The sequence below is a fragment of the Engystomops pustulosus genome, chromosome 3, assembly GCF_040894005.1.
Source record: "Engystomops pustulosus chromosome 3, aEngPut4.maternal, whole genome shotgun sequence".
NCBI classification, from domain to species: Eukaryota; Metazoa; Chordata; class Amphibia; order Anura; family Leptodactylidae; genus Engystomops; species Engystomops pustulosus.
Genome location: NC_092413.1, coordinates 11,858,778 through 12,002,956, shown reverse-complemented (window position 1 = coordinate 12,002,956; position 144,179 = coordinate 11,858,778). Strand labels below are relative to the sequence as shown.

Sequence of the window (144,179 nt, the reverse complement as noted above, 5' to 3'; positions counted from 1 at the left end):
ACTTTTACAGTAAATAACAGTGTAAAAGCCATTATAATACATCAGAGGCTCCTAGAAGGCTGAGATCGTTCTAGAACTTCCAGCCGGTTGGGGCTTCCTCTCTAAACACGGATGGAAGGGACTGCAAGGTTCAGCATTGAAGGGGACCACAAATGACTTTTTTATAATCCAGGATTGTCTCCTCACACTGCTGTGTTCTGTGCTCTCTGCAGGCAGTGTTATGTACTGTCCCTGGAGAGATGTGTAATCAGACCTCACACTGCTGTGCTCTGTGCTCTCTGCAGGCAGTGTTATGTACTGTCCCTGGAGAGATGTGTAATCAGACCTCACACTGCTGTGCTCTGTGCTCTCTGCAGCCAGTGGTATGTATTGTCTCTGGAGAGATGTGTAATCAGACCTCACACTGCTGTGCTCTGTGCTCTCTGCAGCCAGTGTTATGTACTGTCCCTGGGGAAATGTGTAATCAGACCTCACACTGCTGTGCTCTGTGCTCTCTGCAGCCAGTGTTATGTATTGTCCCTGGAGAGATGTGTAATCAGACCTCACACTGCTGTGCTCTGTGCTCTCTGCAGTCAGTGTCTGGTATTGTCCTTGGAGAGATGTGTAATCAGACCTCACACTGCTGTGCTCTGTGCTCTCTGCAGCCAGTGTTATATATTGTCCCTGGAGAGATGTGTAATCAGACCTCACACTGCTGTGCTCTGTGCTCTCTGCAGCCAGTGTTATGTATTGTTCCTGGAGAGATGTGTAATCAGACCTCACACTGCTGTGCTCTGTGCTCTCTGCAGCCAGTGTTATGTATTGTCCCTGGAGAGATGTGTAATCAGACCTCACACTGCTGTGCTCTGTGCTCTCTGCAGCCAGTGTTATATATTGTCCCTGGAGAGATGTGTAATCAGACCTCACACTGCTGTGCTCTGTACTCTCTGCCATCAGTGTTATGTATTGTCTCTGGAGAGATGTGTAATCAGACCTCACACTGCTGTGCTCTGTGCTCTCTGCAGCCAGTGTTATGTATTGTCCCTGGAGAGATGTGTAATCAGACCTCACACTGCTGTGCTCTGTGCTCTCTGCAGCCAGTGTTATGTATTGTCCCTGGAGAGATGTGTAATGAGACCTTTGTGTATGTTGTTCGTAGCAGAAAGAATGTGAAATATGGATTTATATTCCAGGATTGTGCTGGGGGCGTGTCCTCACACTGCTGTGCTCTGGGCTCTCTGCAGCCAGTGTTGTGTATTGTCTCTGATGACATGTGTAATCAGACTTTTGTGTGTGTTGTTAGTAGCAGCAGGACTGTGATATATGGATTTATATTCCAAAATTATGGCTACTCCACGTGTACTGAGGCATGTCCTCACACTGCTGTGCTCTTTGTATTGAAAAGGGATCACTAAGAGCAGAGGGGGTGGTTTGTAGAATAGTTCAGTGTAGAGAGCACAGGATATAGCAGTGTGAGGACAAGACCATGGAGAAACTACAATCCATAAATCACAGTCCTGCTGCTATTGACAACATACATGAAGGTCTGATAACACATCTCTCCAGGGACAATACCTAACACTGTCTGCAAAGAGAATAGAGCACAGCAGTGTGAGGAAAGTTCACTTGAACAAGCTACAAGCCTGGAACATAAATCCATATTTCACTGTCCTGCTGCTATTAAAAACCAAGGTCTGATTACACATCTCTCCAGGGACAATACCTAACACTGTCTGAAAAGAGCACAGCACAGAGCAGTTGAGCCCCCCCCCCCCCCAGTGCACTTGGACAAGCTACAATCCTGGAATATAAATCCATATATCACAGTTCTGCTGCTACTACCAACATACAGAAAGGTCTGATTATATATGTCTGCAGTGACAATACCTGCAGAGAGCACAGAGCACTGCAGTGTGAGGACATGCAACCAGTGCACTTGGATAAGCTACAATCCTCAACTATAAATCCATATTTCACAGTCCTGCTGCTACTAGCAAAGGTCTGATTACACATCTCTCCAGGGACAATACATAACACTGTAGACCATATAGGCTGCAGTCAAACTACCGAACCATAAACAATGAGGAAAGATCGAGGGTATTTTCAGGTTTTAAAATCTGATGGTCTTCAAGGTGTGACTGCTGAGGTCCAACCCTAGGGGGCGCCACTGACAACACATGAACGACCAATCATTTCTTGTAAAATTGGCAAAGTGGGTAAAGTGCTGTTGGGATGTCTTCTGGTCTCTACCTCCCTAATAGGACATGACCCCCTCGACCAATCACTGCCTAAGGTGGGCTATCGCTCATTTCCTGGGTGAAAGGAGAGACCACCCAAGGACCTAGAGGACCTAACATCAGCAGCAGGGGTTCATGAAATGAACAATGCTGAAAGTTCTGAACCCGTTCTGCCCCATTACAAATTTTTTTTTACCCTGCCGGACCTGGTGGGCTTGGACCACTACAAATCCCAAACTGAAGCTACCACAAAGTCTTGACTGTTCCTACAACTCCTCATGGTCCCGATTCCGTCCCTGAGTTGTCCACTAACCTCATCCCTAAGTTATGATCATAATTACCCAACTGCTCTTCATTGCATCGGATGGTGCAGCACTTGGAGGGTCTACTTCAAGGGATGGTCTTCATGAAGCTTGCGCTTAGTTGTGCCTCGAGGGCCATCTGGTCGAATGTCCTGCTCTTGGTCTGCTCTCTGATCCTATCCCGAATGTGGAAGGAAGCTCTGGCGATCTTCTTCCCCTCTTCTATGGTGGCTTCCTTCTCCTTGAGGACCTTGTCACTTTTCCGATCTTTCATCCTGATGAGGTGTGCAATGTGTTTCCGGTAGCCTTCTTCTTCTTCCTCCAGTTTTTGCTTTAAGAGTTGGTGGGCTTTCTCCTTGACGATGTTCAGTTCTCGCATCCGCTCGGCTTTGCTCTGCAGACTTTTTCCCAGAGAGTCACTGGCCTGGAGAAGTTTTTGGTTGGTGACTTGGACCAGCATTTTCTTGTGTCTTATTTGCTCTTTCTCCTGCTGCTCGGCTCGGATTTTGGCCATGACGATCATCTCTTCTTCCCTAGATGCTTTCTCTTGTGTTTCCTTAAGACGTTCCTCTTGGATCTGCTCATACGTCTGCTGGAACCTCAGCTCCTTCTGCTGCATGGTCATCCTCCTGGAGCGTTCCTCAGCTTTGACCTGGTTGTCCACCTCTTCCTTGAGTCTGGAATGTCTTAGCTTCTCATATTCATTCTTGATTTGGATGTTCTTCTTGTTCTGCAGGTCTTTGATCATCTTGGCTTTGATGGCCTGCAGCATCCGCTCCTCCAGAAGACGACCACCCATTTCTCTGGTGTCTTTCTCTTTGGACATCATCTCTTGGAATTGCTGCTTTGATTGTAGATCCTTTTGGACTTTCTCCATGCCTTCTTGAAGAAGAATTCTTTGGTCAGGAGTCAACGTCTTCCACTCCTTGTTATTCTGAGCAGTCAGGTATCGGACAGCATCAAGTTGCCACTCAAGTTTAGAGCTTCTTGGACTTTGTCTTCGGTTCTTCTGCCGGTCAGTCCAGTTGTGCTTGCTCAGTGCTTCTCGGATAACCTTCTCCTTACTGCGGAGGTCCTCCCAAGCTTGTTGGGCTTGTAGTTTCTTCTGCTTGGACATCTCCTCTTCTTGGTGTTTGAGTAACATCAGGGCCGCAATCTTCTTATCTCTTTCGGGTACGGACACCTTGATTTCTTTTTCCACTCTACGGGTAAGATGGTAGATCTGAGCTTCTGGGTGAGGCAAGTTTCCATAGCTTTGGCTTCTTTGCATCTGTCCTTCAGCTCTGTGGCCCTTGGTTGAGGGGCCCCAGCGATTTGGAGAGGTAGCGCGGTCTGGGGATATTGAGATGTCCAAATAGTCCCAGCGATTCGGGGAAGTTGTGGGATCTTGGTGGTTCCGGGGCTTCTGAGAGGCAAAGGAGAAGGTAACGTGGTTCTTGTGGACACCAGGGCTCGGACCACCAGGGCTCGGACCACCAGGGCTAGGACCACCAGGATCACCACCACCATCCAGGAGTTTCTTCCTCAGCTCCCTGCACAGCCTCACCCTCCTCAGCCTCTCCACCTCATGGGCCTCATACATTTCACTGACCTCCTGGCTGGAGGCTTCAGGATTCTCCTCTCTGATCTCTCCATAGGACTTATATAACAAATCCACAGGCCGCACCCCAAGCCGTGCACAGGCTTCCAGAGAGCGGGGGCTGGTGAGTACATACCGGCTGTCACCACCGTCCTCGAAATTGCTCAGGTCAAGATGCAAGGAGGGAGACCGCCTGCCGTCCTCCATTACTGCTCGGCCCGTTGTTACAATGACGCTTCTCTGGGTTGCCCAGGGTGATTAGCTGACATGAGGAAGCGTTACAGGCGGCCGGAGACAAAATTAATAATTACAGCGCGCCCTCTAGTGACATCGTTTTAACGAGCGTCACTGTGGGCCGACTATTAAACTGCGCATGCGGGGTGCCTAGGTTTCAAACACTAGAGGGAATAATTGGATTGCAACGTATGCATCGGATGTAATCAGCGTTTTTTATACTTTTCCAAAAGTAGCCAAATAGTGTATTAGATCATGAAAATGTTCTTTTCACGTTTTTTCCCAGGGGCAATTTACAATTAATCAATGCAACTATTGATGCAATTAATACAAGTAATCAACTTAATGAGGACCTGGCAGCCCCCAAAAGACCCTCATCCACCCTCATCATTCCTTTAAAATATACCTGTTTTGTGGAGTAATGGAAGTGACAAAAATTACAACTTTCAAGAATTGATTTCAGGGATATTTTAGTTGTGCAAACTAAGCTTATTTTGCTATAAGACACACAACTCATGGCGGTAACGGAAGAAGCCGCCATTATGAAATATTTTTACATCAGAATCTCTGTGCCTTTTATGTGCTTCCTTGTTTTCAATGGACGCAGAAATTTCCTACATGTATTTAGAAATACCGAAAAGTTTCTGCTGATTCCAACCCGAAAAATTGTGTGACTGCAGCGGCCGGTCATAGATACAGCTTTTGGTCATGGATACAGCAGCCACATGTGGATTGGCCCTACTCAAATGTGTGGATCTGAGGAGGTTTACACAGGAAATTTTGTTTTTTTACTCATAAAAATCTTTTTGAACGTACCCAGGGCCTTGAACAGTAGCGGCCAAACACTAACGCAGTCACAGTAACCCCATAAATAGCACAAGCCAAAAAGTGTCTTCATAAATAGTGTCAGAAACCACAAACCACACCATAGAACGGAGCAGATTTATCAAGCTGTCCAAGTGTAAGAATGCTCTTAGTTGCCCATGGAAACCAATTACAGCTCCCCTTTAAAATATTCATCAGCACTGGTAAAATGAAAGCTGAGTTTTAATTGGTTGTCATGGGCAACTAAGAACATTCTTACTCTTAGACAGCTTAAAGGAAACCTACCATTTAGAATGGCAGGGGTAAGCTGTAAGTACCGGCACCAGCTCAGGGTGAGCTGGTGCCGGTGCTTACTTTCGTTAGTGTTATAAACCGCGGTATCGTGGTTTTAACACTTTTTAAACTCTAGACCAGAACAGGCTTTGGCGCTGCGTGCGCACGCCTACATAGGAAATAGCGGAGATGTTGCGCGCGCACAGTCGCGCGCAGCGCCGAAGCCTGTTCTGGTCTAGAGTTTAAAAAGTGTTAAAACCGCGATACCGCGGTTTATAACACTAACAAAAGTAAGTACCGGCACCAGCTCACCCTGCGCTGGTGCTCGGTACTTACAGCTTACCCCTGCCATTCCAAATGGTAGGTTTCCTTTAATAAATGTGCCCCATTATGTCCATACTTTTGTCATCCAGTAGTTCATACCTGCGGTATGGCCATTTACATTCCGATAGTGCTCCCTACAAGAAAATGACCCTTAAAAATTACCATTTACAAAAACACTAAAGCCAGGACCCTTGAAGAGGGTACATTTTTTATTAACATTGGCAGGGGGTCCCTATAATCCCAGAACCCAGATTTAATCCAGTCAGAAAGTTTAACCATTCAGAGAGATATTTGCAATAACATTAACATAGTCCATAGGAGCGGCTGAAGCATAGCCCCTAATAATGATCCCCAAAATATCCCATAAACATTGTGCATTTTACGCTATCCCTCTCGCATTTAGTATTCATGGCCGGACTTGTGACTATATTCATGTCACCATATAGTATTACATGTATATAACACTGCTTGTTTCTACCGATTTACAACCATGTAAGTGCATTATAAAAGGGACGTCTACTGTGGGGACGGTAAAAGGAGCAGTAAAAGTACAAACCGCCTCAGGCTGAGGGAAATTCAGATCCATCGGCCACAATAACGCACTGTAATCCTGAATTTCCGGAGTGTAAAACATTCCTTATGTGGTATTTACTCAGAGATATTGATGGGATACGCTTTTGGTGGGATAACAAACTGGATGTAAGAAGTAGGTTCGAGAATCACAGACAAGTATACGGCGAACTTTAGGGCATCAGGGTTTTGGGTATCAGTCACCCCATAACTGTAGGACAATTATCCTGCAGCATCGTTAAAGAACATTAAGGCGATATAGAATAAAAACCGCCATATAGAATAAAATTAAAATGTAGATATTTGACTCAAAGTGTGAAATGACCCCCATAGGGTTAACATTATGATAGAAAATTATATATTCACTATTGCAGACCATGGCCATAATTGATCTATATATTCCATATTTATATATGTATATCCAGACTTAGCCATAGAAATGATAAAAAATGGGGGGCAAAGAAGACACGAAAGAAACAAGACATAAAGGTCGCGCCTGAGGCCAGTGATTGGCGAATGGAGCAATGACTTCCCCAAATAGTAATTTAACAGGACCTTTCATCAACCCCAACTCTTTGCATCATTTAATAGACATTGGAGCTTATTTACTAAGGGTCCGCGGCCACACTGTTGTCGTTTTTTTTTCGACGTTTTCGGGTTTTGCACAGCTGTGACAGGTATTTAGCAGGGGATTGTGTCGCACTTTATTGGATTTTGGCGCACCATGCGGCACAAATCGGGGAGCGTGCCGTCGGACAATCCGACTGATGCGGACTGAGCGCGGGATTTAGCTTTCAAATTGAGTCGCACGATCAAGCACTTACATGCACCGGGAAGAAAAAGGTGAACTCCGGGGACCTGAGCGGGGAAGCGACACATGCAGGATATCGGGTGCACCATCTTAGTGAATCGTGGCGCAGTGCATTATCATCGGACAATGCACTTTCTGTGATCTCCTCCAGACGGGTAAGTAAATGTGCCCCAGAGTTACACGGATTCCAGCATACTTGGAATTTTTTCTCTAGCCCCAACCATTCTTGAGTTATTAACTCATATTATTATTTGCAGGCCTTTACTGTCAAATGGGCGGAGCCACACTGGCCTTTTCCACCCTAGGACAACCCATCTGACTTCAGTGAATCTATTTAGTATATTGGGTACAGAAACTACCTTGAAACTACACTAATTAGACTCTCTACTGTCAGATGGGTGGTCCTGGGCCGGAGTAGACATTCTGGCTCCACCTATCTGACAGTAAAGACCTGAAAATAATGAGGTTGATAACTCGGCAATGGTGGAAGCTAGAGAGAAAATCCCAACAAAACGAGAATCAACGGAGCTTGACCTATTGAAGGATGTTACAAGTTGAAAGGTCAAAGGTCCCCTTTAAGGAGGGGCTACGGGAGTCTGCGCACAGGGAATGTAGATTTATTTTTTGGATTTTAAAGGGATTTTCTATTAAAACAATACAGTGTTCTTCTTGGAAGGCCAGTCACTGGTGGGAGTGGTTATCTGCCTCAGTCAGTGATTGGCTGAGCTGGCCCAGGAAGTACAGTGCAGCGGGAACCAGGATCGGCAGGGGAGTGCTACCTACCATTTATCATGTTACTAGGTTACCTGATAACTCATTATTATTCCCTATAATCGATTTTTTTCATTGAACTACCCCTTTAATGCCCACTTCATTGTATTACAGTACTATGTCACATGCTCCCGGCCTTGTTTGTTTTCATGGAATAGTTGTGATATTGATCTATCAAATTGGCGCTGTGAGATGAGCAATGCGGCGCGGTTAAATCCGCTCTATCTGATATCTCTCCCCGCAGAGTCGCTCTTCTTCATTACATACAAAGCGGACGACTTCAATCACTTCTGCTGTATCCTATCTACAGGGACGACGTCTCGCGCTCCTGGAGTCTGCGCACATTTTATCACTTTCCTAGAACTTGTCTCGGCTGACAGCGATTTAATGTGTATGGCCAGCTTAAAGGGATCCACCACTGTATGCAAATGAGCCTGAGGGGCTCCAGGCTCCATAGGTGTTAATGGAACCTAGAGCCCCTCAAGGTCTTTTGCATACAGTCCTTCATCCTGGTGGTAGATTGGGATTGTACGGGATTACAACAACTGAGCTTTTAACCTGGGCTCCATCTACGGGGTGTGATGCCATTTTTTCGGAGGAAGGAGATGTGTTTTTCTGATCATTTATCTTTACCATTAGGGCATTTAGGAAGCAAGTGCACAGCAGCGGTTATGGGGCAGTGAGTGATACCAGTCACCTCCTCCTCCCTCTTCCCTCTCACTTATTTCCCTTCAGAAAGCTTTTATTTCCTCCATTTGCAGGTTTTGAGCAGTCATTAAATTTACATGTAATGGAGCATCATGGCATAAAGATGCCTCCCACTGCACGGCCCAATTATGGTAAGAGGAGCTCATGAAGAAAGCATGCTGGGAGAAATCCTAAACGCCGAGACCATACAGGGTGCAGCCACGTGCAATGTATGAGGGGAGGTAAGTACAAGGAGAAAGCCTGAAATCCAGCACACAGTCTTGTAATCTCCATAGTCTATCGCTGTCCAAAGTACTACCCCTCTGTGACTACACCTCCCATACACAACGAGCTGCTATGTCCTGTGTGTCCTGACACCTTTCTATCATAGCCAGCAGTGGTCAGGGGTCAGCATGGGCGCTCTGACCCCTCTGTGACTACACCCCCATACACAGCGAGCTGCCATGTCCTGTGTCCTGAAACCTTTCTATCATAGCCAGCAGTGGTCAGGGGTCAGCATGAGCGCTCTGACCTCTCTGTGACTACACCCCTCATACACAGCGAGCTGCCATGTCCTGTGTGTCCTGACACCTTTCTATCATAGCCAGCAGTGGTCAGGGGTCAGCATGGGTGCTCTGACCCCTCTGTGACCACACCCCCCATACACAGCGAGCTGCCATGTCCTGTGTGTCCTGACACCTTTCTATCATAGCCAGCAGTGGTCAGGGGTCAGCATGGGCGCTCTGACCCCTCTGTGACTACACCCCCCATACACAGCGAGCTGCCAAGTCCTGTGTCCTGACACCTTTCTATCATAGCCAGCAGTGGTCAGGGGTCAGCATGGGCGCTCTGACCCCTCTGTGACTACACCCCCCATACACAGCAAGCTGCCATTTCCTGTGTCCTGACACCTTTCTATCATAGCCAGCAGTGGCCAGGGGTCAGCATGAGCGCTCTGACCCCTCTGTGACTACACCCCCCATACACAGCAAGCTGCCATTTCCTGTGTCCTGACACCTTTCTATCATAGCCAGCAGTGGTCAGGGGTCAGCATGGGCGCTCTGACCCCTCTGTGACTACACCCCCCATACACAGCAAGCTGCCATTTCCTGTGTCCTGACACCTTTCTATCATAGCCAGCAGTGGTCAGGGGTCAGCATGGGCGCTCTGACCCCTCTGTGACTACACCCCCCATACACAGCGAGCTGCCATGTCCTGTGTGTCCTGACACCTTTCTTTTATAGCCAGCAGTGGTCAGGGGTCAGCATGGGCGCTCTGACCCCTCTGTGACTACACCCCCCATACACAGCGAGCTGCCATGTCCTGTGTGTCCTGACACCTTTCTATCATAGCCAGCAGTGGTCAGGGGTCAGCATGGGCGCTCTGACCCCTCTGTGACTACACCCCCCATACACAGCGAGCTGCCATGTCCTGTGTGTCCTGACACCTTTCTATCATAGCCAGCAGTGGTCAGGTGTCAGCATGGGCGCTTTGACCCCTCTGTGACTACACCCCCCATATACAGCGAGCTGCCATGTCCTGTGTGTCCTGACACCTTTCTATCATAACCAGCAGAGGTCAGGGGTCAGCATGCGTGCTCTGGACCCTCTGTGACTACACCCCACATACACAGCGAGCTGCCATGTCCTGTGTGTCCTGACACCTTTCTATCATAACCAGCAGAGGTCAGTGGTCAGCATGTGTGCTCTGCCCCCTCTGTGACTACACCCCACATACACAGCGAGCTGCCATGTCCTGTGTGTCCTGACACCTTTCTATCATAGCCAGCAGTGGTCAGGGGTCAGCATGGGCGCTCTGACCCCTCTGTGACTACACCCCCCATACACAGCGAGCTGCCATGTCCTGTGTGTCCTGACACCTTTCTATCATAGCCAGCAGTGGTCAGGGGTCAGCATGGGTGCTCTGACCCCTCTGTGACTACACCCCCCATACACAGCGAGCTGCCATGTCCTTTGTCCTGACACCGTTCTATCATAGCCAGCAGTGGTCAGGGGTCAGCATGGGTGCTCTTACCCCTCTGTGACTACACCCCCATACACAGCGAGCTGCCATGTCCTGTGTGTCCTGACACTTTCTATCATAGCCAGCAGTGGTCAGGGGTCAGCATGGGCGCTCTGACCCCTCTGTGACTACACCCCCCATACACAGCGAGCTGCCATGTCCTGTGTGTCCTGACACCTTTCTATTATAGCCAGCAGTGGTCAGGGGTCAGCATGGGCCCTCTGACCCCTCTGTGACTACACCCCCCCATACACAGCGAGCTGCCATGTCCTGTGTGTCCTGACACCTTTCTATCATAGCCAGCAGTGGACAGGGGTCAGCATGGGCGCTCTGACCCTTCTGTGACTACACCCCCCATACACAGCGAGCTGCCATGTCCTGTGTCCTGAAACCTTTCTATCATAGCCAGCAGTGGTCAGGCGTCAGCATGGGCCCCCTGACCCCTCTGTGACTACACCCCCCATACACAGCGAGCTGCCATGTCCTGTGTGTCCTGACACTTTCTATCATAGCCAGCAGTGGTCAGGGGTCAGCATGGGCGCTCTGACCCCTCTGTGACTACACCCTTCATACACAGCGAGCTGCCATGTCCTGTGTGTCCTGACACCTTTCTATCATAGCCAGCAGTGGTCAGGGGTCAGCATGGGCCCTCTGACCCCTCTGTGACTACAGCCCCCCATACACAGCGAGCTGCCATGTCCTGTGTGTCCTGATACCTTTCTATCATAGCCAGCAGTGGTCAGGGGTCAGCATGGGCGCTCTGACCACTCTGTGACTACACCCCCATACACAGCGAGCTGCCATGTCCTATGTGTCCTGACACCTTTCTATCATAGCCAGCAGTGGTCAGGGGTCAGCATGGGCGCTCTGACCCCTCTGTGACTACACCCCCATACACAGCGAGCTGCCATGTCCTTTGTCCTGACACCTTTCTATCATAGCCAGCAGTGGTCAGGGGTCAGCATGGGCGCTCTGACCCTTCTGTGACTACACCCCCCATACACAGCGAGCTGCCATGTCCTGTGTCCTGACACCTTTCTATCATAGCCAGCAGTGGTCAGGCGTCAGCATGGGCCCCCTGACCCCTCTGTGACTACACCCCCCATACACAGCGAGCTGCCATGTCCTGTGTGTCCTGACACCTTTCTATCATAGCCAGCAGTGGTCAGGGGTCAGCATGGGCGCTCTGACCCCTCTGTGACTTCACCCCCCATACACAGCGAGCTGCCATTTCCTGTGTCCTGACACCTTTCTATCATAGCCAGCAGTGATCAGGTGTCAGCATGGGCGCTCTGACCCCTCTGTGACTTCACCCCCCATACACAGCGAGCTGCCATGTCCTGTGTGTCCTGACACCTTTCTATCATAGCCAGCAGTGGTCAGGGGTCAGCATGGGCACTCTGACCCCTCTGTGACTACACCCCCAATACACAGCGAGCTGCCATGTCCTGTGTGTCCTGACACCTTTCTATCATAGCCAGCAGTGGTCAGGGGTCAGCATGGGTGCTCGGACCCCTCTGTGTCTACACCCCCCCCATACACAGCGATCTGCCATGTCCTGTGTGTCCTGACATCTTTCTATCATAGCCAGCAGTGGTCAGGGGTCAGCATGGGTGCTCGGACCCCTCTGTGTCTACACCCCCCCCCATACACAGCGATCTGCCATGTCCTGTGTGTCCTGACATCTTTCTATCATAGCCAGCAGTGGTCAGGGGTCAGCATGGGCGCTCTGACCCCTCTGTGACTACACCCCCCATACACAGCGAGCTGCCATGTCCTGTGTCCTGACACCTTCCTATCATAGCCAGCAGTGGTCAGGGGTCAGCATGGACGCTCTGACCCCTCTGTGACTACACCCCCCATACACAGGGAGCTGCCATGTCCTGTGTCTTGACACCTTTCTATCATAGCCAGCAGTAGTCAGGGGTCAGCATGGGCGCTCTGACCTCTTTGTGACTACACCCCCCATACACAGCGAGCTGCCATGTCCTGTGCGTCCTGACACCTTTCTATCATAGCCAGCAGTGGTCAGGGGTCAGCATGGGCGCTCTGACCCCTCTGTGACTACACCCCCCATACACAGCGAGCTGCCATGTCCTGTGTCCTGACACCTTCCTATCATAGCCAGCAGTGGTCAGGGGTTAGCATGGACGCTCTGACCCCTCTGTGACTACACCCCCCATACACAGCGAGCTGCCATGTCCTGTGTGTGCTGACACCTTTCTATCATAGCCAGCAGTGGTCAGTGGTCAGCATGGGGGCTCTGACCCCTCTGTGACTACACCCCCCATACACAGCGAGCAGCCATGTCCTGTGTCCTGACACCTTTCTATCATAGCCAGCAGTGGTCAGGGGTCAGCATGGGCGCTCTGACCCCTCTGTGACTACACCCCCCATACACAGCGAGCTGCCATGTCCTGTGTGTGCTGACACCTTTCTATCATAGCCAGCAGTGGTCAGGGGTCAGCATGGGCACCCTGACCCCTCTGTGACTACACCCCACATACACAGCGAGCTGCCATGTCCTGTGTGTCCTGACACCTTTCTATCATAGCCAGCAGTGGTCAGGGGTCAGCATGGGCGCTCTGACCGCTCTGGGACTACACCCCCCATATTCAGCGAGCTGCCATGTCCTGTGTGTCCTGACACCTTTCTATCATAGCCAGCAGTGGTCAGGGGCAGCATGGGCGCTCTGACCCCCTCTGTGACTACACCCCCCATACACAGCGAGCTTCCATGTCCTGTGTCCTGACACCTTTCTATCATAGCCAGCAGTGGTCAGGGGTCAGCATTGCTCCTCTGACTATTCTGTGACTACACCCCCCATACACAGCGAGCTGCCATGTCCTGTGTGTCCTGACACCTTTCTATCATAGCCAGCAGTGCTCAGGGGTCAGCATGGGTGCTCTGACCCCTCTGTGACTACACCCCCCATACACAGCGAGCTGCCATGTCCTGTGTGTCCTGACACCTTTCTATCATAGCCAGCAGTGGTCAGGGGTCAGCATGGGCGCTCTGACCCCTCTGTGACTACACCCCCCATACACAGCGAGCTGCCATGTCCTGTGTCCTGACACCTTTCTATCATAGCCAGCAGTGGTCAGGGGTCAGCATGGGCGCTCTGACCCCTCTGTGACTACACCCCCCATACACAGCAAGCTGCCATGTCCTGTGTGTCCTGACACCTTTCTATCATAGCCAGCAGTGGTCAGGGGTCAGCATGGACGCTCTGACCCTTCTGTGACTACACCCCCCCCCCCCATACACAGCGAGCTGCCATGTCCTGTGTGTCCTGACACCTTTCTATCATAGCCAGCAGTGGTCAGGGGTCAGCATGGGCGCTCTGACCCCTCTGTGACTACACCCCCCATACACAGCAAGCTGCTATGTCCTGTGTGTGCTGAAACCTTTCTATCATAGCCAGCAGTGGTCAGGGGTCAGCATGGTGATATATATTCCACCACTGAGAGGCGCCATTGTGAACATGTAATCCATGTTATTGATGCCTGTGTGCTGTCTGATCCATGTGCCAATGTTCTGCAGAAAACAATGTTACCGGACTACGTGCAGTGATGGTAGAAATTCTGTGCAGAAATCAGTGAGATAGCAGAAGTCTTCAGTAAAGAATATTGTAGTAATGCTCTGAAGAAATGTATATGATAGCATTGTTCTGCATCAATAAAAGCTGTCGCAATACTCTGCAGGGAGGGGTTATACTTTCCAGCAATAAATAAAGGTTTAATGCTCTGGAAAAATGAAGATAATAGCAATAATCTGTATGTGTCAGTGTGATTTATTATTAGATCAGTGTATATCACTATGCATCACTAATGATCAATACTGTATATATCTGTATGTATCAGTATGTGTCAGTATATATCATATCACTGTGTATCAGTATGTGTTAGTATATTTCATTTATATCAGTGTGTATCACTATATATCCTCCTATGTATCAGGGTTCATGTACGTCACCATAGACGGCAATAGCGGCACGGCGCAGATACGCTGCCACACATTTGCTATGTATCCTCTCCTGTATACTCCTGTGTCCTGCTATGTATCCTCTCCTGTATACCCCTATGTATCCTCTCCTGTATACTCCTATGTGTCCTGCTATGTATCCTCTCCTGTATACTCCTGTGTCCTGCTATGTATCCTCTCCTGTATACCCCTATGTATCCTCTCCTGTATACTCCTATGTGTCCTGCTATGTATCCTCTCCTGTATCCTCTCCTGTATCCTCTCCTGTGTCTTGCTATGTATCCTCTCCTGTATACTCTTATGTATCCTCTCCTGTATACTCCTATGTATCCTCTCCTGTATACTCCTATGTGTCCTGCTATGTATCCTCTCCTGTATCCTCTCCTGTGTCCTGCTATGTATCCTCTCCTGTATACTCTTAGGCAGGGCCGGATTATAGGCGGGGCTCCCGGGGCTAGAGCCCCGGGGCCCCCACCATATTGCCCCCCCAGGGGGCCCCCACCAGATGCCACCCCCTGCGCCTCCCCTCCTGAGCCGACATCTCCCTGAAGCCCGGCCGCATCCCCGGCACAGGAGACTGCTAGTGCCACCTTTCCGCCCCCCGGCACAGGTCACAGCCTCCCCACCCTCCCATCTGCTTGCATATTCAAGCCTACCGCCCCACGCCAGCCCTCCGCCTATTCCCCTGCAAGGCTGAGCCACACGCCCCCCCGGAAAAGTTGACCGCCTCCACGCCCGCCCACACGCATGGCCATCCAAGCAGCCCCGCTAGGACTCGCGCCACCCCCGCCCTCCGCAACTCCCCCACGCTGGAAAAAGCACCTGGCTGAAGAACACCGCTCACCTCGCCCGGCCGAATACGCAACTCCCGCCGACCCCCGCCCGAAAAATCACCCACCCTCAGCCACTCCACCCACCCGAACACGGTCAGTGTATATGTGCATCTACTGCGTATATACTGTGTATATGTGCATCTACTGTGTATATACTGTGTATATGTGCATCTACTGTGTATATACTGTGTATATGTGCATCTACTGTGTATATACTGTGTATGGGTACATTCACATGGCGGGCATACCGCCATGTGCTGGAGAGGAGGAGGAGGTGATCCCTTCTCCCTCCATAGAAAACAGCGGCGCACGGCCGCACACTTGTAAAAAGATAGAGCATGCTCTATCTTTTTGCGGTGTACAGCACGGATCAGCACCCTACCGCTGCCGGCCCACCATTGCCCTCTATGGGGACATATATGCGGCCGCAAATTTGCGGCCGTATGTACGTCCCCCCAGACGGCCGTGTAAATGAGCCCTAAATATGTATATACTGTGTATAAATGTGTATATATGCATCTACCGTGTATATGCTGTGTATAAATGTGTATATATGCATCTGTTGTGTATATATGTATATGCTGTGTATATGTGTATATATGTGTATATATGAATCTACTGTGTATATATGTATATGCTGTGGATATATGCATAGATGCATATACTGTATTTATACGTGCATAAATTTATATCAGCATATACACCTTAAAATATATGTGTATATATATGATGTGTGTTTTTGTATATGCTGTGTATATGGTATGTATGTATATGCTCTATACAGTGAATGTGTGTGTGTGGCTGTGCGGGCTGAGGTGCATGTTACATGGGACTGCATATCTGGTAGGGGTGAAGGTAGATATAAAGATGTGTTACTGGGGGCGAGGCGGCTGTATGTAGCTGTGTTACTGGGGATGAGCCGGCTGTATGTAGCTGTGTTACTGGGGGCGAGGCGGCTGTATGTAGCTGTGTTACTGGGGGCGAGGCGGCTGTATGTAGCTGTGTTACTGGGGGCGAGGCGGCTGTATGTAGCTGTGTTACTGGGGATGAGGCGGCTGTATGTAGTTGTGTTACTCCGGGCGAGGCGGCTGTATGTAGCTGTGTTCCTGGGGATGAGGCGGCTGTATGTAGCTGTGTTCCTGGGGATGAGGCGGCTGTATGTAGCTGTGTTACTGGGGATGAGGCGGCTGTATGTAGCTGTGTTACTGGGGGCGAGGCGGCTGTATGTAGCTGTGTTACTGGGGGCGAGGCGGCTGTATGTAGCTGTGTTACTGGGGATGAGGCGGCTGTATGTAGCTGTGTTACTGGGGGCGAGGCGGCTGTATGTAGTTGTGTTACTCCGGGCGAGGCGGCTGTATGTAGCTGTGTTCCTGGGGATGAGGCGGCTGTATGTAGCTGTGTTACTGTGGATGAGGCGGCTGTATGTAGCTGTGTTACTGGGGATGAGGCGGCCGTATGTAGCTGTGTTACTGGGGGCGAGGCGGCTGTATGTAGCTGTGTTACTGGGGATGAGGCGGCTGTATGTAGTTGTGTTACTCCGGGCGAGGCGGCTGTATGTAGCTGTGTTCCTGGGGATGAGGCGGCTGTATGTAGCTGTGTTCTTGGGGATGAGGCGGCTGTATGTAGCTGTGTTACTGGGGATGAGGCGGCTGTATGTAGCTGTGTTACTGGGGGCGAGGCGGCTGTATGTAGTTGTGTTACTCCGGGCGAGGCGGCTGTATGTAGCTGTGTTCCTGGGGATGAGGCGGCTGTATGTAGCTGTGTTACTGTGGATGAGGCGGCTGTATGTAGCTGTGTTACTGGGGATGAGGCGGCTGTATGTAGCTGTGTTACTGGGGGCAAGGCGGCTGTATGTAGCTGTGTTACTGGGGATGAGGCGGCTGTATGTAGTTGTGTTACTCCGGGCGAGGCGGCTGTATGTAGCTGTGTTCCTGGGGATGAGGCGGCTGTATGTAGCTGTGTTCTTGGGGATGAGGCGGCTGTATGTAGCTGTGTTCTTGGGGATGAGGCGGCTGTATGTAGCTGTGTTACTGGGGATGAGGCGGCTGTATGTAGCTGTGTTACTGGGTGCGAGGCGGCTGTATGTAGCTGTGTTACTGGGGGCGAGGCGGCTGTATGTAGCGGTGTTCCTGGGGATGAGGCGGCTGTATGTAGCTGTGTTCCTGGGGATGAGGCGGCTGTATGTAGCTGTGTTACTGGGGATGAGGCGGCTGTATGTAGCTGTGTTACTGGGGGCGAGGCGGCTGTATGTAGCTGTGTTACTGGGGGCGAGGCGGCTGTATGTAGCTGTGTTACTGGGGGCGAGGCGGCTGTATGTAGCTGTGTTACTGGGGATGAGCCGGCTGTATGTAGCTGTGTTACTGGGGGCGAGGCGGCTGTATGTAGCTGTGTTACTGGGGGCGAGGCGGCTGTATGTAGCTGTGTTACTGGGGGCGAGGCGGCTGTATGTAGCTGTGTTACTGGGGATGAGGCGGCTGTATGTAGTTGTGTTACTCCGGGCGAGGCGGCTGTATGTAGCTGTGTTCCTGGGGATGAGGCGGCTGTATGTAGCTGTGTTCCTGGGGATGAGGCGGCTGTATGTAGCTGTGTTACTGGGGGCGAGGCGGCTGTATGTAGCTGTGTTACTGGGGGCGAGGCGGCTGTATGTAGCTGTGTTACTGGGGGCGAGGCGGCTGTATGTAGCTGTGTTACTGGGGATGAGGCGGCTGTATGTAGCTATGTTACTGGGGGCGAGGCGGCTGTATGTAGTTGTGTTACTCCGGGCGAGGCGGCTGTATGTAGCTGTGTTCCTGGGGATGAGGCAGCTGTATGTAGCTGTGTTACTGGGGGCGAGGCGGCTGTATGTAGCTGTGTTACTGGGGATGAGGCGGCTGTATGTAGTTGTGTTACTCCGGGCGAGGCGGCTGTATGTAGCTGTGTTCCTGGGGATGAGGCGGCTGTATGTAGCTGTGTTCCTGGGGATGAGGCGGCTGTATGTAGCTGTGTTACTGGGGATGAGGCGGCTGTATGTAGCTGTGTTACTGGGGGCGAGGCGGCTGTATGTAGCTGTGTTACTGGGGGCGAGGCGGCTGTATGTAGCTGTGTTACTGGGGATGAGGCGGCTGTATGTAGCTGTGTTACTGGGGGCGAGGCGGCTGTATGTAGCTGTGTTACTGGGGATGAGGCGGCCGTATGTAGCTGTGTTACTGGGGGCCAGGCGGCTGTATGTAGCTGTGTTACTGGGGGCGAGGCGGCTGTATGTAGCTGTGTTACTGGGGATGAGGCGGCTGTATGTAGCTGTGTTACTGGGGGCGAGGCGGCTGTATGTAGCTGTGTTACTGGGGATGAGGCGGCTGTATGTAGCTGTGTTACAGCTGGGATAGTGGAAAGTGAGCAGGAGGAGGTGTATGCATGCTACACTCAATGGGGGCCTCCACCAGACTTTGCGCCCAGGGGCCCCCACCAACCTTAATCCAGCCCTGCTCTTAGGGTACATTCACACAGCGGTATGCCCGCCGTGCGGGCATACCGCCGTGTGCTGGAGAGGAGGAGGAGGCAGCCCCTCCTCCCTCCATAGAGAATAGCGGCGCACGGCCGCACACACGCCAAAAGATAGAGCATGCTCTATCTTTTTGCGGTGTGCGGGCCGGATCGGTGCCACACATGTGTGGCACCGCATCTGCGACGCGCCGCTATTGCCGTCTATGGGGACGTACATGCGGCCGCAAATTTGCGGCCGCATGTACGTCCCCGCAGACGGCCATGTGAATGTGCCCTTATGTATCCTCTCCTGTATACTCCTATGTGTCCTGCTATGTATCCTCTCCTGTATACTCCTATGTGTCCTGCTATGTATCCTCTCCTGTATACTCCTGTATCCTGCTATGTATCCTCTCCTGTATACTCCTATGTATCCTCTCCTGTATCCTGCTATGTATCCTCTCCTGTATACTCCTATGTGTCCTGCTATGTATCCTCTCCTGTATACTCCTATGTGTCCTGCTATGTATCCTCTCCTGTATACTCCTATGTGTCCTGCTATGTATCCTCTCCTGTATACTCCTATGTGTCCTGCTATGTATCCTCTCCTGTATACTCTTATGTGTCCTGCTATGTATCCTCCCCTGTATACTCCGATGTATCCTCTCCTGTATACTCCTATGTATCCTCTCCTGTATACTCCTATGTGTCCTGCTATGTATCCTCTCCTGTATACTCCTGTATCCTGCTATGTATCCTCTCCTGTATACTCCTATGTATCCTCTCCTGTATCCTGCTATGTATCCTCTCCTGTATACTCCTATGTGTCCTGCTATGTATCCTCTCCTGTATACTCCTCTGTGTCCTGCTATGTATCCTCTCCTGTATACTCCTGTATCCTGCTATGTATCCTCTCCTGTATACTCCTATTTATCCTCTCCTGTGTCCTCCTATGTATCCTCTCTTGTATACTGCTATGTGTCCTGCTATGTATCCTCTCTTGTATACTGCTATGTGTCCTGCTATGTATCCTCTCTTGTATACTGCTATGTGTCCTGCTATGTATCCTCTCCTGTATACTCCTATGTGTCCTGCTATGTATCCTCTCTTGTATACTGCTATGTGTCCTGCTATGTATCCTCTCCTGTATACTCCTATGTGTCCTGCTATGTATCCTCTCTTGTATACTGCTATGTGTCCTGCTATGTATCCTCTCTTGTATACTGCTATGTGTCCTGCTATGTATCCTCTCCTGTATACTCCTATGTGTCCTGCTATGTATCCTCTCTTGTATACTGCTATGTGTCCTGCTATGTATCCTCTCTTGTATACTGCTATGTGTCCTGCTATGTATCCTCTCCTGTATACTCCTATGTGTCCTGCTATGTATCCTCTCTTGTATACTGCTATGTGTCCTGCTATGTATCCTCTCTTGTATACTGCTATGTGTCCTGCTATGTATCCTCTCTTGTATACTGCTATGTGTCCTGCTATGTATCCTCTCTTGTATACTGCTATGTGTCCTGCTATGTATCCTCTCCTGTATACTCCTATGTGTCCTGCTATGTATCCTCTCTTGTATACTGCTATGTGTCCTGCTATGTATCCTCTCCTGTATACTCCTATGTGTCCTACTATGTATCCTCTCTTGTATACTGCTATGTGTCCTGCTATGTATCCTCTCTTGTATACTGCTATGTGTCCTGCTATGTATCCTCTCTTGTATACTGCTATGTGTCCTGCTATGTATCCTCTCTTGTATACTGCTATGTGTCCTGCTATGTATCCTCTCCTGTATACTCCTATGTGTCCTGCTATGTATCCTCTCTTGTATACTGCTATGTGTCCTGCTATGTATCCTCTCCTGTATACTCCTATGTGTCCTGCTATGTATCCTCTCTTGTATACTGCTATGTGTCCTGCTATGTATCCTCTCTTGTATACTGCTATGTGTCCTGCTATGTATCCTCTCCTGTATACTCCTATGTGTCCTGCTATGTATCCTCTCTTGTATACTGCTATGTGTCCTGCTATGTATCCTCTCCTGTATACTCCTATGTGTCCTGCTATGTATCCTCTCTTGTATACTGCTATGTGTCCTGCTATGTATCCTCTCTTGTATACTGCTATGTGTCCTGCTATGTATCCTCTCTTGTATACTGCTATGTGTCCTGCTATGTATCCTCTCTTGTATACTGCTATGTGTCCTGCTATGTATCCTCTCCTGTATACTCCTATGTGTCCTGCTATGTATCCTCTCTTGTATACTGCTATGTGTCCTGCTATGTATCCTCTCTTGTATACTGCTATGTGTCCTGCTATGTATCCTCTCCTGTATACTCCTATGTGTCCTGCTATGTATCCTCTCTTGTATACTGCTATGTGTCCTGCTATGTATCCTCTCTTGTATACTGCTATGTGTCCTGCTATGTATCCTCTCTTGTATACTGCTATGTGTCCTGCTATGTATCCTCTCTTGTATACTGCTATGTGTCCTGCTATGTATCCTCTCCTGTATACTCCTATGTGTCCTGCTATGTATCCTCTCTTGTATACTGCTATGTGTCCTGCTATGTATCCTCTCCTGTATACTCCTATGTGTCCTACTATGTATCCTCTCTTGTATACTGCTATGTGTCCTGCTATGTATCCTCTCTTGTATACTGCTATGTGTCCTGCTATGTATCCTCTCTTGTATACTGCTATGTGTCCTGCTATGTATCCTCTCTTGTATACTGCTATGTGTCCTGCTATGTATCCTCTCCTGTATACTCCTATGTGTCCTGCTATGTATCCTCTCTTGTATACTGCTATGTGTCCTGCTATGTATCCTCTCCTGTATACTCCTATGTGTCCTGCTATGTATCCTCTCTTGTATACTGCTATGTGTCCTGCTATGTATCCTCTCTTGTATACTGCTATGTGTCCTGCTATGTATCCTCTCCTGTATACTCCTATGTGTCCTGCTATGTATCCTCTCTTGTATACTGCTATGTGTCCTGCTATGTATCCTCTCCTGTATACTCCTATGTGTCCTGCTATGTATCCTCTCTTGTATACTGCTATGTGTCCTGCTATGTATCCTCTCTTGTATACTGCTATGTGTCCTGCTATGTATCCTCTCTTGTATACTGCTATGTGTCCTGCTATGTATCCTCTCTTGTATACTGCTATGTGTCCTGCTATGTATCCTCTCCTGTATACTCCTATGTGTCCTGCTATGTATCCTCTCTTGTATACTGCTATGTGTCCTGCTATGTATCCTCTCTTGTATACTGCTATGTGTCCTGCTATGTATCCTCTCTTGTATACTGCTATGTGTCCTGCTATGTATCCTCTCTTGTATACTGCTATGTGTCCTGCTATGTATCCTCTCTTGTATACTGCTATGTGTCCTGCTATGTATCCTCTCTTGTATACTGCTATGTGTCCTGCTATGTATCCTCTCTTGTATACTGCTATGTGTCCTGCTATGTATCCTCTCCTGTATACTCCTATGTGTCCTGCTATGTATCCTCTCTTGTATACTGCTATGTGTCCTGCTATGTATCCTCTCTTGTATACTGCTATGTGTCCTGCTATGTATCCTCTCCTGTATACTGCTATGTGTCCTGCTATGTATCCTCTCTTGTATACTGCTATGTGTCCTGCTATGTATCCTCTCTTGTATACTGCTATGTGTCCTGCTATGTATCCTCTCTTGTATACTGCTATGTGTCCTGCTATGTATCCTCTCTTGTATACTGCTATGTGTCCTGCTATGTATCCTCTCTTGTATACTGCTATGTGTCCTGCTATGTATCCTCTCCTGTATACTCCTATGTGTCCTGCTATGTATCCTCTCTTGTATACTGCTATGTGTCCTGCTATGTATCCTCTCCTGTATACTCCTATGTGTCCTGCTATGTATCCTCTCCTGTATATTCCTATGTGTCCTGCTATGTATCCTCTCCTGTATACTCCTATGCGTCCTGCTATGTATCTTCTCCTGTATACTCCTATGTGTCCTGCTATGTATCCTCTCCTGTATACCCCTGTTTGTCCTCTCCTGTATACTCCTATGTGTCCTCTCCTGTATACTCCTATGTATGACTTTGTATCCTCCTGTACGTCTCTGCTTCTCCCCAGTTCCTTTCTCTTCAGGACCCTGGAGAGCGACCTGCCTGCGCGTGCCCGAGCTTACACGAGTCGCGGGAGCGCGCCTGGCAGGTGAAGCAGAGCGGAGGGGAGGAGGACCCCCAGTCCTGTGTCTGCTGCAGGTAATGGAGGATTCCTGGTGGGGGAGGGGGGCTTCCATTGTCTATAACATCCCAGTGTCCCCAGTCTTCCCCTTGACCTTCTATCATAGGGGAGGGCAGAGGAGGAGGAGGGGAGGACGTGTATATAGTGAGGCAGGAGCAGCAGTGAGTGTATACAGGGGAGAGGGGTCCCCGTGCAGCTCCTCACCCCCTCTCTGCCCCTCTGCAGGTCTCTGCCTGGATGCATCAGCTCCATGAAAGATGTGTAATGGAATGAGAGGAGGAAGGAGAGACCATCACCCCCATCATCCTCACCCCCTGCTGCTGGGGCTCATCCTCTGCTTCCAGCTCTGCCTTGGCTCTGGTCCAGTGCAGCTCTCAGCAGGTAAGTTGCCAACCAGAACCTCATAGGGTACATGCCCCTATGGTGCCAGCGCTGGGGTCAGGCACATGGGTGTAAGCAGGGGGCACCGGAGGAGTCAGTCATTGTCATGTCTGCAAATGTATCTATCTATGTATCTGTATATCTGTGTAACTATATATCTGTATTACTATATGTCTATCTATCTATATATCTGTGTAACTATATATCTATGTATCTATATATCTGTGTAACTATATATCTGTATTACTATATATCTATGTATCTATATATATCTGTGTAGCTATATATATCTATGTATCTATATATCTTTCTATATATGGCATTCCATGTACCATTGCAGGATACAATTAATTAGGCTGATATCAGAGAGCAATAGATTAACAGCTATGACAAAGTGAAAGAAAAGAGACTGTATGATGGAGACTGCTCCAGTGATATCATCTCCTGGGATTCTCAGTGTTTTCCTTTTATATGATCATTTATCTGTAAGACGGATTGTCTGACCCCGGGTCACTAAAGGGTTATCCATAATTATTACTACTGCATCAGTTGTCACTATAATCAGGTGTATATATCTATCTATCCATCTCATATCTATCCATCTCATATCTATCTATCTATCTATCTATCTCATATCTATCTATCTATCTATCTATCTATCTATCTATCTATCTCATATCTATCTATCTATCTATCTCATATCTATCTATCTATCTATCTATCTATCTATCTATCCATCTCATATCTATCCATGGAATGTGTACATATTTCATATCTATTTATCTATCTTCTATGTATCTATAGCATATCTATCATCTATTTAATATGTATATATTTATATCTATAATCATTCTCTTATCTATCTATGTAATGTGCATCTACCTCATCTATTCAATTCTCTATATTCTATCTATATCATATCTATTATCTATTAAATATATATGTATTTATATTTATCATGTCTATCTATCTCATATCTATCTCCTATCTATCTATCTCATATCTATCTATCTCCTATCTATCTATCTATCTATCTATCTATCTATCTATCTATCTCATGTCTATCTATCTCATATCTATCTCCTATCTATCTATCTATCTATCTATCTATCTATCTATCTATCTATCTATCTATCTATCTATCTATCTATCTATCTATCTATCTATATATCTATCTATATATCTATCACATATCTATATATCATCTATCTATCTATCTCATATCTATCTCCCTTCTATCTATCTATCTCATATCTATCTCCCTTTTATCTATCTATCTATCTATCTATCTATCTATCTATCTATCTATCACATATCTATCTATCTATCTATCTATCTATCTATCTATCTATCTATCTATCTATCATCTATCTATCTCATATCTATCTATCTATCTATCTATCTATCTATCTCATATCTATCTATCTATCTCATATCTATCTATCTATCTATCTATCTATCTATCTATCTCATATCTATCTATCTCATATCTTTCTTCCCCCTATACCTATTAGAGGCAGGTTTTTGCATGGATTTCTTCCTGATGAGACTGACACTTCTGGATGACTTTAGCTTTTGGGCTCTATAGCTGTCTGATGTTGGTGAGAGCCATTAAGGTCTTAGATTATAACTACAACCACTCGTCTAATAATGATTACTCAGTAGATGCTGTGATAGACGCCGCTGATTGCCGCACTGACTCATTGGGCCAGATGTATCACTTGTTTTTTTTATGTTGTTTTAACAACTTTTTTTATTGTCCAAGTAAACACCAAACTAGCGACGCATCAGAAATAACCATGTTTTCCTCATTTATCTGACCAGTCCAGATGTTTTACTGCCCCTACTATTGATTTATCCTTAGCAACTTTTTGATTTGGGCACAATTTTGGTGAAAAAACACTCCAGCCTGATGGTGGCGTAGACTGAGAAGCAATACTGAACTCTTCTACAGAGCAGTGTATCCCCTGTATAGTACAGCAGCAGAGCAGTGTATCCCCTGTATAGTACAGCAGCAGAGCAGTGTATCCCCTGTATAGTACAGCAGCAGAGCAGTGTATCCCCTGTATAGTACAGCAGCAGAGCAGTGTATCCCCTGTATAGTACAGCAGCAGTGCAGTGTATCCCCTGTATAGTACAGCAGCAGAGCAGTGTATCCCCTGTATAGTACAGCAGCAGAGCAGTGTATCCCCTGTATAGTACAGCAGCAGAGCAGTGTATCCCCTGTATAGTACAGCAGCAGTGCAGTGTATCCCCTGTATAGTACAGCAGCAGAGCAGTGTATCCCCTGTATAGTACAGCAGCAGAGCAGTGTATCCCCTGTATAGTACAGCAGCAGAGCAGTGTATCCCCTGTATAGTACAGCAGCAGAGCAGTGTATCCCCTGTATAGTACAGCAGCAGTGCAGTGTATCCCCTGTATAGTACAGCAGCAGAGCAGTGTATCCTCTGTATAGTACAGCAGCAGAGCAGTGTATCCCCTGTATAGTACAGCAGCAGAGCAGTGTATCCCCTGTATAGTACAGCAGCAGAGCAGTGTATCCCCTGTATAGTACAGCAGCAGTGCAGTGTATCCCCTGTATAGTACAGCAGCAGAGCAGTGTATCCCCTGTATAGTACAGCAGCAGAGCAGTGTATGCCCTGTATAGTACAGCAGCAGAGCAGCGTATCCCCTGTATAGTACAGAAGCAGAGCAGTGTATCCCCTGTATAGTACAGCAGCAGAGCAGTGTATCCCCCTGTATAGTACAGCAGCAGAGCAGTGTATCCCCTGTATAGTACAGCAGCAGAGCAGTGTATCCCCTGTATAGTACAGCAGCAGAGCAGCGTATCCCCTGTATAGTACAGCAGCAGAGCAGCGTATCCCCTGTATAGTACAGCAGCAGAGCAGTGTATCCCCTGTATAGTGCAGCAGCAGAGCAGTGTATCCCCTGTATAGTACAGCAGCAGAGCAGTGTATCCCCTGTATAGTACAGCAGCAGTGCAGTGTATCCCCTGTATAGTACAGCAGCAGAGCAGTGTATCCCCTGTATAGTACAGCAGCAGTGCAGTGTATCCCCTGTATAGTACAGCAGCAGAGCAGTGTATCCCCTGTATAGTACAGCAGCAGAGCAGTGTATGCCCTGTATAGTACAGCAGCAGAGCAGCGTATCCCCTGTATAGTACAGAAGCAGAGCAGTGTATCCCCTGTATAGTACAGCAGCAGAGCAGTGTATCCCCCTGTATAGTACAGCAGCAGAGCAGTGTATCCCCTGTATAGTACAGCAGCAGAGCAGTGTATCCCCTGTATAGTACAGCAGCAGAGCAGCGTATCCCCTGTATAGTACAGCAGCAGAGCAGCGTATCCCCTGTATAGTACAGCAGCAGAGCAGTGTATCCCCTGTATAGTGCAGCAGCAGAGCAGTGTATCCCCTGTATAGTACAGCAGCAGAGCAGTGTATCCCCTGTATAGTACAGCGGCAGAGCAATGTATCCCCTGTATAGTACAGCAGCAGAGCAGTGTATCCCCTGTATAGTACAGCAGCAGAGCAGTGTATCCCCTGTATAGTACAGCAGCAGAGCAGTGTATCCCCTGTATAGTACAGCAGCAGAGCAGTGTATCCCCTGTATAGTACAGCAGCAGTGTATCCCCTGTATAGTACAGCAGCAGTGTATCCCTTGTATAGTACAGCAGCAGAGCAGTGTATCCCCTGTATAGTACAGCAGCAGAGCAGTGTATCCTCTGTATAGTACAGCAGCAGAGCAGTGTATCCCCTGTATAGTACAGCAGCAGAGCAGTGTATCCCCTGTATAGTACAGCAGCAGAGCAGTGTATCCCCTGTATAGTACAGCAGCAGAGCAGTGTATCCCCTGTATAGTGCAGCAGCAGAGCAGTGTATCCCCTGTATAGTACAGCAGCAGAGCAGTGTATCCCCTGTATAGTACAGCAGCAGAGCAGTGTATCCCCTGTATAGTACAGCAGCAGAGCAGTGTATCCCCTGTATAGTACAGCAGCAGAGCAGTGTATCCCCTGTGTAGTACAGCAGCAGAGCAGTGTGTCCCCTGTATAGTACAGCAGCAGAGCGGTGTATCCCCTGTATAGTACAGCAGCAGAGCAGTGTATCCCCTGTATAGTGCAGCAGCAGAGCAGTGTATCCCCTGTATAGTGCAGCAGCAGAGCAGTGTATCCCCTGTATAGTACAGCAGCAGAGCAGTGTATCTCCTGTATAGTACAGCAGCAGTGTATCCCCTGTATAGTACAGCAGCAGTGTATCCCTTGTATAGTACAGCAGCAGAGCAGTGTATCCCCTGTATAGTACAGCAGCAGTGTATCCCCTGTATAGTACAGCAGCAGTGTATCCTCTGTATAGTACAGCAGCAGAGCAGTGTATGCCCTGTATAGTACAGCAGCAGAGCAGTGTATGCCCTGTATAGTACAGCAGAGCAGTGTATCCCCTGTATAGTACAGCAGCAGAGCAGTGTATCCCTGCATAGTACAGCTGCAGAGCAGTGTATCCCCTGTATAGTACAGCAGCAGAGCAGTGTATCCCCTGTATAGTACAGCAGCAGAGCAGTGTATCCCCTGTATAGTACAGTAGCAGAGCAGTGTATCCCCTGTATAGTACAGCAGCAGAGCAGTGTATCCTCTGTATAGTACAGCAGCAGAGCAGTGTATCCCCTGTATAGTACAGCAGCAGTGCAGTGTATCCCCTGTATAGTACAGCAGCAGAGCAGTGTATCCCCTGTATAGTACAGCAGCAGAGCAGTGTATCCCCTGTATAGTACAGCAGCAGAGCAGTGTATCCCTTGTATAGTACAGCAGCAGAGCAGTGTATCCCCCTGTATAGTACAGCAGCAGAGCAGTGTATCCCCTGTATAGTACAGCAGCAGAGCAGTGTATCCCTTGTATAGTACAGCAGCAGTGCAGTGTATCCCCCTGTATAGTACAGCAGCAGAGCAGTGTATCCCCTGTATAGTACAGCAGCAGAGCGATGTATCCCCTGTATAGTACAGCAGCAGAGCAGTGTATCCTCTGTATAGTACAGCAGCAGAGCAGTGTATCCCCTGTATAGTACAGCAGCAGAGCAGTGTATCCCCTGTATAGTACAGCAGCAGAGCAGTGTATCCCCTGTATAGTACAGCAGCAGAGCAGTGTATCCCCTGTATAGTGCAGCAGCAGAGCAGTGTATCCCCTGTATAGTACAGCAGAGCAGTGTATCCCCTGTATAGCACAGCAGCAGAGCAGTGTATCCCCTGTATAGTACAGCAGCAGAGCAGTGTATCCCCTGTATAGTGCAGCAGCAGAGCAGTGTATCCCCTGTATAGTACAGCAGCAGAGCAGTGTATCCCCTGTATAGTACAGCAGCAGAGCAGTGTATCCCCTGTATAGTACAGCAGCAGAGCAGTGTATCCCCTGTATAGTACAGCAGCAGAGCAGTGTATCCCCTGTATAGTACAGCAGCAGAGCAGTGTATCCCCTGTATAGTACAGCAGCAGAGCAGTGTATCCCCTGTATAGTACAGCAGCAGAGCAGTGTATCCCCTGTATAGTACAGCAGCAGAGCAGTGTATCCTCTGTATAGTACAGCAGCAGAGCGGTGTATCCCCTGTATAGTACAGGAGCAGAGCAGTGTATCCCCTGTATAGTACAGCAGCAGAGCAGTGTATCCCCTGTATAGTACAGCAGCAGAGCAGTGTATCCCCTGTATAGTACAGCAGCAGAGCAGTGTATCCCCTGTATAGTGCAGCAGCAGAGCAGTGTATCCCCTGTATAGTACAGCAGCAGAGCAGTGTATCCCCTGTATAGTGCAGCAGCAGAGCAGTGTATCCCCTGTATAGTACAGCAGCAGAGCAGTGTATCCCCTGTATAGTACAGCAGCAGAGCAGTGTATACCCTGTATAGTACAGCAGCAGAGCAGTGTATATCCTGTATAGTACAGCAGCAGAGCAGTGTATCCCCTGTATAGTACAGCAGCAGAGCGGTGTATCCCCTGTATAGTACAGCAGCAGAGCAGTGTATCCCCTGTTTAGTACAGCAGCAGAGCAGTGTATCCCCTGTATAGTACAGCAGCAGAGCAGTGTTTCCCCTGTATAGTACAGCAGCAGAGCAGTGTATCCCCTGTATAGTACAGCAGCAGAGCAGTGTATCCCCTGTATAGTGCAGCAGCAGAGCAGTGTATCCCCTGTATAGTACAGCAGCAGAGCAGCGTATCCCCTGTATAGTACAGCAGCAGAGCAGTGTATCCCCTGTATAGTGCAGCAGCAGAGCAGTGTATCCCCTGTATAGTACAGCAGCAGAGCAGTGTATCCCCTGTATAGTACAGCAGCAGAGCAGTGTATCCCCTGTATAGTACAGCAGCAGAGCAGTGTATCCCCTGTATAGTACAGCAACAGAGCAGTGTATCCTCTGTATAGTACAGCAGCAGAGCAGTGTATCCCCTGTATAGTACAGCAGCAGAGCAGTGTATCCCCTGTATAGTACAGCAGCAGAGCAGTGTATCCCCTGTATAGTACAGTAGCAGAGCAGTGTATCCCCTGTATAGTACAGCAGCAGAGCAGTAAATCCCCTGTATAGTACAGCAGCAGAGCAGTGTATCCCCTGTATAGTACAGCAGCAGAGCAGTGTATCCCCTGTATAGTACAGCAGCAGAGCAGTGTATCCCCTGTATAGTACAGAAGCAGAGCAGCGTATCCCCTGTATAGTACAGAAGCAGAGCAGCGTATCCCCTGTATAGTACAGCAGCAGAGCAGCGTATCCCCTGTATAGTACAGCAGCAGAGCAGTGTATGCCCTGTATATTACAGCAGCAGAGCAGTGTATGCCCTGTATATTACAGCAGCAGAGCAGTGTATCCCCTGTATAGTACAGCAGCAGAGCAGTGTATCCCCTGTATAGTACAGCAGCAGAGCAGTGTATACCCTGTATAGTACAGCAGCAGAGCAGTGTATATCCTGTATAGTACAGCAGCAGAGCAGTGTATCCCCTGTATAGTACAGCAGCAGAGCGGTGTATCCCCTGTATAGTACAGCAGCAGAGCAGTGTATCCCCTGTTTAGTACAGCAGCAGAGCAGTGTATCCCCTGTATAGTACAGCAGCAGAGCAGTGTTTCCCCTGTATAGTACAGCAGCAGAGCAGTGTATCCCCTGTATAGTACAGCAGCAGAGCAGTGTATCCCCTGTATAGTGCAGCAGCAGAGCAGTGTATCCCCTGTATAGTACAGCAGCAGAGCAGTGTATCCCCTGTATAGTACAGCAACAGAGCAGTGTATCCTCTGTATAGTACAGCAGCAGAGCAGTGTATCCCCTGTATAGTACAGCAGCAGAGCAGTGTATCCCCTGTATAGTACAGCAGCAGAGCAGTGTATCCCCTGTATAGTACAGTAGCAGAGCAGTGTATCCCCTGTATAGTACAGCAGCAGAGCAGTATATCCCCTGTATAGTACAGCAGCAGAGCAGTGTATCCCCTGTATAGTACAGCAGCAGAGCAGTGTATCCCCTGTATAGTACAGCAGCAGAGCAGTGTATCCCCTGTATAGTACAGAAGCAGAGCAGCGTATCCCCTGTATAGTACAGAAGCAGAGCAGTGTATCCCCTGTATAGTACAGCAGCAGAGCAGCGTATCCCCTGTATAGTACAGCAGCAGAGCAGTGTATGCCCTGTATATTACAGCAGCAGTGCAGTGTATCCCCTGTATAGTACAGCAGCGGAGCAGTGTATCCCCTGTATAGTACAGCAGCAGAGCAGTGTATCCTCTGTATAGTACAGCAGCAGAGCGGTGTATCCCCTGTATAGTACAGCAGCAGAGCAGTGTATCCCCTGTATAGTACAGCAGCAGAGCAGTGTATCCCCTGTATAGTGCAGCAGCAGAGCAGTGTATCCCCTGTATAGTGCAGCAGCAGAGCAGTGTATCCCCTGTATAGTGCAGCAGCAGAGCAGTGTATCCCCTGTATAGTGCAGCAGCAGAGCAGTGTATCCCCTGTATAGTACAGCAGCAGAGCAGTGTATCCCCTGTATAGTACAGCAGCAGAGCAGTGTATCCCCTGTATAGTACAGCAGCAGAGCAGTGTATCCCCTGTATAGTACAGCAGCAGAGCAGTGTATCCCCTGTATAGTACAGCAGCAGAGCAGTGTATCCCCTGGATAGTGCAGCAGCTGAGCAGTGTATCCCCTGTATAGTACAGCAGCAGTGCAGTGTATCCCCTGGATAGTGCAGCAGCAGAGCAGTGTATCCCCTGTATAGTACAGCAGCAGTGCAGTGTATCCCCTGTATAGTACAGCAGCAGAGCAGTGTATCCCCTGTGTAGTACAGCAGCAGAGCAGTGTATCCCCTGTGTAGTACAGCAGCAGAGCAGTGTATCCCCTGTGTAGTACAGCAGCAGAGCAGTGTATCCCCTGTATAGTACAGCAGCAGAGCAGTGTATCCCCTGTATAGTACAGCAGCAGAGCAGTGTATCCCCTGTATAGTACAGCAGCAGAGCAGTGTATCCCCTGTATAGTACAGCAGCAGAGCAGTGTATCCCCTGTATAGTACAGCAGCAGAGCGGTGTATCCCCTGTATAGTACAGCAGCAGAGCGGTGTATCCCCTGTATAGTACAGCAGCAGAGCGGTGTATCCCCTGTATAGTACAGCAGAGCAGTGTATCCCCTGTATAGTGCAGCAGCAGAGCAGTGTATCCCTTGTATAGTACAGCAGAGCAGTGTATCCCCTGTATAGTACAGCAGAGCAGTGTATCCCCTGTATAGTACAGCAGCAGAGCAGTGTATCCCCTGTATAGTACAGCAGCAGAGCAGTGTATCCCCTGTATAGTACAGCAGCAGAGCAGTGTATCCCCTGTATAGTACAGCAGCAGAGCAGTGTATCCCCTGTATAGTACAGTAGCAGAGCAGTGTATCCCCTGTATAGTACAGCAGCAGAGCAGTGTATCCCCTGTATAGTACAGCAGCAGAGCAGTGTATCCCCTGTATAGTACAGCAGCAGAGCAGTGCATTTCCTGTATAGTACAGCAGCAGAGCAGTGTATCCCCTGTATAGTACAGTAGCAGAGCAGTGTATCCCCTGTATAGTGCAGCAGCAGAGCAGTGTATCCCCTGTATAGTACAGTAGCAGAGCAGTGTATCCCCTGTATAGTGCAGCAGCAGAGCAGTGTATCCCCTGTATAGTACAGCAGCAGAGCAGTGTATCCCCTGTATAGTACAGCAGCAGAGCAGTGTATCCTCTGTATAGTACAGCAGCAGAGCAGTGTATCCCTTGTATAGTACAGCAGAGCAGTGTATCCCCTGTATAGTACAGCAGAGCAGTGTATCCCCTGTATAGTACAGCAGCAGAGCAGTGTATCCCCTGTATAGTACAGCAGCAGAGCAGCGTATCCCCTGTATAGTACAGCAGCAGAGCAGCGTATCCCCTGTATAGTACAGCAGCAGAGCAGCGTATCCCCTGTATAGTACAGCAGCAGAGCAGTGTATCCCCTGTATAGTACAGCAGCAGAGCAGTGTATCCCCTGTATAGTACAGCAGCAGAGCAGTGTATCCCCTGTATAGTACAGCAGCAGAGCAGTGTATCCCCTGTATAGTACAGCAGCAGAGCAGTGTATCCCCTGTATAGTGCAGCAGCAGAGCAGTGTATCCACTGTATAGTACAGCAGCAGAGCAGTGTATACCCTGTATAGTACAGCAGCAGAGCAGTGTATCCCCTGTATAGTACAGCAGCAGAGCAGTGTATCCCCTGTATAGTACAGCAGCGGAGCAGTGTATCCCCTGTATAGTACAGCAGCAGAGCAGTGTATCCACTGTATAGTACAGCAGCAGAGCAGCGTATCCCCTGTATAGTACAGCAGCAGAGCAGTGTATACCCTGTATAGTACAGGAGCAGAGCAGTGTATCCCCTGTATAGTACAGCAGCAGAGCAGTGTATCCCCTGTATAGTACAGCAGCAGAGCAGTGTATACCCTGTATAGTACAGCAGCAGAGCAGTGTATCCCCTGTATAGTACAGCAGCAGAGCAGTGTATCCCCTGTATAGTACAGCAGCAGAGCAGTGTATCCCCTGTATAGTACAGCAGCAGAGCAGTGTATCCCCTGTATAGTACAGCCCCCCGATTTCCGTCGCCTGCAAAACTGCCAAAATACCGGGGCAATATAGGGAAAATCGGCGGAAATCGAAAATATTCGGGTAACACGTTGGGAAAACGCAAATCGGGCCCTTAGTAAATGACCCCCAATAACTTATAACCTCCACAGTTTTGTTTTCTGTTTGTCCTTGCTGTTAATTGTACGCAGCTCCAGTGCTATGTCATGTGGAAGTTTCCCTGGGATTTTCCATGGGAGACGCTGAATGATTTATCGAGTCATTAATTAAGAAACAGCGTGAGATGCGTCTCCTGGATGTGAGGGATCACCTCGTCTTCATTTCTGCGGGGCGTCCTAGGAGTGCGGAGTGTGGATGTATGACAACTAACGAAAAAATAAACCGTAGTAGTCGCATCATTTACTGATATCCAGATGTTTAAAGGGGATTAATAGGAAGAATGCAAATATACAGACTGTGGTGCCTCTCAGTGGTGGGGTGTAGTCACAGAGGGGTCAGAGCCCCCATACTGACCCCTGACCACTGCTGGCTATGATAGAAAGGTGTCAGGACACACAGGACATGGCAGCTCGCTGTGTATGGGGGGTGTAGTCACAGAAGGGTCAGAGCGCCCATGCTGACCCCTGACCACTGCTGGCTATGATAGAAAGGTGTCAGGACACAGGACATGGCAGCTCGCTGTGTATGGGGTGTGTAGTCACAGAGGGGTCAGAGCACCCATGCTGACCCCTGACCACTGCTGGCTATGATAGAAAGGTGTCAGGACACAGGACATGACAGCTCCCTGTGTATGGGGGGTGTAGTCACAGAGGGGTCAGAGCCCCCATGCTGACCCCTGACCACTGCCGGCTATGATAGAAAGGTGTCAGGACACACAGGACATGGCAGCTCGCTGTGTATGGGGGGTGTAGTCACAGAGGGGTCAGAGCGCCCATGCTGACCTCTGACCACTGCTGGCTATGATAGAAAGGTGTCAGGACACACAGGACATGGCAGCTCTCTGTGTATGGGGGGTGTAGTCACAGAGGGGTCAGAGCGCCCATGCTGACCCCTGACCACTGCTGGCTATGATAGAAAGGTGTCAGGACACACAGGACATGGCAGCTTGCTGTGTATGGGGGGTGTAGTCACAGAGGGGTCAGAGCGCCCATGCTGACCCCTGACCACTGCTGGCTATGATAGAAAGGTGTCAGGACACACAGGACATGGCAGCTCGCTGTGTATGGGGGTTGTAGTCCCAGAGGGGTCAGAGCGCCCATGCTGACCCCTGACCACTGCTGGCTATGATAGAAAGGTGTCAGGATACACAGGACATGGCAGCTCACTGTGTATGGGGGTGTAGTCACAGAGGGGTCAGAGCACCCATGCTGACCTCTGACCACTGCTGGCTATGATAGAAAGGTGTCAGGACACACAGGACATGGCAGCTCTCTGTGTATGGGGGGTGTAGTCACAGAGGGGTCAGAGCGCCCATGCTGACCCCTGACCACTGCTGGCTATGATAGAAAGGTGTCAGGACACACAGGACATGGCAGCTTGCTGTGTATGGGGGGTGTAGTCACAGAGGGGTCAGAGCGCCCATGCTGACCCCTGACCACTGCTGGCTATGATAGAAAGGTGTCAGGACACACAGGACATGGCAGCTCGCTGTGTATGGGGGTTGTAGTCCCAGAGGGGTCAGAGCGCCCATGCTGACCCCTGACCACTGCTGGCTATGATAGAAAGGTGTCAGGATACACAGGACATGGCAGCTCACTGTGTATGGGGGTGTAGTCACAGAGGGGTCAGAGCACCCATGCTGACCCCTGACCACTGCTGGCTATGATAGAAAGGTGTCAGGACACACAGGACATGGCAGCTCGCTGTGTATGGGGGGTGTAGTCACAGAGGGGTCAGAGCGCCCATGCTGACCCCTGACCACTGCTGGCTATGATAGAAAGGTGTCAGGACACACAGGACATGGCAGCTCGCTGTGTATGGGGGTTGTAGTCCCAGAGGGGTCAGAGCGCCCATGCTGACCCCTGACCACTGCTGGCTATGATAGAAAGGTGTCAGGATACACAGGACATGGCAGCTCACTGTGTATGGGGGTGTAGTCACAGAGGGGTCAGAGCACCCATGCTGACCTCTGACCACTGCTGGCTATGATAGAAAGGTGTCAGGACACACAGGACATGGCAGCTCTCTGTGTATGGGGGGTGTAGTCACAGAGGGGTCAGAGCGCCCATGCTGACCCCTGACCACTGCTGGCTATGATAGAAAGGTGTCAGGACACACAGGACATGGCAGCTTGCTGTGTATGGGGGGTGTAGTCACAGAGGGGTCAGAGCGCCCATGCTGACCCCTGACCACTGCTGGCTATGATAGAAAGGTGTCAGGACACACAGGACATGGCAGCTCGCTGTGTATGGGGGTTGTAGTCCCAGAGGGGTCAGAGCGCCCATGCTGACCCCTGACCACTGCTGGCTATGATAGAAAGGTGTCAGGATACACAGGACATGGCAGCTCACTGTGTATGGGGGTGTAGTCACAGAGGGGTCAGAGCACCCATGCTGACCCCTGACCACTGCTGGCTATGATAGAAAGGTGTCAGGACACACAGGACATGGCAGCTCGCTGTGTATGGGGGGTGTAGTCACAGAGGGGTCAGAGCACCCATGCTGACCCCTGACCACTGCTGGCTATGATAGAAAGGTGTCAGGACACAGGACATGGCACCTCGCTGTGTATGGGGGGTGTAGTCACAGAGGGGTCAGAGCGCCTTTGCTTACCCCTGACCACTGCTGGCTATGATAGAAAGGTGTCAGGACACACAGGACATGGCAGCTCGCTGTGTATGGGGGGTGTAGTCACAGAGGTGTCAGAGCGCCCGTGCTGACCCCTGACCACTGCTTGCTATGATAGAAAGGTGTCAGGACACACAGGACATGGCAGCTCGCTGTGTATGGGGGGTGTAGTCACAGAGGGGTCAGAGCATCCATGCTGACCCCTGACCACTGCTGGCTATGATAGAAAGGTGTCAGGACACACAGGACATGGCAGCTCGCTGTGTACGGGGGTGTAGTCACAGAGGGGTCAGAGCGCCCATGCTGACCCCTGACCACTGCTGGCTATGGTAGAAAGGTGTCAGGACACACAGGACATGGCAGCTCGCTGTGTATGGGGGGTGTAGTCACAGAGCGGTCAGAGCGCCCATGCTGACCACTGCTGGCTATGATAGAAAGGTGTCAGGACACAGGACATGGCAGCTCGCTGTATATGGGGGGTGTAGTCACAGAGTGGTCAGAGTGCCCATGCTGACCCCTGACCACTGCTGGCTATGATAGAAAGGTGTCAGGACACACAGGACATGGCAGCTCGCTGTGTATGGGGGGTGTAGTCACAGGGGGGTCAGAGCGCCCATGCTGACCCCTGACCACTGCTGGCTATGATAGAAAGGTGTCAGGACACACAGGACATGGCAGCTTGCTGTGTATGGTGGGTTGTAGTCACATAGGGGTCAGAGCGAACATGCTGACCCCTGACCACTGCTGGCTATGATAGAAAGGTGTCAGGTCACACAGGACATGGCAGCTCGCTGTGTATGGGGGGTGTAGTCACAGAGGGGTCAGAGTGCCCATGCTGACCCCTGACCACTGCTGGCTATGATAGAAAGGTGTCAGGACACACAGGACATGGCAGCTCGCTGTGTATGGGGGGTGTAGTCACAGAGGGGTCAGAGTGCCCATGCTGACCCCTGACCACTGCTGGCTATGAAAGAAAGGTGTCAGGACACAGGACATGGCAGATCGCTGTGTATGGGGGGTGTAGTCACAGAGGGGTCAGAGCCCCCATGCTGATCCCTGACCACTACTGGCTATGATAGAAAGGTGTCAGGACACACAGGACATGGCAGCTCGCTGTGTATGGGGGGTGTAGTCACAGAGGGGTCAGAGCACCCATACTGACCCCTGACCACTGCTGGCTATGATAGAAAGGTGTCAGGACACACAGGACATGGCAGCTCGCTGTGTATGGGGGGTGTAGTCACAGAGGAGTCAGAGCCCCCATGCTGACCCCTGACCACTGCTGGCTATGATAGAAAGGTGTCAGGACACACAGGACATGGCAGCTCGCTGTGTATGGGGGTGTAGTCACAGAGGGGTCAGAGCACCCATGCTGACCACTGCTGGCTATGATAGAAAGGTGTCAGGACACACAGGACATGGCAGCTCGCTGTGTATGGGGGTTGTAGTCATAGAGGGGTCAGAGCGCCCATGCTGACCCCTGACCACTTCTGTAAGGACGTCTGTGGATTCCATAGCCTGAACAGGACTTGAAGCATTAGTGTTACGGCTGATTGTTGGATTCTGTAAGGAATCTTTCCACCGGGCGTTTAATCACTGGAGAGGAAATTAATGCTATATCAGTGGGGGTCCGAGCAGCAGGAGCCCCCCACCTGTGCAGCCGCAGTGAGGAGTAGTTATATGGCGCAGCAGTGGAGTATATATACTGAGAGTAAGGGGTGATCTCCATTCTAGAAATCTGTGGGGGTCCCGGCATTGGTGAATAATTAGATGCTAATTTAATTACAGTATTTATAGTATAATTATGTGTGGCGGGTCGTCTGCAGAACAAGACACATGTCGTACACCCTTGAGAGGAGAGCTAATTTGCATATTTTTCCCATGCAGCATTGCACAGCAGCTGGATCTCCCTAATGAGACTAATGAGCAGTTTTGTTTAGTTTTTTTTTGCCAAATCAGCACTAAAAATGGGGGAGAAGTAAGGAAATAGTACAGACGGGGCGAGTTTTTCTCTGGCTTATTCATAGCTGCCTCCATTTACATCCATGACTGATGGAGTTACCCTTTAAATCCGGCGGCCTGACATTCCGTAGACTTGTCCGCCTGTGGAATTAGATTATGATAAAGAGGTTTGTGCGGAGGATTCTGTTGCTGCAGCATTTTGTAGCCGGGGTTCCCAGCATCGTCTCGCCCCCTTCTTGTCTCCTCTTCGGGTTGGCATGTACCCGCTGATGGGGGGCTTCCCTGGTGATGCCCCCCGCCTGATAACGCCCTGGCCTTGTTTTTGTTAATGAGCGGCCGGGAAGCTTCTGGTTGCGCTAATGTTCATGGAATTCATTTCATTTGGAAATGTCTGGATCTGGAGCTGCAGAGCACATCGCTGCCAATTACTTCCCAAAGTGAGAAAACCTAATGATGAAAAACAACTGCCAAATCCTGCAAAGGTTGAGGGATCAGCAAAATTACCAGCACAGGATTCCTCCTAATTGCTGTGCACTGTAGGGCGGTATAAGCGGAGGAGGCACTTACTTTATGTAGAACAAACTGTAAAATCAACAGGGCTGCAAGTCTCCTGACAGTCCATAGCAGCCACAGGTGCAGGACATGGCGGCATCTGCGTCGTGGTCAGTCGTGGTAATGTAGAAGGCATCAATGACCTTGAGTGACCTCATGACTTTCAGAAGAATCCACATGGAAGCCTATAGAGCCTTTTAGTTAGAACTTTAGTAAATTTGCTTAAACCATGGCATAGGTGATAACTTCCTGGTCAGTGGGAAACCCTGATGGATCACGACAAAGTTCATTGCACCCCAAAGTAATAGAGAAATTTGTCGCCCTCCCACAACATTCATTTGGGGTACAACGGACCCTCATTCCCTTCATACATGACAGCACTGAACAGCTAGGGTGGAAAAGAACTCTTGTGACATCACTACCCCTTTAAAGGTCATCTAACACCAGGATGAAGGACTGTATGCAAATGAGCCTGAGGGGCTCCATTAACTCGTATGGAGCCTGGAGCCCCTCAGGCTCATTTGCATACAGTTCTTCATCCTGGTGGTAGATGCTCTTTAAGCTAAAGTTTATAGGATCCACAATTGTGTAATAATACCAGAACCATGAGTTTACTGAACAGAACTTTTCTCCCTATCGGCACCAGAAATGAGAATACAGCTCCATTCTCTGTGTAGTGGATGGAGTAGATAACTGAACCGAGCTGCAGTAACACAGCTCGGCCACTGCACAGAGAATGGAGCTGTAGCCCGGCTCAGTTCTCTGTGTTGTTTCCAGTGTTAGAGGGAATTGAAATAAACTGAGCTTAGAGGGACCCAGGTGTAGGCAGGGCCACCATCAGGGGGGGAATAGTGGGACTTCAGTCACGGGCCCGGCCAGGAGAGGGGGCCTGGGCTTCAAAGTCCCAGTATTCAAACATCCTTAATACACTGACATGACTGATTACCCTGGCACAGGGCCACAGTTTGGGGTGCCCCCTGCCAGTGTTGAGTCTACAATAGAAGGGACTACTGTGGACCCCACCTCACTTACCTGATCTTAAAGGACTATGGATAAATCATCAGTGTATATAACCTGAAAACCCCTTTAAAAGCAGTGGCCACCTTGCACTTACATCTATTGCCTCTAATGTGATAATTAAGGACATTGGTAGTAATTAAAACTCATTTATTATTACATGTTTGCAGCTCCTATGCAGAGCAATGTATCTCCATGGTAACAGACAACAAATAAACCCAGTGTAGTCTGGTGCCACAGTCACACTCCCTTCCACCAGTTTCCTGTTTCTTGGTCACTCACCTATTGATTGTAGGTTAGGAATAGATTCTAGAAGGTATCACTCCACTTTCAGACTACACGTGGTCTGTTGTCTGTTACCGTGGTGACGTATTGGTCTGCATAGGAAGGAAACCGAGGCTACTTTTTAATGAACACCAATTGATAAAATAGTTTGTGTTAAAAACAAGAACGGGTGTTTTTTTTTTTAATGCTACATATCGTTCAATTGTGTCTAGAAAAGTGGGTGTGGCTTAGAAAATACAATGTAACAATGTGATTCTATACGGAGGTTTTATAATGACTTGTTCTTTATCCTCTCTGTGTGGATGGAATCCTGGTGACAGATGCCGGTGGGGGATGGACGGAGGATCGTGTCACGGTGTCCCCAGAGTCACCTTCACTGCCAGCTGTTGTTTCAGATATAAAATTGGGCAAATGTTTCCTATAGAAATATCCGAGAATTCTACAGGCGGCACCGAAGTGACGAGGGACACTGGGGCCATTGGCACAGTAATGAGGGGCACTGATGTAATTGGCAGTGTTATGAGGGCACTGATGTAATTGGCAGTGTTATGAGGGCACTGATGTGATTGGCAGTGGTATGAGGGCACTGATGTGATTGGCAGTGGTATGAGGGCACTGATGTGATTGGCAGTGGTATGAGGGCACTGATGTGATTGGCAGTGGTATGAGGGCACTGATGTGATTGGCAGTGTTATGAGGGCACTGATGTGATTGGCACTGTAATGAGGGGCACTGATGTAATTGGCACTGGTATGAGGGGCACTGATGTGATTGGTACTGGTATGAGGGCACTGATGTGATTGGCACTGTAATGAGGGGCACTGATGTGATTGGCACTGTGATGAGGGCACGGATGTGATTGGCACTGGTATGAGGGGCACTGATGTGATTAGCACTATTATGTGGGGCACTGATTCGACTGGCACTGGTATGAGGGGCACTGATGTGATTGGTACTGGTATGAGGGCACTGATGTGATTGGCACTGTAATGAGGGGCACTGATGTGATTGGCACTGTGATGAGGGGCACTGATGTGATTAGCACTATTATGTGGGGCACTGATTCGACTGGCACTGGTATGAGGGGCACTGATGTGATTGGTACTTTAATGAGGTGCACTGATGTGATTGGTACTGGTATGAGGGCACTGATGTGATTGGCATTGTTATGAGGGGCACTGATGTGATTGGCACTATCACAGTACAGGGATAATACACACAGTGATGTCACAGTACAGGGATAATACACACAGCGATGTCACAGTACAGGGATAATACACACAGTGATGTCACTGTACAGGGATAATACACACAGCTATGTCACAGTACAGGGATAATACACAGTGATGTCACAGTACCGACATAATACACACAGTGATGTCACAGTACCGACATAATACACACAGTGATGTCACAGTACAGGGATAATACACACAGTGATGTCACAGTACAGGGATAATACACACAGTTATGTCACAGTACAGGGATAATACACAGTGATGTCACAGTACCGACATAATACACACAGTGATGTCACAGTACCGACATAATACACACAGTGATGTCACAGTACAGAGATAATACACACAGTGATGTCACAGTACAGGGATATTACACACAGTGATGTCACAGTACAGAGATAATACACACAGCGATGTCACAGTACAGGGATAATACACACAGCGATGTCACAGTACAGGGATAATACACACAGTGATGTCACAGTACAGGGATATTACACACAGTGATGTCACAGTACAGGGATAATACACACAGTGATGTCACAGTACAGGGATAATACACACAGTGATGTCACAGTACAGGGAGAATACACACAGTGATGTCACAGTACAGAGATAATACACACAGTTATGTCACAGTACAGATATAATACACACAGTGATGTCACAGTACAGAGATAATACACACAGTGATGTCACAGTACAGGGATTATACACACAGTGATACCACAGTACAGGAATAATACACACAGTGATGCCACAGTACAGAGATAATACACACAGTGATGTCACAGTACAGGGATAATACACACAGCGATGTCACCGTACAGGGATAATACACACAGCGATGTCACAGTACAGGGATAATACACACAGTGATGTCACAGTACAGAGATAATACACAGTGATGTCACAGTACAGGGATAATACACACAGCGATGTCACCGTACAGGGATAATACACACAGCGATGTCACAGTACAGGGATAATACACACAGTGATGTCACAGTACAGGGATAATACACACAGTGATGTCACAGTACAGAGATAATACACACAGTGATGTCACAGTACAGAGATAATACACAGTGATGTCACAGTACAGGGATAATACACACAGCGATGTCACCGTACAGGGATAATACACACAGCGATGTCACAGTACAGGGATAATACACACAGTGATGTCACAGTACAGAGATAATACACAGTGATGTCACAGTACAGGGATAATACACACAGTGATGTCACAGTACAGGGATAATACACACAGCGATGTCACAGTACAGGGATAATACACGCAGCGATGTCACCGTACAGGGATAATACACACAGCGATGTCACAGTACAGGGATAATACACACAGTGATGTCACAGTACAGGGATAATACACGCAGCGATGTCACCGTACAGGGATAATACACACAGCGATGTCACAGTACAGGGATAATACACACAGCGATGTCACAGTACAGGGATAATACACACAGTGATGTCACAGTACAGGGATAATACACACAGCGACGTCACAGTGCAGGGATAATACACGCAGTGATGTCACAGTACAGGGATAATACACGCAGTGATGTCACAGTACAGGGATAATACACACAGTGATGTCACAGTACAGGGAGAATACACACAGTGATGTCACAGTACAGGGATAATGCACACAGTGATGTCACAGTAAAGAGATAATACACACAGTGATGTCACAGTACAGGGAGAATACACACAGTGATGTCACAGTACAGGGAGAATACACACAGTGATGTCACAGTACAGAGATAATACACACAGTGATGTCACAGTACAGGGATAATACACACAGTGATGTCACAGTACAGGGATAATGCACACAGTGATGTCACAGTACAGGGATAATACACACAGTGATGTCACAGTACAGGGATAATACACACAGTGATGTCACAGTACAGGATAATACACACAGTGATGTCACAGTACAGGGATAATACACACAGTGATGTCACAGTACAGGATAATACACACAGTGATGTCACAGTACAGGGATAATACACACAGTGATGTCACAGTACAGAGATAATACACACAGTGATGTCACAGTACAGGGATAATACACACAGTGATGTCACAGTACAGGGATAATACACACAGTGATGTCACAGTACAGGGATAATACACACAGTGATGTCACAGTACAGGGATAATACACACAGTGATGTCACAGTACAGGGATAATGCACACAGTGATGTCACAGTACAGGGATAATGCACACAGTGATGTCACAGTACAGGGATAATACACACAGTGATGTCACAGTACAGGGATAATACACACAGTGATGTCACAGTACAGGATAATACACACAGTGATGTCACAGTACAGGGATAATACACACAGTGATGTCACAGTACAGAGATAATACACACAGTGATGTCACAGTACAGGGATAATACACACAGTGATGTCACAGTACAGAGATAATACACACAGTGATGTCACAGTACAGGGATAATACACACAGTGATGTCACAGTACAGGGATAATACACACAGTGATGTCACAGTACAGAGATAATACACACAGTGATGTCACAGTACAGGGATAATACACACAGTGATGTCACAGTACAGGGATAATACACACAGTGATGTCACAGTACAGGGATAATACACACAGCGATGTCACAGTACAGGGATAATACACACAGTGATGTCATAGTACAGAGATAATACACACAGTGATGTCACAGTACAGGGATAATACACATAGCGATGTCACAGTACAGGGATAATAGTTTCATGCCATATTACATTATGGGGCAGATTTACTTACCCGGTCCATTCGCGATCCAGCAGCACGTTCTCTGCAGTGGATTCGGGTCTTCTCTGCGGTGGATTCACTAAGGCAGTTCCTCCGCCGTCCACCAGATGTCGCTGCTGCGCTGAAGTTCCCCGTGGCCCGCCGGAATGCACGAGCCTATACCTGAAGAAGGTAAGCGCGAGTCCCGCGACACCTTTTTTTTTTAAATGCGGCAGTTTTTCCGAATCCGTCGGGTTTTCGTTCGGCCACGCCACTGATTTCCATCGCGTGCATGCCGGCGCCGATGCGCCACTATTTCCCCACCCCTATAGTTTTTGGGCCCCATAGCAGCTACAGTAGTTTGCTATTCTGATAGGTGCAACCATAATGTACAATTTCCAGCGTCACTAGGCTCCTCCTCCAGGCTCTGGCCCCGCCCATTGCTCACATGTCACTTCTTTCTTTTAGGAGGGAGCATGTTGTTCGGGGGAGTCTCTAGGGCCGGGCCCCCCTAGTGCACAGGCCCTGCTGGAGGGAGCGCACGTGCCCCATATATCCCATGCGCGGCTTTGTGTATCACTTTGTTGCACTTTTGTCTTATACATTTCCCTTCTCTGGCACATGTGACGCCTGCCCCGTGGCCATGCAGTTACATAATGGGGGCCACGTGCGGAGATTCGGCTGCGCTGTCACTTTTCAGTCCTGTAAGCATTAGAGGTAACGCAGGGAGGAAGGTCAATGGGGACAAGTAATGAATGACAGAGCTGCAGCGAGGCGTGAACTGCAGGGCGGCGCAGCCTTCCAGGCCACAGACCGTCACAGCGAGCAGCCAAATCAGGACGACAGCCTGACCTACATGTACTGAGCACGGCCAGGGGAGGCGCTGTCACGCCTCAACTTCACCTTTAAGGCTGCGTACAGACAACACAGATTTCAGTACATATTACATGCAAATTAGGGAGGCGCCTACTTCAACCAGTCGCCCGGCAGATGGCACCGGCTCCAGTCAGTTGTCTTTCAGATGTACAGGAGAAGTAGCGGCTTTAGACAGTCGTCAGACGCAATTGGGGGAGGCATCTCCTTCAACCTGTTACATTGCAAAGGAAGTGTTGGGAACCAGTTGTCTTGGGGGGTAGGTACCTGCTGTAGCCAGTTGTCTTGCGGGGTAGGTACCTGCTGTAGCCAGTTATCTTGCAGACACAGTGGGGGAGGGGCTGCTGTACTTAGTTGTCTTGCAGACACAGTGGGGGGAGGGGCTGCTGTACTTAGTTGTCTTGCAGACACAGTGGGGGAGGGGCTGCTGTACTTAGTTGTCTTGCAGACACAGTGGGGGAGGGGCTGCTGTACTTAGTTGTCTTGCAGACACAGTGGGGGGGGGCTGCTGTACTTAGTTGTCTTGCAGACACAGTGGAGGGGGGGGGGGCTGCTGTACTTAGTTGTCTTGCAGACACAGTGGGGGGAGGGGCTGCTGTACTTAGTTGTCTTGCAGACACAGTGGAGGGGGGGGGGGCTGCTGTACTTAGTTGTCTTGCAGACACAGTGGGGGAGGGGCTGCTGTACTTAGTTGTCTTGCAGACACAGTGGAGGGGGGGGTCTGCTGTACTTAGTTGTCTTGCAGACACAGTGGGGGAGGGGCTGCTGTACTTAGTTGTCTTGCAGACACAGTGGAGGGGGGGGGGTCTGCTGTACTTAGTTGTCTTGCAGACACAGTGGGGGGAGGGGCTGCTGTACTTAGTTGTCTTGCAGACACAGTGGAGGGGGGGGGTCTGCTGTACTTAGTTGTCTTGCAGACACAGTGGGGGGAGGGGCTGCTGTACTTAGTTGTCTTGCAGACACAGTGGGGGAGGGGCTGCTGTATTTAGTTGTCTTGCAGACACAGTGGGGGAGGGGCTGCTGTACTTAGTTGTCTTGCAGACACAGTGGGGGGGGGGCTGCTGTACTTAGTTGTCTTGCAGACACAGTGGGGGAGGGGCTGCTGTACTTAGTTGTCTTGCAGACACAGTGGAGGGGGGTCTGCTGTACTTAGTTGTCTTGCAGACACAGTGGGGGAGGGGCTGCTGTACTTAGTTGTCTTGCAGACACAGTGGGGGAGGGGCTGCTGTACTTCGTTGTCTTGCAGACACAGTGGGGGAGGGGCTGCTGTACTTAGTTGTCTTGCAGACACAGTGGGGGAGGGGCTGCTGTACTTAGTTGTCTTGCAGACACAGTGGGGGAGGGGCTGCTGTACTTAGTTGTCTTGCAGACACAGTGGGGGAGGGGCTGCTGTACTTAGTTGTCTTGCAGACACAGTGGGGGAGGGGCTGCTGTACTTAGTTGTCTTGCAGACACAGTGGGGGAGGGGCTGCTGTACTTAGTTGTCTTGCAGACACAGTGGGGGGAGGGGCTGCTGTACTTAGTTGTCTTGCAGACACAGTGGGGGGAGGGGCTGCTGTACTTAGTTGTCTTGCAGACACAGTGGGGGAGGGGCTGCTCTACTTAGTTGTCTTGCAGACACAGTGGGGGGAGGGGCTGCTTCAGCCGATTATATCGCAAAAAGACATAGGAAGAGGAGGCAGAGGGACATGTCCGATCTGCATAGTGTTTCCCAAATGTAATGCAATCAAACACCAGGTAAGATCACGGCAGAGCATTTTGTATGTGTTGTGCCCCTTTAAGTGCTGCTTACTCCCCTGCTGATTGGTTGATGTTTGGTGACAGTTCTGCACCTGTATGAATCCTCTCAGTGAGGCGCAGACCTGACAACGTGTTGGTGTCAAATAGATTCCACCCCGACTTGTGAAGTGAAGGGTCTCAGCTGGCGCCGCATTCACGTGCAAGATGAAGCAGAAACCTCTGAGTGCTGCGACAACTGGACCCCAACACCCGGGGAGGGGGGATATCAGCGTCTCGTGTCTGACAGGAGCCTCAGCCCCCGGGTCACTGCTGTACCCAGGGCGGAAATGTCATCTATAGGCTGATATCCATATAATAGCTCAATGCACACAATGTACAGAACATAAATGTATCCTCTGAAACACTTATTTCTCTGTACTGTGACATCACTGTGTGTATTATCCCTGTACTGTGACATCACTGTGTATTATCCCTGCACTGTGACATCACTGTGTGTATTATCTCTGTACTGTGACATCACTGTGTGTATTATCCCTGTACTGTGACATCACTGTGTGTATTATCCCTGTACTGTGACATCACTGTGTGTATTATCTCTGTACTGTGACATCACTGTGTGTATTATCTCTGTACTGTGACATCACTGTGTGTATTATCTCTGTACTGTGACATCACTGTGTGTATTATCTCTGTACTGTGACATCACTGTGTGTATTATCCCTGTACTGTGACATCACTGTGTGTATTATCCCTGTACTGTGACATCACTGTGTGTATTATCCCTGTACTGTGACATCACTGTGTATTATCTCTGTACTGTGACATCACTGTGTGTATTATCCCTGTACTGTGACCTCACTGTGTGTATTATCTCTGTACTGTGACATCACTGTGTGTATTATCTCTGTACTGTGACATCGCTGTGTGTATTATCCCTGTACTGTGACATAACTGTGTGTATTATCCCTGTACTGTGACATCACTGTGTGTATTATCTCTGTACTGTGACATCACTGTGTGTATTATCTCTGTACTGTGACATCGCTGTGTGTATTATCTCTGTACTGTGACACCACTGTGTGTATTATCCCTGTACTGTGACATGACTGTGTGTATTATCTCTGTACTGTGACATCACTGTGTGTATTATCTCTGTACTGTGACATCACTGTGTGTATTATCCCTCTACTGTGACATCACTGTGTGTATTATCCCTGTACTGTGACATCACTGTGTGTATTATCCCTGTACTGTGACATCACTGTGTGCATTATCCCTGTACTGTGACATCACTGTGTGTATTATCCCTGTACTGTGACATCACTGTGTGCATTATCCCTGTACTGTGACATCACTGTGTGTATTATCCCTGTACTGTGACATCACTGTGTGTATTATCCCTGTACTGTGACATCACTGTGTGTATTATGCCTGTACTGTGACATCACTGTGTATTATCTCTGTACTGTGACATCACTGTGTGTATTATCCCTGTACTGTGACATCGCTGTGTGTATTATCCCTGTACTGTGACATCACTGTGTGTATTATCCCTGTACTGTGACATCACTGTGTGTATTATCCCTGTACTGTGACATCACTGTATGTATTATCTCTGTACTGTGACATCACTGTGTGTATTATCCCTGTACTGTGACATCGCTGTGTGTATTATCTCTGTACTGTGACATCACTGTGTGTATTATCCCTGTACTGTGACATCACTGTGTGTATTATCTCTGTACTGTGACATCGCTGTGTGTATTATCCCTGTACTGTGACATCACTGTGTGTATTATCCCTGTACTGTGACATCACTGTGTGTATTATCTCTGTACTGTAACATCACTGTGTGTATTATCCCTGTACTGTGACATCACTGTGTGTATTATCCCTGTACTGTGACATCACTGTGTGTATTATCCATGTACTGTGACATCACTGTGTGTAGTATCCCTGTACTGTGACATCACTGTGTGTATTATCCCTGTACTGTGACATCACTGTGTGTATTATCCCTGTACTATGACATCACAGTGTGTGTTATCTCTGTACTGTGACATCACTGTGTATTATTCCTGTACTGTGACATCACTGTGTGTATTATCCCTGTACTGTGACATCCCTGTGTGTATTATCCCCTGTACTGTGACATCACTGTGTGTAGTATCCCCTGTACTGTGACATCACTGTGTGTAGTATCCCTGTACTGTGACATCACTGTGTGTATTATTCCTGTACTGTGACATCACTGTGTGTATTATCTCTGTACTGTGACATCACTGTGTGTATTATCCCTGTACTGTGACATCACTGTGTGTATTATCCCTGTACTGTGACATCACTGTGTGTATTATCGCTGTACTGTGACGTCACTGTGTGTATTATCCCTGTACTGTGACATCACTGTGTGTATTATGCTGTACTGTGACATCACTGTGTGTATTATCTCTGTACTGTGACATCACTGTGTGTATTATCCCTGTACTGTGACATCACTGTGTGTATTATCCTGTACTGTGACATCACTGTGTGTATTATCTCTGTACTGTGACATCACTGTGTGTATTACACCTGTACTGTGACATCACTGTGTGTATTACCCCTGTACTGTGACATCAATGTGTGTATTATCCCTGTACTGTGACATCGCTGTGTGTATTATCTGTGTACTGTGACATCACTGCGTGTATTATCCCTGTACTGTGACATCACTGTGTGTATTATCCCTGTACTGTGACATCACTGTGTGTATTATCCCTGTACTGTGACATCGCTGTGTGTAGTATCCTGTACTGTGACATCACCGTGTGTATTATCCCTGTACTGTGACATCACTATGTGTATTATCTCTGTACTGTGACATCACTGTGTGTATTATCCCTGTACTGTGACATCGCTGTGTGTATTATCCCTATACTGTGACATCACTGTGTGTAGTATCCCTGCACTGTGACATCACTGTGTGTATTATCCCTGTACTGTGACATCACTGTGTGTATTATCTCTGTACTGTGACATCACTGTGTGTATTACCCCTGTACTGTGACATCACTGTGTGTATTATCCCTGTACTGTGACATCACTGTGTGTATTACCCCTGTACTGTGACATCACTGTGTGTATTATCCCTGTACTGTGACATCACTGTGTGTATTATTGGATGTGGTATAATGATTCCCTCATGCATTTCTCTCCTTCTCCTCGTGCTCTGGACAGCAGGTGACGCTGCTGATAACGTTCATCATTATATTAGCGCTGAGCAGTAATGGGTCTTGTCAGGAAGATAATAAGCAGGAGAACCTAGAGGTTTTGCAACAGTTCACACTTTACAGCATTTCGCATGTTACTCGGCATTACTAGAAGTCAGGTGACTGTAGATGAAGCTTTGGATGTTAATGAATACGCATCTGTCAGATCTATTGACTATGTAACACTGCAGGGTAGTGTCCCTGAAGAGATGTGTAGTTATATCTGTGTGTATGTTCTCAGTAGCAGCAGGATTGTGAAACATGGATTTCTATTCCCGGGATTGTAGCTTCCTGAAGTGCACTAGGAATGTCCTCACACTGCTGTGCTCTGTGCAGCTAGTGTGCGGTATTGTCCTTGGAGAGAGGTGTAATCAGACCTTTGAGGAGCATCAGGACTGTGATGTATGATTCCAGGATTGTGCTGGGGTGTGTCCTCACACTGCTGTGCTCTGTGCTCTCTGCAAGCAGTGTATGGTATTGTCCCTTGGGAGCTGTTTTAACATACCTTTTCAGTAGGAGTGTGATGTATAGACATGAGGAAATACTTTCAATTCTCCAGTGATGCTTATTGGTAATTGCTGCAATTTATGTCATCAGTAATGATGTAACAGACACCTGAGTGATGTCATCTTTATTGCTAGTCCCTCTATGACACATTCCTGCTGACCTATGAAAACAGAGCATCACCGGGAGACCAGGACATATTGGTGAGGTCACCAGTAGACTTGGTGATGTCATCAGTAGTCAGAATGATGTTGTCATTAGTCTGGATGATGTCAGTAGCCTTAGTGATGTCATCATTAGTCTGGATGATGTCAGTAGCCTCAGTGATGTCATTATTAGTCTGGAGGATGTCAGTAGCCTCAGTTATGTCATCAGTGGTCACAGTGATGTCATCATTAGTCTGGGTGATGTCAGTAGCCTCAGTGATGTCATCATTAGTCTGGGCGGTGTCAGTAGCCTCAGTGATGTCATCAGTGGTCACTATGATGTCATCGGTAGCCTGAATGCAGTTACTTTTAGCTAGCAGTAGTTGCTGGTTACACCCGGGGCCCAGTGCTGTTACCAGGGCGGAGTTAGAGCAGATCAGCGCTGGACCGGGGAGAGATGAGTAACTTTCCGTTAGCCTCCTGTAGAATGTGGAGCACATAGAGATGATATTATCACCCCCTGAGCTCCCTCCATACACTTCTGCTGCTGAGTAATAGAGATAAAGCTCAGTGTGACCGGGGCCCTAATGAGCCGCAGATCCTCCTCTTCTTATTGTTTCACGCTCCCTCTTCAAATTTATTGTGGTAGGAAATGAATTGCTCTGGAACATAATGTATTGTTCCCGTCCCGGCTCCTCCATGGAATTGGTGATAAACGCTCGGAATATAAAGTTCTTATTCCATTATATCCCATTATTATGTTCTGCATCTAAATGGGTCCAAACTTCTGAGGCAATTAATTTCACCTTTATCAGGATCAGGGCATCTATTGTCCGCTGTGGAGCTCATAAGCAGCCATAATTAAAGGGGCTACAGAAATGTAATAAACACAGCGCCTCCTCTGGCAGTAGGTTGTGTCTGGAATTACAGCTCCATCCTATTTTGATGGAGCTTAATTTTTGTTAATTTCAAGACAAAGCGGATATATTTTTTAACCACATTAATAATACAAATCACACCTGCAGTCACCACTAGGTGGAGCTATTTGCATGGAGTTTAAAACAGCTGTCTACATCAAGCTCTTCAGCTCCCTCTAGTGGCGGCAGCCAGAATTTGATAATTTAATGGCTATTTAGGAGATTTGGAGAGATTTATCCTCTTACATTTCCTGATTTTATGTAAATGAGGCTCTAGAGATCATGGAGGAGGAGCCCACTCCAAAAAAGTTTGGTTTCCTTACCAATTCGGATGCAGGAAAACATCTCAAGTCAATCTAAATCTTGTGTCCTCCTATAGCTGGCCGGTGATCACATTTTGGACTCCCCTTTAAAGGGAGTTTTCCAATTCCCAAATCAAGCCTGGGTAAAAATGGCAATATGTAGATTATGGAATTAGCTTCATAAACATACTTTTCCAAAAATCAGTTGTTTTAAAGAAAATTCCATTTTTATCTACATGCTAATAAGTTGTTGGCGTCCTTTATTCTCTTCTTTCTGCACCTTTTTGCGAGAAGTTTAGGGATGGACAGAACAGAACAAAGGAAACAAGTGCACCAGCCAATAGCCCCGCCCACAGTGCACCGAAGGCCTTATATTCATACATTTTTTTTACATGAATGGCAAATAATTGGGGAAGCAGCAGAGAAAATCGTATACACATGGCTGGTATAACTATAGGGGTTAGAAATGTTTCGTACCGTTTTTTACCACAGCGCCCTCTGCTGGTTGGCGAATACTTGAATTCTATAAACCTCTGTGTAGTGCACTTTGCATTAAGTTACTGAAGCAACTTTTATCTCCAAACACAAATTATTCGTCTTGTGTGGTGGTATTAATCATTGCTGCGGCAGCGGGAGGGAGGTTATTGTCGTAGGGCTCTGCAGAAATCCGCTAGCCTCATCGCTGCCCCCTGTAGACCACCGCCTGCAGTGCGCTCCCATAGGATCCTGTTCAGATATTGCACACTGTAGTATAATGACCCACAGAGAGGAGCAGGCGATGCAGATTTATGACCCCGGCCGGGTGCTGGAAATGAGAATCCCTTAATTTAGTGCACCGCTCGCTTCCATTACTTAAGGAAAACTGCTGAGATCTGTCACCGGAGCGTCTACGGTTTCCACATAATTACGCGTGACTTTATTCGTCAATAAACTCTGCACTGGAGTCACCTTGTGCGTCCCTGTGCCTTCTATTAATAATGGAGCTGTAGGGATTCTCCGCTCCTTTATGGCATCTTATTTACTTATTATGGGAAATGCAGGAAATTCTGTATTCAGCCTGCGGAGCATCTTTTATGTCGCCTTAAAGGACATCTGCCACCAGGATGAAGGACTGTAAACCAAGCACACTGACATACTAGTGTGTGCTCCCTCTGTCAGGATCTGCTCTTCTTTAACCTTCCTATACCCTTGTTTTTAAGAAGAAAATGCATTGAATATTATGGAAATGAGCCTGAGGGGCTCCGGGCTCCATAGCTGTTAATATAGTCCAGAGCTCCACAGGCTCATTTGCATAATTTTTAAAGCCTTTAAAAAAAAAAAAAAAACAAGGGCATAAAAAGAAGATAGTATCCTGCCAGAGGGGGTGCACACCAGTATGTCAGTGTGCCTAGTTTACTATCCTTCATCCTGGTGGTAGATGTCCTTTTAAAGGAATATTGTATCCACATGCTATAAATACATAATGGGTGGGGGTCTCACCGAGCCTCACTCCTCTGGGTATTATCCCTTCTAAGATCTACAATGTTACGAACTTTTCAGTCCTTTCACATTTCCTTTTCACGTTTCTGTTGCTTAACAAAAAAGTTTATGTAAATGAGCCTCCGGGTGCACTGGAGGCGGGGTGCTTCACCCTCACCAGGCAGAGGGAGGGGGGAGAAGTGCTAAGGTCACAAGGGGAGGAGGAGAATGCAGAAGTGCAGCAAGGAGGGGCTCTAGTAACACCCCCAAGAACCATTCAGGCTCAACAGAACAGTTTATAATATATCTTAAACTTTCTACAGCTTCTCTATGCAAAGCTATGTGTGTCCATGGTAACAGACTACAAGCAAATTCAATGTAGTCTGAAATTGTCGTGGCCCAGTATGTACAACTTGCTACTCTGTTACCAGTGTTAGGAATAAGGGAAACAATGTGTGTTTTTTCAATGTAATTATTATTTTTGTAACCATCCATCAAGACGGCCATATTATCAGTACAGATATCCCAATTATACTGTACTGGTCCCAGAGACCCCGGAGCTGTATACAGAGACTTAGCTGTGTGTATGACATTACTATCCTGGCTTATCCAGGGCTCCTACGTTATAATAGCGCTTCCATTAGGTGGTAAGGACCAGTAGGGGATTATAATACAGGTGGTTTGGGCTGTAGCCGAGGGCCCAAGCCTTCTAGGGGGCCCATGGGCACCCACCACATTTTATATGGAGAAGGACCTTCACCCATAAAATCCTCATATTTCTGTTCCTGTTCTCAATACACATTTACAAAAGCCATTTCAGGACCTCCAAAGGTCCTGAAACCACAGGTTGAAAGCAGGAGTAAGGGAGGCATCCTCCATTCCCAAAGAAGCTGATTCTAGTACCAGATGTAGGAAATGATTCCAGACTTGTAGGGAAAATAATATTCATCCAGGGCCATGGTGGTCTTAATCAACCCCTGATGGGTACTTATAATGTGCCCACATGACCTCTGACCCTTCCCAGTGATTCATTTCTGTCTTAATCCGCCCCTGGTTGGAACTGACGACCCTTCTGATACCTGACTTTAGTCATACGCAGGGTTGTACCGGCCATGAGGCGAGTGGAGCTTCTTGCCTCAGGCGGCACCAACTGCAGTAAGATGGGGGGCAGCATCAGGGGTGCAGTTATCTGCTACAAAGCAGGACCTGCCACTTAAGATTAGTGTCTCTTCACACTTGTTGCTGGCATAGGAGTGCTGGAGAACCACTTACTGTAAAATAACCTGGAACATTACTATCAGGTGGGGCGGAGAGGGCGCCGTTCTATAGCTTGTGGAGAGTTTAGGGTCATATAGAAAGTCTTGACGATGGCTTCATGGTGTCATGGTGTCTTCAGGTCTTGACGGACACCTTGGACCTGTGCCGCCTGTAGGGTTCCGGATTATTATATGCATAACCTTGTATTCTGGTTTTCCTGGCGCAGGACTTTGCTACATTGTAACATTCCAGACACAAAGCTTCCCTGATGCCGGTTACATAAGGTTCCGTGCGGTGGACTTGGCATTGATGAAGGGCTGTTGTCTAGTAAGCAGGGCCCCACTGATTTCCCATAACTTGGCCTCAGGCAGGCGATTTTACCGCTTACCAGGCAGAATTTCTTCATTCATTGTCTTGTTTCAGCAAGACATAAATCTTTGGTGGATTTTATGGCCGAATAAGCAGAAGAGACGTCTATCTGCTGCCATGTTGACAAAAAAAGTGCATTTCTTGATATTTGGGTAATTTTACTTTTATGGCGGATTATTGGGAAGACTCAGAGATTAAAGAGAAGGTCCTATTATTCTAGAGCCTCATTGATATGTGGGACCAGAATAGGCAACTGCAAGGATAGACCCTGGAGGACCCAACATTACATAGGGATCCTAATAATTTTAAAAAGAACTGTGCAATGCTTTAATTCGCCACTGGGGACGCTGCAGGAAAAGCCTGAACTCGAGCTTCAATCACAGATCCCTGTGATCGGTGATTAGTGGAGATCCCACGAATCTTAGTTTAGTGTTACTAAAGGGATTGATCTACATGGACAAACCCTTTAAATGAGTCACATAAGGAGTTGGAAGTCCCACCTCTTTTTTTGGGAAATTGTTTTCACTGAAATAGCCAACAAAGTATTAATGTGGACTAAGTTTTGTGAAGAGCCCTGGACTCTTGAGTGTGAGCTCTAGTGGTCAGATTATCGGGGAGCATATTTTGACATGAAGGGGATCGTTGCAGGACTGACGTAAGTAGGTAGGGGAAGACCTGTCTATGAGAAAGCGTATTTGGCACCAAGTGTGTGCATGTAGCGATATACACTGAAAGCAGGCAGAGGGGAGACCTAAATCCCACCCCTGAGGAATTAAGCAGAGAGAATACCTAAGTCCCACCCCCGAGGACCAAGCTAGAGAGATGAACCTGAGGGATAGAGAACCTGATGGAAATGAATCACTGGGAAGGGTCAGAGGTCATGTGAGCACATTATAAGTACCCATCAGGGGTGGATTAAGGCAAAATGCCATGGGTCCTGGGCTGTATGAATATTATAGCCCGTACAAGTCTGGAATCACTTCCTACATAAAGCTTCTTGGAGAACTGAGGATTTGTCCCTTCTGTTGCTTTCAATATCCAGTGCAGAACCTTTGGAGGACCTTCAAAGGTCCTGAAATGACCCTTGTGTACATGTATTGAGAGCAAGAATAGATGTACAAGGATTTCATGGGTGAAGGTCCTTCTTAGTATAACATTTGGTGGGTGGTTTAGGTGGTCATGGCCCCCTAGAAGGTTTGGGCCCTGGGCTACCACCCAATCCACCCATATTATAATCCACTGCTGGGCACCATGGAGGTGCAAGGCAGCTGTAAACAAGTGAGTAATAGACAGAGTATTCAACCACCAAGTGTAATGTACCTCTAAAGCGACTGCCACCATCAATAGGTTGAAAAGTTTATATTTTTATAGCACAGTTACTCACTTTGTTTTTTATTTGTGCTTTTATTCACACTTATGTGTTCTTACCTCTTTGCTCTAAACTGCTCTGAAATCATTCCCCCCTGCTCTGAGTAAAAGCTGTAGCAGGTTTCTGGTTATACTGGTAATACTGCAGCAGTCGCTCAGAGCAGAGGGGAAGGAATGACTGTGCAGCAATTCAATGCAGAGTGCTAAGAGAACAGCTATGTGAGGACTCCCCCCCCCCCCCCTCCAGTACAATCCTGGCATGTAAATTCATATATCACAGTCCTGCTGCTACTGACAACACACACAGAGGTATAATTGCACATCTCTCCAGGGACAATACATATCACTAGCTGCACAGAGCACAGAGCACAACAGTGTAAGGACACATTCCCCTACTACAATCCTGGAATATAAATCCATATGTCACAGTCCTGCTGCTACTAACAACATACACAAAGGTCTGATTACACATCTCTCCAGTACATAACACTGACAGGATATAGTATTTTTGTAATTATTTTCTTGCTTGGTAAGCATGTTAGTATACCCCCCCCCCCAGTATATTTCCCATCTATACGTGACACGTGGCGTCCGTGGAGCAGTGTGTTCCTGGGATAAATTATTTCTAGTGATTTGCTTGTCGCTGTGTATTAGGCGCCTGCGGAGGGCCGGAGCGGCTTGTCAGAGCGGGTCAATACTCGGTTATTGGAAATGCCTTTCTCCTCAGTCAACACAACGTTGTCATTGGGGAAATCTCGCCTCGCGCTGCGCTCCCTTCACAACTCGCTGATTGCACCAGCAAACACAGAGAGAGCGCCGCGTCCCGGGAATACCACTCCCGAGGATTGATGGAACCACGTGGCGGCTCCAGATACTGACCTGTAACTAACAATTATATACTGTATATACAGAACTCCTGGGGGGGTCCTGCTCATTTATTGGGACTTAAAGGGAACCTGTCAGCAACTTTTATCCCTTTAAACTCCCAGTCCCCACAGGCAGGGGATGAAATGTCCTTTCTAGAATTCCCTTTCTTATGGGAAATCTCCTACAGAGTCATGTAAAAATAGGACTACTTATGGAGATTTTGCCAATTAAGACCACCTTATAGGTGTGTGGAGACTTATAGCCCCGGATGCTCCACTAGAGAATTCTGGGAAGTATGCAAATATGTTTTCCAAGGTGTTAAATGGAAAACCACGCCTCCTTTTGCCTACATTAGTGAATCTGTTGGATTAGATAGAAAGGTTTGGCTTAATCCCATATCGTGTTAATAGGCTTCTTGTAGGTCATGGTGTTATGGGGGCTGCCTTTCAAGGTAGCAAAAGGAGGCGTGGTTTTCCATTTAACACCTTGGAAAACATATTTGCATACTACCCAGAATTCCCTATTGGATTATCTATGGCTTTAAAGGGGTTCTCCCACGAAGACAAATTAGGCCCCATCCACAGCATAGGGCCTAACTTGCTGATCGGTGGTGGTCTCAGTGCTGGGACCCCCGAAGATCGTGAAAGCCGCTCCTCAGACTAATGGAGCAGAAGGCCAAGATCTCTGTGAGCTCCATAGAGATTAATGGAGCAGAACGGTCATGCACGGCCGCCTGCTCCATTACTCTTATGGAGCGCGACGCGGGATCGGTCGGGCCACTCGTTTTCGTGATGTGTGGGGGTCTCAGCACTGAGACCCCCACTGATCACCAAGTTAATCCCTATTCCGTGGATAACTTGTCTTCTTAACTTGTCTTTGTGGGAAAACCCCTTTAAGTCAGTTATAATGTAGAAGATAACCGTGCAGCCTCCCTGACTGTATACTTATACTCTCTTATAGAAAGGAGAATCACAGTGTCTTCACAGCTGCCAGGACCCCCCCACTTATCACAAGAGTGAGGGTCTGTTCAACTATTTAAATGGAGCGTGCCCACTGCCGATCAGTTTACAAAAGTAGGCAGGAGGAGCAGGGAACCAGGGGGGCATCATCCAAGAGGCGGGTTGAGCCTCTCGCCTCATACTGCAGCAAGATGGGGGATGGGCAACATCAGGAGAGCAGTCACCTGCTATAAAGATGGATCTGACACCATAAAATAGAGTCATATATTCAAATATTCCATACAGGGGAATAGGACCCCCCATTCTTGTGATCATTGTAGGTCCCAGGAGAAAGACCCCCTAACCAATCAGCAAGTGGGGCCAATTCGAGGGTGTTGGTGGCCGCTCCTTCTAGATGAATGTGTCTTATGGTGACCACTGATCCCACCGGCCTCAGGACACAGGGTCCTGTATGTGACCCCCTCCCAGCAGCGCAGTCACTGGAGATAATCTTTCCTACAGCGCTGCTGCGTCCCCCGGCTTTGCAGATGACATTTGCACGGCCTTTGGAAACATCTCATCAGGCGTCTCCTGGTTGTTACACATCTAAGACTTGCACGCGATGTAGAAGGTTGAACGGGGACCATCTCATAAGCCATGCACATAGCAGTGCGGAGCCTCAGTGCTGCATCAGGAGCTGCGATCACTGCCTGCCGGAGCAGAAGGAGATGAGAACATCAAGGAAAAGGACAAGTCATATTATCAGACCTCATATCATGTGACGATAACCAGAGACAGCGAGTGCCCTACCTGACACATTAAAGGGAATGTCCTCACACTGCTGTGCTCTGAGCAGACAGTGCTCGGTATTGTCCCTGGAGAGATGTGTAATCAGACTTTTGTGTATGTTGTTAGTAGCAGAAGGACTATGATATATGAGTTTATATTCAAGGATTGTACCTGAGGTGTGTCCTCACACTGCTGTGCTCTTTCCAGTGTTAGGAATTGTTCCCTCTGTGTATGTTGTAAAATATGGGTTTATATTTCAGAACTGTAGCTAAACTGAGGGTGGGTCCTCACACTGCTGTGCTCTGTGCAGCCAGCATTATGTAGAGAAATGTGTAATCATAGCTTTGTGTATGTTGTTGGTAGCAGCAGGACTGTGAAATATGTGTTTATATACCAGGATTGTTACTTCTCCAAGGGCACTGGAGGTGCGTCCTCACACTGCTGTGCTCTGAGCAGTGTTCTGTATTGTCTCTGGACAGATGTGTAATAACATTTTTGTGTATGTTGTTAGTAGCAGCAGTACTGTATCTGGGGTATGTCCTCACACTGCTGTGCTCTGTGCTTTCTGCAGCCGGTGTTAGGAATTGTCCCTGGATAGATGGTTAATTATACCTCTCTGTAAGTTGTTAGTAGCAGCAGGACTGTGAAATATGGGTTTATATTTCAGTACTGTAGCTGCACTAGGAGTGTGCCCCCACACTGCTGTGCTCTGTGCGCTCTGCTGTCATATTCTAGGATTATAGCTGCTCCAAGCACACTCCTCACACTGCTGTGATTACATCTGTGTTAGCTTCTTCCTTAATTGTCTGTCTAACCTAAATTCCAACTTCCTCCAAGGTCTGGGGCTCTGTGCGACCCACTAATAGCTAATTAAAGACAATCCCAGTGTGAACTGATACCTAAAATTCACTGCAGTCATTTTCTATTGTACATTCACCTTGCCATAAAGCTATTAACTCAGGCAACTTGACCTTGGGGATGTTACACTTCCTGACCTGAAGGAGGAAGGGGGCGCTGTTCCTGTGCTTGAACCCACTCTGCAAGCTTCTACACCATGTGAACCAGGCCCTGTATTACCTATTGCCTCAATGTTATCAACGCAGCAAAAGGTGACCCGTAATGGGGACACTAGACTCAGGGATGAAAGACAAGACAGTGAACCCTAATACCCCAGCCCTGCCTGCATGCCTCAGCGTATCCTATGCGCTACAGGACAACTATGAAGACGGTCCCTCCCTGTGTGTACACAAAACAAGACAGACAATCAAATAAACACAAGAGAAAGGTCACCACATAGATGGCTAACAAGGCACTAAATCACCAGTACAAAGAATAGTCAAAGAACAAGAGCCAAATGAGAAATACAGAAGTAGCTGACAAAGAAGACTTTATGAGGATAGCGCACACACACAGAATATTTATGTGCGTAGGAACTAGAGCACTGTTCAGACTGCAGACTGAAGTGAATTCAGCGTCTCCTTAGCCTGATAGTACGAACCAATGAAGACTCTGACACAGATGTAACTGTTGTGTTCTTAGATTTTTGCATCAAACTACTTATCAGCCGCTTTACTAGTAGATGCTCTCCCTGCTAGAACTGTTACTCAGAGCATATGGGAGGAGCTAAGATTACAGCAGTGTGAGGACACGCCCCCAGTGCACCTGACAGCGCCTCCACTCCAGTACACACAGTCGTGCAGCAGTGAATTGCCCATGTAGACACGTGACTGCTGCAGCCAATCTCTGACCCCAGAGAATCGCTATTAGTGGAGATGATGCTCTTATGTTGTAATCTGTTCTAGTTTGTTGTTTGTTTGATTTTAGGGTTTGATGACATCAGCGCTTGTCCTGCTTTGGACATCCCTGAAAATGGCTACAGGACTCAGATCAAGAGCGTCTCCGAAGTCGTCATCGTCCGGTTCCATTGTCAGAGTGGATACAGACTCAAGGGTCCCGCTAAGAAGACGTGCGCGCTGCTCAGTAACGGATCCATGGCCTGGAGGCCGAGCGACACACCAGTGTGCCTAGAACAAGGTGAGGGGGGAAGTGCTGCACACACCCCATAAATACCTACTCATAGGGGAACAAAGATGCATGGATAGATATGAGATAGAGAGATAGAAGATAGATAGATAGAGAAGATAGATAGATAGATAGGAGATAGATAGATAGATAGATAGATAGATAGATAGATAGGAGATAGATATGAGATAAATAGATAGATAGATAGGAGATAGATATGAGATAAATAGATAGATAGATAGATAGATAGATATGAGATATATAGATAGGAGATAGATAGATAGATAGATAGATAGATAGATATGAGATAGATAGATATATAGATAGATATGAGATAGATAGATAGGAGATAGATATGAGATAAATAGATAGATAGATAGATAGATAGATATGAGATAGATAGATATATAGATAGATATGAGATGGATAGATAGATAGGAGATAGATATGAGATAAATAGATAGATAGATATATAGATAGATATGAGATAAATAGATAGATAGATAGATAGATATGAGATGGATAGATAGATAGATATGAGATAAATAGATAGATGGATGGATAGGAGGGAGGCTCCCTCCTCCCTGCAGGTCCCTCCTCCCTGTGGCTCCCACCTCAACTCCCTCCTTCCTGCTGCTCCCTCTTCTTTGCGACTCCCTACTCCCTACAGCTCTCTGCTGCTTCCTTGACCCTGCGGCTCCCACCTAAGCTACTTCCTCCCTGTGGCTCCCTCCTTTCTTCGGCTCCCCGCAGCTCCTTCTTCCCTGCAGCTCCCTCCCTGCAGCTCCCTCCTCCTTGCAGCTCCCTCCTCCTTGCAGCTCCCTCCTCCTTGCAGCTCCCTCCTCCTTGCAGCTCCCTTCTTCTTGCAGCACCCTCCTCCCTGCAGCTGCCTCCTCCTTGTGTCTCCCTCATCCCTGCTACTCCCTCTTCTTTGCGGCTCCCTCCTCCCTGCAGCTCCCTCTTCCTCCTTCCTCGTGCTGCCTTCAGCTATAATTTGTAACAGTTATAACTTTTGTACCATGGCACCAAGAAACATAAGTCTGGTGTCACCTAAAACAGAAGAATATCCCCTTCTTTTCCCATCAGGTCTGTGTTTTATAGGTGCAGAAGACAAGAAGTAGATATCTACAGTTTGAGTTACAATTAGGGGCAGGAGCTGTGAATGATAATCACACATCCAACTGTAACTTTAAAAGTGGAAACATGGTAGATGGATATGTAAGAGAGAGATAGGAGATATTACACTCTAGATCAATAGATTACACTTTCTGGTTTCTCTTGTTAGCTTTACTGTTCAGAGTTAGACAGGATGAGCAGAGTCATCTCACTATGGTTGATGGTTGTACTGTGTAGCTTGGGTTAGGATGAGTCCATTTGCTCTGATCTTTCCCCATGTGAGTGCACACAATATGCTGAGCTTTGCGTCAGGTTCCCAGCTGTTGTCACCTGCTATATGACCTGACTAACTGCTCCTCATCTTATACGGCGCGGGTGGGGGGAAGGTCTATTGTTTGGAATAAATTGTGGTGTCAGCCGCCGATAATAGGAAAGCTCTGGTGCATTCATCTTAATTAGATTTAAATAGATTTTAATTATAGACACAAAGTATCTGTGCCCGGATCTTGTACAAAACCCAAATTAAATTTCCATTCTGTTCTGTTGTGAAAAAAATAATGTTCTCCCCGTGCCAGGGAGGAAAATAGGTTTTATTGATCTCAGAAAAATACGTTACAGGGAATTATCTGAAGCTCCGGGGTCCACACATTACAAAAATCACAAAGGAGAATGTAACACACTGTGCACAGAGAGAGAGAGAGAGAGATAGATAGATAGATAGATAGATAGATAGATAGATAGATAGATAGATAGATAGATAGATAGATAGATAGATAGATAGATAGGAGATAGATAGATAGATATGAGATAGATATGTGATAGATAGATAGATAGATAGATATGAGATAGATAGATAGATAGATATGAGATAGATAGATAGATAGATATGAGATAGATAGATAGATAGATAGCCTTGAGAAAGGCTCTTTGGAGCCGAAACGTCGCTGCTTCTGTACTTCACTGTACCCTAACATGGAATAAAGAACACCCGTTTTTTTCACTATATTTGGAGTGCTGCCTACTTTCAATTACCTAGATAGATAGATAGATATGGGGCCACATTTATCACTTGTTTTTTCTGTTGTTTTTGCGCCTTTTCGTTTAGGCGCACCGTTTTTGCGCCCGTTTTGCGATTAAACGTCAAATTAGCCGCGCAGCTAAAATAACCACCTTTCCCTCATCTATCGTTCAATTCCAGATGTTTTGCTGCGCCTAATGATATTCATCACGTGCGACTTTTGCATTTAGGCGCAAAAACGGGCGCAAAAACACTCCAGCCCGAAGGTGGCGTTATCTGAGAAGATAGCACTGAGCCCCTTTGCAGAACAGCTCATTTCTGGCAGCAAAGCTCAGCCAGACACTGGAACATATAATACAGACATGAGATGCTCTGCAGACAGGAGCTGTAGACTCTATTTACAGTTCATCACCTTCTATTTACAAAACATTCTGCAAAACGCTGAGCTCACAGCAAGAGCAAGAGAAGTTTGCACAAGTTTGCAGAAGTTTGCAGATACTACAAACAAGTGTCCCCCATGTAATTCTGCACAGTGTCAGGGGGATATTGTGCAGAATTACAGGGGTGCAGCAGGAGATCAGCACTGAGGGATCCCCTCCAGGAGAAGCCCCTGCTGAGGAGGTCACTGGGTGCTGGGTGTCACACACCTGGGTGCTGCTGTGAGTGTTATCTTCATTCTGGGCTGTGGGAGAAGCAGAGAGGAGCTTGTAGCAGGATCACATGTAAGAGCCCGAATCTAACATTGCGCCTAAACTGCGCCTAAATTGTGTTAAAGTAAAGTGATTAATGAGAGGCAGAAAATATACTTATCACAGATGGTTGTAGCTTGTGATAATTCTGGCAAAACAGTGCGCCCGAATTTAGGCGCAACTACTACACTTAGGCGCACAAAAGTGATAAATGTGGCCCATGAGATAGATAGATAGATAGATAGATAGGAGATAGATAGATAGATAGATAGATAGATAGATATGAGATAGATAGATAGATAGATATGAGATAGATAGATAGATAGATAGATAGATAGATAGATAGGAGATAGATAGATATAAAAAACAGCCAAGACAAGAGAGAAGTATGTCTGGCACCGATGGTTCTGCCTCTATCTGCCAATGTGTTATTGTGCTGACAGTAGACATCATGGGATTGATAACAGACTCTTGAACCCTGCGGCTCCGTTGGTGAGTGCAGACCAGGAGATACATTGTATCAGTCGCTGTGTCTCCTCGCTGAATGCAGTTCTCACCGTTGTATCACAGATTAGTGATCGCAGTTCTTGGCGGCGCAGTCATCTTGAGGGGAGAGACATAACTAACCTGTAATTATTATGTAAAGTATCATATGCTAATCACATTGTGCCCAGCGCTGGGACATCATGTGACATTGGAGCAATGAAGTGAATACATGCGCCAAATTATAGGGAATGTGCATATAAAGGGCCTTAAGTGGCTGCACTGATGTATTCAGAGTGCCCCCAGACAGTGTCATACAGCGCCCAGATAGTGTCATACAGCACCCAGACAGTGCCATACAGCACCCAGATAGTGTCATACCATATAGTATCATACAGCTGACCCTTAGTAAATGAGCCCCATAATACACACAGTGATGTCACAGTACAGGGATAATACACACAGTGATGTCACAGCACAGAGATAATACACACAGTGATGTCACAGCACAGGGATAATACACACAGTGATGTCACAGTACAGATATAATATACACAGTGATGTCACAGTACAGATATAAAACACACAGCGATGTCACAGTACAGGGATAATACACACAGTGATGTCACAGTACAGGGATAATACACACAGTGATGTCACAGTACAGGGATAATACACACAGTGATGTCACAGTACAGGGATAATACACACAGTGATGTCACAGTACAGGGATAATACACACAGCGAAGTCACAGTACAGGGATAATACACACAGTGATGTCACAGTACAGGGATAATACACACAGTGATGTCACAGTACAGGGATAATACACACAGTGATGTCACAGTACAGGGATAATACACACAGTGATGTCACAGTACAGGGATAATACACATAGTGATGTCACAGTACAGGGATAATACACACAGTGATGTCACAGTACAGATATAATACACACAGTGATGTCACAGTACAGGGATAATACACACAGTGATGTCACAGTACAGGGATAATACACACAGTGATGTCACAGTACAGATATAATACACACAGTGATGTCACAGTACAGGGATAATACACACAGTGATGTCACAGTACAGGGATAATACACACAGTGATGTCACAGTACAGGATAATACACACAGTGATGTCACAGTACAGGGATAATACACACAGTGATGTCACAGTACGGAGATAATACACACAGTGATGTCACAGTACAGGGATTATACACACAGTGATGTCACAGTACAGGGATAATACACACAGTGATGGCACAGTACAGGGATAATACACACAGTGATGTCACAGAACAGGGATAATACACACAGTGATGTCACAGTACAGGGATAATACACACAGTGATGTCACAGTACAGGGATAATACACACAGTGATGTCACAGTACAGGGATAATACACACAGTGATGTCACAGTACAGGAATAATACACACAGTGATGTCACAGTACAGGATAATACACACAGTGATGTCACAGTACAGGATAATACACACAGTGATGGCACAGTACAGGGATAATACACACAGTGATGTCACAGTACAGGGATAATACACACAGTGATGTCACAGTACAGGGATAATACACACAGTGATGTCACAGTACAGAGATAATACACACAGTGATGTCACAGTACAGAGATAATACACACAGTGATGTCACAGTACAGGGATAATACACACAGTGATGTCACAGTACAGAGATAATACACACAGTGATGTCACAGTACAGGGATAATACACACAGTGATGTCACAGTACAGGGATAATACACACAGTGATGTCACAGTACAAGGATAATACACACAGTGATGTCACAGTACAAGGATACAGGAATGGGTAGTTACAGAAGAGATACGCAGGTATTCATACGATCAGGAGTTTTGTTATATTATTGTTATATTTGGTATCTCGGGAACACAACACGTTTCAACTGCGACTCCTTTATAAAGTGAAAAGAGATGAGGGGTTACAGGAACACATCCGCAGTTCAGCGCTGATTGGAAAGGATTAGGGAAAGATATTGGAAATGTGCTTGCATTTGGCTTCCTTTGCTCAGTACAGCTACAATCATTCGCTGGATATTGACTCTGGACATCAATGAGAGCCCCAAAGCAAATTATTATAGAAGTGATTTATTGTGGAAAGTTCCTGGATAAGAGACAACTGCACAGCACTAATAAAGCTGAACTGTGAAAGTGCAATAAGCACAAGACTAATAATATCCCTTTAATATATTCAGCCTTTACCTTTCAGGGTGACCTTTAAATAAGTACACGCCCCATCCCACATATGACAGTAGCAGAGCCATCAGGGTATCCCCATATATACTGCACCTCCACCCCGGGACCCATCCCTTTAAGAATAAATTCGTCAGGGTATTGGGACCCCCCCAAGCCGCAGCTCACGTCTCAGCTTCCTGGACTTTGTACTTGATGTGGGAGATGGAGATTGGAAATTAAAGAACAAAACATGAATAATTTAATCCTAGGAATACAGAAATAGAATAATTTATCACATACAATCTTCAGCTGTGGTTCCAGGACCGGTCGGGGCTTTTTAGATCTTAAAGGGATGAAGATTGACGCAGCGGGCACAATTCTACTCAATGGGGCAGAGTTATCATCAAGTGTCTGTGGTAAAACTGTTCTAGTTGCCCACGGCAACCAATCAGAGCTCAGCTTTAATTTTATAAACAGCTGTGGGGAAATGAAAGCTAAGCTCTGATTGGTTGCAATGCGCAACTAGAACAGTTCTGCTCTAAGAGACGTATGATAAATCTATACCACAATCTATACCCTTGAGGCCCCGAGGATTTTATTACAAACTTTACAAAATAATCTATAAATTCAGACAAAGAGGAATTCCTTCCTAAAATACGTAAAATATCCATGAAAATCAAAATCAACACCTTTAAAGTAAAATTTGGGGCCAATTTGCATAGCAAAAAGTAACGACAGGAGTCATATAATAGTATAGTAACAACTGCTGTAGCAAATCGGCACTGTAGAAGCCCCGCCTCCTTCTCTGACATCACTTCCTGGTGTGCTGCTATTGGCTGTAGTTGTAGTACAATGACTTCCTGTTTCCCCTCCCCCCTTATAAATACTGATCAAAAAACTGGTTTTACACAGAAGTCCCTAAATCTTTTTAGCCGCTTCCTTCTGCCTTTTGATCATATACATTATACTAATTGCGAACATGGACAAATCTCCATTGACACATGAGGGGAGATTTATCAGAAGTGTCTGAGGTAAAACTATTGTAGTTGCTCATAGAAACCAATCAGAGCTCAGCTTTAATTTTATAAACAGCTGTGGGGAGATGAAAGATGAGCTCTGATTGGTTGCCATGGGCATCTACAACAGTTCTGCTCTCAAACACGTCTAATAAATCTCCCCACATGTCTGTTTACATGCATAGCCATTATAGGGCGCTCTGCGGGTCTATAGGATGGCATTGTGGGTAACGTGTTATGCCCTGTCTATAGGGGAACGATATTACAGTAATATATATGTGCAATAAATGGGCATTGTATGGCAATAATTTTATCTCTAAATTGTTTCATTCAATGGGGCACATTTACTTACTCGGTCCCTGCGCGATCCCCGATTCGGACTGTCACCCGAATTCACTAAGATCGTGCGCCCGATATCCTGCATGTGTCGCTTCCCCGCTCAGGTCCGGCAGAGTTCACCTTCTTCTTCCCGGTGCATGTGAGTGCATTGTCTTACGACACAATTTGAGATGTTAAATCCTGCGCGTTGTCCGAATCGGTCGAATCGTCCAAATTTCGCCACGCCAAAATCCGATGGCGTGCACCAAAAACCCCAGTTAAATGCGGCGCAAATTGGAAAAATTCGGGAAACCCGGCGAAAATGCGTCCGACGGACCTTTAGTAAATGAGCCCCAATGTGTTGAATATGGCGCTAAGGTTCTATAAATATGGACATTTCCATCCCTCTTAAAGGGGTTGTCCAAAGATGAAAAAACATGCTTTCTTCCAAAAACAGCACCACCCCTAACCATGGTTGGAGCTGGTATTGCAGCTCAGCTGTCTAGAAATGAATGGTGAGGTGTGGTGCTGTTTTTGGAGGAAAGCAGCCATGTTTTGAAACGTACAGACAACCCCTTTAAGACTCTCCTTGTACAATTTATCTCTTGCTAATATGGCGCCATTGTTTTGTGGTCAGCTGATTCGTGAAACCAGTGATGTCGTCATGTTTTACAGCTTGCGGTATGAGGTAGATATTCTTCATTGCCTCTAGGGGACCATGCAGGCACCATATGGCGGTATAGAACAGCAAACACATGTCAAGTGCCGGTGTGATTGTTAACTTTTCTAAATAGGAAATAAAATAGGAAATAAACAATTACATAAAAACATAATAATGGATTTACAAAAATTAATAAAGCAAAAAAAAAAATCAGATTCCGGCGAGCGATTAACCCGGAGCTGTTCGCACTCGGAGTGATACAATACAAGGTCTGCAGGTTGTGGGTGGACGGGAAAACAACTCGTTACGTGAGGAAAACTTTTTGTTTCATTAATTTGTGGAGCAGCGGTAACTCGGAGGCTCGTGGCGCCGCTTCCTGCGGAGCGGTATAAATAAAGTTACGACTTCTGTAGAAATTCGGCAATTATGACCTCAGTATTGATTTCGTTCTCATTTGTTTGGCCGCGGCTGCTCCGCTCTATTTCTGGAACAATCCATCTCGCGCTCACCTACAACTTCGGAGACACAAAGTTCCTTTTCCCTCTAATCTTTCCGACAAATTATTTGGCTCAAATCCGTCTTTTCTGCTGGAGTCCTACAAGGGAACAGAAAAACAAAAACGAACAAATCCACCTGTCAGTGTCCGGCGCAAGGCGGGTGTTTTTTTTACAATGAGAGTCTAATGTGTTAAAATATCTTTATAATATCTCCAGAGAATTCCATTTTTACCCTTCCTCACAAATGTCAATTGCAATTTCTAGACAGCTGAGCTGCAATACCAGCACCAACCATGGTCAGCAGTGGCGCTGTTTTTGGCTGTAGCAGAAGTCCTCCCCCGCTACATTCTCTATTGTAGGAAAGTAAATTAGAAAGTGTGGTGATATAAACTCTAGAGATGCTTATAGGACATTATAGGACAAGCGAAGCTCCGCCCATATTAGTTTGTCAAATTAAAATCGTATAAAACAGGAGAAATAGAAACTGCAGTTGTATCCCTATCCTCCCCTATCTACTACTATTTCTCCTGTTTTATACGGAATGTGCTGCATATCCCATAATCTATATTTAGAGGTTTGGGTTTTCACAAGAGCTCTTTCTTCCCCTCTCGCAGCGAACAGTCACAGAAAGAGAAAGAAACTGCAGTTGTATCCCCCTCCTCCCCTATCTACTACTATTTCTCCTGTTTTATACGGAAGATAACATTATAATCAATGTGCTGCATATCCCATAATCTATATTAAGGGTTGTGGGTTTTCACTAGAGTTCTCCCTTCCCCTCTCGCAGCGAACAGTCACAGAAAGAGAAAGAAACTGCAGTTGTATCCCCCTCCTCCCATATATACTACTTTCTCTTTCTGTGAGTGTTCGCTGCGAGAGGGGAAGAGAGAGCTCTAGTGAAAACCCACACCTCTAAATATAGGTTATGGGATATGCAGCACATTGATTATAATGTTATCTTCCGTATGAAACAGGAGAAGTAGTAGATATGTAGGAGGGGGCGAGCTGCAGTTCTTGTTTCTGTGACTGCTCGTTGCGAGGGGGGAAGAGAGAGCAGCAGGAAAAATCCATGCAACATACAGATTATAGGATAATTAGCGCATTAATAATAAAGTTAACTTCCTTCACAGTGTATCAGATTCAAATAGTACGAAACAGGAGAAATAGTAGATAGGGAGGAGGGGGATGCAACTGCAGTTTCTTTCTTTGTTTCTGTGACTGTTTGCTGCGAGAGGGGAAGAGAGAGCAGCAGTGAAGGACCTACACTAATCTAAATACAGATTAACAGCAATGTAGCACATCAATAATAATTCTATCTTCCCCCTCCACAGTCTGTCAGATTAAAATGCTATAAAAGTAGTGGTAGATAGGCAGGAGGGGGTTCAGCTGCAGTTCTTGTTTCTGTGTGAGAGGGAAAGAGAGAGCAGCACAAAAACTGCACTTATATAATTGGATTATGGTAGATGTAGCAAATTGATAATCCTCCACAGTCTGTCAGATAAAAATGATATGAAACAGAAGTAGTAGTAGATAAGGAGGAGGGGGATGTAGCTGCAGTTCTTCTTTCTGTGACTGTTCGCTGCGAGAGGGGAAGAGAGAGCAGCAGTGAAAACACACACCTCTAAATATGGATTTTGTAGCACGTAGATAATAGTGTTATCTTCCTCCTCCACAGTCACAGATTGCCTTGCTCCTTATATTGAAGACGCCGATGTTCTTAACAAGACCTACAAGACGGGAGACAAGTTAATGATGAGCTGTAGAGAAGGCTTCCAGACGCGCTATCCCGATTTTGACAACATGGCTTCGGTTTGTCAAGATGACGGAACCTGGGAGAATCTTCCGCTGTGTCAAGGTGGGTTAATGTTCCTCCTGATGTTCCATGTTTGATGACCTAATATCCGTCCGAGAATGGACAATATCACATAGAAGTAGATGGAGTCCCAGTAATAATGGGTTTAAAAAAATGGGAGGGGCTTGTGGTCAAAACTACCACTAGTTTGTAGTCAGGCCGTTGCTCTATGGGTAAGACTGGAGATCGGGATGCAATATTCAACCACCCAGGAGAAGAGACACGAAAACTTTTGTACATAAGATGTTCGTTTTAGATCGTTAAGCTCCGCCTTCTTGGCTAAAACCGCTCCCCTGAGCCTGACCCTAGACCATAATGAAGCTGAAAAGATGTCTGGGGTCAGGCATAGGGAATGTGTCCTAATATAAGGGCTTAACAAGCTTTCATACCTACAGGACATAGAGCTGAGGGGTAGAGCTCCTGCTGCAGCCAGTTGTCTTACAGCCACTCTGGAAACACTAAGAACGAGGGGAGGAGCTACAATATTTTACTATTTTTTTTACTGTTCCTTTACAAACCATAACCTACATAAGACAGAGTGGTCCAAACAGTGGGATCCTGATTATCAAGTGGCCATAGAACTCTAGCCACCACCAGGGGTGCACCAGCCACGAGGCAAGTTGAGCCTCTTGCCTCAGGCAGCAACAACTGCAGAAAATTTTGGGGCAGCATCAGAGGTGACACTTAAAAATAGTGTTCCCCTACACCCAATTTAGGACACTGCATGGTGCACCCACCTACTAAAAAAGATAACTGATATATTTCCATAGCTCCCCTCAGGCAGCAGAGAGTTTAGGTTCACCCCTCTGAACCACAGGGGTCTCTTTGGAATTTTAGCACTCTAACAGAGCAACCCAAAGGGGTTACATTTTGTTTTGTTTTTTTAACTTTGTAGCAATCTGATAGCTCAGAAAAATTCACACTACAAAACACATGTTAAAAATCTTAAAACACTTGCCTGGAACCACATTGAAGACTCGCAATTTATACTCTATTGATACGAAAGGATCTTCCGAAATTAAAAATTAGGTTTTTTTGTCCTGCCTGCCTCGCCTGGTTTGCAGTTAGCCCCATTCATTGAAATGTAAAGGAGCTGCAATACCAGACCTGACCTGAATGGACACGGGTGGCGCTGTTTGGAAAAATAAATAGGCAACCCCTTTAAAAATCCAGCTTCCTCGTTGTGGATGATTTTTACTGGGTTTATTTTACATTTTACAAGCTTCTTAGAATGATGTTATTAATTCCTCCCATTTGGAACAGTAAAAAAAATTCCTGGCACGCAGGTATGTGGCGGCGATACAGCGCCTAATCACAGGGTGTCAGGAGGCTTTCATTGTGCACTCAGCTCTCCTGCCAAGTGATGTGACGCATGAAAAACACAACATTAATATGCAGCTATGAAAACCTCCCTAATATGTGACAATACGGCGAGTATGCAAATCACCCAGGGCCTCGTTAAATGTTTATTAAATAGCAAATTCCTTTGTTCCCATTTATCGAAACTAAAAAGCGGCACCTTTTATGTAGCTTTTGTAAAAAAAAAATTTTTAAAAATCGCCTTTAGTATACAGTTACTATACAGAGCAGTGTGTCTCCACGGTAACAGACTGCACAGAAACCTTTTATGTAGTCAGATGTTAAAAATTCTCACCCTGAGGAGAGGTCATTAATCGGAGATCGTGGGGGTCCGATAGATGGAGTCCAAACATTGATCAGCTGTTTCGGCTAAGACTTTTGCTCACATTTCTCGTGTGACATCTGGACCAATCACTGGCCTCATTGGTTACATGTGACCATTGAGACCGGTGTTTGGCTAAGCTGCCATATGCAAAATATTGAAAAAAGAAACCTTTAAAACTCAATTTTAATATTGGATGAATGGGAGCAAATACAAAAGAGCAAAGGTCTACATGAGTTTGTGTGGGTTTCCTCCGGGTCCTCCAGTTTCCTCCCGCACTCCAAAACATACTGGTAGGATGATTAGATTGTGAGCCCCATTGGGGACAGGGACAGATTTGGCAAGTCCTGTGCAGCGCTGCGGAATCTGTGTGCGCTATATAAATAAAGGAATTATTATCTATTATTAATAGATGACTTATTATTAATATTATTTGAAGATTCCTCCTCCTTAAAGGGGCGCCATGGGATCGGAGGTTGTTCCTGTATTGATGGGATCGGTCTCGTTGTACAATGTGCAGACGCTGCAGAGCATCTCTCTTATTCTGCCAACTTCTTCTGTCAATAAATCAATGAGCGATTGAGTACAGAAAGTACCGGTGCATCCTGGGAGATAGATGCTGGGGGGGGACTGACCCAGACATAACTCTGCCAGGAATTTATTGTATTTTGTTTTACTCCGCTTTTAGCTCAGCCGTATTTTATGCAGTAAAATCGAAGGCAGCACAATATAGAGCAGGTTGTACTCAGTGTCCTATCTGCAGGCAGCATGTTATAGAGCAGGAGGAGCTGAGCAGATTGTACATAGTGTCCTATCTGCAGGCAGCATGTTATAGAGCAGGAGGAGCTGAGCAGATTGTACATAGTGTCCTATCTGCAGGCAGCATGTTATAGAGCAGGAGGAGCTGAGCAGATTGTACATAGTGTCCTATCCGCAGGCAGCTTGTTATAGAGCAGGAGGAGTTGAGCAGACAGTACATAGTGTCCTATCTGCAGGCAGCATGTTATAGAGCAGGAGGAGCTGAGCAGATTGTACATAGTGTCCTATCTGCAGGCAGCATGTTATAGAGCAGGAGGAGCTGAGCAGATTGTACATAGTGTCCTATCTGCAGGCAGCATGTTATAGAGTAGGAGGAGCTGAGCAGATTGTACATAGTGTCCTATCTGCAGGCAGCATGTTATAGAGCAGGAGGAGCTGAGCAGACAGTACATAGTGTCCTATCTGCAGGCAGCATGTTATAGATCAGGAGGAGCTGAGCAGATTGTACATAGTGTCCTATCTGCAGGCAGCATGTTATAGAGCAGGAGGAGCTGAGCAGACAGTACATAGTGTCCTACCTGCAGGCAGCATGTTATAGAGCAGGAGGAGCTGAGCAGATTGTACATAGTGTCCTATCTGCAGGCAGCATGTTATAGAGCAGGAGGAGCAGAGCAGATTGTATATAGTGTGCTATATGTTGTATTTTACCCTTCTGGTTTACATCTTCCAGGTTGCCTGAGGCCTCTGGTCCTTCCTCACAGTTATGTGAACATCTCAGACTTTGACTCCTCGTTTCCGGTGGGACGGGTCGTGTCCTATCAGTGTTTTCCTGGGTATAAGCTGGAGGGTGCGGAATACCTGGAGTGCATGTACAACCTCATCTGGTCTGACGAACCTCCCAGGTGCCTCGATGTGGAAGGTAAAAGTCTTCACGTCTACATTTTACACCTTTTATGTGAATGTTTTTCAGTTTTTGGTAACTTTAAATCCCGACTTGGATCCCAAAACTAACAGATACACCCCATTGTATGCAAATCTTCACAGCCCCTCCTCTTTTACTATTGACCAGATATATCCAGCCCTTTAATGTATAAGCCACGCCTCCTAGACCTCCCCAATCATATATAAGGGAACCTACAGTGAACCAATCAGTAGGACAAATAGTGGGGACCCCTAGTGCCTAGTCCCTGGTCCAGGGGGGACCCTAATATTACAGTCATGTCCACAGCACCCGTTTATATAATAGCGGATTATTCGCCCAGTCACCTGTATAACATACATCATCAGAAGCGATTATTAATAAGTGAGGGATCAGCTCGTGGAGCTCACGTCTAATGTGCAGCTAATGGATTTCTACAAAATCTCCTAATGACTAATTACACGTAATGTGACAATTAGGTTTCAGCACCTGCTGTACTATCAGAGGAACATTATCCCTAGAACATTCCGGGCCTCATCTGTATCATCCCAGCACTCACATGTCCGGGGGGCAGAACACAGATCTAATAAATATTATTACTATACTCACTCAGGTGAGCGCAGCTCTGGAGTATAATACAGGATGTAACTCAGGATCAGTACAGGATAAGTAATGTCATGTATGTACACAGTGACTGCACCAGCAGCAGAATAGTGAGTGCAGCTCTGGAGTATAATACAGGATGTAACTCAGGATCAGTACAGGATAAGTAATGTCATGTATGTACACAGTGACTGCACCAGCAGCAGAATAGTGAGTGCAGCTCTGGGGTATAATACAGGATGTAACTCAGGATCAGTACAGGATAAGTAATGCCATGTATGTACACAGTGACTGCACCAGCAGCAGAATAGTGAGTGCAGCTCTGGAGTATAACACAGGATGTAACTCAGGATCAGTACAGGATAAGTAATGTCATGTATGTACACAGTGACTGCACCAGCAGCAGAATAGTGAGTGCAGCTCTGGAGTATAATACAGGATGTAACTCAGGATCAGTACAGGATAAGTAATGTCATGTATGTACACAGTGACTGCACCAGCAGCAGAATAGTGAGTGCAGCTCTGGGGTATAATACAGGATGTAACTCAGGATCAGTACAGGATAAGTAATGCCATGTATGTACACAGTGACTGCACCAGCAGCAGAATAGTGAGTGCAGCTCTGGAGTATAACACAGGATGTAACTCAGGATCAGTACAGGATAAGTAATGTCATGTATGTACACAGTGACTGCACCAGCAGCAGAATAGTGAGTGCAGCTCTGGAGTATAATACAGGATGTAACTCAGGATCAGTACAGGATAAGTAATGTCATGTATGTACACAGTGACTGCACCAGCAGCAGAATAGTGAGTGCAGCTCTGGGGTATAATACAGGATGTAACTCAGGATCAGTACAGGATAAGTAATGCCATGTATGTACACAGTGACTGCACCAGCAGCAGAATAGTGAGTGCAGCTCTGGAGTATAACACAGGATGTAACTCAGGATCAGTACAGGATAAGTAATGTCATGTATGTACACAGTGACTGCACCAGCAGCAGAATAGTGAGTGCAGCTCTGGAGTATAATACAGGATGTAACTCAGGATCAGTACAGGATAAGTAATGTCATGTATGTACACAGTGACTGCACCAGCAGCAGAATAGTGAGTGCAGCTCTGGGGTATAATACAGGATGTAACTCAGGATCAGTACAGGATAAGTAATGCCATGTATGTACACAGTGACTGCACCAGCAGCAGAATAGTGAGTGCAGCTCTGGAGTATAACACAGGATGTAACTCAGGATCAGTACAGGATAAGTAATGTCATGTATGTACACAGTGACTGCACCAGCAGCAGAATAGTGAGTGTAGCTCTGGGGTATAATACAGGATGTAACTCAGGATCAGTACAGGATAAGTAATGTCATGTATGTACACAGTGACTGCACCAGCAGCAGAATAGTGAGTGCAGCTCTGGAGTATAATACAGGATGTAACTCAGGATCAGTACAGGATAAGTAATGTCATGTATGTACACAGTGACTGCACCAGCAGCAGAATAGTGAGTGCAGCTCTGGGGTGTAATACAGGATGTAACTCAGGATCAGTACAGGATAAGTAATGTCATGTATGTACACAGTGACTGCACCAGCAGCAGAATAGTGAGTGCAGCTCTGGAGTATAATACAGGATGTAACTCAGGATCAGTACAGGATAAGTAATGTCATGTATGTACACAGTGACTGCACCAGCAGCAGAATAGTGAGTGCTGGATCATTCTGCTGTGTGCTACTGACGGGTGTGGTTGTTACTGCTGAGCTCCTGCACCACCTGGAGCAAACCCAATCCACCCAGGCCTGCTCTCTCCTCCCCAGGGAGGGAGTGGGTTCACTGGGATGAATCCTGCAGGAAAGTCCCAGGCTTCTGCCTCTCGGACCAGGCCGGCGGGGGGCAGGAGAAGCCAGTTACCGGCCAAAACTGATGGCGTGAGAAGATCTGCCCGGAGCCAAGGACGCAGCGATGTGACCTCGGCTGCCACCCCCAAGACCCAGGGAAGCCGCAAGGTCTCCGGAACACAGAAGATCAAGGCAAGTGACATCAGCCTAAGTGCTCCTCCTGGAAAGCTGGATGTATGTGCGGGAAAGCTGGGTGGTTCAGCTGGAAAGCTGGGTGCTCACGGAGGTGTGCAAAAAGCATGGGGAGACCTTAAGACCCGGGAGTCTGCTTCCACCTATGGCTCCCGGATTGCTGAGCACCTCCGTGAGTACGAGGAAGCTGGAAAAGCGCTGAGGAGGCTCCAGGAGGAGATAAGGGAGACCGTGGCCCTAGCGGGGGTGGCCACTAAGAAGAAAAAGTCTGATTTTCTTAGCACCATAGACAGATTAAAAGCCGAGGTCACCGCTCTGGAGGAGAAGCGTCATCTAATCCGCGAGCACAGCGGTCCGTTCCGTGAAAAGTTGGAGAATGACGCCCGGTTTGATGACATGCGCCAGGAGCAGTTAAGAAAGCTGAAGGGGCTTCAGGTCCAGGCGGATGATGGCGATGGCGATGATGAGGAGGATGAGGAAGACCAGCCGTGTCCGTCTGGTGGCCTGCACCAACACCAGCAGGCCTCGCACGACAGGCTGCCTGCAGAGCAAGCGCCATTACCATCAGGCTGCGTCTCTGCCAACCTGGAGGAGGAAAGTGATGACAGCGGCCAGGGGGGGGCGCTAATGGCTCAGATCCGTCAGCTCGAGTCCCCAGTTCACCTCCAGGACTTTTCCTTCGGCGATGATATGCCAGATGACGACCTAAAGAGAAAGAAGAGAGCCAAGAAGATCAAGGCGTCTCAGGAGGTGAATCTGGTGTTTCGTCCCCTCCCTGTTCCCTCCAGGCGGGCAGCAGTGTCAGCCTGTCGTGTAGGCCCCGTTGCCCAGCCCAGCACGAATCCTGCAGTGGACTCGGTGCCAGGGTGCGGGGAGATTGCAAAGCCACGTTCCATCATGGCGCAGAGCACCAGCCTTGTTTGTAGTAGCAAGGATGGTGCAGGGAAGGCATCGGCCGAAAGGCCGGACAGTGAGGGCGATCCAGCAAGTCCTGGTACTGTGCGCTGCCCCCTAGTGGGAGGGGGGGGTGGCCCAGTGCCAGGGGCAGTGGCGGTGGCTCCTGTGGCCCCTAGCGCTGTTGCTTGCTCCGATGAGCAGCGGCAGCGTGATGGGGCTGCTGGGGCTTGTAGTGCGGCGCCTCCCAAACATCCCGTGCAGCCTGCAGAGAAAGTCGCAGGAAAAGTGTTATTCTGTATTGGTGCATCAAACTCTGAAGATATGAAAGGGGCAAAAAAACTGTCTGGAGTCTGTAAGGACAAGAGGCCTCTACCACCAATCGAGCAGCGATGCTCAAACATCATAAAAACTGCTGGACAACAAGGGGTTAATGCCAATGAGGCAGAGGGCACAAGTAAGATCGGGGCTGGAGCTGCCTCTTCTCAGGCTGTATCAGCTATGGAGGTGGCTCTACCCCCAGTGCCCAGTGACGCCGAGGCAACCCCAGGTCCTCCTGGCCCAGCTGGTGTGAGTGATGCAAGGAAGCGAGGCAGTACTCTACATAGTGTGGTGAATGTGGGGGTGGTGAATGGTGCTGAGGGGGGTGATCCTGGTAAGAGTGCTGGACCATCTGCACCCCCAGTGGTGGCCGCTCCCATAAGGAGCTATGCGAGTGTCACCGCTGGGGCAAGTGGGGTTAACTCCTTGTCTCTTGACTCTGGGAATAGCGTTTTGCAAAGGCGTCTTCTGGAGGCTCTCAGGAGAGGGGAAAAGTCAATCACTGTAGAGGGAAGAGAGGTTGATCTGTCCTTCTGGACAGACAGGCATGGCCTGGCAGCCTTCCAAGAGCAAAGGGGGGGAGAGACTGTATGGTCTTTACCCACAAGTGGGCCCGGAGCTTCCCGTAGGAATGTGGTTCGTCTTCGCTGGAGGGGCAGTGACGCATGCCCACCCAGGTCAAGGGTGGTGGAGCTCCTCCTGAAGATGAACTTCAGGGCTAGTGACATCTTTGCCCTGATACATCCTTATGGTACTCCGGAGTTCGATGTCAGCTTTGTCCGGCCGGAGGGCTTAGAGCTCTTCTGGTCGAATTATGAGCTGGCAAAGAACGAGCCCGCATGGCGAGACTTTGCTGTGCAAGCAGTGTCTCGCCAAAACACAGTCAAGAAGGTGACCGTTTTGACCCGTAATGAGTCACTTTCTTGCATGGACATCATGACTTGGCTCAGTCGTTATGGTGAGGTTGTACAGGTACCTCAGAAAAACCGCGATGAATTTGGCATTTGGTCTGGGGCCTGGACCTTCATGATGAAGTTGAAGTGTTCAGGCGGCACAGTCGCCCACATTCCCTCTTCAGCCTTTCTTGGGCGAGACAGAATCCTGATTTTCTACCAGGGGCAGCCGAAGGTCTGTCACAGGTGCGGTGACCCCACACACTTTAGCGCCAGCTGCCAAGTGCAGAAGTGCGCTTTGTGTGGTGGGCTAGGTCATCTCGCTGCATCCTGTAAGGACATTAGGTGTAACCTGTGTGGTGAGCTCGGTCATCCTTTCAGCCGTTGTCCTCGCTCCTTTGCCAATGCGGTTGTGACCCCAGTGGAGGAGAGCCATGAGGTTGCTTCTGCTGGGGAAGGTACCAGCAGAGGTGGAGGAGCTGAGGGGCCTGTGAAGAAAAGTAAGAATAAGTCACCTTCTCAGTTGAGGCGGCTTGAAGCCAGACAAAAAGGGAGAGAACTGGGGAAGCCTCAGGTTGCTGGGGTGACCCTTGGTCCCTCCTCAGAGGCTGGTCATGCTACTGAGGCCCTGAGGGATGATGAGTTGGATGAGGAGGTCAGGAGGATGGAGCGCGAGAAAGGTGCCATGTCCTCCACGTCCTCCCAGTATGAGAGTATGGATGAGGATAACAGGATTTGGCTAGAATATAAGCGCAAGCAGAAAAAGAAAAAACGCGGCCTATCTAAGGTACCTAAGGAAGGGAAAACTTCCTCCCCTCTGGTTGAGCTTTCCAACCGGTTCCTCACCCTCGATGAGATCGCCTCCTCGGAAGGAGAGGCTGAGGGTGGGGTTCTGGAGGTGGCGGCGGAGCAGCCTGCAGGGGTCGCCGAGTCTCTATCCTCTGGGGATGCTGGGTCCTCAGAGTGGGAGACTGACTCAGAGTCAGGAGACAAGGACGAAGGAGAGGGTGGTCCGGGTGGGTCCTTGGGGGCCAATAACAATATGGACACCACAATTTCATTAAAGAGAAGTTGCCCCATTTCTGATAGTAAAAAAGAAAGGGGATCATCTTCAGAGGACAGTAGAGGGAAGGGGAATAGTAAGAAAAAAGCCGTCTAACTCAATCACTCATGATGGCGGCACCCACTCCGTTGACACTGGCGTCCATTAATGTCGCCAGCATTAAGTCTGATGCGGCTAGATTTGCGGCCTTTGATTTTCTCGGCCGTGTTGAAGCCGACATTTTATTTTTGCAGGAGACCAGGTTGCCAGATTTGGCGGCCGTGTTTAAAGCTAAGAGGGAATGGAGACACGGGCCTTCCTATTGGTCTCTTGCGGCCGAGCCGTATAGCGGAGTGGCGGTCCTTTTTACCGCACCGGTAGAATGCCGACGAGTTATTGAGTTAGAAATGGGGAGGTGCCTGATCCTGGATGTCCTCATGAAGGGACAAGAACTTCGCCTAATTAACATCTATGGTCCCCAGTCCAAGTGGGACAGGAAGTGTCTCTTTATGAGGATCAAGCCCTACCTTTTTACAAGTCGGCAGGTGGTCTTTGGAGGGGACTTCAATGCTGTCACGAGGTCCAAGGATAGGGGAGGTTCCAGAGACAAGCTGACTTATGATAGCGTCGCACTTAATAGCATAGCTAGTGAGGCCCGCCTGGTGGATGTCCACATCCGGCACACCCCAGGTCACACGGGGTTCACCTATTATAGGGGTAGCTGCAGGTCTAGAATAGACAGGTTTTATTTAAAGGAGGAAGCCATCTCTTCAGCAGTGTCCGTTGTTGAGGTGGAGTTCTCCGATCACTGTTTAATTTTGTTTTCTCTGAATGTTACAGAGACCCCCCGGATGGGAAGAGGCTACTGGAAGCTCAATTCGTCTCTCCTGGAAGAAGCAGAGATAAGACAATCCTTTGAGGACTTTCTTCAGAGCCAGGTACCATTGCTGGGCCTTTGTAGCAGTAAGTCAGAGTGGTGGGAGATGCTCAAGAAAAGGGTGGCGATATACTTCCGCCAGCTCTCGAGCCTCAGGAGCCTGGACAGGTACCGCCTGTATCAGGGCCTGAGGAGGAAACTCGAGCATCTCGTCTCGACTGGAGGTAGTCGTGAGGACATCTCCAGAGTGAAATCTTTGCTGAAGAGGTGTCAGTACGATAGACACGCATCTTTGGTTTTTGAGAGGGATTACGGGAAATACCGCTCGCCCGACCCTTACAGAAACTGTAAGATGTCAGTGAATGGTAAAGTTGTCACGGGACTGGTTGACAGTACGGGATCCCTGAAAAGGTCCAGATCAGGGATTCTGGAGGTCGTCAGATCCTTCTACTCACACCTTTTGGGCAGGAAGGATCTAGATCGGGATGTGATGTCGGCTTTCCTGGCTGAAACTGTCCCTGAGCCAGGAGTAGACCCCTCTCTTGATGTTTTGACAGAGATGATCAGGGAAGAGGAAGTCAGCCTGGCGATTGAAGGGCTCGCCCTCAAGAAATCGCCGGGTCCGGATGGCTTAACATCCGAGTTCTATAAGACCTTTAAGGACGCCTTGGTTCCCCTCTTGACTGAGGTATTCAATGAGTGTCTTTCCTCGGGCGCTCTGCCGAAGTCAATGAGGAGGTCTGCCCTGATCATCCTGTCAAAGGGTAAGGACCGATCTCGTATTGAGAACTGGCGTCCCATAGCGCTTCTCAATACGGACAGAAAGGTTTTGGCAAAGGTGCTGTTTAATCGGCTGGTGCAGTTTGCGCCCCGGCTCCTTTCGGGGACCCAGCACTGCTCTGTTCCAGGCCGCAGTACATTTAGTGCTGTGCTTTGTGTCCGGGAGGCAGTGGAACAGGGCAGGGCTGGTAACTGGAAGGGGTACTTGCTGTCCTTGGATCAGGCAAAAGCGTTTGATCGGGTTAACCACGAGTACCTCTGGTCTGTCCTTCTGAGGTATGGCCTGCCGGGTGGGTTTGTCAATTGGCTGAAAGTTTTGTACGCAGGGGCAGAGAGTTTCCCGCTTGTGAACGGTTGGATTGGCCGCTCTTTTGAGGTCGGGTCTGGTGTTCGCCAGGGTTGTCCTCTGAGCCCACTACTGTACGTGTTCGCGATTGACCCATTCCTTAGGAGGGTTGATCGTGGGCCGTTAGTGGGAGTCGGGATGGACCGGGCAGCACCGGAAGCCACTCTAAGGGTGGTAGCGTATGCCGATGACGTCACTGTTTTTGTGTCCTCGAGAGGGGAGGCGCAATGGGTGATGTCAGAGGTTGACCGCTACTCAGAGGCTTCTGGGTCCAAGATCAACCGGTATAAGTGTGAGAGTCTCTGGCTGGGAGAGGGGGATCCAGGCTTTGATCTCCCGGACACTCTTCCAGGGCCCCAGGACTCTGCCAAAGTTCTCGGCATCGAATTTGGCCAGGGGGATTACCCCATGCAAAACTGGGACGGCAGGCTTAAGATCGCCGCTCAGAAGGTGGACCAGTGGAAGGGCTGGTCTTTGACCCTCAGAGAAAGGGTTAATCTGATCAAAACCTACCTGCTCCCATTGCTGATATATCTGGGCAGTGTGTGCATGTTGCCAGAACCCCTCTGGACTCGGGTGTACAGTCTGTTCTTCCAGCTGTTATGGGGGAATAGGCTGAACCTAATCAAGAGGGAGGTTACTTACCGCACGAGGAGACAAGGAGGGTTGTGTATGGTCAACCCTGTGGTGTTCCTAGTGAATACCTTTCTTAAGATCAATATCGCCAACCTCTGGAAAGAGAGGGCTCCTCCGTGGGTATACTCCTGCAGGGGATGGTTTCGGCCTTTCTTCCAGGAATGGGAGACAGGAGGACAAGTGAAGGATCTCCGTACACCGCATGGGCATCTTCCGGCTTACGCTACCCCGGTTCTGAAGGTGATTCGCCGGTGGGGTCTGGGAATGTGGGAGATCAGGACCATGTCGAGGAAAGTCCTTGACAAGAGGGTTCTGTTTGCCCGTTTCCAGAAGCCTCTGGCCCTCAGGGATTGCCCAAGTCGGGATCGGGGGGTGGGTTTAGGTCTTTTGAATTCCATCAGGATCCCCTTGAAGTTTTGGGACGTGACTTGGCGCTGCTTCCATGGAAAGCTGTGTGTGAGGGACAATCTGAAGTGTAGGAGCTCTGAGGAAAGGGGTTGTCCCCGGGAGGAGTGCGGTGGTCTGCTGGAGAGCATGGACCACTTCCTGCTTCAGTGCCCCTATAACACAGAGGTGTACAACCGGGTGGGCGCTTCCATCCATTGGCCCGGGTTGGCCGGTCTCTCCTATGCGGAGTGGGCCTATGGAGCATTCAGAGGCCTGGGTGGCCGGGACCGCTGCACTTTATTCCTAGTCAGTCTAGTGGTCAGGTACCACACGTGGAACGCACGGTGTTTAGTGTCGACGCAGCGTAAAATCCTCCCGGTGGATGAGGTGGTTAGGAACATTCTGGGTGACCTGGTGAAGGTGCGCTCTCTGGAGTATGAGAGGCTAGGCACGGGGAGGGCCTCTCTCCTTTGGAGGGGGTTCTCCTTTAGTGTCCCTTAGTCTGTCATCTCCCCTCCTGGTGTTGGGCTGATGCTGCACAGTAGATTTTTGTTTTGTATCTGAGCGTGTAGTGATGTAGGGGCTTGCAGGCACCGAACTTGGGCTTTATGTGGTTTGGATTTGTTATGTTGATTTGTTTAATGTGTTTGTATTTTGTGTACAGTGTGTATTTATGTAGTTATAGTTCTTGTGTATATAGGTTGGTTGGTTTTGGGGTGTTGATGTTAGGGTGTTAGGTTGGGAGGGGGGTGGACGGGATTTGGACAATATGATCCTGGGCACTGGTCTGGACTATATAGCGCGAACTTTGGACGTTAGACCAGTGTCTGGGGGGAGGGTGATGGGCGTGGGATTTAGTTAGTTATATTTAATGTTTTTATTTCCTGTTTATGTCTTTTTTTGTGTATTCTTTAGTTATTCATATAAAAAAAAAATATATATATATATAAAAAATTATAAAAAAAAAAAAAAAAAATTAGGTGGTGGGATTGGGTGAAGGTTTTGTTTTATAATGCTGATTGTGTGGTGTGTGTGTGGCTGGGCCAGGAGATTTTTGTAAGTCTCTTTTAGTTTGTATTATTGTTTTGTTATTATTATTATTGTTTTGTTTTGCCAGAAGTTATGGCTTGATTTATGTTTATTGTTGTAATGTTTTTCATTTTTATATATAAAATAAAAGATTTACAGGATGTAACTCAGGATCAGTACAGGATAAGTAATGTCATGTATGTACACAGTGACTGCACCACCAGCAGAATAGTGAGTGCAGCTCTGGGGTATAATACAGGATGTAACTCAGGATCAGTACAGGATAAGTAATGTCATGTATGTACACAGTGACTGCACCAGCAGCAGAATAGTGAGTGCAGCCCTGGAGTATAATACAGGATGTAACTCAGGATCAGTACAGGATAAGTAATGTCATGTATGTACACAGTGGCTGCACCAGCAGCAGAATAGTGAGCACAGCTCTGGTGTATAATACAGGATGTAACTCAGGATCAGTACAGGATAAGTAATGTCATGTATGTACACAGTGACTGCACCAGCAGCAGAATAGTGAGTGCAGCTCTGGGGTATTATCCAGTCACAGTTCAGGATGAGTTCACAATAAATATGTAATGTGTTTTTCCCCTTCTTGTGAAGTGAATGTCTGCAGGGAGTTATTGTAGCGGTGAATATAATCCCCTCCGTCCTCCTCCATATGGACAGTCGGTAAACAAGTTGTTTTTGAAGCATCGGATTATAATTCTAGTAGAAGAGTAAACACATGGGGTGCGCAGTCTTATACACAGTAACATCGGTGAGCGCTCGTTGTGCAGGGGGATTGTAGGGACTTGGTACTGGGAGAGGACGATTAATAAATTACATATTCTGTATAATGTGAGCACCAAATGTGACAAGTTTTTAAAACAACAACCTTGTACATGACATTTATATGACATCCATGTAGTGTAATGCAGGAGGGGGATGCAGCTGCAGCTTGTCTGTGAGTCTGTGCTGTGGGAGGGGAGAAGGAGCTGCAGGAGAAGATTCCTTCTGATTGGTTCAGGACAGTGGGAGGAGCCTGAGCTTTCTGCTGACATAGAGGGAATAAACAAAGGGAAGGAAAAAGGCAGAAAAGAAACATGTTAGATATAAAGTTCTGGAGAATTTGGACCTGCAGTGGTACCGGCGCCAGCATTTGGCTCCATCTGTATGAGGCTACTATACGCTTGGCAGAAGCTGTATATACATGACCCCTGTGTGCCCGGGGCTTCACATCTGCCGCATCTGATTCACATCCAAACATTTTCCAGGTGAATTCCCAGGTACAGGTTTTTACACTCCTTTATAGCAGAGGGGATTTGTTGGGATAACTTTTGAAATTTATCACATTTAAGAGGGACCTTTTACCACCTCATACACATGTAGAGATGTAGGGGCTGCTACACAGATTCAGGGGCACTTGAAATTTTCTTTCTGGACCCCAAAGTTGCTGAGATATCAGTCCCGGTATCTGACCATTATAATCCTCTCTACTGTCAGAGAGGAGGAGCTGGAGCAGAGGTCGGTGTTATTTGGACAGTCCAACTATGTAATGCTTCCTTTCTCCTGTGGTGGCGACAGTAGAAGAACCTTACAGTACTGAAGTATACAGGATAGGAGTAATAGTACTGTGCTGTGCCTATATATACAGGATAGGAGTAGTAGTACTGTGCTGTACCCATCTATACAGGGCAGGAGTAGCAGTACTGTGCTGTGCCTATATATACAGGATAGGAGTAGTAGTACTGTGCTATGTACATATATACAGGATAGGAGTAATAGTACTGTGCTGTGCCTATATATACAGGATAGGAGTAGTAGTACTGTGCTGTGCCTATATATACAGGATAGGAGTAGTAGTACTGTGCTATGTACATATATACAGGATAGGAGTAATAGTACTGTGCTGTGCCTATATATACAGGATAGGAGTAGTAGGTACTGTGCTATGTACATATATACAGGATAGGAGTAGTAGTACTGTGCTGTGCCTATATATACAGGATAGGAGTAGTAGTACTGTGCTATGTACATATATACAGGATGGGAGTAATAGTACTGTGCTGTGCACATATATACAGGATAGGAGTAGTAGTACTCAGCTTGTGCCCATATATACAGGATAGGAGTAATAGTACTGTGCTGTGCCTATATATACAGGATAGGAGTAGTAGTACTGTGCTGTGCACATATATACAGGATAGGAGTAGTAGTACTCAGCATGTGCCCATATATACAGGATAGGAGTAGTAGTACTGTGCTGTGTCTATATATACAGGATAGGAGTAGTAGTACTGTGCTGTGCCCATATATACAGGATAGGAGTAGTAGTACTGTGTTGTGCTCCTATACACAGGATATGAGTAGTACTGTGCTGTGACCATATATACAGGATAAGAGTAGTAGTACTGTGCTGTGCCCATATATACAGGATAGGAGTAGTAGTACTGTGCTGTGCTCATATATACAGGATAGGATTAGTAGTACTGTGCTGTGCCTATACATACAGGATAGGAGTAGTAGTACTGTGCTATGTACATATATACAGGATAGGAGTAATAGTACTGTGCTGTGCCTATATATACCGGATAGGAGTAGTAGTACTGTGCTGTGTCCATATATACAGGGTAGGAGTAGTAGTACTGTGCTGTGCCTATACATACAGGATAGGAGTAGTAGTACTGTGCTATGTACATATATACAGGATAGGAGTAATAGTACTGTGCTGTGCCTATATATACAGGATAGGAGTAGTAGTACTGTGCTGTGCCCATATATACAGGATAGGAGAAGTAGTACTGTTCTGTGCCCATATATACAGGATAGCAGTAGTAGTACTGTGCTGTGCCCATATATACAAGATAGGAGTAGTAGTACTGTGCTGTGCCTATATATACAGGATAGGAGTAGTAGTACTGTGCTGTGCCCATATATACAGGATAGGAGTAGTAGTACTGTTCTGTGCCCATATATACAGGATAGGAGTAGTAGTACTGTGCTGTGCCCATATATACAGGATAGGAGTAGTAGTACTGTGCTGTGCCCATATATACAGGATAGGAGTAGTAGTACTGTGCTGTGCTCATATATACAGGATAGGAGTAATAGTACTGTGCTGTGCCTATATATACAGGATAGGAGTAGTAGTACTGTGCTGTGTCCATATATACAGGGTAGGAGTAGTAGTACTGTGCTGCGCCATATATACAGGATAGGAGTAGTAGTACTGTGCTGTGTCCATATATACAGGATAGGAGTAGTAGTACTGTGCTGTACCCATATATACAGGATAGGAGTAGTAGTACTGTGCTGTGTCCATATATACAGGATAGGAGTAGTAGTACTGTGCTGTGCCCATATATACAGGATAGGAGTAGTAGTACTGTGCTGTGCTCATATATACAGGATAGGAGTAGTAGTACTGTGCTGTGCCTATACATACAGGATAGGAGTAGTAGTACTGTGCTATGTACATATATACAGGATAGGAGTAATAGTACTGTGCTGTGCCTATATATACAGGATAGGAGTAGTAGTACTGTGCTGTGCCCATATATACAGGATAGGAGTAGTAGTACTGTTCTGTGCCCATATATACAGGATAGCAGTAGTAGTACTGTGCTGTGCCCATATATACAAGATAAGAGTAGTAGTACTGTGCTGTGCCTATATATACAGGATAGGAGTAGTAGTACTGTGCTGTGCCCATATATACAGGATAGGAGTAGTAGTACTGTTCTGTGCCCATATATACAGGATAGGAGTAGTAGTACTGTGCTGTGCCCATATATACAGGATAGGAGTAGTAGTACTGTGCTGTGCCCATATATACAGGATAGGAGTAGTAGTACTGTGCTGTGCTCATATATACAGGATAGGAGTAGTAGTACTGTGCTGTGTCCATATAGACAGGATAAGAGTAGTAGTACTGTGCTGTGCCCATATATACATGATAGGAGTAGTAGTACTGTGCTGTGCCCATATATACAGGATAGGAGTAGTAGTACTGTGCTGTGCTCATATATACAGGATAAGAGTAGTAGTACTGTGCTGTGCCCATATATACAGGATAGGAGTAGTAGTAATGTGCTGTGCCATATATACAGGATAGGAGTAGTAGTACTGTGCTGTGCCCATATATACATGATAGGAGTAGTAGTACTGTGCTGTGCCCATATATACACAATAGGAGTAGTAGTACTTGCTGTGCCCATATATACAGGATAGGAGTAGTAGTACTGTTCTGTGCCCATATATACATGATAGGAGTAGTAGTACTGTGCTGTGCCCATATATACAGGATAGGAGTAGTAGTACTGTGCTGTACCCATATGTACAGGATAGGAGTAGTAGTACTGTGCTGTGCTCATATATACAGGATAGGAGTAGTAGTACTGTACTGTGTTCATATATACAGGATAGGAGTAGTAGTACTGTACTGTGTTCATATATACAGGATAGGAGTAGTAGTACTGTACTGTGCTCATATATACAGGATAGGAGTAGTAGTACTGTGCTGTGCCCATATATACAGGATAGGAGTAGTAGTACTGTGCAGTGTCCATATATACAGGATAGGAGTAGTAGTACTGTACTGTGCTCATATATACATTAGAGGAGTAGTAGTACTGTGCTGTGTCCATATATACAGGATAGGAGTAGTAGTAGAGTGCTGTGCCTATATATACAGGATAGGAGTAGTAGTACTGTACTGTGCCTATATATACAGGATAGGAGTAGTAGTATCGTGCTGTGCCCATATATACAGGATAGGAGTAGTAGTACTGTGCTGTGCCCATATATACAGGATAGGAGTAGTAGTACAGTGCTGTGCCCATATATACAGGATAGGAGTAGTAGTACTGTGCTGTGCCCATATATACAGGATAGGAGTAGTAGTACTGTGCTGTGCCTATATATGCAGGATAGGAGTAGTAGTACTGTGCTGTGCCCATATATACAGGATAGGAGGAGTAGTACAGTGCTGTGCCCATATATACAGGATAGGAGTAGTAGTACTGTGCTGTGCCCATATATACAGGATAGGAGTAGTAGTACTGTGCTGTGACCATATATACAGGATAGGAGTAGTAGTACTGTACTGTGCTCATATATACAGGATAGGAGTAGTAGTACAGTGCTGTGCCTATATATATATAGGATAGGAGTAGTAGTACTGTGCTGTGCCCATATATACAGGATAGGAGTAGTAGTACTGTGCTGTGCCCATATATACAGGATAGGAGTAGTAGTACTGTGCTGTGCCCATATATACAGGATAGGAGTAGTAGTACTGTGCTGTGCCTATATATGCAGGATAGGAGTAGTAGTACTGTGCTGTGCTCATATATACAGGATAGGAGTAGTAGTACTGTGCTGTGCCCATATATACAGGATAGGAGTAGTAGTACTGTTCTGTGCCCATATATACAGGATAGCAGTAGTAGTACTGTGCTGTGCACATATATACAGGATAGGATTAGTAGTACTGTGCACATATACACAGGATAGGAGTAGTAGTACAGTGCTGTGCCCATATATACAGGATAGCAGTAGTAGTACTGTGCTGTGCACATATATACAGGATAGGAGTAGTAGTACTGTGCACATATACACAGGATAGGAGTAGTAGTACAGTGCTGTGCCCATATATACAGGATAGGAGTAGTAGTACTGTGCTGTGTCCATATATACAGGATAGGAGTAGTAGTACTGTGCTGTGCCCATATATACAGGATAGGAGTAGTAGTACTGTGCTGTGCCCATATATACAGGATAGGAGTAGTAGTACTGTACTGTGCTCATATATACAGGATAGGAGTAGTAGTACTGTGCCCATATATACAGGATAGAAGTAGTAGTACTGTGCTGTGCCCATATATACAGGATAGGAGTAGTAGTACTGTGCTGTGCCCATATATACAGGATAGGAGTAGTAGTACTGTGCTGTGCCTATATATACAGGATAGAAGTAGTAGTACTGTGCTGTGCCCATATATACAGGATAGAAGTAGTAGTACTGTGCTGTGCCCATATATACAGGATAGGAGTAGTAGTACTGTGCTGTGCTCATATATACAGGATAGGAGTAGTAGTACTGTGCTGTGCCTATATATACAGGATAGAAGTAGTAGTACTGTGCCCATATATACACAATAGGAGTAGTAGTACTGTGCTGTGGCCAACCAGGATGATTGATCGCTCTGGCCATGGACTGGGTGCACTGCAGCCCATCACGTTGCGCGTTCCTTTCCCCCACCCATGACTACACGATGAATAATAAAATAACTGCGCTCTCCTCCAGGTATATCATTTACATATAAATACGTTTTATTCTGGGTGTCCCCCTGCGCGTATGTAAAATAAGATAATTCCCCGGAATTGCAGCAATTGAAGACATCGCGGCAGAACTGTATCAATCTGAAGCAGGATCGTATCCTCCGACATCCCATGATTGCTTCCCATTTTCACAGCTTGTCAGCGGACGTGTCCCGGCGTTGCTTCTTTTTTTTCTACATCGTGCCATTGAGATTTTACAAAGGGAACGTCTCATCCCGTCTCATTGTGAACCTCTTCTTAGTGGCGCCTGTTTAACGGAGCGCGGAGGCTCATCTGTGTTTATTACGGAGAACAGATGCCTATTTTCCTATCAGAGCGTGTCCTCGTTTTACACACAGTGAGATTTCCGGCCAAGTGTGGCGACTAATTTTTTGTGCTTTTTAGTATTTTTTTATCAGCTGAATCGCTTTGCCGCCTTTGCAGCCTCCTTGCTAATCTGTGGCATTGGCCCATTTGCCTCAGGGAGTGTGTGGATTTGCCTCGGGGAGGGTGTGGATTTGCCTTGGGGAGGATGCCGATTTGGCTCGGGGAGGATGCCGATTTGGCTCGGGGAGGATGGCGATTTGGCTCGGGGAGGATGGCGATTTGGCTCGGGGAGGATGCCGATTTGGTTCGGAGAGGATGAGGATTTGGCTCGGGGAGGATGCCGATTTGGCTCGGGGAGGATGCCGTTTTGGCTCGGAGAGGATGAGGATTTGGCTCGGGGAGGATGCCGATTTGGCTCGGGGGGGATGCCGATTTGGCTTGGGGAGGATGCGGATTTGGTTTGGGGAGGATGCGAATTTGACTCGGGGAGGATGCGGATGTGGCTCCGGGGAAGGTTGTGGATTTGGCTCGAGAGGATGCGGATTTGGCTCGCGGGAAGAATGTGGTTTGGGCTTAGGGGAAGGATGTGTATTTGGCTCGGGGAGGATGCGGATTTGGCTCGGGAGAATGCAGATTTGGCTCGTGGTATGAGGTTCTCTCCTCCGGATGAGTCTTAGTCTTCGAGTTGACTGTTGCTCGTTGTGTCGGGCATCAGTAGCAGATGCTTCTTGGCTTTCGATAATCCACAACTGCTCCTGTGTGACGCCCAGGTACTGCTCCGGTTCTACACTCCCAGGTTGCATTGCGCCAGCTGTCGGTTGTCCAGAATATTTACAGCCCAACAAGGAAAGGCGCATTTCTATAGCCTCTTTGTGTTTTACAAGGCCTCATTATAGAAGTGCTGCGGAGAGTAGATTAGTGGCTGTCATGAGCCAGATTAATGGTGTCAGATGGAGAACACAATCTGCCAGACGCTGCACAATTTACGGGGGGACTGAACATTATAAATCTATATTATGGGAACATTTCACTAGGAGAATTGTTAGAAAGAAAACAAACCAAGTTGACTTGTTCTGCCAGGTTGTATTTACTCATCCGCAGCTAAATTCAACATTAATACCCTCTATAATATAAGTCTTTATAGGGGAAGGAGCTCTGTTTTTATGTTAAGCTACAACTGGGTATAGAGTTTAACGATAAAATGGCTGCCTGCCGCCACCACTAGGGGGAGCTGTTGATATACATATTATACATCTCTCATCCCTGAAGGAAATGAAATAACTGAGGCTATGGAGAAACCTGCAGCTGTAGAGGTTACACTGTTCTCCATTTACTCCATTCTCACCACAAACAGAGAAAATGTTACTGCAGTGTAATCACTTCTGCTTGTGTCCAACGGGTATATACATACATTGTATAGGTGTCGACCTTCTATAGAATGAGCCACTGAATCTAAGCAGCCATTATGTAGGCATACACCTTACATAGAGCTGAGCTGCTGTATCTAAGCTGCCATTATATATTCATCCACCTTACATAGAGCTGAGCTGCTGTATCTAAGCTGCCATTATGTTAACATCTACCTTACATAAAGCTACGTTGCTCTATCTAAGCTGCCAATATATAGCATTCTACTTTACATAGAGCTGAGCTGATGTATCTAATCAACCATTATATAGGCATCCACTTTCAATAGAACCGAGCTGTTGTATCTAAGCTGCCATTATATAGGCATCCACATTGCATACAGCTAAGTCGCTGTATCTAAGCTGCATATATCTACCCATTCTCCTTACATAGAACTGAGCTGCTGTATCTAATCTGCCATGAAATTGCATCCACCTTACATAGAGCTGAGCTGCTGTATCTAAGCTGTCTTGTTAAACTGTTTATTTGGTTTTGGTACGTTTCCAAAATAAGTTTCGATTTTTGGGGGTAGAAGAAGGAAAAAACAAAGCTGGGCCGGTACCGCTGATGTTTAGAGCTGTCGGCAATGGATCCGGCTACGAGTCCTGTATCAGTGGGTCATGTGAGGGGCTGGAGGTACTGATGGGGATGCGGTGCATGGGAGACCCCGTGTCCTCTGCCAGGGCCATGGGTGGGCAGTCAGGCCGTCACATTCGGATACATGAGGTTCTGCTGGGATCGGGCCGGTGCTCTCATGACTCATTAGTGACCGAGTGCGGAGCACAGGCGGCGTCATGTCGGCACCGCCAGGAGCTTTGTTTTTGCTTGAGAGGCCGGAAAAATGTGCAATAGAAACCTTCTATTATGGGAAATGTTTATAGAAAACACGATCCTCCTCGCTGGTTACTGAATCAGCATCGGTTTGGTTCTTCGGGGGTTAATTATGAATCATTTTTATAGGTGACATAAGATTAAGGTCACCATGCTGGAGACACCTATAGGTGCTGTGGGGGTATGCCTAGAGGTGAGATGTATATCACAATTATTAAAATGGGGACATAAAGAAGATTCTCAGATTCTGCATCGAAGGAACCAGAGGAATCCATCTGCCCTGCTCTGCGATAGTGATGTAATTACTTAATATATACAACTGGGGGTGTCCTCACACTGCTGTGGTCTTAGCACTCTGCAGCTTGGGTTAGGTATTGACCCTGGAGAGATGTGTAATCACTGGGGATGTGTCCTCACACTGCTGTGCTATGTACACTCTGTTCCACAGCCCCTCCTCTTTGTGAATAAAAGCTGCAGCAGTCACTCAGAGCAGAGGAGAGGGGCTGTGGAGTAGCGTGATGCAGAGATCTAAGACCACAGCAGTGTGAGGACAACCCCCCTCCACCCCCAGTGAATTTGGAGAAACTACAATCCTGAAATTTAAATACATATATATATAAATATCAGTTCTGCTGCTACCAATAACTCTGATTACGCATATCTCTGGGACAATGCATAACACGGACTGCAGAGAGCTAAGACCACAGCAGTGTGAGGACATGGCCACTGAACTCGGAGAGTCTACAATCCTGAAATATAAATCCTTATATCACAGTCCTGCTGCTACTAACAACACACACAAAGGTCTTATTACACATCTCTCCAGGGATAATACATAACGCTGGCTGCAGTCTGTATGGTCACACCTGCTGACTTTCCCTTTAACTCTTAACTTTCCCTTTAACCTGTCCCACTTTTCTTTTAGTTTGCCCCCTTCCCCCGATGATGGCGCACGGAGATTACATTTGTCACCCTCAGCCCTGTGAACGTTACATCCATGGGACTGTGATTGAGTTTTACTGTGACCCCGGGTACATGCTGTCTAATGATTACAAGTACTTCACCTGTCAGTCCGGGGAGTGGTTCCCGTCATCTCCGCTCTACTGTGAGAAGACAGGTAAGTTGTGTCTATGGCGCCTACATCACCACTGGGTACACGAGTGAAAGTATCAAAGCCCTCAGTCTATGCACTGAGATTTATGACACATTCTGCCGAACGCCCCCCACTAATCCCTTAAGGAGATGAAATAACTGAGGCTATGGAGAAACCTGCAGCTGTAGAGGTTACACTGTTCTCCTTTTACTACATTCTCACTACAATCAGAGTCCAATGGGTACACAAGTGCAAAAGTATCAAAGTCAATATCCCTGGTAGCCCTATATAGGCTTTCAGATACTACAAAAGACCTAATGACCTCTTGGTATTCACCCTTTAACCCCTTCTACAGGGATTTTAACTCCAGAAGGGCCCCCAGACCACTAAGTCTCAAAGCAGGCAGCAGGTTGTGGACCCTCTAGTTTGGGTTTGAGCTACTCCCAATGACTCCCCTGTGTTCACCTTGCGACCCCAAGATAGAGAGAATCAAGGTATCAGGTGCTCAGGGAGAGAATAGTTGGCAACAAGCCGAGGTCGGAGCAGGTGAACTTTTAGCAGGGGGACAATGCAGGGTCGGGGCAGCCAGAATGTGGGAGTCCGTCAGCAAGAAAGAATATTACAGAACACTGGACCAGGACTGGACTCCTTCCAGTGCAGGATTGGGTCTGCTAGAGGGTGCACACTGCGCTACGTACACCAGGAAATTGGAGGATCCATATCGTATCTATAACTATAGTTCTGTTATCTTTTGAGTAGAAAAATCCTGGCCCAACAGCCAAGACACGATGCTGACAACATGGAAGATCGTGGCGTTCACTGCGAGCAGCGTCCTCCTCGTCCTGCTATTGGTCATCATCGCCAGGAGCTTCCAGACAAAGTTCAAGACACATTTCCTCCCGAGGTGCGGAGCAGGAGCTGTACAGAGACTGAACCAGCAGGGGGCGGTAGAATAGGGTCCGGACAAGACTGCATTGTGATCTGTCTGCTATGGGAAATGGATTCATGAGTGAATTTGGACAAGGGGGCGGTACAATGCCGATAGGGGACAGACAATATGCAGAATGTTCTTGTTTACGCTCACTTTAGCACCCCCTGCTGGTTCAGGGTCTATAGAACATGTTTGCTATGTATATGATGCCAGGAAGAAAGATAGAAATATGATAGATAGACATCAGGAAGATATATTGATTAATGGATTGATATGAGCTAGAGAGATAAAAATGGAAAGAAGAAAGAAGATAGCATATTTATAAATATAAGATATATATATATATGAGATAGATGGATAGATATGAGATAGATAGATAGATAGATATGAGATAGATAGATAGATAGATATGAGATAGATAGATAGATAGATAGATAGATAGATAGATAGATATGAGATAGATAGATAGATAGATAGATATGAGATAGATAGATAGGAGATAGATATGAGATAGATAGATAGGAGATAGATAGATATGAGATAGATGGATAGATAGATAGATAGGAGATAGATAGGAGATAGATAGGCGATAGATAGATAGATAGATGATAGATAGATAGATAGATAGATATGAGATAGATAGATAGATAGATATGAGATAGATAGATAGATAGATAGATAGATATGAGATAGATAGATAGATAGATAGATATGAGATAGATATGAGATAGATAGATAGGAGATAGATAGATAGATGGATAGGAGATAGATAGATATGAGATAGATAGATAGATAGATAGGAGATAGATAGGAGATAGATAGGAGATAGATAGATAGATAGATAGATAGATATGAGATAGATAGATAGATAGATATGAGATAGATAGATAGATAGATAGATAGATATGAGATAGATAGATGATAGATATGAGATAGATATGAGATAGATAGATGATAGATATGAGATAGATAGATAGATATGAGATAGATTGATAGATAGATATGAGATAGATAGATGGATAGATATGAGATAGATGGATAGATATGAGATAGATGGATAGATATGAGATAGATGGATAGATATGAGATGGATAGATATGAGATAGATAGATAGATAGATATGAGATAGATAGATATGAGATAGATAGATAGATAGGAGATAGATAGATAGATAGGAGATAGATAGATAGATAGATAGATAGATAGATAGATAGGAGATAGATAGATAGATAGATAGATATGAGATAGATAGATGATAGATATGAGATAGATAGATAGATATGAGATAGATAGATAGATATGAGATAGATAGATAGATATGAGATAGATAGATAGATAGATATGAGATAGATAGATAGATAGATAGATATGAGATAGATAGATAGATAGATATGAGATAGATAGATGATAGATATGAGATAGATAGATGATAGATATGAGATAGATAGATAGATAGATAGATAGATATGAGATAGATAGATAGATATGAGATAGATAGATAGATATGAGATAGATAGATAGATATGAGATAGATAGATAGATAGATATGAGATAGATATGAGATAGATAGATAGATATGAGATAGATAGATAGATATGAGATAGATAGGAGATAGGAGAGAGATAGATATATAGATAGATAGGAGATAGGAGAGAGATAGATATATAGATAGATAGATATGAGATAGATAGATAGATATGAGATAGATAGATAGATATGAGATAGATAGATAGATATGAGATAGATAGATAGATAGATAGATATGAGATAGATAGATAGATAGATATGAGATAGATAGATAGATAGATATGAGATAGATAGATAGATAGATATGAGATAGATAGATAGATAGATAGATATGAGATAGATAGGAGATAGAATTTTACGTACAGAATCCCTTCTCAGGACTACCTCTTCCTCCTGTAGAAGCCCCCAGGACAGCTCGGCAGAGCCGGACTTTGTGGTGGTGGACGGTGTGCTGGTGATGCTTCCCTCCTATGATGAAGCGGTGAGCAGTGGAGTGACGGTCACCCCCCCGGGCTATCTGCCCTCTGCTGGCCAGAGGAGTCCGTCTCCCACAGAGGAGTCCCACCCTCCCGCTTACCCTGGGAACCCTAACACAGACAGTCTATGTGAGGAGTCGGAGACCTTCGACAGCTTGTTAGAGTCCTCGGACCTCCACCACACGTTACATTCTTCTTCCATGACGCACATGAGGACCCCGGGCGCACAGAACATGAACAGCGAAACAGCCACCACAAGTCCCAGCATCGACATTGCAGATGGTAAGGAACACGCAGAGCGGGTCAGTGCCGTGTCTCCGCTATATCACCATAGAAACGCATTGTTCCCGCTGATCGCAGCACAACCCCTCAGATGCCACGGTCACTACCGACCACAACATCTAAGGGGTTGTACACCTGCTAATTACTACAATCCTCTGTTATTTCTCTTAGGAATTTGTGAATAAATTCACAATATTTCCGGTTTGGGTGTGACCGATCCTTGTCTGATATAAGGACACGCCCCTTAAAGAAGGGAAATGGGAGTTTCTGTTGTCAATTATTTATTTATAAATTTTTAGGAGGAATAACAGAGGAACCGCCCAGTGCCGAGCTATAAGACGGGAGGCTCCAGAGTTGTTATTCCATGAGGAATACAGGTATTTATTGCAGCCGGATGTCAGGAGGGGCGAGGGGTTCCCATATATATACATAGCACCAGAGTAATAGACCACCATAGCAGTGACTCAGATGAGACGGTGGATGGGTTTGTGGTGGATCCCGTGGATTTAGTGGTCTCCGATGTCCCTTTTAGTACTGGGGAGGGGTTTGCACCCGGACCGCGACATGGCAAAGTCTCATCCTCGCCTTTAACACCCCCTGCTGTACAGAGCGCAGTTTCATCCTCGCCTATAACGCCCCCTGCTGTACAGAGCGCAGTCTCATCCTCGCCTATAACGCCCCCTGCTGTTCAGAGCGCAGTCTTATCCTTGCCTATGTCGCCCCCTGCTGTACAGAGCGCAGTCTCATCCTCGCCTATGTCGTCCCCTGCTGTATACAGCGCAGTCTCATCCTCGCCAATAACGCCCCCTGCTGTACAGAGCGCAGTCTCATCCTCGCCTATAACGCCCCCTGCTGTACAGAGCGCAGTCTTTCTCGCCTATAACGCCCCGTTCTGTACAGAGCGCAGTCTTATCCTCACTTATAACGCCCCCTGCTGTACAGAGCGCAGTCTCATCCTCGCCTATAACGCCCCCTGCTGTTCAGAGCGCAGTCTTATCCTTGCCTATGTCGCCCCCTGCTGTACAGAGCGCAGTCTCGTCCTCGCCTATGTCGTCCCCTGCTGTATACAGCGCGGTCTCATCCTCGCCTATAATGCCCCCTGCTGTACAGAGCGCAGTCTCATCCTCGCCTATGTCGTCCCCTGCTGTACAGAGTGCAGTCTCATCCTCGCCTATAATGCCCCCTGCTGTACAGAGCGCAGTCTCATCCTCGCCTATAACGTCCCCTGCTGTACAGAGCGCAGTCTCTTTCTCGCCTATAACGCCCCGTTCTGTACAGAGCGCAGTCTTATCCTCACTTATAACGCCCCCTGCTGTACAGAGCGCAGTCTCATCCTCGCCTATAACGCCCCCTGCTGTTCAGAGCGCAGTCTTATCCTTGCCTATGTCGCCCCCTGCTGTACAGAGCGCAGTCTCGTCCTCGCCTATGTCGTCCCCTGCTGTATACAGCGCGGTCTCATCCTCGCCTATAATGCCCCCTGCTGTACAGAGCGCAGTCTCATCCTCGCCTATAATGCCCCCTGCTGTACAGAGCGCAGTCTCATCCTCGCCTATGTAGTCCCCTGCTGTACAGAGTGCAGTCTCATCCTCGCCTATAATGCCCCCTGCTGTACAGAGCGCAGTCTCATCCTCGCCTATGTCGTCCCCTGCTGTACAGAGTGCAGTCTCATCCTCGCCTATAATGCCCCCTGCTGTACAGAGCGCAGTCTCATCCTCTCCTATGTCCATGATTTTTTTACCGTCCGGCTCCCAATTTTCAATGATTTTTTTACTCCTCATCTTCCTCTTTACAGAAATCCCACTGATGGATGAAGAAGAGGTGGAGACATAAGGAGAAGGTCTCCACGGCGACTTATTATCCGTCACGTTAATTTCTCCTTTTGTTGAGCTGAGATCTTTGGGTGACTATTTCTTCCATTAACTCTGCAATAACACGGGACACGATCCGAGACGTTGGATCTGGATGAGCTTTATGGATTCCAAAGCCGGACGGGCAGAAGACAATGACAGGACGCTCGCCCCACGCACCTGGACTGTTTTCTACTCACATTTCACCAAGGAACTTATGTAGTGACTAAGACGTTCCTTCAGGAGGATGGAGATCAAGGCAATAAGGATCTGTCCGGAACCGACCCACTCCTTTCCTTTCTTGGTTCTTGGAGGCAGATATAGGAATTCTTCTCGGATTTATATCCTGTAGATCCAAAGTGGCGGAGACCTTGTTATAGTCCACGGTACCTGTAACTACATATGTGCCTTCCCCCCACCGACCCCTGCAGCCAAACCATGAAATCTCTGCTCCGTTATGCTCTTGTCACTTTGCAAATAAACACAGCAGTCTGATGGTACCGGGTCACCAGACCCATGTCTTCTCAGGTGCTTTCTTATATCAGGGTACTGGTTCTGAAGGTCCAACATGAATGCCCTAATGTTTCTGGTTGCATTGTCATAGATGGGAGTCACACAGACCCCACTCAACACTGACATCTCCTTTGGAAGTCTAAGTATCATAAATCCATCCCTGCTCTCCGCACTGAGATTTATGATACATCAGCGCCAAACATGTCTCCCCTCCCTGACAGGTTAATTGTTAACATCTCCGGATTGAACTAGAGCGGAATCACTGATTACTGGTATCTAATCCATGTTATAGAGGTATCTACAGTACATAGAGCTCACTTGCTGTATCTAATCCATGTTATAGAGATATCTACAGTACATAGAGCTCACTTGCTGTATCTAATCCATGTTATAGAGATATCTACAGTACATAAAGCTCACTTGCTGTATCTAATCCGTATTATAGAGGTATCTACAGTACATAGAGCTCACTTGCTGTATCTAATCCATATTATAGAGATATCTACAGTACATAGAGCTCACTTGCTGTATCTAATCCGTATTATAGAGGTATCTACAGTACATAGAGCTCACTTGCTGTATCTAATCCATATTATAGAGATATCTACAGTACATAGAGCTCAGTAGCTGTATCTAATCCGTATTATAGAGGTATCTACAGTACATAGAGCTCAGTAGCTGTATCTAATCCGTATTATAGAGGTATCTACAGTACATAGAGCTCACTTGCTGTATCTAATCCGTATTATAGAGGTATCTACAGTACATAGAGCTCAGTCGCTGTATCTAATCCATATTATAGAGGTATCTACAGTACATAGAGCTCACTCTCTGTATCTATAAGCTGTCATTATAGAGATATCTGCTATACATAGAGCTCAGTCGATGTATCGAATCCAATCCCCCGACATCTTGAAGGGGTTTTCCCATCGGAAGCATTTATAATATATTTATAACAAGTGTATGTAAGGGCAAAAAAAAAAAAAAACAGTGACAGGTGAGGGGAGCAGGGTCCCCCGGATTATTGGGGTCCTCCTCCCTTTATTGCACCTTGTGATTGATTTCTTACATTCTGCTGCCATCTAGTGGGAAGTTTGTGTAATGCAGGTGGATGAATGAAAAAGCTGTAAGAAGAGAATGAACACATTTTTCACTGCTGTCACCTCATTTATTTACAAACTGTTATGAGAAAAGAGGGAAAACATCCAAAATATCACAATACCAGAGCTCCAGACATGTATTCTGCTTATGAGGATAAAACCCAAGATCAGACAGCAAGTTTCCCCATATACCTCCCATAGGGTAATAACAGCCTGTGCCCCTATATATACCTCCCATAGGGTAATAACAGCCTGTGCCCCTATATATACCTCCCATAGGGTAGTAACAGCCTGTGCCCCTATATATACCTCCCATAGGGTAATAACAGCCTGTGCCCCTATGTACCTCCCATAGGGTAATAACAGCCTGTGCCCCTATATATTCACCTCCCATAGAGTAATAATAACAGCCTGTGTCCCTTTATACCTCCCATAGGGTAATAATAACAGCCTGTGCCCCTATATATACCTCCCATAGAGTAGTAATAACAGCCGGTGGCCCTTATATACCTCCCATAGAGTAATAACAGCCTGTGTCCCTATATATACACCTCCCATAGAGTAATAATAACAGCCTGTGCCCCTATATATACCTCCTATAGAGTAATAACAGCCTGTGCCCTTATATACCTCCCATAGAGTAATAACAGCCTGTGCCCCTATATATACCTCCTATAGAGTAATAACAGCCTGTGCCCCTATATCTACCTCCTATAGAGTAATAACAGCCTGTGCCCTTATATACCTCCTATAGAGTAATAACAGCCTGTGCCCCTATATATACCTCCCATAGCGGAATAACAGCCTGTGCCCCTATATATACCTCCTATAGAGTAATAACAGCCTGTGCCCTTATATACCTCCCATAGAGTAATAACAGCCTGTGCCCCTATATATACCTCCTATAGAGTAATAACAGCCTGTGCCCCTATATATACCTCCCATAGCGTAATAACAGCCTGTGCCTCTATATATACCTCCTATAGAGTAATAACAGCCTGTGCCCTTATATACCTCCCATAGAGTAATAACAGCCTGTGCCCCTATATATACCTCCTATAGAGTAATAACAGCATGTGCCCCTATATATACCTCCTATAGAGTAATAACAGCCTGTGCCCCTATATATACCTCCTATAGAGTAATAACAGCCTGTGCCCCTATATATACCTCCTATAGAGTAATAACAGCCTGTGCCCTTATATATACCTCCTATAGAGTAATAACAGCCTGTGCCCCTATATATACCTCCTATAGAGTAATAACAGCCTGTGCCCCTATATATACCTCCTATAGAGTAATAACAGCCTGTGCCCTTATATACCTCCCATAGAGTAATAACAGCCTGTGCCCCTATATATACCTCCTATAGAGTAATAACAGCCTGTGCCCTTATATACCTCCCATAGAGTAATAACAGCCTGTGCCCCTATATATACCTCCTATAGAGTAATAACAGCCTGTGCCCCTATATATACCTCCCATAGAGTAATAACAGCCTGTGCCCCTATATATACCTCCTATAGAGTAATAACAGCCTGTGCCCTTATATATACCTCCTATAGAGTAATAACAGCCTGTGCCCTTATATATACCTCCCATAGAGTAATAACAGCCTGTGCCCCTATATATACCTCCCATAGAGTAATAACAGCCTGTGCCCCTATATATACCTCCCATAGAGTAATAACAGCCTGTGCCCTTATATATACCTCCTATAGAGTAATAACAGCCTGTGCCCTTATATATACCTCCCATAGAGTAATAACAGCCTGTGCCCCTATATATACCTCCTATAGAGTAATAACAGCCTGTGCCCCTATATATACCTCCTATAGAGTAATAACAGCCTGTGCCCCTATATATACCTCCTATAGAGTAATAACAGCCTGTGCCCTTATATACCTCCCATAGAGTAATAACAGCCTGTGCCCCTATATATACCTCCTATAGAGTAATAACAGCCTGTGCCCTTATATACCTCCCATAGAGTAATAACAGCCTGTGCCCCTATATATACCTCCTATAGAGTAATAACAGCCTGTGCCCTTATATATACCTCCTATAGAGTAATAACAGCCTGTGCCCCTATATATACCTCCTATAGAGTAATAACAGCCTGTGCCCTTATATATACCTCCTATAGAGTAATAACAGCCTGTGCCCTTATATATACCTCCTATAGAGTAATAACAGCCTGTGCCCCTATATATACCTCCTATAGAGTAATAACAGCCTGTGCCCCTATATATACCTCCTATAGAGTAATAACAGCCTGTGCCCTTATATACCTCCCATAGAGTAATAACAGCCTGTGCCCCTATATATACCTCCTATAGAGTAATAACAGCCTGTGCCCTTATATACCTCCCATAGAGTAATAACAGCCTGTGCCCCTATATATACCTCCTATAGAGTAATAACAGCCTGTGCCCCTATATATACCTCCCATAGAGTAATAACAGCCTGTGCCCCTATATATACCTCCCATAGAGTAATAACAGCCTGTGCCCTTATATATACCTCCTATAGAGTAATAACAGCCTGTGCCCTTATATATACCTCCCATAGAGTAATAACAGCCTGTGCCCCTATATATACCTCCTATAGAGTAATAACAGCCTGTGCCCTTATATACCTCCCATAGAGTATTAACAGCCTGTACCCCTATATATACCTCCTATAGAGTAATAACAGCCTGTGCCCTTATATACCTCCCATAGAGTAATAACAGCCTGTGCCCCTATATATACCTCCTATAGAGTAATAACAGCCTGTGCCCCTATATATACCTCCTATAGAGTAATAACAGCCTGTGCCCCTATATATACCTCCTATAGAGTAATAACAGCCTGTGCCCCTATATATACCTCCTATAGAGTAATAACAGCCTGTGCCCTTATATACCTCCCATAGAGTAATAACAGCCTGTGCCCTTATATACCTCCCATAGAGTAATAACAGCCTGTGCCCCTGTATATACCTCCTATAGAGTAATAACAGCCTGTGCCCCTATATATACCTCCTATAGAGTAATAACAGCCTGTGCCCCTATATATACCTCCTATAGAGTAATAACAGCCTGTGCCCCTATATATACCTCCTATAGAGTAATAACAGCCTGTGCCCCTATATATACCTCCCATAGAGTAATAACAGCCTGTGCCCTTATATATGCCTCCTATAGAGTAATAACAGCCTGTGCCCCTGTATCTACCTCCTATAGAGTAATAACAGCCTGTGCCCCTATATATACCTCCCATAGAGTAATAACAGCCTGTGCCCCTATATATACACCTCCCATAGAGTAATAATAACAGCCTGTGCCCCTATATATACCTCCTATAGAGTAATAATAACAGCCTGTGCCCTTATATATACCTCCCATAGAGTAATAACAGCCTGTGCCCCTATATATACCTCCCATAGAGTAATAACAGCCTGTGCCCTTATATATACCTCCTATAGAGTAATAACAGCCTGTGCCCTTATATATACCTCCTATAGAGTAATAACAGCCTGTGCCCCTATATATACCTCCTATAGAGTAATAACAGCCTGTGCCCTTATATACCTCCCATAGAGTAATAACAGCCTGTGCCCTTATATACCTCCTATAGAGTAATAACAGCCTGTGCCCCTATATATACCTCCTATAGAGTAATAACAGCCTGTGCCCTTATATACCTCCCATAGAGTAATAACAGCCTGTGCCCTTATATACCTCCCATAGAGTAATAACAGCCTGTGCCCCTGTATATACCTCCTATAGAGTAATAACAGCCTGTGCCCTTATATACCTCCCATAGGGTAATAACAGCCTGTGCCCCTATATATACCTCCTATAGAGTAATAACAGCCTGTGCCCTTATATACCTCCCATAGAGTAATAACAGCATGTGCCCCTATATATACCTCCTATAGAGTAATAACAGCCTGTGCCCCTATATATACCTCCTATAGAGTAATAACAGCCTGTGCCCTTATATACCTCCTATAGAGTAATAACAGCCTGTGCCCCTATATATACCTCCTATAGAGTAATAACAGCCTGTGCCCCTATATATACCTCCTATAGAGTAATAACAGCCTGTGCCCCTATATATACCTCCTATAGAGTAATAACAGCCTGTGCCCTTATATACCTCCTATAGAGTAATAACAGCCTTTGCCCCTATATATACCTCCTATAGAGTAATAACAGCCTGTGCCCCTATATATACCTCCTATAGAGTAATAACAGCCTGTGCCCCTATATATACCTCCTATAGAGTAATAACAGCCTGTGCCCTTATATACCTCCCATAGGGTAATAACAGCCTGTGCCCCTATATATACCTCCTATAGAGTAATAACAGCCTGTGCCCTTATATACCTCCCATAGAGTAATAACAGCCTGTGCCCTTATATACCTCCCATAGAGTAATAACAGCCTGTGCCCTTATATACCTCCTATAGAGTAATAACAGCCTGTGCCCCTATATATACCTCCTATAGAGTAATAACAGCCTGTGCCCCTATATATACCTCCTATAGAGTAATAACAGCATGTGCCCCTATATATACCTCCTATAGAGTAATAACAGCCTGTGCCCCTATATATACCTCCCATAGAGTAATAACAGCCTGTGCCCTTATATACCTCCCATAGAGTAATAACAGCCTGTGCCCCTATATATACACCTCCCATAGCGTAATAACAGCCTGTGCCCCTATATATACCTCCTATAGAGTAATAACAGCCTGTGCCCTATATATACCTCCTATAGAGTAATAACAGCCTGTGCCCCTATATATACCTCCCATAGAGTAATAACAGCCTGTGCCCCTATATATACACCTCCCATAGCGTAATAACAGCCTGTGCCCCTATATATACCTCCTATAGAGTAATAACAGCCTGTGCCCTATATATACCTCCTATAGAGTAATAACAGCCTGTGCCCCTATATATACACCTCCCATAGCGTAATAACAGCCTGTGCCCCTATATATACCTCCTATAGAGTAATAACAGCCTGTGCCCTTATATACCTCCCATAGGGTAATAACAGCCTGTGCCCCTATATATACCTCCTATAGAGTAATAACAGCCTGTGCCCTTATATACCTCCCATAGAGTAATAACAGCCTGTGCCCTTATATACCTCCCATAGAGTAATAACAGCCTGTGCCCTTATATACCTCCTATAGAGTAATAACAGCCTGTGCCCCTATATATACCTCCTATAGAGTAATAACAGCCTGTGCCCCTATATATACCTCCTATAGAGTAATAACAGCATGTGCCCCTATATATACCTCCTATAGAGTAATAACAGCCTGTGCCCCTATATATACCTCCCATAGAGTAATAACAGCCTGTGCCCCTATATATACCTCCCATAGAGTAATAACAGCCTGTGCCCCTATATATACACCTCCCATAGCGTAATAACAGCCTGTGCCCCTATATATACCTCCTATAGAGTAATAACAGCCTGTGCCCTATATATACCTCCTATAGAGTAATAACAGCCTGTGCCCCTATATATACCTCCCATAGAGTAATAACAGCCTGTGCCCCTATATATACCTCCTATAGAGTAATAACAGCCTGTGCCCCTATATATACACCTCCCATAGAGTAATAATAACAGCCTGTGCCCCTATATATACCTCCTATAGAGTAATAACAGCCTGTGCCCTTATATACCTCCTATAGAGTAGTGACCTTTTTTATCTTTTCCGTTAAGCACAGACCACCATGACAACTTCTCTCAAAAAAAAATTTGCAGAGTGTCACTTTATACTCCCAATCTCCCCAAATTTCCAGGTCTGTCCCGCACAGCAGCGGCAGCATCAGGACCAGCTCCATCCATAGGGAGGGTTAATGATCGCCCCCCTGTGGCTCCAGCTCAGACTGCGACCCCTCTACCAGTGCAATGGTCAGCACCGCCATCAGTCCATAGGAGGGTCCGCACCAGTTGTCAGCGTCACACACAGTGATATGTAATAGGACAATTATCTGTAAGGCAGGAGCGAGATTTTACCATCTTTATTACTAATAGAACATAAAAAAGTCCAATATTGAAAAATGCAAAAATAAAAAGGATTCATTCTGTTACACAAATATCAGCACAAGCCCCAATCATGTGATTAATAAGGGGTTAACAAGAAAAAGCTGGGAATTACCGAAAAATATAGATATTTTTTGTATTTTCTACAATATATAGGAGGTGGAATGTAGGTGAATGTTGTAGGATGGAGATGATGTTCCCTTATATGAAGGCACCTGAGGTTCTGTATATTGGGTCTCGCTCGCCAGTACAGGAGCGCGGTGCACTGTTATACCGCAGAGTCACCAGTAGAGGGCGCACACGTCCCATCTATCAATATAACTGCTCCAAATCTAGAAGTCCCATGTAAATCACAGGATGCTGCGGGACGGGACCGGGTTGGATATAGAGGGAAGGACTTTTTACTAGGAACCGCAATGTATTGTAAGAATCCTCCTTATATGGATTGTAGGACACAACGCGTTTCGCGCTCGCAGCAGAGGAAGATGAGAAGTGCGTGATCTCCCGATGTACTCTGACAGGTCATGCTGGGAGTTGTAGTCTGACAGCGGCTATACATCAAGTGCTGGAGGAAGTTGAGTAAACTTTGTCACAATTCAACCCATGGGATTATTACCAAGTCCCCAAATTTTTGGAACTCGATTTTAATTCCCCCTCAAAAGTGTCTCGATTAGTGCAGTTTTAAGAGGCCCTTCATTGGTCCCAGTCCAGAATGACACTGCAGCGCAGCCTGTAATATATAATGGGGTATGTGCTTGGTATGGTGGGGGGGGGGCACACGGTTGGTACTGTGTATGGTAGTGGAGTCATAGTGTACATAGCAGGGGGTGACGGGAGGATGGCACGGCGTGTAGAGCAGGGGGTGACGGGAGGATGGCACGGCGTGTAGAGCAGGGGGTGACGGGAGGATGGCACTGGGTACAGCACAGAGTATGCACTAGGGGGCAGCACAGAGTATGCACTGGGTACAGCAGGGGCAGCACAGAGTATGCACTGGGTACAGCAGGGGCAGCACAGAGTATGCACTGGGTACAGCAGGGGCAGCACAGAGTATGCACTGGGTACAGCAGGGGCAGCACAGAGTATGCACTGGGTACAGCAGGGGCAGCACAGAGTATGCAGTGGGCACAGCAGGGGGCAGCACAGAGTGCACTGGGTACAGCAGGGGGCAGCACAGAGTATGCACTGGGTACTAGGGGCACACTTTGGGGGCATATGGCTCAGCATGTGTCAGATTTTGCATAGTTTGGAGCAGAAGGCTGGATATCTTCAACAAGAATAATCATAATAATTCTCTCTCACAAAAACACTTTTTATGAATTTCTACAGAGTTGCATCAGCTTATCCAAGTGCTATAAGGAGCGGGTGGCAATGTACGGCACGCGGCGGCGGGGGAGCGCGGATACATCGGGTTTCCATCTCTCATGGACGACGTTCCACTTTCCCCACAAACTGCTGGATGTCTCTGGCCAGAAGCTCCGGCTCTTCAAAGGCAGCAAAATGCCCTCCCCGGGGCATGAAATTGTAGGAGACTATGTCGTGGTATTTCTCCTTGGCCCAGAGGAGGGGGCAGTGCACCAGCTCATTGGGAAAGGACGCGACTCCAGTGGGGACCTTGACCGGTAATCTGGAAGACAATAGGAGGGGGTCAGTGAGAGCCAGGAAGGGGGGACAACAGTAATGGGAGAAGAGGAGGAGAGGAAAGAGAAGGGAGCGAGGGGAGAGGAAAGAGAAGGGAGCGAGGGGAGAGGAAAGAGAAGGGAGCGAGGGAAGAGGAAAGAGAAGGGAGCGAGGGAAGAGGAAAGAGAAGGGAGCGAGGGAAGAGGAAAGAGAAGGGAGCGAGGGAAGAGGAAAGAGAAGGGAGCGAGGGGAGAGGAAAGAGAAGGGAGCGAGGGAAAGAGGAAAGAGAAGGGAGCGAGGGAAAGAGGAAAGAGAAGGGAGCGAGGGGAAGAGGAAAGAGAAGGGAGCGAGGGGAAGAGGAAAGAGAAGGGAGCGAGGGGAAGAGGAAAGAGAAGGGAGCGAGGGGAAGAGGAAAGAGAAGGGAGCGAGGGAAGAGGAAAGAGAAGGGAGCGAGGGAAGAGGAAAGAGAAGGGAGCGAGGGAAGAGGAAAGAGAAGGGAGCGAGGGAAGAGGAAAGAGAAGGGAGCGAGGGAAGAGGAAAGAGAAGGGAGCGAGGGAAGAGGAAAGAGAAGGGAGCGAGGGAAGAGGAAAGAGAAGGGAGCGAGGGAAGAGGAAAGAGAAGGGAGCGAGGGAAGAGGAAAGAGAAGGGAGCGAGGGAAGAGGAAAGAGAAGGGAGCGAGGGAAGAGGAAAGAGAAGGGAGCGAGGGAAGAGGAAAGAGAAGGGAGCGAGGGAAGAGGAAAGAGAAGGGAGCGAGGGAAGAGGAAAAAGAAGGGAGCGAGGGAAGAGGAAAGAGAAGGGAGCGAGGGAAGAGGAAAGAGAAGGGAGCGAGGGAAGAGGAAAGAGAAGGGAGCGAGGGAAGAGGAAAGAGAAGGGAGCGAGGGAAGAGGAAAGAGAAGGGAGCGAGGGAAGAGGAAAGAGAAGGGAGCGAGGGAAGAGGAAAGAGAAGGGAGCGAGGGAAGAGGAAAGAGAAGGGAGCGAGGGAAGAGGAAAAAGAAAGGAAGAAAGAAGAGTAACAGAAAGCAAAAGAAGGGAGAAGCTGGGAAGAACATAAGGAAAAGATGGAAAGTTTAGAATGGAGAGAAAAGGAAAGAAGAAGAGAGGAGGAGGTTGTAACTCGGCATGAGACTCCTCTGCATTATCATCTGTATATGTGTCTCAGCCTCGGTCACACCACAGGCCACCTACTTGTCATGCTCGGCCGTGCCAAATCCTTTGGCCATGTTTTCCTTGTAGAACCTCATGGAAGACACAATGGAGCCGCTCAGCCAGTAGATCATAACGTTGGTTAGAAGGTCGTCCAAGGTGTATTTTCTGGAGAAGATCGGGAAAAAATAAAAAAAAAAATAATCAGAAAGGGTCTACGACCTAATTGTATGACTTAGGGCTCATGCACAGGACGCAAGTACGTCCCCCATAGACAGCTGTGGCGCATGGCCGTGCGGCTACTATTTTCTATGGAGAGGGGCGGGAGCGAGCAGCATTTATCCCCTCCTCCTCTCCCATGTGCCTGCCTGGAGATACGCTAGTGTGCATGAGCCCTTAAAGGGGCGTTTGTATCATAGGCTTTTGTCATAAATCCATATAACGGGACAACCCCAACCACAAGGATTTTTCACTGGAATTTTCTGGAAGCACTGACTGTGCGACGCCTTCATCAGCCAATTTTTTTTTTTTCATATTTAAATTTTTATTAAATTTTCATAATAAAGCACAACGATACAAAACGAAGGAAAATAGGGAAAAGGGGGGGGACGAGGAAGGGAACAAAATCAGGCACCAATATGCACCCGTTTGGGAAAGAGGAAGGAAGGATAAAACAGGGGGGGGGGGGGTTACATTTACGTAATGTAACAATTTCTAGTACAGAAAGTCAAATTCACAATGATGGAGAGTCCATGTACTATTGTCTAACACGGCAACTTCGTTGTAGCTTAGATACCTTATATGAACTCTCACCTTCATCAGCCAATTTATTCTTAAATCTCCAGGAGGAATAACAGAAGAATGGCAGATCTAGAAGTCTATAATAGCCAAGGTCCCTGCATGGCTCCACTAATGATTTACCTACAGGTTTCCTTTCACATGAACTCCATTCATCCTGTGCTTCTATTTGCCTTGGCAGCAGCTGCCTGGCACTGGCTGCCAAGTTTATAATTCGCCGGTTATTTGATCCCTTTACCCTCTTTTTTTTTAGCTCTTATCATTGTTGTTTGCTCGTCCCAAGTCCACAATCTATCGACTACGAAGAGGCTTTTATAGCAGCGGGAACATTACGAGAGTCGTCTACACCTCAGATCTCTCTTCCACCCCATAGCTGCCCCCTGTATTTACTTCTCCAGGCCTCCATCCTCATAGTCACGGAAATCGGGATCTGTCCACGTAGAAAACTTCTCCAAAATATAAGCGGCGAGACCAACGGGGGAACTGTTCAAGCCACATCCTGCAGAGAGATAGAGGGTTAAAATAAGTATCAGGGGGATAACTAGAGGGTAATATATACCAGTATGACACATGTGATGTGACTCACAATGAGACATTGCCTTTAATTAACCTGTGGTACCAAATGAATAAGACACCCCATGTGATGGGCGCCATGCTCCTGATAAATTTGGCGTTCGTTTTGTTAAAATACGTCCATCCGTTCACAAGATACAGCCTCCGGAAGTTTATATGTCCATTAGCGCCTACTAGGGGGCGGTAACCTTTTTTTTTTCTTAGGGGGCGTGTCCATGTTCTATAATGCGCTAACTCAGACTTCCGGGGGTCATATCTTTTGAACGGGTGGACCGATTTTGGAAAAACAAACATCAAATTAATCAGGGGAACAGGGGCAATAACATGGGGCACGTCATTCAGCTTTTGGTTTTAAGTAATATATCCCCTTTAAGTAAATCGAAGCACTACAAACTAACGTATTAGTGACTTCCTGCGCCTCATGGAGAACACGTCATCTCTGGAGTCATCTTGTTTGCGCCGAATTCTGGAGCAGATTATGAGTAGGCACGGGCTGCGCATTAGGCCTATATATATACAGCAGCGGCAGTCAGTAAAGGACTTGGCTTTTTGCCCTGTTACTTCATTTATAATTGGCTTTAAATAGAAGCAGATGCCACTTGAGAAAGAGATCAAAGTCTCCACGAGCAACAGATCTGCAATTAGGTGAAAGTGCCGCAACTACAAACCCAGATCAAATGGTCTCCATTCATGAAAGTGACAACCACAGATCTGTCCGGTTATATGTGGCCCCGGCGTCACTGAATGAGCAAGGTCTGTCCACCAGGCACAGATAATACCAAAACACGTGATCCGAAAACAATTATCTACCTGGGAGGAGAGCAAAAGCTCTAAGAGAAGATCCACGTGAAAAAAAGACGTGCAGCGGAGGCTAAATGATACACTATATACTAGTATAGGGAACATGTGTCGCATTAAGGTGTCTGCCCACACAGGGCGGCTGAGGGGGGGATGTCTGAACACAAGAGCCAGATAATGTGTAGGATGTTTTACCAATTCCAACTGGACAGATGGTATCAGGAGAAGCTGGAAAACTAGAGGTAGAAAATATAATTATCTCTCGAATATAAATATTCCCCTCACATAACCAGAAAACATCACTTATCTACTCTACAGCATATAGAGGACGTGTCCCTCCCGTGTGGAGTAGCATATAGAGGACGTGTCCCTCCCGTGTGGTGTAGCATATAGAGGAGGTGTCTCCTGTGTGGTGTAGTATATAGAGGATGTGTCTCCTGTGTGGTGTAGTATATAGAGGATGTGTCTCCTGTGTGGTGTAGTATATAGAGGAGGTGTCTCCTGTGTGGTGTAGTATATAGAGGAGGTGTCTCCTGTGTGGTGTAGTATATAGAGGAGGTGTCTCCTGTGTGGTGTAGTATATAGAGGATGTGTCTCCTGTGTGGTGTAGTATATAGAGGAGGTGTCTCCTGTGTGGTGTAGTATATAGAGGAGGTGTCTCCTGTGTGGTGTAGTATATAGAGGAGGTGTCTCCTGTGTGGTGTAGTATATAGAGGAGGTGTCTCCTGTGTGGTGTAGTATATAGAGGAGGTGTCTCCTGTGTGGTGTAGTATATAGAGGACGTGTCTCCTGTGTGGTATAGTATATGGAGGACGTGTCTCCTGTGTGGTGTAGTATATAGAGGACGTGTCTCCTGTGTGGTGTAGCATATAGAGGACGTGTCTCCTGTGTGGTGTAGCATATAGAGGACGTGTCTCCTGTGTGGTGTAGCATATAGAGGACATGTCTCCTGTGTGGTGTAGCATATAGAGGACGTGTCTCCTGTGTGGTGTAGCATATAGAGGACGTGTCTCCTGTGTGGTGTAGCATATAGAGGACGTGTCTCCTGTGTGGTGTAGCATATAGAGGACGTGTCTCCTGTGTGGCGTAGCATATAGAGGACGTGTCTCCTGTGTGGTGTAGCATATAGAGGACGTGTCTCCTGTGTGGCGTAGTATATAGAGGATGTGTCTCCTGTGTGGCGTAGTATATAGAGGATGTGTCTCCTGTGTGGCGTAGTATGTAGAGGAGGTGTCTCCTGTGTGGTGTAGTATATAGAGGAGGTGTCTCCTGTGTGGTGTAGTATATAGAGGATGTGTCTCCTGTGTGGTGTAGTATATAGAGGATGAGTCTCCTGTGTGGTGTAGTATATAGAGGATGTGTCTCCTTTGTGGTGTAGTATATAGAGGATGTGTCTCCTGTGTGGTGTAGTATATAGAGGAGGTGTCTCCTGTGTGGTGTAGTATATAGAGGATGTGTCTCCTGTGTGGTGTAGTATATAGAGGATGTGTCTCTCGTGTGGTGTAGTATATAGAGGATGTGTCTCCTGTGTGGTGTAGTATATAGAGGATGTGTCTCCTGTGTGGTGTAGTATATAGAGGATGTGTCTCCTGTGTGGTGTAGTATATAGAGGATGTGTCTCCTGTGTGGTGTAGTATGTAGGGGATGTGTCTCCTGTGTGGTGTAGTATATAGAGGACGCAGCTCCTACTCCGGCATCCGCCGCCGGCCCCTGGGGTCTCCGGCATGGTCACAGTGTCCTGATTGGGGGTCTGTACTAGTTATTGTATGAATGCAGTATTTGATTTTGGGGTGGTATTTGATGCTGTAGAGCAGGGGTCTCAAACTCGCGGCCCGCGGGACAACATTTTGCGGCCCCCACCTGGAAAAGCACCGCCCGCCGTGTATTCACGGCGGCGGTCGGGTCGCGCTGCATGGAGAGGGCTCACGGGCTGAGCCCTCTCCATAGCCGGTAAGTCTTTGCTGCATATTGCAGCAAAGGCTTACTGGTAACACCCGCGATCGGTGCTAGCACCGATCGCGGGTGTTTTTACAGCGTGGGCTGCCGGCAAAGCTGCCGACAGCCTCAAACAGATAGCGGCGCATGGGCGCCGCCATCTTACCTGGGATCGCCGCTCCCCGTGACGTCATCGGGGGGCGGCGATCCGTCTCCATGGTAGCCTCGGGTCTTCCGAAGACCCGAGGCTATTTCGTTTTAACCCCTTCATTACAATGTGCTGATAGCACATTGTAATGAATGAGGAGGAAAATCCCCTTATACTGCCATACTGTAGTATGGCAGTATATGGTAGGATCGATCAGACAACCTAGGGTTAAAGAACCCTAGGGAGTCTGAAAAATAGTATAAATAAAAATAAAAAAAAGTTTTTTAAAAAAAAAATTAAATTTCAAATCACCCCCCTTTCCCTAGAACTGACATAAATATAAATAAACAGTAAAAATCATAAACACATTAGGTATCGACGCGTCCGAAAATGCCCGATCTATCAAAATATAATAACGGTTTTTCACTGCGTTTTACCCCGTTACGGAAAATAGCGCCCAAAGTCGAAAATGGCACTTTTTTGCCATTTTGAAAAATATAAAAAAATCTATAAAAAGTGATCAAAAGGTCGTACAGTCCTAAAAATGATATCATTGAACATATTATCAAATTTCGCACTGAGCCCCTGACTGGGCTCAGTGCGGTAGGAGCTTGGGACCCCTCGGTGCACAGGACGCGTTCATAGAGAAAACACGTCTCCCAGCTCGGGGCTTTCCTTGCACTGGGAGACGCCGTGACATTTGAATCTGAATAATGATATTTTGTAAGCGCATTTTGTGTGGAAAACTTGATGCGGCCCAGCCTTACCCAGAATCTACCTCCAGCGGCCCCCAGGTAAATTGAGTTTGAGACCCCTGCTGTAGAGGAACTGTCAGTCATATAATGTATATAGAGGATGTGTCTCACCATCTAGGATTTCCTCTTCCCTTACTATAACTAATGGAGTACGGAGAGACTCGAGTTACAGAAGTCCTTTACTTTCTCCCTGCTGCTGTCAGACTACAGATGGCCTCATACTCTCCTCACCTGCAGTGTCGGGCTTGGTGGACTGGATGTGCATGTAGCCGCTCTCCTTCATCGTGTGAAAGAAATACTTCTTCAGGAAGGGAAACATCCTCCTCACATCCTCCTGCTCAAAGCCAAACAGCCCTGGGAATTGCCGGCCCAGAAATATGGAGAACACCCCTTTTACACTTTTTGGGAAAGCGACTGCCATGTTGAGATGCAATCCCCTGACATTGCTAAAAACAACCAAAAAAAAGTTTAAGTTACTTTATTTTGTCATTTTTAAGTGTAGAATTTTTCTATTCTATATAATATATGGAGTCCAGTCCTTTGTATAATTGTGAAGGTAAATTATAAATTTCTGTTGGACCATGGTCACCACTAGGGGGAGTCCAAGAGCATACTCCTTTACCATAGAGATCAGTGCGTAATCCGTGGAGAGAGAGCTCCCTCTGGTGGTGACAACAGGAAACCAGAATTTTATGGTTAAACTAAAATGGAGGCGATTTGAAGATCTGTATCAGAAAACACAGAATTTAAGACCGATTTTCTTGATAGATTATAATATATTTCACATAGTTACTTGACCTGTGAGCAAGCTGTGCAAGGATCGTGCAGACCATGGATCCCCAGTCTCCTCCCTGCGCGTAGAACTGCTGGTAGCCCAATCTCCTCATCAACTTGTAAAAGATCCGAGCAGCAGCGACGGAGTCAAAACCTGCAACGGCAACAAGAATTAAAGGGGATGTCCTAAAAATCACAAATAAAACTTTGAACCTTTACTTCCTCCCTGCTGAAGTCACTTGTGAAATAGATAGAAGAATCTCACTCAATCTTTTTCTCACCAAATTGTTTTTGGTAACTTTTGAAACAAAGGATTACAAGCTGCGTGCAGAAAACCTTAACGTGCACAGAGTCCTGTGATCACAGCAGCCTCTGCACTGATCTGAGAGGATGATATGTAAACATAAACAAGATGCGGGCCAGCTTGTACATCTACATTCAAGAAAATAGCGCTAGAACACTTAAAAGAACATTTAAATGTTCCATCAAATTGAAGGCTAAACATATTATATTCAGCGAAGGAGTAGGCTTCACTTACAGGAGCCCTTTACTCACTTCCTGCTAATATACAGGAAGCTATACAGTAAGAGGGGAGGGAGCAGTATGAGTCATAACTCTCCTGCTACAGCTCCTCCTATTCATCAGAGCTCAGAGATGTAAACAAAGAATTACAGAGAGTCTGCACACAGCACAAATGTAAGTAGCAGGATTGCTGAATCACTTAATGATCATTTAGGGATTATTATTAAGGAAGTAAAGGCACAAGGGCAACTTATGTAAAAGAGTGGCCAGACTTTAAGTGATTAGACTTGTAGACACAGCGACTGTGAGACTCCACAAACCAAACAACTTTCTGGAAAAGCAAAAAATCTTGAGCCAAAGTAACCAAAGGAGTAAAGATTTCGTTATTGTTCCATGGTTAAAGGTGTGGTTGACCCAGCATCTCTGTGAAGCTCTTTTGTTAGCCACATGACCTATAGGCGGCTATGCTGCAGTGATCTCAGGTATCCATATGCGAATTGCTATTCGGTTTCCATACTGCAGCAATAATCTGCTCAGGACCTGTTCACACATGAGCTGCATGGTACTGGAACGGACATGTTGTAAATCTGGTGTTTGTCCCATCCTGTATAATACAACTCCTGCAAACTTTATAGAAGGGAGGGGCCAGAGGGGTCAGGATACGAGGGATAGGCTGCACATACTGCACCTTGCTTGTGAGAGGCCTCCGAGAACCCATAGCCAGGAATAGATGGACAGACGACTTCGAAGATGTGCTCATCGCTCAGACCGTGGCTTTTGGGATCCGTCAGGAGGGGGATGATCTTGTAGAATTCATAGAAGGATCCGGGCCAGCCGTGAACCATGATGATGGGTTTGGCTCTCCGGCCGGCGGGGAGGTTTTTTGGCTTCACATGGATAAAATGGATATCGATGCCTGGAGGGAACAAAGACAAAGGCATTCTGGAATTTTAATGAGATTTTTGCCACAAAGTTGCATGAAGGTGCTGATAATGGTAATTTTGGACAGGGTGTTTTTATACAATACCCACTGTGCCTACGGGTTCATGGCTCCTTTTTATTTGTGGTTAAATATTTCACACAGGAGGCAAACCTTACTCACCGCACGCACCAGGATTGGCTGTCAATCTAAAGTGTATGAGGCCACCTGAACTGTATATAGTCCTTACACTGCTGTGCTCTTAGCTCTCTGCACTAAACAACCCATAGCCCCTCCTCTCTGCTCTGCATAAAGCTTATAATATAATATTACTACAGTCAATCAATGCAGAAAGGAGGGTCAGCAGAGGAGATGTGCACAGAGCTAAGAGCACAGCAGTGTAAGGACAAACGTTCACAATATTGCGTTCTTAGATCTCTAAACTGAACTGAACCAAAGCTCTTCCTCTTTGCTCTGAGTAAAAACTAAGACACAGAGCACAGCAGTGCAGCAACAACAAAAAAAATAACATTTAGTAATGCTAGAAGTCTGGATTATTCACAGAGCTGCTGCTACTTACAGCATACACAGATGCATGATTACACATCTTTCCAGACACCTTATACAGACTGCAGAGAGCACAGCAGTGTGAGGACTTGCCCCCAGTACAATCCTGCAATATAAATCCATATATCACAGTCCTGCTGCTATTAGTTACATACACAGAGTTATGATTACGCAGAACTCCACGGACAATACCTAACATTGGCTGCAGAGAGCTCAGAGCACAGCAGTGTGAGGACACGCCCCCAGTACAATCCTGCAATATAAATCCATATATCACAGTCCTGCTGCTATTAGTTACATACACAGAGTTATGATTACACAGATCTCCAGGGAAAATACCTAACATTGACTGAAGAGAGCTCAAAGCACAGCAGTGTGAGGACACATCCCCAGGACATTCAAGGAATAAACATCCAGGCCAATACCCATCATTGGCTGCATGGTCACATTTGTTGCACCCCCTCCTAATAGTAAGTGATGGTATATTCCAGGGTCACATTCTATTATCCGCAGAAAAAAGAAATGGACTTTCCCCTTTGATATTTTTTTTTCCAAGGAGCCAGAACTACGTGACAAATATACACATCAAAGCCGGCGATGGCGGGGGACCGGCACGTTTTAATCTTAATTAAGTCTGGTCTATTTCTGGGCGTCGAGTCCTTCCCTAACTAATTCTAGGAGAATCATATTTAATTAAAAAAGCTACACATTTCCCACTTGTAACATTCCCGCTGGACCCTGGTAAGGAATCTAGGACAGAAATGACTGATAATTATGGAGCGGGCTGATTACGTGGCGCTCATTAACCACGGAGCGCAGAGATAATGGGCCCATCGCCACGATAAAATAGGTAATCGTGGTTTAAAGGGCCAGGCCTCTATGGCTTAGGTGTCCGACACTCGGCGGCCTGTGACCTCTGCAGCCGATTAAGGGTCCCAGAGTAAGTCACGGAGACACCTGTAGGCACGGCACAGGACCAACAAGGCTGTGGCAGCCACTTGGAAGGACCTACAGGGAATGTAAGAGCACTTACCTTCAATTTTGGTCTTGAAATGCGGGAACTGGTTAAGGACTTCCAGTTGTTTCTTCCAGCTGAATCCTTCCTTCCAGTAGGACACCACCTTCCTGAGATGCTTGGAATTGAAGCCATAGTTAAAGCGGCTGCCCTCCAGAGGTTCGGCGTAACGGGTGTCATCAATACGGCGGAATAAATCCTGCGGAGAATCAATTGAGGTAGAGGAGGTAAGTATAAGAAGAATGTAAACTAAGAATAAATTACAATCCTATAACAAACTCAATTTTCAGTGCCCGGAGTCTACACTAGGGGGAGCTCAAGAGCTTTCCGCATACTGTATGTATACAAATGTATGGTAAGCTCCTGAGCTCCCCCTTGTGGTGGCTATATTTAGTAAAAACTTTACCTCTGCAGCTTTACAGTTGATTTGGAGGTCTGTATCAGAAAACCTAGCACACTAATGTATTCTAAGCTAAATAAGCCGTACCTTCAATTCTTCTTCAGAGGTCTCAATTTTGAAAGGGTGTATTTCTTCATCCTCGTCCTCTTGTCTGGGTCCAGCGCCCCACCAGCCATCTCCCATGGGCAAGGTCTCATCTTTTGCTCTGAACAGATAACAGTAAAGGAGCACCCCTACTATGAGGGCGGCCAGGATCTCGAAGAGCATTATTCCTGCAGGAGAATACAACACATAATATAAACGGGATTGGAAATTTAGAGAATGTAAACTAAGCTAAAATTTGTAAACTAAGTCACCTCTATGAATTCTAGTTCACACTCTCTATGTGTGTGACAGACGCCCCATTCCTAGGTCCCACCCCATTTGGGAAGTGGCACACCCCCTTTTCCTAGGCCCCACCCCAGATAGGAAGTGACACACCCTGTTTTCCTAGGTCACCCCATACAAAAAGTGATGTATAGGAAGTGTGACGCCTCCTTTATCCTAGACCACAGCCTCATATCAGAAGTGTGACATGCCCCCTCTTCCTAGGCCACTCCCCATATCAGAAGTGTGACATGCCCCCTTTTCCTAGAATTCACACCATATAAGATGTGTGGTATACCCCCAGGCACATATATAGGGAACGAGATATACAGGATGTGTGAAAAGCCACATTTTAAAGGATCTGAGCCTTGTATATGTCAAAAACTTCCTTCATCAGGAGATGTCCTCTATAAATGACATCTACCACCAGGATGAAGGGTTGTATGCAAATGAGCCTGAGGGGCTCCAGGCTCCATTAACACCTATGGAGCCTGGAGCCCCTCAGGCTCATTTGCATAGAACCCTTCATCCTGGTGGTAGATGCCCTTAAAACAACTTTCTCAGATCACAGCGGATCGGGAGATTTGCTCCTCCTGACCTGAGGTCTCCCCTTTTTCTGAAGTCTCCTCAAAGTTCAGGCAGGAGGACAAATTTGTTATTTCTTGGGAAAAAATAATTCTGAAAATTTACATACATGGATTTCTAGGAACTGCCTGCCCCCACCTCACACCCATCCCTGAGACAAAGAGGCTTTGTTAGTTTTTATGTAAAAGTTTCCCTTTGATTGGTTCCTATGGACAACAAGAAACCCCCATCGGCGTTCTCCCTCTAATCCGTCACGGTATTACACATACCAATGACTAATTCCATTTTACATAAAATACACCCATAAATGTCTCTACAGGAAAGTCCATAAAGAAATTAATTCACTAGATTAACCCTTAAAATAACATAACCCATGATTAGACAAATATGGCCGCTTCGGTTCCACATCTGTCTACTGGTTATGGCCGATAACACACGTGTATGGGGTTATACCTGGACTTGAGCGCAACCTCTGGTCAGATGCAGAGATGTTTTTTTAAAGCAGGTTTTTAAATCCCTGGGACAACCATATCGCAAGCAAACTATCCCTTTTGACCAGCATGTATACACGCATCCTTGGCCAAGCTTGTATGGGTATTTCTGTTCTCCTCACAGGACCTTACAGATATTGCCCCCTCATGACTCCTAAGTTGAAACATACAGAATTTCTCTTCCCTAAAATTTACCCTTGTCCTTGAAATTCCTTGGACTTTGTTCAATAATCCGTGTTCTCTTACAGATAATGATTAAGACCTAAACGAGAACAGAACGATCCTTGAATGTGTCTATACTACATTTAGTTACAGTGTCGTTATCACCGGGCGCTTGGATCAAGGCTTCTCGCCTCCTCTTCATACCACACAATGAGCTCTTCAGATGCACTATGGGGTCATTATTGAAGTCTGGAGCCTGCCCCCTTCAACCTCCCCTTCTCTATCCAGACTAGGTCCTAAAGCCGCCATCTATGCACCATACACATGTACTCTCTACTCAGTTAAGCATACAAGTGTTCTCACATTGACCAACCAGGCCCAGAGACCATTGTTTGCATATATACAGGGCCAGCGCCAGCACTGGGCAAACCCCGGACAAGTGCCTGGGCCCAGAGCTGCTGTGGGGGCCCACATAAGGCTGGACATAAGGAATCCCTGGGGGTGAGGGGAGGCTGTATCTAATGAATCCACAGGGGGCTTCATATAAAATAACCATGTGTGGGGTGTATACAAAATAATCATGACGGAGTTGATAATGAATCTAAATATAATAAACTGGGGAATATTTTAGGGAACAGGAGACTGTTTTAGTTTCAGAATTTTTAATGCCGCCACGTGAATTCACTGCAAAGAGGGCACTGAAACCTGGAACCGACCCTGCACATACACAACCGCCGCCATCTGCCTCAGGCCAAGCTGGTGAGCGCCGCCATCTGCCTCAGGCCAAGCTGGTGAGCGCCGCCATCTGCCTCAGGCCAAGCTGGTGAGCGCCGCCATCTGCCTCAGGCCAAGCTGGTGAGCGCCGCCATCTGCCTCAGGCCAAGCTGGTGAGCGCCGCCATCTGCCTCAGGCCAAGCTGGTGAGCGCCGCCATCTGCCTCAGGCCAAGCTGGTGAGCGCCGCCATCTGCCTCAGGCCAAGCTGGTGAGCGCCGCCATCTGCCTCAGGCCAAGCTGGTGAGCGCCGCCATCTGCCTCAGGCCAAGCTGGTGAGCGCCGCCATCTGCCTCAGGCCAAGCTGGTGAGCGCCGCCATCTGCCTCAGGCCAAGCTGGTGAGCGCCGCCATCTGCCTCAGGCCAAGCTGGTGAGCGCCGCCATCTGCCTCAGGCCAAGCTGGTGAGCGCCGCCATCTGCCTCAGGCCAAGCTGGTGAGCGCCGCCATCTGCCTCAGGCCAAGCTGGTGAGCGCCGCCATCTGCCTCAGGCCAAGCTGGTGAGCGCCGCCATCTGCCTCAGGCCAAGCTGGTGAGCGCCGCCATCTGCCTCAGGCCAAGCTGGTGAGCGCCGCCATCTGCCTCAGGCCAAGCTGGTGAGCGCCGCCATCTGCCTCAGGCCAAGCTGGTGAGCGCCGCCATCTGCCTCAGGCCAAGCTGGTGAGCGCCGCCATCTGCCTCAGGCCAAGCTGGTGAGCGCCGCCATCTGCCTCAGGCCAAGCTGGTGAGCGCCGCCATCTGCCTCAGGCCAAGCTGGTGAGCGCCGCCATTTGCCTCAGGCCAAGCTGGTGAGCGCCGCCATTTGCCTCAGGCCAAGCTGGTGAGCGCCACCATTTGCCTCAGGCCAAGCTGGTGAGCGCCACCATTTGCCTCAGGCCAAGCTGGTGAGCGCCACCATTTGCCTCAGGCCAAGCTGGTGAGCGCCACCATTTACCTCAGGCTAAGCTGGTAAGCGCCACCATTACCTCAGGCTAAGCTGGTAAGCGCCACCATTACCTCAGGCTAAGCTGCTAGGCGCCACATTACCTCAGGCTAAGCTGGTTACCGCCACCATTACCTCACGATAAGCTGGTAAGCGCCACCATTACCTCACGATAAGCTGGTAACCGCCACCACTACCTCACGCCAAGCTGGTAACCGCCACCATTACCTCACGCTAAGAATCTACTCATTAAGGTTAACTCACAGTAGGAAGCTACCCATCACCGTTACCTCACGCTCATTGTGTAAGTAGCATTCAGCGCGGTATTTCTATGTATTAATAGCAATGGTAAGGTAAGTAGTAATAGCACCCTCTATGACATGATGACATCTCTATGAGTATCTCAGTGATGCAGCCTCAGACCGCATTCACATGTGCCGCTTATGCCGCGTTTCTTCCAGCCTTTTGAAACGTACGTTAAATGCATTGGAAAAAACACAAGCATTTTGCTGAAATACATGTGCTCTTATGGGATGTTTAAAACACAGCAAAAACGCCAAGTATAAACGTGGCCTCAGGCTTTGGTACAATGACTTCCTGCCATTATATCTATAACGTTGTTTTATAGGTTCTGGCAGCCAGGAACGTCCATAAAACACAACGATGTCTCACAATAATCCTACAAGTGTAATCAGTAGTAACATAGCAACAGAGAAAATGGCGGCCCACCGATTCTGTTTACTACAGGAAACATTGATGAAACTGCATTCCCCATACAAAGTAAGGAGGAGATCTTTAGACCGCGTTCACACAATGGGTGGCTTTAGCCTTGATCACATGCTGAGGTTACAAAGCATTTGCCAAAACACAATGTAACCTGAGAATGTGATCACGATTCAAGCCTTTGGAAAGCGCCAAAAACGCTGCAAAAAATGCATCTTGTGAACGCGGCTTTAAAAAAGATACTACAAGGCAAAAGTAATTTCCTAGAAAAGCCTCTAAAATCACATCAGCCACATTAATGTTCACAGTAAATATAGAACGGGGCACACTTTCAGCCTCTAACCATTATTCTTATACAGTAAAAGCACATGGTCGCAGTGCTATGTCTAGGCCTAAGGGGGCGCTATACAGCTGATATTGTTCATTTAATGCACTCAACCCCTCAGGATAGAGCATATTTCATGGCTTATTCGGGCCATGAAACAAGACAGAGGAAAATTGGATGATGTTCCCCGGCGGGGGAGGGGGGGGGGCCCGGGGTGGTCACAAAACAAACATTGATCAACCCTACCAACATGCGTAATCTGATGGGAACAGATGCTAAATTTTTTGCTATTTTTAGAATTTTTTTTTTCTTCTAAAACACCAAATGAATAACCTGCAGTGCAGTTAAACATGTGAACCCTCAACTTCTGCAGAACTACAACTCCCAGCAGAGTCAGGAAGCAGATAATTGAAGTGACCATAAAGGAGGGTCAGTGTATAAGGATATTATGTTCCCCCCTGCACTACAAATAAGTTATACATATATTTGTGCAGTTAGCTCCCTCTAGTGGTGGCAGAGGGCAACCAGAGTTTCAATTAATTTGTTGAAAAGAGATTTGGTACATAAAAATAATCCCACAGCACCACACATTTGATAGTGGCTCTGACTAACTATACATAGCGTACTGTAGCAACAGAAAAGGGTGTAGTCCAGCTTCCAACGAAAGGCAAGATTTAAGTGTTAAAAGTCCACTTTATTAGAAAAAAATAACAGGATAAAAACATCATAGGACGTCCATGAGAAAGAACCTGACGCGTTTCGGGCGAAAATCTTAAATCTTGCCTTTCGTTGGAAGCTGGACTACACCCTTTTCTGTTGCTACTATTCACTGGCTCCCCAACCCAGGTGTCTGTGCAGCCACGAACCGCTATCAACATTGTACTGATAGGTGAGCTGAAAAACTTTTTCTTTTTTTCCATACATAGTGTACTGCCATGTCCTGTGCCCTGACACCTTTCTATCATAGCCAGCAGTGGTCAGGGGTCAGCATGGGCGCTCTGACCCCTCTGTGACTACATCCCCATACACAGCGAGCTGCCATGTCCTGTGTGTCCTGACACATTTCTATCATAGCCAGCAGTGGTCAGGGGTCAGCATGGGCGCTCTGACCCCTCTGTGACTACACCCCCCATACACAGCGAGCTGCCATGTCCTGTGTCCTGACACCTTTCTATCATAGCCAGCAGTGGTCAGGGGTCAGCATGGGCGCTCTGACCCCCTCTGTGACTACACCCCCCATACACAGCGAGCTGCCATGTCCTGTGTGTCCTGACACCTTTCTATCATAGCCAGTAGTGGTCAGGGGTCAGCATGGGCGCTCTCACCCCTCTGTGACTACACCCCCCATACACAGCGAGCTGCCATGTCCTGTGTGTCCTGACACCTTTCTGTCATAGCCAGCAGTGGTCAGCATGGGCGCTCTGCCCCCTCTGTGACTACACCCCCCATACACAGCGAGCTGCCATGTCCTGTGTCCTGACACCTTTCTATCATAGCCAGCAGTGGTCAGGGGTCAGCATTGGCGCTCTGACCCCTCTGTGACTACACCCCCCATACACAGCGAGCTGCCATGTCCTGTGTGTCCTGACACCTTTCTATCATAGCCAGCAGTGGTCAGGGGTCAGCATGGGCGCTCTGACCCCTCTGTGACTACACCCCCCATACACAGCGAGCTGCCATGTCCTGTGTCCTGACACCTTTCTATCATAGCCAGCAGTGGTCAGGGGTCAGCATTGGCGCTCTGACCCCTCTGTGACTACCCCCCATACACAGCGAGCTGCCATGTCCTGTGTCTGCTGACACCTTTCTATCATAGCCAGCAGTGGTCAGGGGTCAGCATGGGCGCTCTGACCCCTCTGTGACTGCACCCCCCATACACAGCGAGCTGCCATGTCCTGTGTGTCCTGACACCTTTCTATCATAGCCAGCAGTGGTCAGGGGTCAGCATGGGCGCTCTGACCCCTCTGTGACTACATCCCCATACACAGCGAGCTGCCATGTCCTGTGTGTCCTGACACATTTCTATCATAGCCAGCAGTGGTCAGGGGTCAGCATGGGCGCTCTGACCCCTCTGTGACTACACCCCCCATACACAGCGAGCTGCCATGTCCTGTGTCCTGACACCTTTCTATCATAGCCAGCAGTGGTCAGGGGTCAGCATGGGCGCTCTCACCCCTCTGTGACTACACCCCCCATACACAGCGAGCTGCCATGTCCTGTGTGTCCTGACACCTTTCTGTCATAGCCAGCAGTGGTCAGCATGGGCGCTCTGCCCCCTCTGTGACTACACCCCCCATACACAGCGAGCTGCCATGTCCTGTGTCCTGACACCTTTCTATCATAGCCAGCAGTGGTCAGGGGTCAGCATTGGCGCTCTGACCCCTCTGTGACTACACCCCCCATACACAGCGAGCTGCCATGTCCTGTGTGTCCTGACACCTTTCTATCATAGCCAGCAGTGGTCAGGGGTCAGCATGGGCGCTCTGACCCCTCTGTGACTACACCCCCCATACACAGCGAGCTGCCATGTCCTGTGTCCTGACACCTTTCTATCATAGCCAGCAGTGGTCAGGGGTCAGCATTGGCGCTCTGACCCCTCTGTGACTACCCCCCATACACAGCGAGCTGCCATGTCCTGTGTCTGCTGACACCTTTCTATCATAGCCAGCAGTGGTCAGGGGTCAGCATGGGCGCTCTGACCCCTCTGTGACTGCACCCCCCATACACAGCGAGCTGCCATGTCCTGTGTGTCCTGACACCTTTCTATCATAGCCAGCAGTGGTCAGGGGTCAGCATGGGCGCTCTGACCCCTCTGTGACTACATCCCCATACACAGCGAGCTGCCATGTCCTGTGTGTCCTGACACATTTCTATCATAGCCAGCAGTGGTCAGGGGTCAGCATGGGCGCTCTGACCCCTCTGTGACTACACCCCCCATACACAGCGAGCTGCCATGTCCTGTGTCCTGACACCTTTCTATCATAGCCAGCAGTGGTCAGGGGTCAGCATGGGCGCTCTCACCCCTCTGTGACTACACCCCCCATACACAGCGAGCTGCCATGTCCTGTGTGTCCTGACACCTTTCTGTCATAGCCAGCAGTGGTCAGCATGGGCGCTCTGCCCCCTCTGTGACTACACCCCCCATACACAGCGAGCTGCCATGTCCTGTGTCCTGACACCTTTCTATCATAGCCAGCAGTGGTCAGGGGTCAGCATTGGCGCTCTGACCCCTCTGTGACTACACCCCCCATACACAGCGAGCTGCCATGTCCTGTGTGTCCTGACACATTTCTATCATAGCCAGCAGTGGTCAGGGGTCAGCATGGGCGCTCTGACCCCTCTGTGACTACACCCCCCATACACAGCGAGCTGCCATGCCCTGACACCTTTCTATCATAGCCAGCAGTGGTCAGGGGTCAGTATGGGGGCTCTGACCCCTCTGTGACTACACCACCCATACACAGCGAGCTGCCATGTCCTGTGTGTCCTGACACCTTTCTATCATAGCCAGCAGTGGTCAGGGGTCAGCATGGGCGCTCTGACCCCTCTGTGACTACACCTTGGCCCCAGTCATCAAGCACCCTTCATTGGCCACTCATGGTAAGTACTTACTCCCCTCCCAGTCCTAAGTTTTCCCTTGTTGCTCAGATTCTGATGGTTTCTTATATTTCCTGTGACAATTTCCTGATAAAAGCAGGAAATATGAGTCAACATAAAAATCGGAGCCGTCCACTTGTTGCCACCAGTCTACATAATGTTCTGACAGGTCGTAAACCTCAGATAGAACTAGTGCCCAGTTGCAATAAGTAGTCACAGAGCAGCAGCTCTGTCGTTACAATGTATCAGTCAAACATTCCATCAATAATGAACAAATATATATCTAAAACTATGAAACTGCACATTTTCCAGTGGGGGCACATACTTATTTTCCAGTAGATCAAGATGCGGATTTGCATATTTTTTACTTCATGTAACACTAATCATAACTACAAGCAGAACACATATTATAAGTATCGGCCGACAACTAGAGCCGATATTAGAGATATTGATCGATCCATCACATAGATATCCACATGCCCGACACTCCTGATTGATAAGAGTAGCAGGAGGCATCAAGTAGCTGCTTATCCCCCCAAGTAATGCAATCCCCAGACAGGATCGGCCGATCAGATCCTGCACGACCGTCATGCATTGCAATGTGTACACCCTAAAACTACTACTCGTGGATGCTGGGTGATGTAGTCACCTGTATGAGCGGAGTCCTCCGCGGAGTGTGCAGCTCTGATCTCTCCTGCGTACACACTGCTGCCTGGATGGAAGGAGAGCGCGGTGCATGTCGGTACTTGTAGTCCACAGATCTGTGCACAAAGGTTACATGCAAAGCAGTGTGAGGAGGAGGAGGAGGAGGCAGAACTCAGGGGTCAATGTCCGCAGCAGATAGGACTGTGCCCTGTGCACTGCAGAGATATCATCATACATCATCTATGGAACTACAAGTCCCAGCATGCCCTGGCAGTGTGCAGGATGCTGGGGGATGAAGTGACAAGAGACACAAATATAATGCACCTTCAGGATTCATCAAAAAATTTGCAACTCTTTAACTTTTGCAACTTTTGAAAGTTTTTTTTTACTACTTTTTATATTAAATGTTGTATTATATCTTATTAACTCTTTCCAAGTTAAAAACAAATATAGACTGGTGTCTTTTTCTAACCTCCTTTACTATGAACTATGTTTTGTTTTAGGCTTCACTATTACTTACCATGTTATCAATCTATGGTGTGTTTTACAAATATTTGGGCTGTAAGTCTTAATTTATCCACTGCTAGAGCTGAGCGAGGGCTTGTTTTTTGCTGGAGGACAGTTACTTTTTATTGATACCATTCCCAGGTACTTACATATTTTCTATCTGTGTTTTGGGATATTTGAAGAAGCCAGGCCCCACCTACTGCCCTCCCATGTGGCTATGGTTAGGAGGGGGCTGTATGCAGGGATGGGGGGTGGTCTGCTGCTGCTGTAGGTGGGATCCGGTTATAGTTATTCCATGTTCTCCCCTGAAGTTGTTGCGGTCTGGGATCAGATATTGAGTACATTTGACATACCTGAAGCCGTGCCAGCACCTTACCCAGAGATCCTATCCGCAGGGCACATCCCATCATACAGTCCGGGCTGATATGGGATCTCTGCCAGGGGCTCAGGCTGGATTTTTTCACTCATCAGTATGACACAGCTCGACTGACTGTTTACACAGGATAGGGTTAGATACACAGCTAAGCAGACAGTATCACACAGGATAGGATTAGATACACAGCTCAGCAGGCAGTATCACACAGGATAGGATTAGATACACAGATCAGCAGTCAGTATCACACAGGATAGGATTAGATACGCAGCTCAGCAGGCAGTATCACACAGGATGGGATTAGATACACAGCTCAGCAGACAGTATCACACAGGATAGGATTAGATAAACAGCTCAGCAGTCAGTATCACACAGGATAGGATTAGATAAACAGCTCAGCAGACAGTATCACACAGGATAGGATTAGATACACAGATCAGAGGACAGTATCACACAGGATAGGATGAGATACACAGCTCAGCAGTCAGTATCACACAGGATAGGATTAGATAAACAGCTCAGCAGACAGTGTCACACAGGATAGGATTAGATACACAGATCAGAGGACAGTATCACACAGGATAGGATGAGATACACAGCTCAGCAGTCAGTATCACACATGATAGGATTAGATACACAGATCAGAGGACAGTATCACACAGGATAGGATGAGATACACAGCTCAGCAGTCAGTATCACACAGGATAGGATGAGATACACAGCTCAGCAGGCAGTATCACACAGGATAGGATTAGATAAACAGCTCAGCAGACAGTATCACACAGGATAGGATTAGATACAGCTCAGCAGACAGTATCACACATGACGGGATTAGATACACAGCTCAGCAGGCAGTATCACACATGATAGTATTAGATACACATCTCAGCAGACAGTATCACACAGGATAGAATTAGATACACAGCTCAGCAGACAGTATCACACAGGATTAGCTAAACAGCTCAGCAGACAGTATCACACAGGATAGGATTAGATACACAGCTCAGCAGACAGTATCACACATGATAGGATTAGATACACAGCTCAGCAGACAGTATCACACATGATAGGATTAGATACACAGCTCAGCAGACAGTATCACACATGACAGGATTAGATACACAGCTCAGCAGACAGTATCACACATGATAGGATTAGATACACAGCTCAGCAGACAGTATCACACATGATAGGATTAGATACACAGCTCAGCAGACAGTATCACACAGGATAGGATTAGATACACAGCTCAGCAGACAGTATTACACAAAGTCACTTTCACATAGACCCTGCTGCACCAATTTCATTATCTGGATAGACTTGGTTTTTACGACACAACTGAATGCTTGATGTGCGATTTGGTGCAAAATTCCGCTTCAGTGCAGGTTTTGGAAAAAATTGACGCCAGTCCTCACCCTGGTCTATCTTCTGCGACTTTTCATGCGACCAGTGGCGTAACTAGGAGTGGCAGGGCCCCATAGCAGGCTTCGCCATGGGGCCCCCCTTCCCACTTAAAAATGATACATATTTGTACAATCACACATTTATACACTTATGCACATATTCTCATATAGAGCATATACACACACATACATACAGTGACATTTACAAACACACAGCATATATACATACATACAGTATATACAGACGCCATACACCGTATACACATACAACATATACACATCACAGATGCAGCACATACACTCACCGGCCACTTTATTAGGTACACCTGTCCAACTGCTCGTTAACACTTAATTTCTTATCAGCCAATCACATGGCGGCAACTCAGTGCATTTAGGCATGTAGACATGGTCAAGACAATCTCCTGCAGTTCAAACCGAGCATCAGTATGGGGAAGAAAGGTGATTTGTGGCCTTTGAACGTGGCATGGTTGTTGGTGCAAGAAGGGCTGGTCTGAGTATTTCAGAAACTGCTGATCTACTGGTATTTTCACGCACAACCATCTCTAGGGTTTACAGAGAATGGTCCGAAAAAGAAAAAACATCCAGTGAGCGGCAGTTCTGTGGGCGGAAATGCCTTGTTGATGCCAGAGGTCAGAGGAGAATGGGCAGACTGGTTCGAGCTGATAGAAAGGCAACAGCGACTCAAATCGCCACCCGTTACAACCAAGGTAGGCAGAAGAGCATCTCTGAACGCACAGTACGTCCAACTTTGAGGCAGATGGGCTACAGCAGCAGAAGACCACACCGGGTGCCACTCCTTTCAGCTAAGAACAGGAAACTGAGGCTACAATTTGCACAAGCTCATCGAAATTGGACAGTAGAAGATTGGAAAAACGTTGCCTGGTCTGATGAGTCTCGATTTCTGCTGCGACATTCGAATGGTAGGGTCAGAATTTGGCGTCAACAACATGAAAGCATGGATCCATCCTGCCTTGTATCAGCGGTTCAGGCTGGTGGTGGTGGTGTCATGGATCCATCCTGCCTTGTATCAGCGGGTCAGGCTGGTGGTGGTGGTGTCATGGATCCATCCTGCCTTGTATCAGCGGGTCAGGCTGCTGGTGGTGGTGTCATGGATCCATCCTGCCTTGTATCAGCGGCTCAGGCTGGTGGTGGTGGTGTCATGGATCCATCCTGCCTTGTATCAGCGGGTCAGGCTGGTGGTGGTGGTGTCATGGATCCATCCTGCCTTGTATCAGCGGCTCAGGCTGGTGGTGGTGTCATGGATCCATCCTGCCTTGTATCAGCGGGTCAGGCTGGTGGTGTCATGGATCCATCCTGCCTTGTATCAGCGGCTCAGGCTGGTGCTGGTGGTGTCATGGATCCATCCTGCCTTGTATCAGCGGCTCAGGCTGGTGGTGCTGGTGTCATGGATCCATCCTGCCTTGTATCAGCGGGTCAGGCTGGTGGTGGTGGTGTCATGGATCCATCCTGCCTTGTATCAGCGGGTCAGGCTGGTGGTGGTGGTGTCATGGATCCATCCTGCCTTGTATCAGCGGCTCAGGCTGGTGGTGGTGGTGTCATGGATCCATCCTGCCTTGTATCAGCGGGTCAGGCTGGTGGTGCTGGTGTCATGGATCCATCCTGCCTTGTATCAGCGGCTCAGGCTGGTGGTGCTGGTGTCATGGTGTCTTTGGGCCCCTTGGTATAACGCCACAGCCTACCTGAGTATTGTTGCTGACCATGTCCATCCCTTTATGAGCACAATGTACCCTGTAACATCTGATGGCTACTTTCAGCAGGATAATGCGCCATGTCATAAAGCTGGAAGCATCTCAGACTGGTTTCTTGAACATGACAATGAGGTCACTGGACACAAATGGCTCCACAGTCACCAGATCTCAATCCAATAGAGCATCTTTGGGATGTGGTGGAACGGGAGATTCGCATCATGGATGTGCAGCCGACAAATCTGCGGCAACTGTGTGATGCCATCATGTCAATATGGAGCAAAATCTCTGAGGAGCTTCCAGCACCTTGTTGTATCTATGCCACGAAGAATTGAGGCAGTTCTGAAGGCAAAAGGGGGTCCAACCCGATACTAGCATGGTGGACCTAATAAAGTGGCCGGTGAGTGTATACATCACATATATGTTCTATGTATATTATGATGAACAAAGTGCATGGATGTAATGTATATAATGATGCACATCCTTCATTCATTAGTGTATCAGGTCGGATGCTGGGGCTCCCTGACATTGTGGGCCCCATAGCGGTTGCTATGGATGCTACCATGGTAGTTACGCCCCTGCCCCCCCCCTTCAAAATCACAAATCCCGAAAAACATGAACAGTACGACGGAAATGCGATCCGCGGACCCTTAGTAAATAAGCCCCAATGAATGTGACTGCAGCGGAACATCAAAGACAGACATAGAACCGCTGCAGGCAGCCAGACTAATGATAAATGACCCCCAATGTTATTTTTGCAACTTTTGAAAGTTTTTATTTACTACTTTTTATATTACATGTTGTGTTATATCTTATTAACTCTTTCCAAGCTAAAAACATATATAGACTGATGTCTTATTTTAACATTTTTAACTAAACTTATTTACTATTGTGAGACACTGAAGGGGTTAACTGTGGATGGGCGGTATGTTTCCCTTAGGTTTTGCTATTACACAAGGCCTTAGTGCTGAGGTGTGTTGTCCAGCACCTTGGACACAGGTGATGGGAGCAGCCTAATCAGTCTGCATAAAGTGGCTGAGCAGAGCTCAGAGTGTTGTCTCTCTGGAAGGAGGCTGGAGAGCACACGGCCCTGACCTCTGTGCCTGGAGCAGCCAAGGGATTTTGTATAGTGGCGAGTTAGAGCAACTCTGTTTAGTTAGCACCCTGACGGGTAGGATTTTGTTTGTTTAATGCCTGAATGTGAAGGCTGTTTTATTTTGCTGCTGCAATAAACGCAGGCGAGACCTGTTTTGGACTGTACCTTGGTGTCACTGTCTTGAACTGCATCCCAACACCGCGCTACCTCAGACTCTACTGGGCCAAATCTCCCACACTATGTTTTGTTTTAGGATTCATTATATGTAATTACTTACCATGTTATCAATCTATGCTGTGTTTTACAAATATTTGGGCAGTAAGTTTGTATTTATCCACTGCTAGAGCTGAGCGAGGGCTTGTTTTTTGCTGGAGGACAGTTACTTTTTATTGATACCATTCCAAGGTACTTACATATTTTCTATCTGTGTTTTGGAACATTTGGGGAAACCAGGCCCCACCTACTGCCCTCCCATGTGGCTATGGTTAGGAGGGGGCTGTATGCAGGGATGGGGGGTGGTCTGCTGCTGTAGGTGGGATCCGGTTATAGTTATTCCATGTTCTCCCCTGAAGTTGTTGCGGTTTGGGATCAGAGCTGTGAATTACAGTCAGATATTGAGTACATTTGACATACCTGAAGCCGTGCCAGCACCTTACCCAGAGATCCTATCCGCAGGGCACATCCCATCATACAGTCCGGGCTGACATGGGATCTCTGCCAGGGGCTCAGGCTGGATTTTTTTCTCTCATCAGTATGACACAGCTCGACTGACTGTTTACACATGAAAGGATTAGATACACAGTTCGACTGACTGTTTACACATGATAGGATTAGATACACAGCTCAGCAGGCAGTATCACACAGGATAGGATTAGATACACAGCTCAGCAGGCAGTATCACACAGGATAGGATTAGATACACAGCTCAGCAGACAGTATCACACAGGATAGGATTAGATACACAGCTCAGCAGGCAGTATCACGCAAAGTCACTTTTACATAGACCCTGCTGCACCCATTTCATTATCTGGATAGACTCTTTTTTTACGACACGACATGCATGATGCATGATTTGCGATTTGGCACAAAATTGACACCAGTCCTCACTCTGTTCTATGTTCTGCGGCTTTTCATGCGACTGTCCCAAAAAAAACCCATAGCATGAGACACTGGCAGCAGATTTATCAAGGGCCAAAGCCTCTATAATGAATGTGACTGCAGCGGAACTTCAAGGACAGACACAGAACCGCCGCAGGCAGCCAGACTAATGATAAATGAACCCCAATGTTATTCCATAGAACATGGTCCCATCTCATGTGCGACAAGTTCAGACCAAATAAGACTCCGGCTTCTTTAAGACATTCCCAGACGTTACTGTAGCGGCACATGAGAGATCACACATCACACCGTCCTCCTACTGTAAATCGATAAGACTTCGGAAACTGCTTCTTATTGCTCCATTTCCTCTGCAATATAAAAACAGTCACTATGTAAAAGGTTTTCCTTCCATATTGTACACAGAGCACTTTATGCAGAACTGTGTATCTCCATGGTTACAGACTACAAATAGCTTCTATGTAGTCGGATCCTGCAGTCAGCATTACCCATCTCCCTCTTCTTCCGGATCACCTATAGATGGTGCAGAGAAGGGATCCGATGCTCTACAATCATAGCAGATGTACTGGGTCTGTCTTGTTTAAAATTCTGCTTCCATATTGTCTATACAGCTCCCGTGCAGATCTATGTATCGCCGTGGTTACAGACTACAAACAACCCTGTGTAGTCTGATTCCTGAATGACCTAGAAGCAGCAGTAGTGACAACACTACAATAATATACAATGCAGCATCTAATTCTCCAATCACTCATAGTCTATTGAATAACTTGATAACGATAGCGGCACATTGGTCTCCATAGTAGCACAGTAAGTGATTTTTATTCTTTTTTTTTTTAAATTGTTGCAAGATCAGACTACACCAGATATATTTGTAGTCTGTTACCATGGAGTGTTACATTGCTCCGTTGCAAATGATACATGCACTGGAGTCATCTTGAGTAAAAAAAAAATGATGTGTATACAGCTCCCATGCAGACCTATGTGACTCCATGGTAAAAGACTACAAACAGAACTGCAGCAATAGCTTTATATGCAGAACAGTAAGTGCTTTTGAATCAAGATTGTTGGATCATATGTAATTGTTGTTGCACTGAATCGGACTTCCTGTATTGTGTATACAGCTCGCATTAAGCCCTATGCGTCTCCATGGTTCCAGACTACAAGCAAACCTTGTGTAGTCTGATCCTGCATCCACTTGTTATTCTACTGCCTCCTCTTCCAGATAACATATCGACAAACGGAGCAAGTAGACATGGGCCTCATCTAATTCTCTGAGCCCTTACCGTTTGTCTCTACAATCATGGATGCAGGTTTCAGGAGGCCCCTGGGCGACAGAGCCTCACTGGGCCCCTTTGCAGTGAACTCATGTGGCAGGATTAAAGTTTCAGAAGCTAAACCGGTTTCCTGTTCCCTTAAATATTCCATAGTTTATCATCACAACCAGACCCCTCATGGTTATTTTATAAAAAGCCCCCCTCACCCCCTTATAGATTCATTATGTACAGCCTTATGTGGGCCCCCAGGGCAGCTCTGGGCCCCGACACTTGCCCAGGTATCCCCAGTGCTGACGAACAGCCCTGCATGGACACACAGGTCTGCATTGTAGCTGTATACACAAAACGGCATCAATTCAAATTTTTATTTGAGATAGAATTTAGAATCCCCAGTAGCAACTTGTAAGATTTAACAATACTGCACACACCCTTTGGTTTATTTGCTGCACCCTTTGTTCCCCAGGCAGAAATGCATTATGGGAAGCTGCTGTTCTGAGCTTAATCCTTCACCTCATATCAGATTTTGGCAGCAGATGCAAACCCCGAGCCTGAGAAGGTGTCACTTACCCCCCCTGATTGTTTAATAGCAAAAACCCAGGTGACCGGGTCAGATTTTCTCTCCAGGTCTCATTGTGCCGCAGCTTCTCGGTTACACAAGGGTTGGATTATAGTAACTCTCCGGAATGTAATCCCAGCGCCAGAGGATGGAGCACCAACGCCAATGGGAAACGTGAATGTAAAACCGACACCAGCAAATTCCAGCCGAGGTTATTGTCATCTGGCAGGAGGTGAATAGAGGCAGCGAAACCCATCAGTGCGGCCGCAGAGAGTCGCCTCTTCCCAGGGACCCAACACAAAACCCATTTACCTGAGGCCCATGGAGAGGGTGCAAGGCTCAGTGAGCACTGCAAGTACATGCATGAACCTGTGCCATGTACTGAAATGGGTCCCAAAGGCCTGGAAACCCTAAAAGGAGCAGCAAATCCATGCAAGTTGCTCATTGTGACCTGTGACTACGCCCCCTATACACAGCGAGCTACCATGTCCTGTGTGTCCTGACACCTTTCTATCATAGCCAGCAGTGGTCAGGGGTCAGCATGTGTGCTCTGACCTCTCTGTGACTACACCCCCCATACACAGCGAGCTGCCATGTCCTGTGTCCTGATACCTTTCTATCATAGCCAGCAGTGGTCAGGGGTCAGCATGGGTGCTCTGACCTCTCTGTGACTACACCCCCCATACACAGCGAGCTGCCATGTCCTGTGTGTCCTGACACCTTTCTATCATAGCCAGCAGTGGTCAGGGGTCAGCATGGGCGCTCTGACCCCTCAGTGACTACACCCCCATACACAGTGAGTTGCCATGTCCTGTATCCTGACACCTTTCTATCATAGCCAGCAGTGGTCAGGGGTCAGCATGGGCGCTCTGACCTCTCTGTGACTACACCCCCATACACAGCGAGCTGCCATGTCCTGTGTGTCCTGACACCTTTCTATCATAGCCAGCAGTGGTCAGGGGTCAGTATGGGTGCTCTGACCCCTCTGTGACTACACCCCCCCATACACAGCGAGCTGCCATGTCCTGTGTATCCTGACACCTTTCTATCATAGCCAGCAGTGGTCAGGGGTCAGCATGGGCGCTCTGACCCCTCTATGACTACACCCCCCATACACAGCGAGCTGCCATGTCCTGTGTGTCCTGACACCTTTCTATCATAGCCAGCAGTGGTCAGGGGTCAGCATGAGCGCTCTGACCCCTCTGTGACTACACCCCCATACACAGCGAGCTGCCATATCCTGTGTATCCTGACACCTTTCTATCATAGCCAGCAGTGGTCAGGGGTCAGCATGGGCGCTCTGACCTCTCTGTGACTACACCCCCCATACACAGCGAGCTGCCATGTCCTGTGTGTCCTGACACCTTTCTAACATAGCCAGCAGTGGTCAGGGGTCAGCATGGGTGCTCTGACCTCTCTGTGACTACACCCCCCATACACAGCGAGCTGCCATGTCCTGTGTGTCCTGACACCTTTCTATCATAGCCAGCAGTGGTCAGGGGTCAGCATGGGCGCTCTGACCTCTCTGTGACTACACCCCTATACACAGCGAGCTACCATGTCCTGTGTGTCCTGACACCTTTCTATCATAGCCAGCAGTGGTCAGGGGTCAGCATGTGTGCTCTGACCTCTCTGTGACTACACCCCCCATACACAGCGAGCTGCCATGTCCTGTGTGTCCTGACACCTTTCTATCATAGCCAGCAGTGGTCAGGGGTCAGCATGGGCGCTCTGACCCCTCAGTGACTACACCCCCATACACAGTGAGTTGCCATGTCCTGTATCCTGACACCTTTCTATCATAGCCAGCAGTGGTCAGGGGTCAGCATGGGCGCTCTGACCTCTCTGTGACTACACCCCCATACACAGCGAGCTGCCATGTCCTGTGTGTCCTGACACCTTTCTATCATAGCCAGCAGTGGTCAGGGGTCAGTATGGGTGCTCTGACCCCTCTGTGACTACACCCCCCCATACACAGCGAGCTGCCATGTCCTGTGTATCCTGACACCTTTCTATCATAGCCAGCAGTGGTCAGGGGTCAGCATGGGCGCTCTGACCCCTCTATGACTACACCCCCCATACACAGCGAGCTGCCATGTCCTGTGTGTCCTGACACCTTTCTATCATAGCCAGCAGTGGTCAGGGGTCAGCATGAGCGCTCTGACCCCTCTGTGACTACACCCCCATACACAGCGAGCTGCCATATCCTGTGTATCCTGACACCTTTCTATCATAGCCAGCAGTGGTCAGGGGTCAGCATGGGCGCTCTGACCTCTCTGTGACTACACCCCCCATACACAGCGAGCTGCCATGTCCTGTGTGTCCTGACACCTTTCTAACATAGCCAGCAGTGGTCAGGGGTCAGCATGGGTGCTCTGACCCCTCTGTGACTACACCCCCCATACACAGCGAGCTGCCATGTCCTGTGTCCTGACACCTTTCTATCATAGCCAGCAGTGGTCAGGGGTCAGCATGGGCGCTCTGACCCTCTGTGACTACACCCCCATACACAGCGAGCTGCCATGTCCTGTGTGTCCTGACACCTTTCTATCATAGCCAGCAGTGGTCAGGGGTCAGCATGGGTGCTCTGACCCCTCTGTGACTACACCCCCATACACAGCGAGCTGCCGTGTCCTGTGTGTCCTGACACCTTTCTATCATAGCCAGCAGTGGTCAGGGGTCAGCATGGGCGCTCTCACCCCTCTGTGACTACACCCCCCATACACAGCGAGCTGCCATGTCCTGTGTGTCCTGACACCTTTCTATCATAGCCAGCAGTGGTCAGGGGTCAGCATGGGTGCTCTGACCCCTCTGTGACTACACCCCCCATACACAGCGAGCTGCCATGTCCTGTGTGTCCTGACACCTTTCTATCATAGCCAGCAGTGGTCAGGGGTCAGCATGGGTGCTCTGACCCCTCTGTGACTACACCCCCCATACACAGCGAGCTGCCATGTCCTGTGTGTCCTGACACCTTTCTATCATAGCCAGCAGTGGTCAGGGGTCAGCATGGGCGCTCTCACCCCTCTGTGACTACATCCCCCATACACAGCAACTGCCATGTCCTGTGTGTCCTGACACCTTTCTATCATAGCCAGCAGTGGTCAGGGGTCAGCATGGGTGCTCTGACCCCTCTGTGACTACACCCCCCATACACAGGGAGCTGCCATGTCCTGTGTGTCCTGACACCTTTCTATCATAGCCAGCAGTGGTCAGGGGTCAGCATGGGCGCTCTCACCCCTCTATGACTACACCCCCCATACACAGCGAGCTGCCATGTCCTGTGTGACCTGACACCTTTCTATCATAGCCAGCAGTGGTCAGGGGTCAGCATGGGCGCTCTCACCCCTCTATGACTACACCCCCCATACACAGGGAGCTGCCATGTCCTGTGTGTCCTGACACCTTTCTATCATAGCCAGCAGTGGTCAGGGGTCAGCATGGGCGCTCTCACCCCTCTGTGACTACATCCCCCATACACAGTGAGCTGCCATGTCCTGTGTCCTGACACCTTTCTATCATAGCCAGCAGTGGTCAGGGGTCAGCATGGGTGCTCTGACCCCTCTGTGACTACACCCCCCATACACAGCGAGCTGCCATGTCCTGTGTCCTGACACCTTTCTATCATAGCCAGCAGTGGTCAGGGGTCAGCATGGGCGCTCTGACCCCTCTGTGACTACACCCCCCATACACAGCAACTGCCATGTCCTGTGTGTCCTGACACCTTTCTATCATAGCCAGCAGTGGTCAGGGGTCAGCATGGGTGCTCTGACCCCTCTGTGACTACACCCCCCATACACAGGGAGCTGCCATGTCCTGTGTGTCCTGACACCTTTCTATCATAGCCAGCAGTGGTCAGCATGGGTGCTCTGACCCCTCTGTGACTACACCCCCATACACAGCGAGCTGCCGTGTCCTGTGTGTCCTGACACCTTTCTATCATAGCCAGCAGTGGTCAGGGGTCAGCATGGGCGCTCTCACCCCTCTGTGACTACACCCCCCATACACAGCGAGCTGCCATGTCCTGTGTGTCCTGACACCTTTCTATCATAGCCAGCAGTGGTCAGGGGTCAGCATGGGCGCTCTGACCTCTCTGTGACTACACCCCCCATACACAGCGAGCTGCCATGTCCTGTGTGTCCTGACACCTTTCTATCATAGCCAGCAGTGGTCAGGGGTCAGAATGGGTGCTCTGACCCCTCTGTGACTACACCCCCCATACACAGGGAGCTGCCATGTCCTGTGTGTCCTGACACCTTTCTATCATAGCCAGCAGTGGTCAGGGGTCAGAATGGGTGCTCTGACCCCTCTGTGACTACACCCCCATACACAGCGAGCTGCCATGTCCTGTGTGTCCTGACACCTTTCTATCATAGCCAGCAGTGGTCAGGGGTCAGAATGGGCGCTCTGACCCCTCTGTGACTACACCCCCCATACACAGGGAGCTGCCATGTCCTGTGTGTCCTGACACCTTTCTATCATAGCCAGCAGTGGTCAGCATGGGTGCTCTGACCCCTCTGTGACTACACCCCCCATACACAGCGAGCTGCCATGTCCTGTGTGTCCTGACACCTTTCTATCATAGCCAGCAGTGGTCAGGGGTCAGGATGGGTGCTCTGACCCCTCTGTGACTACACCCCCCATACACAGCCAGCTGCCATGTCCTGTGTCCTGACACCTTTCTATCATAGCCAGCAGTGGTCAGGGGTCAGCATGGGCGCTCTGACCCCTCTGTGACTACACCCCCCATACACAGCGAGCTGCCATGTCCTGTGTGTCCTGACACCTTTCTATCATAGCCAGCAGTGGTCAGGGGTCAGCATGGGTGCTCTGACCCCTCTGTGACTACACCCCCCATACACAGCGAGCTGCCATGTCCTGTGTGTCCTGACAACTTTCTATCATAGCCAGCAGTGGTCAGGGGTCAGAACGGGTGCTCTGACCCCTGTGTGACTACACCCCCCATACACAGCGAGCTGCCATGTCCTGTGTGTCCTGACACCTTTCTATCATAGCCAGCAGTGGTCAGGGGTCAGCATGGGCGCTCTGACCCCTCTGTGACTACCCCCCCCCCATACACAGCGAGCTGCCATGTCCTGTGTGTCCTGACACCTTTCTATCATAGCCAGCAGTGGTCAGGGGTCAGCATGGGTGCTCTGACCCCTCTGTGACTACACCCCCCATACACAGCGAGCTGCCATGTCCTGTGTGTCCTGACAACTTTCTATCATAGCCAGCAGTGGTCAGGGGTCAGCATGGGCGCTCTGACCTCTCTGTGACTACACCCCCATACACAGCGAGCTGCCATGTCCTGTGTGTCCTGACAACTTTCTATCATAGCCAGCAGTGGTCAGGGGTCAGAACGGGTGCTCTGACCCCTGTGTGACTACACCCCCCATACACAGCGAGCTGCCATGTCCTGTGTGTCCTGACACCTTTCTATCATAGCCAGCAGTGGTCAGGGGTCAGCATGGGCGCTCTGACCCCTCTGTGACTACATCCCCCATACACAGCGAGCTGCCATGTCCTGTGTGTCCTGACACCTTTCTATCATAGCCAGCAGTGGTCAGGGGTCAGCATGGGTGCTCTGACCCCTCTGTGACTACACCCCCCATACACAGCGAGCTGCCATGTCCTGTGTGTCCTGACAACTTTCTATCATAGCCAGCAGTGGTCAGGGGTCAGCATGGGCGCTCTGACCCCTCTGTGACTACACTCCCCATACACAGCGAGCTGCCATGTCCTGTGTGTCCTGACACCTTTCTATCATAGCCAGCAGTGGTCAGGGGTCAGCATGGGCGCTCTGACCCCTGTGTGACTACACCCCCCATACACAGCGAGCTGCCATGTCCTGTGTGTCCTGACACCTTTCTATCATAGCCAGCAGTGGTCAGGGGTCAGCATGGGCGCTCTGACCCCTCTGTGACTACATCCCCCATACACAGCGAGCTGCCATGTCCTGTGTGTCCTGACACCTTTCTATCATAGCCAGCAGTGGTCAGGGGTCAGCATGGGCGCTCTGACCCCTCTGTGACTACACCCCCCATACACAGGGAGCTGCCATGTCCTGTGTGTCCTGACACCTTTCTATCATAGCCAGCAGTGGTCAGGGGTCAGCATGGGCGCTCTGACCCCTCTGTGACTACACCCCCCATACACAGCGAGCTGCCATGTCCTGTGTCCTGACACCTTTCTATCATAGCCAGCAGTGGTCAGGGGTCAGCATGGGAGCTCTGACCCTCTGTGACTACATCCCCCATACACAGCGAGCTGCCATGTCCTGTGTGTCCTGACAACTTTCTATCATAGCCAGCAGTGGTCAGGGGTCAGCATGGGTGCTCTGACCCCTCTGTGACTACACCCCCCATACACAGCGAGCTGCCATGTCCTGTGTGTCCTGACAACTTTCTATCATAGCCAGCAGTGGTCAGGGGTCAGCATGGGCGCTCTGACCTCTCTGTGACTACACCCCCATACACAGCGAGCTGCCATGTCCTGTGTGTCCTGACAACTTTCTATCATAGCCAGCAGTGGTCAGGGGTCAGAACGGGTGCTCTGACCCCTGTGTGACTACACCCCCCATACACAGCGAGCTGCCATGTCCTGTGTGTCCTGACACCTTTCTATCATAGCCAGCAGTGGTCAGGGGTCAGCATGGGCGCTCTGACCCCTCTGTGACTACATCCCCCATACACAGCGAGCTGCCATGTCCTGTGTGTCCTGACACCTTTCTATCATAGCCAGCAGTGGTCAGGGGTCAGCATGGGTGCTCTGACCTCTCTGTGACTACACCCCCCATACACAGCGAGCTGCCATGTCCTGTGTGTCCTGACACCTTTCTATCATAGCCAGCAGTGGTCAGGGGTCAGCATGGGCGCTCTGACCCCTCTGTGACTACATCCCCCATACACAGCGAGCTGCCATGTCCTGTGTGTCCTGACACCTTTCTATCATAGCCAGCAGTGAAATGAATAACTATCAAGAAACCAGAGGTATTAGTATTTCTATATCTGCTTATGGCAATGTTATGAATGAGAAGTTTCTCAAAAGCCTAATCCTCCCCTCCCCCTTATTATGTTGTAGTGGTGCCAGATTACTAACCAGGCATATAGTACAATACACTTAATGGATGAATGTCTAATTACAGCGCAAGTGCATTTACCTCGTTATTTGTCATGAGAGGGAGGAGAAGACTCTTCATTACAAAAACAAAGTAAAATTGATTCTGCCCTAAGCCAGGGGCCGCTAATGTAACCAGCCCTTGATCGGTTCAGTCAACTTTAAAAGTGAGCAACGCCACTTTGTATGACACGGGGAGGCCGCTTGGAACCTCCCTGCAACTATTCTATCCATAATGGAGAACAGACGATGTTAAGAAAATCCATCCTGATAAACCAGGGACATTACTCCTAGATCCAGGCACCAGGACTGTGGTATCTTCTTATATCTGTTATCCATGGCCTCCTTCCTTCAAAATCAACTTTTATAATTATACTAATGAACCTGAATCACCCTTGTGGGGGGCTAACCCCTCCGTGCTGCAGCTTCAAAGGCCCTTGCACTGTGCAGGAGCACTTCTTTCCCTTACACCGACTCCCTACTTAATCACACAAAGGAGGGGCTCTAGTAACACCCCCAAGAGCCCTTGTGGCTCATTAGCAGATTTATAAAAGTTGATTTTGGTAGGAAGGAAGGAGGCGATGGATAAGGAATATACAGAGATTACCAGTCTCGGTACCTGGATCTATGAGTAATGTCGCTGGTTTCCGTAAAAGGGAATGTCCAGCCCTCGTCTTCCGCCAGCCTCTTATCCCATAAAATAACCCAAAACCACTGGGCTAACCCCCGACTCACTGCTCAACTGGACCCCACCAATATACAAAATCCATAATCTATTGAATAGTCACATTTATTGAAAACCATAAAAATTTTCCAATAACTTTTTCCAGTCACCAGCAGCTGGAATACACCGCGCTCCCAGGGGGGCCTTGTCACCCTGTATATAGGCGAGTAGTATTAGGAGCCCCCTCCATATATAGTCTGGTACAGGGACATGTATATAACAAACAGGGAAAGGAAAATTAAAAAAAAAATTATAATGTATGAATAAAGAATAGTTATTTTTTTTTTAAGATAATGACCCCAGAGAACTAGTAGAGCATTTTCTCCCAAAAGAAACAATTAAACACAGGGGGAGGGCATGAGGGGGCGTAGGGTTCCAAATTCTGTCCAAATTCTATTTCCAAAAATAAATAGAAGCTTTCACATGAAAGCAGAGAAAGAGGTGGTGTTTTTTTTTTCCTTTTATAAATAAGTTTTTACACTTTGTTCCTTTTTATATATATAAATCAGTCAGTTTCTTCTTCTTGGTGAAGCGCACAAAAAAAATAAAAAAATTAAAATAAAAAAGTTCTGATGAGCGTTTCCTTTCCCTCCCTCAGTCGGTTTCCATGGTAGTGCTCCGGGATTCTCTAGCAACCATCAGTCTCATCAGCTGACTGTGGAACTTCTCGATCTTCTTCACGTCCTGAGCCTGATCCGTGCTGTAGAGTAAACACTGGGGGAGGAAAAAAAAGGAAACCCGTGACAATGGATATAGGAGCGTATACACATGAAAGGGTTAAAGGAAATCTCCAATCACAATCAGGGACATTACTCATAGATCCAGGGACCAGGACTGTGGTATCTTCTTATATTTCTTATACATGGCCTCCTTCCTTCTAAGATCAACTGTTACAATCATGCTAATAAGCCAGCAGGGATCAGGG

The 144,179-nt window shown here is 47.3% G+C and overlaps 4 protein-coding genes across 7 annotated transcripts in view; 1 reads left to right on the top strand and 3 right to left on the bottom strand.

Moving 5' to 3' along the window:
- The window catches only part of CCDC185 (coiled-coil domain containing 185), a 5,141-nt gene extending 719 nt beyond the window's left edge, over positions 1-4,422 (bottom strand). Inside the window, exon 1 of the mRNA XM_072140062.1 lies at positions 1-4,422. This exon is cut by the window's left edge and continues 719 nt beyond it. Within this exon, the coding sequence (XP_071996163.1) occupies positions 2,607-4,304 (1,698 nt within the window). The 5' untranslated portion in view covers positions 4,305-4,422 and the 3' untranslated portion in view covers positions 1-2,606.
- Positions 4,423-23,044: 18,622 nt separating this feature from the next.
- SUSD4 (sushi domain containing 4) lies at positions 23,045-99,646 on the top strand. 2 transcript variants are annotated; one of them, XM_072140061.1, is made up of 10 exons: positions 23,045-23,149; positions 23,358-23,513; positions 60,805-61,014; positions 70,715-70,894; positions 74,062-74,250; positions 93,903-94,094; positions 94,830-94,974; positions 96,928-97,286; positions 97,586-97,663; positions 99,079-99,646. In XM_072140061.1, the coding sequence occupies exons 2-9, from the start codon at positions 23,390-23,392 to the stop codon at positions 97,621-97,623; spliced, it is 1,437 nt and encodes a 478-aa protein (XP_071996162.1). In that variant the 5' UTR covers positions 23,045-23,149; positions 23,358-23,389; the 3' UTR covers positions 97,624-97,663; positions 99,079-99,646. The 2 variants fall into 2 exon arrangements, with proteins under 2 accessions (XP_071996162.1, XP_071996161.1); XM_072140060.1 differs by lacking the exon at positions 97,586-97,663.
- A 7,122-nt stretch (positions 99,647-106,768) lies between these two features.
- EPHX1 (epoxide hydrolase 1) lies at positions 106,769-128,288 on the bottom strand. The gene is made up of 10 exons (XM_072140059.1): positions 128,220-128,288; positions 127,364-127,475; positions 118,860-119,044; positions 118,391-118,571; positions 116,560-116,787; positions 115,374-115,503; positions 114,807-115,021; positions 110,757-110,865; positions 109,611-109,736; positions 106,769-108,432 (listed from the first exon to the last, which is right to left on the bottom strand). The coding sequence occupies exons 1-10, from the start codon at positions 128,274-128,276 to the stop codon at positions 108,228-108,230; spliced, it is 1,548 nt and encodes a 515-aa protein (XP_071996160.1). The 5' UTR covers positions 128,277-128,288; the 3' UTR covers positions 106,769-108,227.
- Positions 128,289-143,304: 15,016 nt separating this feature from the next.
- The window catches only part of SRP9 (signal recognition particle 9), a 7,788-nt gene continuing 6,913 nt past the window's right edge, over positions 143,305-144,179 (bottom strand). For all 3 annotated transcript variants that reach the window (XM_072140056.1, XM_072140055.1, XM_072140058.1), the window contains one exon: positions 143,305-143,968. In XM_072140056.1, the coding sequence (XP_071996157.1) occupies positions 143,849-143,968 (120 nt within the window). In that variant the 3' untranslated portion in view covers positions 143,305-143,848. The remainder of the gene's footprint in view (positions 143,969-144,179) is intronic.

What these genes read in the sequence shown, in the direction of transcription:
- SUSD4 (XM_072140060.1), top strand. Translation starts at nt 23,390, where the DNA reads ATGTGTAATGGAATGAGAGGAGGAAGGAGAGACCATCACCCCCATCAT. An exon ending in CAGGTGCCTCGATGTGGAAG is followed by an intron (nt 74,251 to 93,902) that starts GTAAAAGTCTTC and finishes CTTTTCTTTTAG; the next exon opens with TTTGCCCCCTTCCCCCGATG. An exon ending in CAGCATCGACATTGCAGATG is followed by an intron (nt 97,287 to 99,078) that starts GTAAGGAACACG and finishes TCCTCTTTACAG; the next exon opens with AAATCCCACTGATGGATGAA.
- EPHX1 (XM_072140059.1), bottom strand. Translation starts at nt 128,276, where the DNA reads ATGATGGGATGTGCCCTGCGGATAGGATCTCTGGGTAAGGTGCTGGCA. An exon ending in GGAGGACTCCGCTCATACAG is followed by an intron (nt 119,045 to 127,363) that starts GTGACTACATCA and finishes ATTCTCCTGCAG; the next exon opens with GAATAATGCTCTTCGAGATC. An exon ending in TTTCAAGACCAAAATTGAAG is followed by an intron (nt 116,788 to 118,390) that starts GTAAGTGCTCTT and finishes TGTTCCCTCCAG; the next exon opens with GCATCGATATCCATTTTATC.